The sequence below is a fragment of the Mesoplodon mirus genome, assembly GCF_964341445.2.
Source record: "Mesoplodon mirus genome assembly, chromosome: 16".
NCBI classification, from domain to species: Eukaryota; Metazoa; Chordata; class Mammalia; order Artiodactyla; family Ziphiidae; genus Mesoplodon; species Mesoplodon mirus.
Genome location: NC_138992.1, coordinates 18,820,249 through 18,964,427, shown reverse-complemented (window position 1 = coordinate 18,964,427; position 144,179 = coordinate 18,820,249). Strand labels below are relative to the sequence as shown.

The following is a 144,179-nucleotide window of genomic DNA, read 5'->3' as shown; positions in this document are numbered from 1 at the left end:
CATGCGCCACAACAAGAGAAGCCACCATGGTGAGAAGCCCACACACTGCAATGAAGAACAGTCCCCACTCACCACAACCAGAGAAAGCTCGCACACAGAACTGAAGACTCAAGGCAGCCAAAAAAAATTTTTTATTTTAATAAATAAATTTTTTAAAAAATTAAAAAGAAACACTGGTTATGAGGAGAAGACCTGGGGGAAACTTGGTTAAGCTCACCACCACCTCCCAAGCCCACTTGTGGGCAAACAATCTCCAGGTTTCATGCTGGAGTTTCCCTGTATTGGGAGAAGGTAAAGAGCTGATGTCCATCTGGAGAAGCCAAGGCCCTGGGGAAACTCCCTGAGAGTGCCATGCCAACCTCTGGAAAGAATGGAAACTGCTAGAAACAAAAGAATGAGTCAGAGGCCCATGAGTATAATGGAAGAACAATGAGATGAAATGCAGCAAAGGCAAGCTTTGGCTTGGGGTCAGGACAATTTCCAAGCAGTAAGAACAGTTAGGTGGCCAACTCATAGAGGAAGAAAATGAGATTTCCCCCAACACTTAGCTCATCAAACCCAACAGGACTAACTCGGGCTGCCTTGTCTACAGGGAACCATCTGTACTGACTCCGGAAGGGCAGGATGGCCAAGCAGGTCATTTTCAGCTCCTATTTCTGTTACTCTATGGAACAGGGGTGATTCAAACCGTATGTCTTTTAAACCGCTCTTCATTTTGGTGGTTTGGTTGTTTGGGTTCTTTTAAAGTACCACGTGACCAAGACCCTTGTGACAAAACAAAGCACTTTCACAAACAAAGTTTGTTTCAAACCTAACTCACTTATCTTCTCTTCCCTGTGCATGTAAAGTAATGTGCTTTCTTTTAGAACTCGTTCCAGGCTAAACTGGATTGATGTTGTGCTTTATGTAAACCGTGAGGCCAAAGAACAGAAGAATATGAAAGATCCCACACTGGCTAGGATCAAATTTCAGGGCAGCCTGGGGTTCTGAATCTGTCAGTGGTACCCAGGGACATGTGGTTAAAAAAAAAAAAAAAAAAAAAAAAAGCACGCTGGTTGTTGTTAACCTCAGAAAGACAGGGATGAGCCCTAAGCAGACAAATGTGCCTATCTTGTGGGCAGATGTTTTATGACTGTCTTGTTCTAACTCTAGTCAAAACAGTAAAAACAGCCTGGCCTTCAGAATCAGACAAAACTGGATTCTGACATCCTGGCACACAGAGAAAGAGACTTTGAAGGGTGACTTTATCTTCTCTGAGCCTCATCTGTAAAATGGACACAATAAAAACTACCACAGAATGGCTGAGAGAATAAAATGAGAAAATGTATGTGCCGTGGCTGGCATATAGCAGGTGCTCAATAAATTTTAACAAGTAATATGATGGAGGTTCTGTCTAAAACTCTCTTAAGACTATATGTTTTCTGAAATTGAGTTATTTGTAGTGAAGTGGATGGACCTAGAGTCTGTCATACAGAGTGAAGCAAGTCAGAAAGAGAAAAACAAATACTGTATGCTAACACATATATATGGAATTAAAAAAAAATTGGTGATGAAGAACCTAGGGGCAGGACAGGAATAAAGACACAGACCTACTAGAGAATGGACTTGAGGACACGGAGGGGGACGGGTAAGCTGGGACAAAGTGAGAAAGTAGCATGGACACATATACACTACCAAATGTAAAACCAATAGCTAGTGGGAAGCAGCCGCATAGCACAGGGAGATCAGCTCGGTGCTTTGTGACCACCTAGAGGGGTGGGATAGGGAGGGTGGGAGGGAGGGAGACTCAAGAGGGAAGAGATATGGGGATATATGTATATGTATAGCTGATTCACTTTGTTATAAAGAAGAAACTAACACACCATTGTAAAGCAATTATACTCCAATAAAGATGTTTAAAAAAAAGACTATATGTTTTCTCAATTTCTGGTGCATTAGTACTATAGTTTAGTTGAATATGAGGCCCAAGCCATTATTATAATTACATTCCTCTAATGAATGATTTCCTACCTCACCAAGAGATACCAGCTGCCTTCCTAGCTGGAAATTGTCTTACTCTTAGTCTGTTCAGGCTGCTGTAACAGAATAACACAGACTGGATGGTGTAATTAACAAACATTTATTTCTTACAGTTCTAGAGGCTAGAAAATCCAAGAGTGAGGTGCTGGCTAATTTGATTCTTGGTAAAAGCCCTTTTCCTGGTTTGCAGGTGGCCATCTTCTGGCTGTCTCCTTACATGGCAAAGAGAGAGCAAGGTCTCTCAAGTCTAGGGCACTAATCTCATTTGTGAGGGCTCCACCGTCATGATCTAATTAACTTCCAAGTTTCCCACCTCCACATACCATCACATTGGGGATGAGGGTTTCAACATGTGAATCTGGAAAGGGCGGTGAAGGGGGCACAAACATTCAGTCCATCGCAGAAGGGAATGTTGGTATTTTGCTAACAGTGCCCCAAATTCAGACTACAAGGAGAGCTCTGCTCTGTTAATTCTTGGTCCCTAGGGTGGTCTTTACTGCTCAGACTTCCTTTCTCAGTCCCTTCCTGAATCCTAAGGGATTAACCTCTGCCTTACTTTCCAGATGCTATGAGTTAACTTTCCCCTTTTATAGGTTTACGTAAACAAATATAACGCTCTCTAACATCTGCCATTTAAATAAGAGGAGATTTATTACTTACTTGTTGCAATGAGAATGTCATAAGAGTCAAGAAGAAATCTGTAACAGCTTGTGGTTGCCTTGCAGCTTGACCGGGTTTACCAAGCAACCTCTTTTCTTGCCATTGTTATGGTAGTCACAGGTCAGGCATAGAGCTTTGAGAAAGCATCTGAATGAATGAATTAGGGGACCGCTCTGATGGGAGAAGGTCTACGGCTCTAAAGTTTCTGACTGCAGGATCCAAAACATTTCTTTGTTCCTGCCAGTTTTTTAGCTGCTACAGAACTAGAAAGGGGACCTTTAAGATGGCCCTGGGCCACTTGCTCAGAGATCAGTCCAAGTCCATGAAACAGCTATTCTTCAATTTGCTGGTAATCACTTATAAATAAATTCAGCGTTTTGTTCATTTTTAGGCAGTGGGGGTATCTGAGATGTATCCCTGCCAATGCAAAATGCCCTAGTGTCATAGATACACATGGAAAACAGAGAGCAAAGAGTACAAGGAACAGAGTCAAGGCCAGTAGGTCCCTCTTGCTTATATTTCCTGGGCTATCGCAGAGTCATTTCCCTCACCGTACAGACCCAGGCTGCTTAGGGCAAAGAACAGGAAAGTTGTTTCATCCAAGGATGTCAGTAGTGGAGACGTGCTTGTTTTCCCCTATTTCCATCTACTTTGCACTGATTCGCCGTGAAGGTCAAGTGCCTGAACTCCTCAACTCCATTAGGTATCTGTGCTCCTAGGACTTATGAGTGTCCTGGGATATTCAGATACTAGTTAGAGTTTGGGATGCAAATGACAGAGACAGATTCTGCCTAATTGACACAGAAAAGGAATTGATTGCGCAGGTATTGGACACCTTACAGAAATGGCCAGAAGATGAGAGAACCAGGTATGGCAAGAACCAAGGGAAACGGCCTAGAGATAGTCTGCCTATATTGCCACTGTTCTATGTAGAATGTCCCTCAGCCACCAAATTCTTGCTATAGTGACACTGGACTCATGAATCTGCCACAGCCTGCAGGAAGAATTGTGAACTGACCATGTTACTTGCTTGCATAGTTTCCTCAGCATTCAAAGGTGGATGCTGGAGAATCTGATTGGCTACACATGGGTCACATAAAAATGTCCAGCAACTAGAGCAAAGCTAAGGAGAGAATAGCCCTCCCCTTTCAGTTCTGTGGGAGAATAACCTCCCACCTCTCTTAGGACTTTCCCCAAAATACAAAGGACATTTTAAGTTCTGGGGAGCCAAAATGACTAACATCCATCACAGTCCTCCACTCTGGCCAACATCTCCCTAGATCCTTTTTTGCTTCGTAACATTTTCAAAAGCATTGCTCCTGTCTAAACACAATGAAATGCTCCCCAGGACAACCAAACTCTCAGTCTTCTGATGGGCGCAAAACAGTGTCTCATCTGGTACTGCAGCGAGCCCCAGTTTCAGGATCTTGCTCCTTCTTGATATTCTTCCACTTTGACTAAACTAAAAGTCATTCCCCAATAATACATGATATGTATGTACATATAAAATGGGATAGAAAAAGCAGAAAGGAAGGAAAGTATACACACACACACACGGGCACACATATACCTATACACACACACCAAGGAACGAAATATGGGGTGAGGCTCTATTCCTCATTTTTGTAATTGAGGTGAGGCTATAGCTGATGTTTCAGATTGGGTTCTTTGGGAAAAAGACTCTGAGGTGGCATTTACACTTCAGGATATTTATTTAGGAGAGCCCTTGGGATCAACACCTCTGGAAAGGTGGGGAAGGAAGCAGCGTAGACAAAGGGCAGAGTTAAACTGCAATGCGGGCCATTTGGAAGACCATGGTTAAGCAATGAGTGGGTGAGTCATACATAATTAATCCATTTCAACCCTCATATCTCAAAAGTCTTTGGTTTCCGTCTCTACAATGAAATTGGCATCTTTTTCATGTAGGTCCAGATTTCAGTCAGCCAAGTGAAAAAACAATTAGAACCACTCCCAGATGTTCAAATGTGTACAATGTACAATGAATCCAAAATAACCTGAAAACAGACCAATATCAATAAATTGGGCCTGAAATAAAATTATCTTCCTCCATCCTTAATTCAACACCCTCAGAATCCATTCCTGAATGCATATCTCAGATTTTTGTTCACATAAATTAGTAAATTCTTGAAATATTTCTAGAGTATAAAATTTCTCTTCTCAGATTTAATTTTTTAAATGTCCCCAACACACATTTTCTAGGAGCAAACTTTTTTTTATGGACAGAGAGTCAGTGAGGTTGGTGGACAGAGGACAGCAGGAAAGTTGCCTTCCCCCTGCAAGAGTTAGGGAGTTGGTTACAAAGACTTCCAGCAATCTTGGAAAGGGGTGAGCTATTTCAGCTGACCATGGAGGCTCACTGCAGTTGCAAGTGTAGACATTAAATTCTCTCACATGGTCCCATTCTAATTTATGGGGTCTCACCCTATTTCATTGTCTTTTTTTTTTCAACATCTTTATTGGAGTATAATTGCTCTACAATGGTGTGTTAGCTTCTGCTGTATAAAAAAGTGAATCTGCCATACATATACACATATCCCCATAACCCCTCCCTCTTGTGTCTCCCTCCCACCCTCCCTATCCCACCCCTCTAGGTCGTCACAAAGCATAGAGTTGATCTCCCTGTGCTATGAGGCTGCTTCCCACTAGCCATCCATTTTACATGGGTAGTGTATATGTGTCAGTGCAACTCTCTCACTTGGTCCCAGCTTCCCCCTCTCCGCTCCACGTCCTCAAGTCCATTCTCTACATCTGTGTCTTTATTCCTGCCCTGCCACTAGATTCACCAGTACCATTTTTTAGATTCCATACATGTATGTTAGCATATGGTACTTGTTTTTCTCTTTCTGACTTACTTCACTCTGTATGACAGACTCTAGGTCCATCCACCTCATTACAAATAACTCAGTTTCGTTCCTTTTTATGGCTGAGTAATATTCAATCGTACATATGTGCCACATCTTCTGTATCCATTCATCTATTGATGGATATTTCGATTGCTTCCAAGTCCTGACTATTGTAAATAGTGCTGCAATGAACATTGTGGTACGTGACTCTTTTTGAATTATGGCTTTTTCAGGGTATCTTCATTGTAGTTTTGATTTGCATTTCTCTAATGATTAGTGATGCTGAGCATCCTTTCATTGTTTATTGGCAGTCTGTATATCTTCTTTGGAGAAATGTCTATGTAAGTCTTCTGCCCATTTTTGGATTGGGTTGTTTGTTTTTTTGATATTGAGCTGCATGGGCTGCTTCTATATTTTGGAGATTAATCGTTTATCAGTTGATTCATTTGCAAATATTTTCTCCCATTCTGAGAGTTGTCTTTTCATTTTGTTTATGGTTTCCTTTGCTGTGCAAAAGCTTTTAAGTTTCATTAGGTCCCATTTGTTTATATTTGTTTTTATTTCCCTTTCTCTAGGAGGTGGTTCAAAAAGGATCTTGCTGTGATTTATGTCATAGAGTGTGCTACCTATGTTCTCCTCTAAGAGTTTTATAGTGTCTGGCCTTACATTTAGGTCTTTAATCCATTTTGAGTTTAGTTCTGTGTATGGTGTTAGGAAGTGTTCTAATTTCATTCTTTTACATGTAGCTGTCCAGTTTTCCCAGCACCGCTTATTTCATTGTCTTAACTTTAGAAAAAGTCTAATAAAACTTTGAATTGAACTGATTTTGTAATATGGCAAAGCCCAGAACCAAACTATTTGTTTGGTTTTGAGCCATCTCTGTCCTAAGCCTCCAAGAGATAAGATATTCTTTTTCCATAGTCATAGAAAATACCTCTCTTTCAGGCTATTCCTTGAGCCAAGAATGTTGTAGGAATTTGAGTTGGTCAATCTCTTGAAAGCTATCTAGTGTCATTAGAAGTAGCTGCCCTGTGAAAAATAGTCTCCATTTGCCCACCCTGACCTACACTCCATTATTTTTTTCCTTGCTTTTTGCCCCAAAAGAGTGATCTCCATGTACTGCATCAACAAGGTGAAATTAACCTTCCAGCTTCAGGTTGAGTCCAGCCAATGGGATGTATGACGGGGAGAATCAGATTGAAAAAGATAAGGGGAGATTTATTTCCTGGTCCCCAGACTGCTAGGCAGTCTGCTGAGATATCTATGAGATAGCAGTGGCTGGATTCTTTTACCAAAGTCCATAGTTCCTGTCGGAAAGCCTCATCATACAGCTACGGCTGCAACTACAGCTGTCTCTAGGTTCTGCTAACTGCTCCTTCCCCTTGCTCTTTCAGGCATAGGGGGCAGTAAGGGATCTTGCAGTTCAAATCCCTAAGCTGCTTCACCATCTTTTGTTGATTTCCCTTAGCCCTGCTCACAGTATTGTAAATAAACCCTTTGTTAAACTTTCCTCAAATACCCCATTTGATTGTACCATCTCTTTCCTGCTGAGACCCCAAGTAATACACACCCCAATCAATAGCTCTCAGATCCTAGGAGTCTTTATTCCATTCTAGGACATTAAATGACTCAGTCCACCAAATCCTTGCCTTATATATGCATTTTATTCCAGACTGACAGGGATGATAGCTTCATTAGCAGACTCTCAACTATGTGCCATGAGCTTCGGGATTCTCAAGCCTGAAATTGAGCTGCACTTCCATTGCTTTTCATTCTAATGGATTCAAGTAGCCTCATATTTCTCACATTTTCCTGAGATACACCTGCATATACTACAGGTACCAGTATCTGCACTAGTCAAGTTCTTGTTTACAAATGACAGAATGTAACACTGAATAACTTAAGCAAAAACAGTGATTTCTTGGAAGAAAATTAGCAGCTCACAGAATTAACAGGAGAGCTGGAAAATGATGTTCCAGATGCAATAAAAGGAGATAAAATGTAATCAGAACACCACCACAGCTACCCCTGAAGTCAAAGCCATAGAATTCTCACTGCCATCCTTGATGACACCAAATCTACTGGACTTGAACCCCTCTGCCTTTGGCTACTCAACTCTACTGCAGCTGTTCCAATAACCTCTAACTTCATGGCAGTTCTTTCTTTAGTCCATTGGCTTCAACATTTTCACATCAGCCACAGACCAACCCTGAAATTAGTGTCAGCATGTAGTTCGGCCTTTTTATCCTTCTTGGACTCAGAGCTCTGCCACCTCATCTTTGTCTGTTTCTCCCCCTATTATACATCCTAATATAAGACATTTTTCTCCCTTCCTCTGAAAATAAACTGAAGTGTAGCTTGAGTAGAGATTCACAAGTCAGATGTTCATAAATTTATTATTCCTATATAATTTCTTAGACTTCTTTCTTAAATCCATTCAGTATTCAAATGTCAGGGCAAAGTCCTGTTTCCGTACAGAAGGCTTATCTAAATATTTGCATCACACAAGGCTTTCAACTTTTTCAGTAGTCTGGGACACTGTTATATCAAGTTGCCTTGATAGGAAAACTTGAATAAGTTCTTGGTTTTGCTATGTAAAATATGTTGAGGATATATCCTTTTGACTTCTTGGTTCCACAAAGAAATCATTCAAAATGCCTCTCTTAAATATGTAAAGGTAAGGCAAGAGTTAATTGGAATCATTTTGGGATATTTACTGAAACCCCCTCCTGAGACTCTTCGTTGTGGCAAAGACATTCCTGTGATTAGATGGCAATGTTTGCATAGAGGTTAAGGAACTTTTGGATACCTAGGTGGTAGAGGCTTCAACAACTTCCATTCTGATATTCAACATTAAACCCTCTCTGATAGATTGGGATGATGTCAACGTAAGTCCACCAAAGGCCTTCAAAAGGGGGCTCACAAAGTTGGAGCATAGACAGAATATCTAGGTTCAAGGCCAAGGTCTACTGTTTACAGGAAGAGAATGGATTCTAGGTGAGCTGGCCACTGATGTTGAAGTTCTTACTGATCCAACAGCCATTGTGAGCACTTTGAGAATAATACCTTTACATGAGAAGAAACCAAAAAGCTATAACAGTGGTAAGTTCTCTGGCAGCAGATAATAATGGGGAAATCAGATTACTGTCCCTTGAAGAATCACTGTGGCAGGTGCAGAAATCTGGACCAGCAGTGTCTTCTACCAAAGCAACTTCAGATGCAATTAATTTGAATATCAAAAAAGTTAAAGAAGGATCTTCCTTTGTACCACTAAGCTGGTGAGGCAGATCGTCATAGTTAAATGGAATTTCTACCCACAAAAGATTCCTGTTAGGGCTTCCCTGGTGGCGCAGTGGTTGAGAGTCCGCCTGCCGATGCAGGGGACATGGGTTTGTGCCCCAGCCCGGGATGATCCCACATGCCGTGGAGCGGCTGGGCCCGTGAGCCATGGCTGCTGAGCCTGCGCGTCCAGAGCCTGTGCTCCACAACGGGAGAGGCCACAACAGTGAGAGGCCCGCATACCAAAAAAAAAAAGAGCCCTGTTATAATCTCTCCCTATTCTTTGTAGAGCCTTCTTTGTATGTCTCAGGAGGAGGTAGCTGGTATATATATGATGATTTGGACTAGTGAATCAGTAAGATCACCATTGTGCTGACACAAAGATGCACCAAAGTCCAAGCCTTGAAGAGCAAAGCTATGGTCTTTAGTACCTTTTCTATCTTCATTATGCCTGCCTACCTAAACCTATGGTATGGACATTATCTGATGCAAAGACTGAATTATCACTCATTCATTGAGCGTATTTAAAAATCTTACCAAGTAAAACCACATTGTTAAGTATATGAAGCACTAGACTGGGAATGAGCTGACCAAGCTGATTCCCAGACCTCATAAACATTTAATTACAAATATGAACAAACAAGTTACTCTCTTTAAACCCAGTCCTCATCTGTAAAATCCATAAAACGGAAAAAAGTAAGACTGCTCTTGACTACAACCCAGAGTTAAAATGAAGATCCAATGAGATAAAGTATGTGACACTGCATTGCAAATTGGATTAAACAATGCCTAAATGTGAGAGATGACTTAATTCATCTTTCAGTTTTAACTGGTAAATTTGGAATTGGCAAGTCCTCTTCTGAAACAACATTTCTCAGAGGAGTTCAGGGCCTCTCCATCATCAACTCCCCAAGGCTTTTAAAGAGAGGCTGAATCTCCACTGCCACATTCAGAGTATGAAAAGCCCATTTAGCTGTCATCCTCTGCTCTTGGCAAACTCTCAGGGAATGCCAGCAAAACGTCTGAAATTGGAACGGCAACCCACCAAGTACATCCAAATCTTTCATCAAACTGGGCCTAGTTTAGAAGCAATATTATATTAACATTACCCCCACTGTGGATTATTTCTAATGAAACCAATCTGCCAAGGTGAAATGAGAGTATGTGTCACAGAGAAGCATAATTGGATTGACCTGAAAACTGGCTTGAAAAGTAAATATCCTTTCAATTAAAGATGAGCAAAGAGATTCCAGAAAATATCAAGATTTCTGACTCCTTTAAATCTGTGGCCTGTCCCTTACACCAAAATATAATCAAATCCTTTAAAGTTTCTGAAAGGAATTAGAATAGAAATTTGTAATTCTGTTTATTGAGTCAGATCCTCCTGATGGCTAAACTTTCTTAATTGTAGCTTAGCAAACTTCAAAGGCAGAATCAGCTCTTTCAAGCTGACATGGCACCATCCAGTATGCAGAAGGTACCAAAACAGTCTTTAAGTTCAACCTCTGCATGGTCATCACTTCCTTCTTCTCTTTCATTGCTTCATCATCATCTACCTCCCTTTGTAGCCATCTCCTGCTACACCTCAGAATTCGTGGTCGTTCTAATGGGCTCTAGGAATATAGAGATGGACACCATAATGGGCTCTAGGAATATAGAGATGAGTAAGACATGAGCCTTGACATTGAATACTCTGTTTTCACCCCAATCACTTTCTTAGTTCATTCTTTCACTCTCAGATCAAAGACCTCCTTTATGATGTTTACTTATTCATCCAGGAAGACTTAAAAATTCCTTCTTTATGATTTCACTGCTCTTTGAACATATGTCCATTCTAATTTATATGGTATCCTTTATAATTATTAATTTATATATTTCCTTGAAATCAACAATCAAGTCTTTTCATCTTTGCACCCCAATACCCCACATTGTATCTGGCACAAAATATGTGTGAAAATATTTATTGAATAAGTGATTCCCAATCCAATCATTCCCCAGACACCAAACACTTTCATTTCTACCCTCTTAGTGGTTCTTCTCTCCAAGTCCCTTTCCTTCACTACGTTTATTGCCCAACTTTGGCCGTTCATCACCTTTTACTATATCTGTTTCAAATAAGTTTTTCATATACTATTCTTACACATCTCAGATGCATTTTATGTTCCTACCAAAGTTATCTAAAGTCTGTGTCCTACCATCTTACTCCATTCATCAAATATTCTCTCCTGGGCTTCCCTGGTGGCGCAGTGGTTGAGAGTCCGCCTGCCGATGCAGGGGACACAGGTTCCTGCCCCGGCCTGGGAAGATCCCACATGCCGTGGAGCGGCTGGGCCCGTGAGCCATGGCCGCTGAGCCTGCGCATCCGGAGCCTGTGGTCTGCAATGGGAGAGGCCACAACAGTGAGAGGCCACAAAAACAACAACAACAACAACAACAAAAATTCTCTCCTAGATATACAGTAAAAATGTACTGTTCTAATTCTGCACTCTCCCACCAAGTTCCTTTTGCTCCTAAATAATTTATGTGCTTTTGATATCTCTGTGGCCTTGCTCATGTGTCCCTTAAGCTTAGAGGGACCTTCTACTCATGTCTTCCCATTGAAAATTTAACCTATCTTTAATGTTTTAGCTTAAAGATCACACACAAAAAATCACAAAATCACAGGCTAATAAGAATCTAGCCCTTCAAACCTACTAAAGTAACTTGCAACAATCACATCTAAAGGCAGAACTAAAAGAAAAACCTAAACTCCTAATTCCAGACCTCTTTCCACTGGCCCTGATGCCTCACCTGTAAACAGGATGCTCAGATCATGTATGGATCAATGTGGAACACTTCTGAGAGTTAAAGAAGGTACTAGTAATAATTGCACCATTCATAATTACACCTAGACAGAAAGTGTGAATGAGGACGTATGGTCAACCTGTGAAAATCGAATCCCCCTTAAACTATGGTCAAATTACATGGACCCTGTTCAACAAAGCGCTCAGCTAGATCTTTCTCCTAGTGACAGCTCATCAGATAATGAAGATGATTTGAGCCTTTAACAAGTGATTTTGCACTCTGGTTCCCTATTTTAAAACAATAGCAACAATAAACACACACACATGCAGTGTGACTTGTGTTCTTTCCTTAGTAATTGCACAGCTGTTCTCTACCAGGTATTTCTTGGATTCTAGAGTCAGACATACCTGAGAGAGCCACTCAACTCCATCCTTTATTGTGTAGGCCTCGTAATGAAGACAAAATGAAGACAATGGGGCCTTTCTATTGGGATTTTTGATTCATTCATTCAACAAATATTTGCTGAGTGCTTCCCAAGCATGAGATATTGTGCTGGATACTGGGGATACCGTGACCAGATCACTAATCTCCATTACAGTCTAGTCAGCTAGGAAGATATTAAGCCCAAATGAATATACTATCCCAAGCAAAGATGAGTGCTGTGATACTACACTACCACAAGAGAATCCGAACTACGTTGTGAAGTCATGAAATGCTTGAGGACATGATGTTTATCTTGATACCTTAAGAGTATGTGCAAGGTAACTAGGCAGAAGAAGAAAGGAAGTTTATTCCAGGAACAGGGAATAGCATGTGAAAAAGCCTTGTGTCCATGTGAAACCCGACCTAATCAAGAAACCCAAGAAGCGCCTGGGTGACAGGAGCAGGCACAGTGAGGGAGAAAATGGTGGCAGATGAGTTGGAGAGGGAAGCAGGGACCAGGACAAGAAATGACTCCATCGGCTGTGTTAAATAAGGGTCTCTGTTCCTTTTCAAAGAGCAATGGAGCGTTAAAATTTTTAAGTAGGTAGGTGATTGGTGGAAAAGATTGGTATCCACAATTAAATTTGCATTTGGAAAAGTCACTCTTATAGAATAAAGATTGGATTACAAAGAGGGCCAGAAAGCATGCAGGGAGAACAAACAGGAAGCTCTTACCTTGGTGAGAAGCAAGAGTGGTTTAGACCAGGATGAAGACAGACAAGGTGTGAGAAGAAAAAAAATAAAGAGTTGAAATGGACAGATTTAGTGATGGTAAAGCAAATTGAGGATAACGGCCCAAAATGACTGCTAAATTTCTGGCTGGATGGTGATGCCATTCACTGAAACAGAGAACACTAGAAAAAAAGTGGGTTTAGGGAAAGTTTATACATTATCTTGGGTATGAGGAGTCTGAGGTGGCCTTGCAACATGCAAGTGGTGATACTGAATAGAAATTTGGATATACAAGTGTGAGGCCCTCAGGGAAGATCTGGACTAGAGATTGAGTTTAAAGTCATCCTTGACTTGGTGGTAATGTCAGCCATTTACATCAATGGGATTCCTGAGATAAAATACAAAAAGGAAGAAAATAGAAGAGAAGGGGGTCTAACACCAAGCCTTGAGAAACGTTAATATTTAATGGCAGGTTAGGGGGAAATAACATTGCAAAGAGAAAGAAGACTTAGCCAAAGATGGAGGGAGCAATCCAAGCAGGTGTGGCATTTTGGAGTGATCATGAAGGAGGCAGGTATCAGTGGTATAAAATACTGCTGAGAGGTCAAGAACTAAAAGGTGGCCTTTAGATTAAGTGGCATGAAAGTCATGAGTGATCTTAGTGAGCGACTTTGGAGGAGTGGAAGGCAGAAGCCAGATGGGGGTGGAGAGGAAATGGAGGCCCCACGTGTAGACAGGTCTTCTGAGAATTGGCTCTGAAGATTGGAAAGGATTAGAAGACTGTTTGGAAGAAAAATAGTTAGAAGCAGCTATAAGAGGATACAGGTATAATGTAGGGGAATTTTTTTTCACAGACTGAAGAGAGTGAAGAGTGTTTAAATATTTATGGAAAGATCCAGTTGAGGGGAGTCATTGATAATGTAAGGTCCCTGTGACGACAGAAAAATGTAGAAACTAGAGCACAAGGAAGGAGAGGTTGATCTTAGGAGGAGAGACCTGACAGCCCCCCAATAATGTAACAGGAGGTAAAGATGGGTTTTGCTATAGGGACAGGTATACACTTGCTAGTCTGCATTTGAAGAACCTCTGGTCTGATGGCTTCAATTCCCTCAGCAAGAAAGAGGAGATGTCAGCTGCTCACAGCAAGGGGACATGAACCATGATCAGATGTCAGGTCAGAGTGACGGTTGTTACTGTGGAGGGTGGTGAGACAGCTGATGGGCCATATGAGTGTGATCATGGACTTATTGTGATACCATTGTGTCCTATTTTGTGGCTTTCTCCAGTATCACCACGCTATTCAGATAAAAATCTAGAAAAGCAGAAAATAAGGTTAGGGTTTTGCCATATTAATGTAAGAACGAGATAGGCGGACAAGCAAGTGGCAAGTAGAGACGAGCAGGTCTGAGGACTGACACCGAAGCTCTCTCTTTACAAGTAGGTGTTACAGGCTATGGAATGGCCCTTTCCCTGGCATCCCAGAGTTGCAACTGAGGCCAAAAGCTGAGGGCCGAGTTGCCACGTACAAGCCACATTCTAAAGGGAGCCTCCAACGCTGGCTGCCTACAATTAAATCCTGTGCCCACTCCCTTTCCCTTAGTTCTACCACCAGGATTTACTAAGATGTAGAACAGGCCTTCTGACCACAGAACTTCGCTCCAAAACCCCCATCACTACCATCAACTGTACACAAGCAACTACAAACACCTCATCATCATTTTTAAAAAGAAAAGAAAAAAAAAAAAAAGACTGAACAGGAGGGGTATAGGCTTTCTGGAGGATGCAGAAGTGGTCAGAAAGATATGGTCTTTGAATTTGTTATAAAGCAAAAAAATAAAAAAAATAAAAAAAAAGAAAGATATGGTCTTTGCTCAAGACCCTAAAGGAAAGGAAAAAGGGAAAGAGTCACTATGTGTTTCTTGTCCTGCGTGTTATCTCCGCCTTACACATCAGTTACTTTCACCTCACAGGTGACCTGTGACATGTAGTTACCATGAGTTCACATGGAGAACGTGTTGTCTAAGGAACTGTGGTTTTCGCCGAACAGCTCCGTCCATTGTTTTTTTTTCTATCTCTGTGCTGGCATCCTTCTCTCATGCTTCTCAATCAATAAGTGGGCTTTCTCACTTCCCAAACTCAACAAGTGGAGGAGAGATAAGGGCCTAGGGTGGAAAAGCCTGGCCACATTCTCTCTGACCGCTGCTTTTCTGCTACAGCTCACATTTGCCCAGACTAATCAGGCGACAGACACTCCTCCCACCTCACCCTTGCCAACGTCCTGGGACAGAAGGCAAGGCTTGTCTCCTCTCTGTCCTCAGGGAATCGAGCCTTCACTTCAAGGGCACAGCACCTTAGTCCTTGGAGACACAGAAAGTGTTACCATGGGAAGGCTCAGGCTAAATATTTTCTGACTGCAAGTGCGTCACCCAGCCCCTGAAATCTGGGAGACATGGCACCTCTCCCAGGCTCAGAAAAGAGCAAGGGATTCCTGCCAACGTTTCAGTCCCACTGGAGCAATGAGATCTTACCTTAGTGCAAATCCATTCCTGAGCTCCAAAGCAGTGACTTCCTCTCCCTTTTCCAAAACCAACACTTGACTGTTTGATGAGTCATTGGTTCCCTGACATTTGTAGAATACGCTTGAAATGCTCCCAGAGGGAGGAAAATTATACTGTAATCAAACCTCATGCTCTCTCTCCTTTGCCCTCTCCAGCCTCTACAAGTGAGGAACCCACAAGCTTAACAGTGGAGGCCTCTGGAATTATGTCCCTTTCTCATCTAATTCAGCAGAATGAGCTGGTTTGTGGGTTTTCAAAAAAGAAATAAACCAGGTCTCCCCAGCCTCACACAGGATCAGGACACTTGAATTTATCCTTGTAACTGAGAAAGCTCGGAAGGGATAAGACAGGAGCAGCTGTGAGGTGAATATTGGTTATGTATTTGTTCTTTGCAGCACTTAAGAGGTGCTGGTAGCCAGCTTAGAGTCTGTCAAAGACCAGCAGATATTAACAAGAAAGCCAGGCACTGGGAGGGAGCTAGTGAGGAGAGTGTGGGGATGAGGTGGGCAGATAGGTTTGTGACCAGGTGGGACATAAAGGAGATGAATTAATGGAGGTGCTTGTGTGGCAAAAAGAAGTTGAAGCAAGACCTTTGAAACAACGAGGCTGATGATGGGAGGGGTGGGAGGGGTATGTGTGGCTAAGATTGTTTTCTAGGTTGTGAATGGGTTCATAGCCCTTAATCTGCAGAAGGAAGAAATGACCAGCTCTTGTGCAAGTCAGCATTCTGTCAATTACGTGCCAAATTCAAGCCCAAACTAACTGAAGCACAAAAGACATTTGCTGGCCCATGTTACTGAAAAGCTTGGTTGAAGTGTCTACCTACATGCTTGGCTGAGGCAGGGGACCCAATCTGTCTCTCTTTACCTTGTTCTGAGTCCACTGTAATACCTTATAGCTGGAATAATCTTCCCTCCTGGAAGAAAGAAGAATATCATGGTCCAGCTTTACATCCTCCTGGGGTCCAGTCTAGTGGGAAGAAGCATCTCCTTTTGGGACATTCCAGCCAAAGTCCCACTGTATCTTGTTGGTCCTGATGAGGTCACATGCCATTCAGAGTCACTCACTACACCCAGGGAAAAGCAAGTCTATAATTGGTCAGATCTGAGTAACCCGCCTGTAAAACTGGGGTGGATCTATATCACTCAGATTGCATGAACTCAGAGAAGAGTAAAGAAAGGTGACTTTTTTTTTTTTTTGCTGAGCCGTGTGGCATGCGGGACCTTAGTTCCCCAACCAGGGATCAAACCATTGCCTCCTGCAGTGGAAGCTCAGAGTCTTAACCACTGGACCACCAAGGAAGTCCTGAAAGGTGATTTCTTAGAAGGAAATTGGAGTGCTGCTACCAAAAGAGGGGTGCAGTGAATCCCAGCAGCCAAACACGCTGCAAATGTCCTTCACAGTTGACTGAGACTTCGTGATAATCTCTATATTATGATGGCTTCAAAGAAGATCAACAAAACTAAATTAAGTCTGATTTATGTAACAGTGTGGATTTTTCTGCAATAAACATTGCTAACCTTCATGCCAGGTTTATCTGAATCATCTTATATTATTCTCACAATGATTCTATGAAGTCCGTGCTTTATTACCATATTTTACAGAGAGGAAAGTGAGACTCAGTGAAGTTATGTGACTTTTGCAAGGTGTCATTGCTAATCAGTGCGTGAGTCAATAGTCACAGCCAGGCAGACTTAAGCCAGAGAGGCTGCTTGAAAGTTTTAAAGTATCATAAAATCTGGCAGAGATTTTTCACTTTAGAGATGATTAAGAAAAAAAAAATCACTGATGGACAAACTGTCTTGCCCATAGTCAGCTAGGGAAGATGCTTATAAGAATTTATATAATTTTAAATCACATACAAGAGCTGTGGTGCCCAGCTCACTTCTAAGAAGGCCTTAAATTTATTTTCTTTTGAAGTTAAATGAAAGCAAAGTTAAATGATTGCAGAGGAAAATGTCACTGAGGTCTAGAATTCAGCCCATCTTGCTGGGTTATTCAAGTCTCTTCAAACAGCCAACCAGGGAAGGAGAAAGGCCAGAAGAGTAGAGATCAAGGGGAAGTGTGAAGAGAGACGGGTTTAGAAATGCCCAGCCATTGGCAATGGCCCTGGGCAGCATAAACCCAAAAGCCACTTACGTTAGTTTTGGTTAAGTAAGGTAATTTGATGTTCGTTCCCTCCCTACGAGAATCATTTAAAACTCCTTGTTCTTACATTCATCTAGTCCTCTGACATTATCAAGTTCTTGGTAGATGCTAGGAATACACCAGTGCATAACAGAGATTATGGGCCAAATATTTTATAACCCAGCCAGAGAGGAACCAGTGGCAATCAACTAGCTAAAGAATATAGAGATAAATGTTATCTCTTACTTGGTTAGACAGCAGTGGGAGTACAAAGATGGGAGTAAATCATCTTGACTTTGGAACAAACTCTTGGTGAAGGGCACAAGAAGAATTCTACATTTGAACTGAGTAGACAGACTTAGACATTAGGAGTGGAGTGAGAGGGAAAGTTGAGAAACTCAACATTACAAGACTCTAATCATTGTATTCATCCAGAGACCATCCAATGCACTCTCATTTTGCACGTGAGAAAATTGAGGAACACACTGAGCAAGGTTCCTCCAAAAATTATTGACAGTGTAAGACTAGAACCCTGATTTTCAAATTCATGATTTTACCTGGAGCTCGTCTTGCTGCTTTAGTCCAATACTACTCAATTAGTATGCTCTGAGTATCTACTGAGGTTCAAACATGGTGCTGAGACCTGACGGTGGAAGTGTCGACTTAGAAGCGATATCATATGATATTTGTCTTTCTCTGTCTGGCTTACTTCACTTTGTATGATAATCTCTAGGTCCATCCATGTTGCTGCAAATGGCATTATTTCATTCTTTTTTATGGCTGAGTAATATTCTATTGTATATATACCACACACAAAAAAATGAACTTATTTACAAAACAGAAATAGACCCACAGACATAGAAAACAAACTTATGGTTACCAAAGGGGAAGGTTCAGGGGGGAGGGATAAATTAGGAGGATGGGATTAAAATATACACACTATTATATATAAAATAGATAACCAACAAAGACCTACCATATAGCACAGGGAATTAAACTCACTATTTTGTAAGAACCTATAAGGGAAAAGAATGTGAAAAAGAATATATATATATATATATATATATATATATATATATATATATATGTATGTATGTATAACTGAATCACTGTGCTGTATACCTGAAACTAACAGGACATTGTAAACCAACTATACTTCAATTTTTTAAAAAAAGAACTTAAAAGTGTTGACTAAACCACAGTCTATGTTCCTGAGGAGCTTTAGAGTAGAGGCTACCCCAGAAAAAGATCAGTAAATATAGCTACCAGGGGGTGAAGAGACCCTGAGAAGGGAGTAGCAGCCAGCTACCTCTAGAGGAGGTGCTCCATTGAAAATTAGCCTGGGAAAGAAGAGACATAAGGATACTCAATGGAGAGATCAAAGACACACCTTCATCGCTGGAAATTCTGTTCTATGTCTTCTGTTTGCTCCTGCATCTCCATTCTCCACTATTCTTCCTATTTGGTTCAACAGGAGCTGTGGACTTATCAACAGGCTCCCTTATCCTCCAGTGTTCAGTAGGGTCTGACCAATGGGAGACACCAGCAGGAGAGATACAGACTCACTGCATTTATCTCTTGGGTCTCTCCCTTCCAGGCAATGGTTTGGCATGGCTGCATCCCTCTTCTGAAGGTCACAGCTACCACTCGAGGACCATCTCTACAACCACAGCTCTTTCTCCAGGTTCCAATAACCTCTTCTTTCCTTGGCTTGTCAGACCAAAAGGCAGTAATTCCCCTTTGCTACCACAAGAGAGCTTCACTACCTCTAGCTGATTTGCCTCAACGCTTGCAAACTGTGCCTTCATTTAACTCTCTTCCAACACCCGCTTTGAACGTGCCTTCTGTTTCCTACCAGACGAATAACAGAAACGAGTAATCCCCTCCTCCTCCCCAGGGAGAAATCTCAAAAGAAGACCTCAAGAAGACAAGAAGAGAAAGAAAAAAATGCAAACCTGGAGGTGACTTTCTTCAGTTAAACAAAATGCTGGCTTCCCATATAGAAGTCAGCAATGGTTTATTTTGACATGTGGAACCTAGTATGACAGCTCAGGTATCATAAAATAAAAACAGCCCTGAATCTTCCTCATACATTCTTGACTACAAAGATCTTACTGGTCACCCCAAGTAGAAATCCACCTTGGGTGAGACAGGAAGGAGTGTTACTGCCTTATCACTTATGGAAACCAAGACCTAAACTAAACTAACCCAAGTCCAGCTCAGCTTGTGGAAGGATGGGTTAGTTGGAACAGAAGCAAGGATTTTCCTGTCAACACATTCTCAAACATAGTTTTTAATAATATTTTAAAGGTAATGTATTATAACCAACAAGGATCTACTGTAGAGCACAGGGAACTGTACTCAATATCCTATGATAATCTATAAGGAAAAGATTCAGAAAAAGAATATATATATATATATATATATATATATATATATATATATATATATATGAATCACTTTGCTGTATACCTGAAATTAAAACAACATTGTAAACCAACTATACTTCAATAAAAAACTTAATAAATTAAGATAATGTATTGATGTAATTATTGGTAAAGACAACAGAAGAAGCAGTGTAAAAGCAAGACGTGGAGACATACAGAAAATGTAATGGAAGGGAGCATCTTTTTCATGAGAGATTTTACTTGATACCAAAGTATAGGCCACTGTCCCCCACCTGGCCACACTCCAGGCTCCGGTCCTCTGGAAGCTTTGCTTTTTGGTACTCTGGAGAAAATGCCATGAAGATTCCATCCACTTCCTGCTCCTCCAGACGCTGCAACTCTTTGGAGCTCTCCCCAAAGTCACTCTTGTTTGGCCTGTCTCAGGTCCAACACATGAACAAAAGGCACATCTTATATTAGGGAATCCCAAGTATTACCCACCCATGGAGCATCCCCATTCACGGGCCTATGACAGCTGCCTTTTCATTAGTATTATTGTTAATAAATATTGCTCAGGAACAAAATACTGTTGAATTCAGGAGGGTTCATTTTACCCTCAAATACTTGGACTTTTGTCACAATGAGTGTGGATGCCACGTACACGTGTTGTCAGAGACGAACTGACATTTTTATATTCAGATCCCGTAAAACTATTTACATCTCTCTGGATAAGACTTCTGACTTGTAAATGAAGAGAAAAGTATTCTTTCCCTAGATTTAGAGCAACAGAACTCCTTATTATGTCAGAAGATGTATGTGATGTGGATTTGTACAAGCCACAGAAAGCTGTTTACTGTGACCTTGACAGAACTGAGCTTATTTTGCACTTTTACTAAAAGTGTAAAAAAGAAAAGAGATCAGACTCCACCTCTGATCTCACGCCCCACTCCCAGTTTAAAATGCTTTCCCACCAGGAAAACAAATGTTTTCCTTCTGGTGTTAAATAAAGGATAGAACTCAAACCAGCCTTCCTTCAACAGTCCCCCACCCTCCCCCCCCCCCAAAAAATCCCAGGCTTCTATGAAACCGAGTGCTCAGCCAAATTCCTACTGAGAACTGACAGCTTAACTCTCTTACATCCAGTAGAGCTGGAGGAAAGGAGAAAGAGCCTTGGGTCACGATGGAGAACTCTGGATTAGACCCTGTAGAGCTGTGACTCGGGATCCCGGCTCTGCCACAGATGTACCATCTTCAGCAAGTTCCTTAACCTCTTTAAGCTTTAGCTTCCACATCTATAAAATGGGCCCACTAATACACTTAACTGATGGGCTTTTGGGTGACCGATTTGTCCCAGTGTGCCTGCAGCTGTTCCAAATGTTAGAGCTAAAAGTCCTGTGTCCCAGGAACACCATCATTCCCAGGACAGTAGATCATGTTATTTTTGTAAGGATTAAATACAATAACTCCTGTGAAGTGCTGCATGCAGTGTCTGAAACACGGTACGTTTTCAATATGTTAATATGATTAGTATAGATCCCCATTGTCACACCTCTGGGTTCTTCATTTTTTTTTCCCATGGAGATACTAAATATTCTTTGAACTAGGCATAATGCTAGGTGTTGCACATTCATTATGTGGATGAAGAATATCACCTGCCATATCAGTAGAAAAAGGATGTTGCAGCCATCAAGCCAGCAGTCGCTGTGGCAGCCCCCAACTGTGCACTGTGAGGAAATCTGGGATGAAAAAAACCAAAACAAAACAGGATACCAGTCTTAGACTTAGATAGTTAAGGTGCATATCAAAGGAATGATTTCCATGAGCCAGACTCTTGAATCTTCCCATACATAGAAAAGCACTAAATTCCTTAACTTGAGATGCCTGGTTTTCTTTAATGAACAGAGATCTGTGACGTTCCCACTACTTGGTTTTTGTTGCAAAATCTCCTCTATATCCTGGCTCCTCCTGCCTCTTCGGAGCAGTCCCCCAGAGGGATCTGAGAGGCTGGCCTCTTGTCTTCAGTCCTCAGAAAATCTGCCGAATAACACATAATTCTTAGCATTCAGGTTGTGCATTTTTTTTCAGTCCACAATTATCTCTAATTTTCTTAAATATCCAAAGAGGTACCTATGAGCATTCTTATTTTACACATGAGCTGGCCACAGGTGAGAAACATGACCAAGAACTAGTACATGACAGAGTCCATGCTTGAACCTACATCTGATTTCAAAGCCTCAGGGTTTTTCCTCATGTTGCAGATTCAAGCTGTTTATGTGAAAGGGCACAGCAGAGGGATGAGGGTCATTTGACCAGGTGGGCAACTGAGTTTTACCAAAGTGGAAGAACAGGACAAAAACTGTAGGTCTCTGGCTGGGGTGTTATCATAGCCCAGAGTGAATGCTATCAACACACAGAAGAAACACAGTTCTCATTTCAGGAGATGTGGGCCTCTGGATTACTATTTTATCTTCATCTCATCCTAGAGTTTTTCATCCACAATGACATTGTCTCAGAGGGTTGAAGAGAGAGGAAGCCCCATCAGTCACTCATCTATCGCTTAATGGTAATCAAATCTATATGAGGCACTAGGCAAATGTCTCTGAATGTAATGATGAACAAGACAAGATCCCCTACTTTTGAGGTAGAGGAGATAAATATATTAAAGTACAACACTGGTTGGAGTTACTACTGAAATGGCAAACAAAGCCCTAAGGGAGAAAGAGATAAAAGATTATTAAGATTTTTAAATCAGGTAAGGAAAATGACAATGCATTTTCTGTGACAAAGTAGATAATAGAAATGTAAAGTAATGTAAACATAGGGATATCGTGACCAGCTCATCATGGTTTGCCCAAGGCTTTCAGGTTTTAGCACTAAGTCTGTCAGTCCAAGGCATCTGGTAACCCAGATCACTAGCTCAGAGTCTGGCATATCGTAGGTGCTTAATAAATGCTAATTTCCACATCAAGGTAGAGTGATTCTTCCTTTCTGTTCTCACTGAATGTATGTTGCATTGTAACTATATTTTAACATATATATGATCCACTATACTGTAAGACTTTTAAAGTTAAAACTATTTCTCATGCATTTTTGTATAAAGAACACTGCCAAGGGTCTCAAATGTTCAGCTGGACATTAATCAGCACCTGAGCTTCCACTGAAAGGCAGGAAAAGAACCACCTGAAGGAATTAGAGGGAACAGAGTCCAGGGGGAATTAGAGGGAACAGGGATTGGAGTTTTGCCTGTTCCCAGGAACGAGAGTGCAAAATTTCATAGGACAGGGACACAATTTCCACTTTCATATTCCAGCCAAAACTGGACATCCCTGCCAGGAATGGGGACAAGAGGGATCAAGGACATGTGCTTCCTAGAAGTGCAGCCCAAACAGGAACCACTGCCACTCTTGGCTGAGCCTCTAGCAGTGCTCTGTTTATCCCAGCCTACAAACTCAAACAGCTAAATCTTGTTCCTCACCATCCCATACAATCCCTCTCCTCCTGGGAGAATTCCCGTTGCCTTTACCACTTCCCACCCACAGGGCAGCCCCGGCCTGACTCGGCAAAGAGATAGGGAGAGACAGCTGAAGTCAGAGGAACACAAACAGGAGGGGTCAAGACCTCATCCACAGCCACCCTCTCCCCAGCCACCGCAAGGAATAATGGGCACTGGAATCTGGGGCAAACCCGATTGACACCAAACACTGCTTTTGCTTAGATTTTTTTTTTAAGTCAACACTCCTAAAAACAATTCAGAATGTTCTTACCCTTGAGAAACTATGTGGCTGCTTTCCTGGTTTACTCTATTTACAATGAGCTCGTGTTAGAGAGTCACTTTCTGAATCCATCCACTAGAACAGGACCACCATGCTAGCAAGCAGTTGGCAACGTGCTCAATGAAAGCATGAATGGACCAAGGTCTCAATAAAAAATAAAAAAACAAAAAAACACCCCAACTTAAAATAGTCTTCCAGACCTCATTTTAATAGAGTTCCTGTCCATTCAGAGACTTTCACGAATAACCCCACAATTAATGACATGTGTTTATTGGCAAAACCACTCACTTGAAATATACAGTGGTCGGTATGGAGTTTATTTATGAGAAAGAAAGACTTGACCTAAGGATTAAAAATAGAGTAACGGTACTCAACTAAATTTGCAGCTGCTTTCCCCAAAAGCCTCAGGTATAACCTATTTTTAGAAGAGTTCAATCTGAGGTGATGTGCAAATCTAGCTAAGCAAGGAGTTTGCAAATATTTTTAAAAAGTAGAATTAACACTTCTCTCTTGTAAGGCTACTTTTGGGAGTGTTAGTGCAGAATTACTGCACCTAATAGGTGTACCCTCTCATATCAGATGTATTTTATGTGGAATTACATTTAGAGCATACTATGTAATTATTGCATATCCATGCCAATACACTGAAATCTTAAATTGAATGTTGTCATACCTTGGCTTGAGACTTCTCAATTATTTTCCTTTGCACTTAGAATAGAATCCTCAGCAGGGCCCATAAGAATCTGCTGACCTATTCCCAACCAACCCCACCTTTGTGTTTGGGCACACCTATTTTCTTTCAGACCCTCACGCATCCCAAGATTTTTCCCCACCCCTAGTCCTTGGCCCTGTTCTCCCTTCTCATCCTTGTTCTTGAGGCCATTTCTTCTCATCCCTCAAGCGTTGGCTGTAGTGTCATCGAAGGCTCTTCTCTTTCCACCCCCTTGTCCCTCAGCACCTGTTATTCTCTCACAGCACACATCACAACTAAACCTTGGGGTTTTTTAAGGGGTCTCGTTCTCCCACTAAAGTGCAAGTTCTGCGACAGCAGGAACCATGTTTCTCTTATTTAGTTTTAACCTCAACAGCAAGTATAGGTACTGCCATGCGGTAGATGGTCAATCAATCATTACTGAATATTAAATAAATGATGAGTGATATCCCAATTCATTTCTACCATACTTTTGTTAACAAGAGAGGTTTGTTTTGCCTGACTTGCAGCAGACCAAAACACTGAGACACTGAGTTTTGCAGCAGAGAGAGGATTTATTTGAAAGGCAGCCAAGTGAGGAGGCATCTCAGATCCGCCTCCCAGAAGGCAAGGAGCTCGGGGTATTTATGTGATTAAAAAATAAAGAAGCAGGGAGGTCTGAGTCTTGGGGAGCACAAGGGTTGTAGGGAAAGGTGACTGGAAAAAGGTGCAGTAGTCAATCGTCATTCTGTGCAGGGGTAACTAAGCCACAGGCCTCTGCACATTAAAAAATGGAGGCGCTTAGCACGATTTGAAGGTGGAGTTTTTGGCCCTGTGATGTCAGAAGGTCACCGAGAGTGGACACTCGCGCGTGCCTAGTTGGAGGGTTGGTGGTCCTATCCAGTCTTAACCAGCTCAGCTCAAACTAGACAAAGCTGACTCTAAGTTCCTGGAAAACAACTTGGGCAAGCATCTTATTGTTTAGGCTACATGCCACTTGGAGGACACGTAAGTATTTTTGATTCATGAAGGTAGGTGAAATGAATTTGACTAATGATTGCCCACGCTTTCACTTCCACACTACCTACCCCAAACTACAAACCCCAATTCAAGCCTTCTCCATTCCCAACTTCATGCTTCCCCTTTCCATAAAATCTTCCCTGGGCTCCTCACTTTTCAATATTTATAGACAAAGCATATGAAGTGCCAGAGACGTGCCTGGACTATAGCAGCTGCTGGATAAATACAGATGTCAACAGTATTACCATGTTCACTTCTTCTAGAGTATTCCCATATCTGTGTTTCCCAAACATCGGTTTTTCTCATACCACCTTCATGATTTTTCACATATCCCCACTACCATCTGTCTCACTTTTGTTATTATGTATTTTTTATTTAACACAATGTCTTCCCTCTTTTCTTTTTAATAAAATTATTTATTTATTTATTTTTGGCTGTGTTGGATCTTTGTTGCTGTGCATGGGCTTTTCTCTAGCTGCAGCAAGCAGGGGCTACTCTTCGTTGCCGTGCGCAGGCTTCTCATTGTGGTGGCTTCTCTTGTTGAGGAGCATGGACTCTAGGCACACGGGCTTCAGTAGTTGTGGCTCACGGGCTCAGTTGTGGCACGTGGGCTCAGTAGTTGTGGCACATGGGCTCAGTAGTTGTGGCACGCAGGCTCAGTAGTTGTGGCTCGCAGGCTCAGTAGTTGTGGCGCACAGGCTTAGTTGCTCCGCGGCATGTGGGATCTTCCTGGACCAGGGCTCCAACCCGTGTCCCCTTCATTGGCAGGCGGATTCTCAACCACTGTGCCACCAGGGATTTACTTTACTTTACTTTTACGCAGATTTACTTTTAAAGGTGAATTTATAGAAATTAAAAACCCATTTCACTGACCATAAAAGGTGGTTACTGTAAAAATTAACATGATGAAAAAAAAATGCTGCTTTTTTTTTTATGGGAGATTACTAACTGTTAGAGACATGGCAATACTAAGATGCACCTTTCTCCCTGACACATCAGAAGGACTGAAAATCTCTGAATGATTCCTCGCTTTGTGCTTCATTATTACTTAAAGCCACAACTGGGTCCATCAAAAATCACCCCACCTATCATTCAGACCCTTCTGTCATACTGCATGATTACTAACACTTTTCACTTGGCATTTATTATTCTCAACTTTGATTGGTTAATTACACATTTACGTCTATATTTCATCCCAGTGTCTTATTTCTCTTTATATCCTCCCTGGTTCTTACGTTGATACTTATACAGAATATAGCCTTAATATAGTCTCTGTTGAGTCTAATAAGAGCTTTGAAACAACTTGATCAAAAGAACCTGTTCCTCCAAACTTCAAAATATTTTTGAAATCGATAGGTGAGACAGGATATTCAGGAGTTCTTCTGGTTCCTCTTTTCCTCTGCCCTTCTGATTTCCCATAGATATGTACCTCATCTATCTCATCCAGGCCACCACAGTTGAATATTAAGGATGTCCCTTTTTCTATGTGAACTACATCCAACTAGGAAGAGGGCCCAATACAAGAAATGTATACATTTTATGCATGAAATATACCAGAAGCAAACACTCTAATTTATGTGAAGTAAAGACCAAATAAAACCAGAAGAAAACTGAATGTGTGATTTATTATATTTAAGATTGGTCTATAAGGCTTAAATATGTCTGTCATAATTAACAGTAAGTGAATGCAACTTTACAAAATCAGTATTTCAATACAGTACAGGACTAACTGTGGCAACTGTGCATTGAAAAATTGATATTTCCTCAATGCAAATATCAAATGTGCAGCACCATTTAGAAGCTTCCACTAAAAATGCAAGCTGCAGTAATTATTACAAGCTCTACTCAGAACACAAGACTACCTATATCAAGCGTTAGGGGAAAACAGTGGAGTCATTCAGGCGTAATATGTCAGATTTGGTACAGGATTAAAATACTAACATTTTTTTAATGTCCTGGTTTCAAATTAATAAATACAAAAATAATATAAAAATATACACCAGTTGATAAGACTGCACCGCAGAGGATCAGAAGGTTAAATCTCGCTCTCATATGTATGCAGGTATGTCTTTAGTGTCAGAATTTCTGAATAGCTGCGGCTGGTCTTGCGGAAGAAATCCAGACTAGTAAGATGTTCAATGTCCCGCACCCGAGCCGTGTGCATCTTTATAAGCTCTTCTACCCATTTCGACTCATCCTCTGAGCTCTGCAACAGAAAGGGAGTATAGAGTCAGAATTTTCCAAAGGAGTTTCTCTACACGGTCCATTTGCTCCAAGTCCACAAATGACCTCTACATACTCTTGCACCCAAAGCCAAGGCGTGTTATTCCTTCCTGGCCTCCCCGCCTCTCTCCCACAGTGCTGCTGGCAATGGGCCACAAATACTGGTCCTTGGCTGTGAACGTTTTCAACAGCAATTAGCTGTACCAAGTAAACCAGATGTGTGGTGCGAAACAGCTTTTGATGCAATATGTTCTCCTAACATAAATCAAAATCGGGAAAACCAAAGGCCCTGGAGAATTCAGTGATGCATTTCTTTCCCCTGCTGTCAAATTGCAAAGAGAAGTACAGAGCATGAGGAATTAGGAATGCTTCTCTGCCTCCCAAGGAAAGGAAAGAGCTTGTGCCCAATGCACAAAATGATGTGTGTGCATTTCTAGTCCTTCAGAAGAATGTGCTAGATCAACGACATCATCTATTAGATGGCAGTGAATTGATATTTGAATGAGTTCGACTCTAAGCAGCTCAGTTGATACACATGGCACTTTGGGGCCCAAGAGGCCTGAGTTGGAATTGCAACTCTTCCACTTCCTGGCTGTGAGACCTTGCTGAAGCTGCTTGACCTCTCTAGGCCTCAGTCTCTTCGTTGGTTCATAAGAATAATAATGCTTACTTCAGCTCCCTGGGAAGGAGGAAGGAGAGGAAGGAAGAAGGGGAAAAAAAAGAGTAAAGTAAGGAAACAACATCATGAGTTTTCCCAGGATGGGAAGGAAGGAAATCTCTTTCCGTCTTAACTAATTGCCAAAAATTGCCTCACTGGCACAAATTCGAGGTGAAAGACAGTTAAATGCCCCACACTAAACAATTTATTTCACATCTAAGTAGAAACAAAAAGGCAGTGCAGATAAAGCAGTCCTTTACATTTAAAAAATATCTTCTTTCACTTTTGAGGGAACTTGAAAGAAGGAACGAGATCTGAGAACCTTGAGAATATGGAGAAATGTCTACCTTCATCAGTAGACATGGGGCAGGAGGGTCCTTGCCAATAATTTTATTCCCAAATGCCCCCGGAATTGCAATGGCTTCCAAAAGTCTTTCTACAAGTCAAAGGGTAGCTGTGCGTCCCAGGGCTGAGAATGTTCAGGCATGCCCTCACCCAAGTCTTTGACTGCAAGTGGACTCAGTGAACTACCCACCAAAACCCAAGAACCTGCACTGGGTTTTCTCAGAAAGCTCCAACCCACACGGACCTGGACAGGGAGCTCCAGCAGCTTGTGCCAGTGCTAAATATGTACAGGAGGGTGTTGGTTCAAGAAACTGATGCCTGGCCATCCCAGGCAAAATGAAGAAACAGGAAGAAATTGCTTTGCAGGCTGGGGGAAATAAGGATTTTAACCCTCCACGCCCCACCCTCCTAACCCAAGCTAACCAAGATCTCTGCGAGTCATAGGAAAGAACAGGCCTAAATATAACTCTACCCACAACGGTACTGACCAATCCTCAGTGTGACCATATAATTAACGAAGTAGGAGGTCTCCAAATGGGTCGGGACCCCCTCAGAGTAAGCAGAGTAAGCATGAAGTGATATTTTCGGGAGAATTTTCATATGCAACTCATTTATTTGATTTTTCAATGGTCAGTAAGTCTAATGTTTCCTTTGTAAATGCAGTCATTTGAATGTGTGGAGAAGAAGTGAAAAGGTTTTTCCTAATTTAAATGATGGCTAGCTGGGATTCTACGAATTTGGGGGGAAAATCTGTCTTTTGTTATTTCTTTCCTTGGGAAGTGATTTGCCAATTTCATTTGAGAGGCATTCTCCTCTGGTTCTCACAGGCTAAAATCTGGCCTCCAATTAGTCAAAATACTGGGCTATGTTACACATGAAGAAAATGACTTCTGCCTCTTGCTAGCTAGCAATCCACAGAAGTATTTGCTGCAGGAGACTCTAGTACAAAATGCAAAACTAATAAAAGTCGAATAAAAGTTCATGTACACCAAGCGAGGAAAAGAAAAACTTTAAAAATAAATTTAAAAAATAAATAACTTTACACATTAATGCAAACGAAAGCACAGTCCAGGAACTTGCTTAGTGTTTTTCTTGCTATGGACATTTATCCTTCACCTGCCTTTTCTCCCTGACTTCCTCCCAAGTGAGTTTGTGAATTCAAGTCCCAGAAGTCTTAAGGTGGACTTTAAGGCAAGGACAGGTGTCTATGTAGGCAGGGGGTTCTTCAATAAGAGACATGCTGGCCTTGAACTCTATAAGAAATACCTCTAAGCTCTGTGCAGAGAGGAAGATGTATGAGGACATCAGTGGATTTCATTTGTCAGATGTAACAACGGGGCGAATAAAGAACTGCCTCTGAGCTGAGTTCAGAACAACCTTTTTCAAACTCCTGCATCACCAAATTCCCCTAATGACAGGGAAACATGAACATACATCCCCCAGGAATTGAGGTGTCTCTTAAATGGCCTACTTTAAGTCTGAAATGTCTTTGTAGTCTCTGCCTTATCTTAAACATGTATGGCATTTTGAATTTAACTCCATAAAATATGTGTTTACTTTTTTGCAAAAATTTTACCTCCCCACAACAAGATTTTAGTAAAACTGAAGTTCAAAAAAGTACGTCATGCTATCCAGAGACATTACATCCCTCTGGTACACCATTACCTAGTCTCGCGGGCTGCGAACAATCAACATTGAGAAAGTCAAGCCAATAAATTGAGGACAGCTCCTCTCTCACTTGAAGTTCCCTTACTTCTCCACCTCTCATCCAATTATTTCTAAGATCTTATTTATCCTTCCAGTACAGTATTGCTGCCTTCCACCTTCCTTTAGAAATTTCCAAGACCACATCCAGTTCAAATTCTGTTCCCTTAATCCTGGGAATCTTGCCAAAAACCTTTGAGGACCGTGCTTGGTCCCCTCCAATTCAAATTTATCTCCCCATAACACAGTCTACAATGTTGCTCTTATGCCTAAACATTTTCTGTGGTTATCTAATGTCTGTGCGATGAGAAAAAAAGTCTTAAGGCCCCAAGCTTCCACTATAGAAATCTGATAAATTTGAAAAAGGAGGGGCTTTTGGAATCAGAGGTCTTGAATCTAAAGTTCTACTTTTCTACTGACTAACCAGTAGCCATGTTACATACTTTTTCTTTATGAGCTACAGGTTTCTCAAGAATTAATAAAAGGGGAGGGGGAGGAGCTCATATATACCTGCCTAATAGGGTAGTGAGATGATTAGAAGTAATGAGTGAGAGGACCTGCACAGTACTTGGATAGTAACATGGACTCAATCAATGGTAACTACTACTACCATGGCCGCTATGACTACTACCGTGACTACTTTTATTTTAAATCTGATTCCATGCAAACTTTAAAACCTATCTCCCACTATGATCCTCATTTCCAATATTCTAGCCAACTTAATTAGCTTTTTCAGCCATATTTCAACTTTCAATTTTTTGTCTGCATCTGTTATTTTGTTTTGGATGGTCATAGCTTCAATCTTCACCTGTAATTGAAGCCATGGCCCCATTGCTGCCTTGTCCACGAAGCTGAAAATCTCTGTTGAAGCTATTCTTAAGGGTCTTTGCCTTTTAGTGAAGCAATTTCTGTGCTTGTTTCATTTACTTTCCCCCTTGAAGGCTGCCTGGAGTGTGACTATGTTAAACATGCCATCATTTTTCCCAGGGTACCTTACATAATTAAGGAATTTGAGTACTGCTTTTTGACTGAAAATCTTCCTCTGTAGATTTTATCTCCTGTTCTATTATATAAACAAAAGCATAGAGACTATTACTTCTAAAATCAACCTTGTAGCACAGGATTTCCATCACATTAAAGAAACCTGAAGTAATCACGTGATGTGTCCCTGAGTGCAGCATTAGTACAGAGCCAGGAGCACGGAGCACGGATCCTGTCTGCCTTCCTGAGGCTTTTTTGCCATGCCGTCCTCCTTTCACATTGGAATAACTGAATCAAGAGTCATCTGTGTTATTTAAGAATGGGGTGACCTGTTACATGTGCCCTCATAACTAGTAGCAAATGAAACTCTGATTTGTAAAGTATATATTCCTGTGTGTGTGTGTCTTTTTAAAAAAGTTTTTATTAATGAAATTTTCAAACATCCACAAAAGTAGAGGGAAAGATATAATGAGCTCCTGAGAACTCTTCCCTCATTTCAGTAATTACCAAAATTGTGTTACTTTTCACTTTTTACAAAATATCTATGTCTTTTGCAAAATGTAAAACATGTGGGCACTTCTATCATTTGCCAAAATCAAACACAGAAATAGAACAACATTAAATGCACACACATCCCACACACCCCTATGCTGAAAAATAAAAAGCCATTAGAGCACAAAGTTCCCAAGTGTTATGCAAAGTTTCCTTTGGGTCCTTTCTAAAGACCCAATTTGTATACCCATTTGTGTAGTGCAAATGTTTTATGATAAGTATGTCCTAGTTCAAGGGTGGGAATATAAATTAAGACACCAAGATGAAGTCTGTCAGCAAATCCTAAAGGACACTGTTCTTGAACTCACATTGCAGCTTTCATCATTGTCCGGTCTGTGAGGAAGGATGAATGAGGAGACGGAGAGGGGGCCGTCACACTTGTCGGCGGGCTGGGTGAAATCCAGGCAGCTGGTGATGATACTGTAGTAGTGAGTTGGAACAGGAATAGAACTGCCTTCCACATACCTGAAACAGGAAGGCAAAGTCAAACTATAGCCGAGGTAGTAGCTTTCTTTTTTAAATGGTGGCCAGTGAATATTGCCCAAGTCATTAAAATTAAATTTCACTCAATGGAGTCATTTTTCACTTACAAGTGTTAACCCACTTCTATATCTTTGAATATCATCTACTCAATGCCTGGAATCTCCTCTTTCTCTCAACCTGGTAGAGTGAAAAAGATACTCCAGCCAAAGAAAACAGCTTGAACCAATTCTCAGAGGTGGGACATAATGCATAGGTCAATGGAGTAGAAATGTAAGTCTGGAAGAGTCAATAAAAGTCAAAGTAAGGGGGGTTCTGAGTGCCAAAGTTGTAGAGTTTGGGCATTATTTTTCAGGCAGTAATGCTCCACTGAAGGTTTCTGTGCTAGGAAGTGCCATTATGAGATCCATGTTTCAGGAAAATAACTTTCATAGACTTGTATAAAATGGACCAGAGGCAGGAAACACAGGAGTTAGCAGAGTGATAGCCCTTCCAGCCACAGTGAGATCCTGAACTTGGTACAGTTGGTACAGAGAATTCATTTACTAAAGAAAATTCTAAGAACTGAGTGCTACTGATACGTTACAAAAGTATAAAAAAATATTTTGAGTAGAGCATAGTATAGAGATTCATAATTCCTTACCTGGTTTTCTATTATCTTAATTTTAATCATTTCAAAATATTGAAATTATGATTGAACTAACAATATAATTTGAGCTGAAAACTATGACAATAATCAGCAATAAAATAAATGTACAAGTAGGATAAAATTTCTCTTATGGATGACTGGAAAGGGGGTAGGATGACACCTATTTTATTAGTTATATATATGAAAAAAATTAGCATTTTATGTCTGTCTGTCAATCACAATGAAACCCTCTCATATTTTGTGTTGCTCTCTAATTGTTTCATGCATGTATAAAATTAAATGAAGAGGGCTTCTCTGGTGGTGCAGTGGTTAAGAATCTGCCTGCCAGTGCAGGGGACACGGGTTGGAGCCCTGGTCCGGGAAGATCCCACGTGCCACAGAGCAACTAAGCCCGTGTACCACAACTACTGAGCCTGCGCTCTAGAGCCCGCAAGCCACAACTACTGAGCCTGTGTGCCACAACTACTGAAGCCCGTGTGCCTAGAGCCCATGCTCTGCAACAAGAGAAGCCACCGCAATGAGAAGCCCTCATACCAAAACAAAGAGTAGCTCCTGCTTGCCACAATTAGAGAAAGCCTGCATGCAGCAATGAAGACCCAACGCAGCAAAAAAATAAATTTTTAAAAGAGTTCTTCAAATATTATGTATATTAGCTCCTTAAAAAAAACCTAAATGATGAGTTTGTTGTATTTATATCTTCTTACTTTCTCCACCAGACTGTAAGTTCCTTATGAACAGAGTATGCCTCATCCTTTTATATGCCTAATAGCACCACAGAGAGGGATAGAAATTAGTGTTGACCAAAGTTTATATGCAATTTCCTATTGAAATGTACTGACTCAGAAAACATAAGGAATTCTAAAAGTCCCCCCCCAAATAGTGAACACAAGTGAAAATTATCATCTTCCCACTAAAGAGTTGTTGAAGAATAAAGTTAAAAAAATTTCTAATCTTTTGATACATTTTCTTTCATGAAAATGAAAAGTGCATTTATTTACCACAAATCCTAATTCCTTTCCAACCACTAATGTCTCGTTTAATCACAGGTCCAAAAGAACTGAAGAAATCACAAGGAGATTCAAAGAGCAACAGGTTTAAGAGGTATCAGTTCTTCTCTAGTACGTGAATATTTGAAAAATATTCTTGAGTGAGATCTTGGAATTTAAAAGCACACGTTGCGTGGAAATGAAAAGCTTACTGTTTGATTTTGTCTTGTGTGTCATGTAAGCCATCGTAGTCATAGTCAAAAATTGGTCCACTTATCACATTAACTCCATTTCTTTCTGAAGCATATTTCTTCACCAGAACCCTTTGGAAATAATTCCAGACTCCTGTACAAAAACAAAATCAGTTCTCCGTGAACAAAACTCCTTGCTTTGGCCAAATTCTCTCTTGGATGCATTAAACAAGCCAAATGTCACAAGCCAAGAGACAGCAGATCTGTTGTGATTCTTAAGAGCAATCCATCCTAAAGCATTAGCTGTGTCATTTATGAGACGGCCAAGAGAAAGATATGGAGACAATGGTAGAGGAGTTTAATGTAGCCCAACCAGTCAGGGAAGGATTTGCAGGTGAAGTGGTTACTAGGCTGAGATCTGAAGGACAAGTGGGTGTTTCTGAGGCAAAGAGGTGGAGATAACATTCCAGGCAGAGAGAATAGTATGTGCAACAGGGGAAGTATGGTGTTTGTGGGAAATTGAAAAAAGGCTTTAATCTACTTTCTCTTCTTTCACGTGTCGTAGATGGGCTAATTCTCAAGTTTATGTCTCTAGCCCTAACCTTTCCAGGCAACTCCAGACATGTTATCCAACCAGCCACCTCATGGTGCATTTGAATACCTAATAATCATATCTAAGAAAAAATTATCCAAACAGAATTCTTGATTTTTCTTCCACTCCTGCTCCAACTCTTGGCTTCTCCATCATAGCCAGTGGCACTCACACTCATCCCGATGTTCAGGTCAAAATCTTAGGATTCAGCCCTGACTTCTCTCCTTACTTCATATGCATGTGAACAAGTCCTGTTAGTGCGACCTCCAAAATACATCCCAGTCTTCCAAATCTGACCACTCCTCACAATTTTCACTGCATCCACCCTGGTCTAAGTCACTATCCTCTTTGCAATGAACTACCACAAAGACTACTTGGCACCTTGGGAGAAACTCTTCCTTCCCTGTAGCCCATTCTCTTTGGAGTAGCCAGATGGATCCTTTTACACTATAAATCAGATTGTATCACATTTCCGCAACACCCATCTCTAACACTCCAGATGATTTCTCACTGTAATTAGAATAAAATCCCAACTTTCCACCATGGCCCTTGCCTCTCTCCATGACTTTTCTTCCTATTCCTTTCCCCCTCAGGTACATGCCTTTCTTCCTGTCCCCCTACTCACTAAACATGTTTCAGAGTAAGATTTTGCATATGCTTTTCCCTTCATCTGGAAAACACGTCCCCTGACTAGGCATGCCTAGTTTCTCCTCCGCTATTCATTTCTCACTTTCATGGTCATCCTCTAGAGAGGATTTCCTTGGCCTCGCTAGCTCCAATTTACGCGATAGTCAATCACAGGGGAAGGAGGGGGCAGAATGGAAAAGGGAAAAGGCAACAGAAGGGAATAACAGAAGAGGACAGGAAAGGCAAACCAAAGAAGTTGGCTCTAACATGTTAGATTTAACTTACCATGCTCTATTCTACATCGGGGTTTTGAGGTTCAGGCTGCTATCATTTCTTACCTCCCCTTATTAAAAAAGGCTTGGGCATTTTTCCCATAGTGCTTCAACTGCTGATCCTCTATTCTAAATGAGAAAGACAGAGCAGCCCACCAGAGCCGAAATACCATGGATGATTATTTGCAATAAAGAAAGGAGGACAGTGGGTAGAAGTTCAAATGTTAACTTAAGCATAAAAATTGGAGAGGCATAGAGGGAAAGAAATAACAATGAGAACAGTCAAAAGGCCAAACCCGCAGAAATGTGGCATGTGAAAAAAACCATTCCCCTAGTGAAGAAGAACAGCGGGCCCTCTGTGAAAGGCCTTTGGCCACACCAGCCTCAGGGTGGTACCGTGTGCTTCCTTTATTGCTGCTTGGTCAAAAAGGCATCAGTAAAGGATAAAGAAATCCAGGAAACCCTGATCTGTGGAAATTCAATGAAGCTGCATTCCATGTAATATTAGGACAAATGGATCTACGTGGGTCCGTGAAACATTTCTCAACTGGGGCTGAGAACAAACCAGGAAACCTCCTTTTAAAAGCATACTTTAATTTTTCACTCATATGCAAGAGATTCTACCTTTGAATAAGCCTTTATTTACTAACTTAGGACATCAAATAAACATTTTTTTTTTCTCTAAACCGTGTTGGCCATTTCACCAATGTCAAGTTGAGGAGGCCTGGCCTGTAGAGGACATTCCACCATCTCGTGTCCTATTTTGAGACTTTATCTCAGCCCTGAGAGTCATGTAACACAGCCCAATACTCCTTTAGAAAGTGGAGTTATGTAGAAGTGTTTCCTTTTCCTACCTTTCCTATAAGCATATATGTCTGCTCACTGTAAATAAACTAAAGGGAGGTCAAAGCTACTCTATAATGCTTTCTCTGTCTTTGAATACATGGATGGTTGGATGGATGGAGGGATGCATGGATGGGTGGAAGATGGATGGATGGGCAAATGAATGAATTCTTTGTTAGCAGAAATAGAAAATGGATTGTTTTTGTCATTGGACAATTAAGTTACAAATCCATATAAGCCATAGAAGTCATGCAATCAAATCTCATAATTTTATAAATGAGAGGTTAAATGGCATTTCTATGATCACACAGCCAGTGTTCACACTCCAGAGACCAGAACTCAGTTTTGGGGCTGGGGCTCACTGTGCCTATACCATTCATTTTATCACTATCATCCACAAATATTTATGTCATATACAAAGAAATTATGAGTGTAAAAAATTTGCACAGCCCTAAAACCAACTGAACTTAATTCTCTGATGATTCAGAAGACCCATTAAGCTCTTGCTGGGTTTCAGGGTCAATATTCAGAATACATCACCATACCCCTAAAGGAAGAAGGTGTTAGTGGCTTTTACTGTAACACTCCATAAATAAATACAGATGCTGTTAAATGTCAGGTAGCCTCCAAAATACAGAGAAGACTCTTTTAAACCACTGAGCGTTGAAATAGGGAGAACACTGGATTAGAAGGAAAGCACAAACTTGGTTAAGCTCAGCTTCTGCCATTCATGGGTCACTTCTTGTGACTTCAGTTTCTTAATTATAAACAAGGGATAAAAAAACCTGCCAAACTCCCTCACAGATTCATACTCTGGCTTAGCAGTAGAGAATTTACATTCAGGTTCTTCAAACATTATAAAGGCTAAACACATGAAAGGTATTGTTATTATTAAAATGAATAGAGAGGTAGGAAAGGTAAGTGGTAAATTTAGAAACATTTCTTTCCACAAATAATAGTCTACTAGGTAAATATTAGACTTACGTTTGAAAGCAGGATACATTGGAACCATATTGGTTACAAGGAATGCATCATATTTAGCTTCTGGCAAAGAGCTCAGATCTAAACATTGGGAAAACAAAGAGTGCCCATTACGTAATAAAATCGACATCAATAAAAAAAGGAATCTTCTAAAATGGTCCAAACCGCATGAAAAGCATGGATTTACTCTTTTATTCCTACTTATCCCATTCTTCATATACCATTTCCTACTTCCCTTCCCACTCAATCTCTTTTCTTCACTCAATAGTTTCTCCTTAAAAAAATTTTTGATTCTTTTTCTTCTTACTTAGTCTTGGGTCTACTAAGTATTTTATAAAAGAATTCCTTGATTTTACTGGCATAATTTGGACTTAAAAAAATGTCATCAAGGTAATGGGAGAGAATTAAAGGGCTTCATGTATTCTTAAGAGATCACCTCTATAGTATTATTTAAAAGATTTATGTCAATAATTCCCTATTTCACTTTCAGATGCTCATTTAGTGATGATGTCAGGTGACACACAGAATATTCCCTTGCATTTTAGAATTCCCCGGGAACAGGATTTGTGAAAGCTGGTCTCTTTTCTGGCTGCTTTTGGAAGGCTCCCAGAGAACTTCATCTCCTCAATCTCTTGAGCGCCCCTCTGGTTTTTAGGTTTTTTAGAAAACCTAAAAACCACTGAAATCCTAAATACCAAGTTGCACACGCCAGACTCCACAAAATAACATCCCTCTAGAATGGTCAGATCCTGCTATTCTGTAACTTACATGGAGGAAAGAGGAATCCATAGGACATCTGTTTATCATTTTTGTAGGCCAAGCAGCTCTGACTGAAACTCGGAGAAACACGGACATCAGGCCGGACGCAATTGGTCAGGTGTTCAGGGATGCCAGAGATCTCAGCCTGTATGGTAGTCACAGGTAGTCAGCAATGCCATGGCAGAGACAACACCAAACCAACAGTGAAATACTGAAGCCAGATTGTTTGGTTCCAAACAGCCAGAATCAAAGCCCCATTAGCTTTTACTATAGCTCATATTCTGATATTGACTCTTTTTTTCTTTTTTAAGGACCTCAGTTTTAAATGCACTAAGCTAGTAATTTTTTAACTCTTATGTTTTTAGTAGCAGGACTCTCTTATCAGTCTTAGGTAAAACAATAATACATAGGGCAGAAATCTCACTGTTGATATAATGAATGAGATTCCACAGAAGACAGCTTAAAAAATAATATTCTGAGAAATAATATAGACATATTTCCTATTTAAAAAAAAAGACTATGTATGTATTGTATGTGCCTGAGTACAAATTAATAAGAAGCTGTGTTTGGGGCAGTAGAAGTAGTTATTTGTATTCAGAGTTTAAAAACATACTCCAACTGCCAAATGAATTTTTCTAATTCCTGATATAAACTTTCCTACCTCACCTTTACCAAAACTGAAACCCAACATAAAACCTTCATTAAAAAAGAACAGGATGTTGATAGTGGGGATATACATGTGCGGAGCCGTGGGTATATGGGAAATTTCTGTCCCTTCCATTCAGTTTTGCTCTGAATCTAAAACTGCTCTAAAAAATAAAGTCTATTAAAATAAATGGCCAGATACTGGTGGCTTCTGTAACTAGTGGACCATGACAAGCAGAGTAAAAAAAACTAAAAGAATTAGTATGCTATGCTATTTCACCTATTACCATGAAGTTTTTAGAACACTGCAGAAAGTCTAATTCAAAATATTTTACAACAGATCCAATATAGGATTTCTTTCATTAGGAAAAATTAAAATCTTGTCTAAGACAATTCTGTTCAGCAAACAATCATTACATTAAGGCAAGGAGCATAATGACATGAAGAACATGAAACCCAGTTTTCTCAATGACCTGTTTGGAAACAGTGTACGATGTCCAGAGTGGCATTAGGAATATTTCACTATAACTGCTTTCAAAGTCAGTGTGATACAAGATATCATATCTAGTCCGATAAAGCACTGCAGGCCGTCCATAGAGGAGGTGTCTCTCTAGGAAAGAAAAAAAATAAACTGTCTTAAACACATATTAAACTGTACATCAAATGTTAAAGAAATATTGGAAGAGAGTCAAATTGTCCACAATTTGCTTGCTTACTTATTAATAATGTAGCTCCTTCTTCTTAATTTAATCAGGTTAGTTTTCCTAACACTTCTGTGGTTTATTTGATCACCTACGCGTGGGTCAAGGCTTACAGTTATCAAAACTGTAATGTAAATACCGTATTTATTTTACTGTTTTTTTTCAGTTATAAAGAATTTTCATCTGTATGGGAAAGACAATTATTTATTAAATTTTGAAATGATTCAGCTGAATGGGAAGTCAAGACAATTAGCTTTTTATAGAATTAATTCATTTGACCCTGGAAAGGCTCATCAAATTAACCAATGATTTAATTAAGAGGAAGGTACTCTTTGATCATTATTTGTAAACTGCAACTCAAATATGCATTATTTCAGCATAAAAAGTGAGTACTAATGAGCATTTAAAGTAAGTAGCTTTGTGACATGGAGGAATACTCTTTAGGTAAGAACTTAAAGGAACATGTATAGATAAAATAAGTGGCATTCAAGGGGGTCCTTTAAATACAAAAGGGAGGTCATCGGTTACCAAAGAATTCAGTTAAGACCCCAGAATGTAGATTCAGACCCCTAAGAGAAAGCTCTCCTCTTAGGAAAAAATAAAGGTTTGAAACTTTATTCTTCTAAGAAGAAGACACAGGAGATTAATGCGCAAACCTTCATTCTACGCCCACAATAAATGCCTCAAGCTTGATCTGCCCATTTTAGACAGGCTAAAGTCAGAACTGCCATAGATTCATAGAAATTGGGGTCCTGCAGACCAAAATATTTAGAGACTGAGGCTTTGGCAATTCACGATCCCCTAAGTGATAATCAAAAAAATTTTTTTACTATTATTTCTATTAGAAAAAAGTCAGTTCTGGCACTTATTAAATTATGTATACATGTTGCTTTAATTAAAGTATTACCATTCTACACAAGTAACAGAGAAAACCCTTTGTAGATTACTTTGCAAGACCCTCCCAAGTAGAACTGCTGATTTGAGGCAAAACAGCCCACACTGTTAACAGCACAAGCCTGTTCTGGGTAGTTGGGCTTTGTCAGCATTACAGTAAATGTAGAAGTCTTGGTAAAGCTGCCAAATTTGGGGACCCACCCCTAAGAATTAGAACATAATATGCTAATATCATATAAATGAAATATAATGAACAAATAAAAAGCCAGCAAATCATAACAGTAGTACTTGGGGGCAGTTTACCAGGTCAGACTTTCCTTCAAAACTCAAACCAAACCTTTTCTAGGTTCAAAATTTCCATTAACGTTTTCCTTGATTTCATTTTTGCTGCCTCTGAATTTCCTGGTTTCAGCTGGAAGCAGAAGTATCAAGATTCTTTGAGAAGCTATTCTCTTTTTATCATTCAAGTTTTAATGCTTACCCAACACATTCCTCCAAGCTCAAATGCAAACCTGGCATATTATCCAATCTATCCCATTAAGAGGAAAACAAAACAGCAGCCATATTCCTCTATGCAACACCCCTCTTTAGAGCAGCCATCAATCAACACTCTTAGACAATCTGTAGACTCCACCAACTCTGGTTCCTCCTTATTTCTCACCATTCCTCAACATAGCACTCCATTCCATGAAGGCTGATTGATTTGTAATACTGCTCATAATCACTGTCAACAACTCTATGCTATCATATATATGACTCCTTTTCTCTCTACTGGGAATAACTTCTCCACCAGTCCTGTCACATATCTCCCTCCAAATTTTTCATTATTGTGTTCCTCACTCATCAAACATATACTGAGTACCTTCTTTGTCTCAGGCCTTGGGCTATGGAATAGAGATACTTGGTAAAGACAATTAAGTTAGAGCTTTTACCCTCAAGAAGCTCAGAGTTCAATGGGAGAGACAAACATGGCATAAATAACTAAAATGCAATATGCTGCTCACTATTTCAGAGATATCTACATAGTGGAACAGGAAAACAGAGCATGATGCATGCCACAGATGGGGATGAGGTGGCATCAGTACAGACCTTACAGAACTTATGAAGCTAAGCCAGAGTGACCCCACATCCCATTTATGCCTGTTACCCTGGCATAATTGTCCTTCTCACCTTCAAAAGGGGATGACAAATAATATGGTCACATAGCTCAGCTCCCATGAAAGAGACATGGGGAGGAGAGGGAGAAAAGGACAAGAGGGGAAGAGACATCTTAAGAGTCACTTTCTCCTGAAAGATTTCTCCAGTTAAGCTTCTCCATCTCTACTCATGCTTCTGCTCTGCATGTAGAAACTCAATTTTCTTTTGAAATGTAGGTGTCATAGCTCCCAAGATATGCACAACTGCAGTTTTGGGCACACAGTTGGAGCCCAAATATATCATTATCTGACTAACTTTTTCTCAATTGTTAACTGAGCATGTATGACATGAAGAAAAGAAAATGTAGTGGCTTTGGCAGTCTCCTAATATCCAACCAAGTTCCCCAACTGACCCAAAGAATCTACTTGGGTCTTTCTGTTGCATAATAGTTTCATCTAAGAAAGAGGTGAAATCATCTTTGCAGTAAGAAACACTTTAAGGTCCAGAAACAAAATTTAGATTTCCCTTTTTCAGTTTATCAGGGTATCAAACAATCACAGGTTCTTGGTCACAGCCTGCTACTCCATATGACATCTTAGACAAGTCACCCATTGTATTTCTGTTTAGCAAAAAGTCCCTTGTTGAGCCACAAGAGTGTACTTGAAGCTCACTCTTTGGACACATAAGTGCTTCATCTAGAGACCAGCCACCCTGGAGATGAGCCTGTAAGCTTCTGCTTTTGAAATATGTTCCTCGTGATTTCTTGATACAGATCTAGTATAGCTTGTGTCTTCCCAGTCTGGGTTCCTACTCCGTGAAATTCCAGACAGAGCCTCCATTCCACACCCCAGTTCTCTGTTTACAATAGTGGCTGGCATTTTTGGTACATGCCATGGTTCTCCTCCAGATACCACGCTGGCAAAATACTGTGAGGCAAATCTTTTTAAGTGGTGTGGACTTCCCCAGCGCTCATTCTTTTTGTCTTCCAAAACTTGGTCATCGAGACTTGAGTGTGTGTTTCTTTTCCTTCTTCAGCTTCCTGATTCATATTCCCACAGATTAGCTGGCTGACTTGAGAGCCACATGAAAATCTCTCCTCTTTTTTGTTTTTGTTTTAAACATCTACTCCCACAATAATATGCTCTTACATTTTACCACAAAATCTCTACCCAAGGTCTTTCCTTTTCCTACATCCTTTCTCCTCCTTTGCCTTAGAAGTGTCTACTAGCATTTACTGCCATGTCAAACTCCTCTGGGATTAGATTTGATGCCTCTGGTAGGGTCCTGTTCTTTCTTACCTAAACCCTTAAAACACTACGCTGGGGCTTCCCTGGTGGCGCAGTGGTTGAGAGTCCGCCTGCCGATGCAGGGGACACGGGTTCATGCCCTGGTCCGGGAAGATCCCACATGCCGTGGAGTGGCTGGGCCCGTGAGCCATGGCCGCTGAGCCTGCGCGTCTGGAGCCTGTGCTCCGCAACGGGAGAGGCCACAACAGTGAGAGGCCCGTGTACCGCAAAAACAAACAAACAAACAAAACCACTGTGCTGTAATTCATCAACTGGCTAAATCTCACAATAAAATAATAACTTAATGAGGACACGGATTTTATCTATTTTGTTTACCATTGTATCTCTACCTCCAACAATGCCAAATATCTATGTGGATAAATAAATGATTGTTTTATTTTATTTTATTTTATTTTGTGGTACTCGGGCCTCTCACTGCTGTGGCCTCTCCCGTTGCGGAGCACAGGCTCCGGATGCGCAGGCTCAGCGGCCATGGCTCACGGGCCCAGCTGCTCCACGGCATGTGGGATCTTCCCGGGCCGGGGCATGAACCTGTGTCCCCTGCATCGGCAGGCAGACTCTCAACCACTGCGCCACCAGGGAAGCCCTGATTGTTTTATTTTTTAAAAAAATACTGTTCTTTACGACTTTCAAGAACTGGCTTTCTATGTATAACCTGCCTAATAGTCCCCCTCTAGCTATTCAGGACAGCTTTACAGTTAACAAGAATTACTAGTGTTTAAGTCATTTTTCTAAGCAAATTAATTTCTCATGGCGTGTGATAAGGAGCCAAACACATAGGTGTTAAAATGATGTTTAATTCCCTTTCTCACAAAGATGATAGTGAATGCCAACCTGACTAAGAAAATACAAAACATGGTTTAACAATGCTAGTAGAGAAAAGACTAAAGTGAAAATAAATAGTGCAATTATTCTTACAGTAAAATTATACTTGGCTCTAGTGCCAGGATTGCTTGCTGTGAGAAATTTAAATATTTCCATTTCATTCATTCATTTATCGATTGATTCATGGATTACGAAATGAAAATTCAATAAGTTTGCCAAAACATTACATACATGTGATCCAGAAAAGCAGCCATGCAATTAAGATCCGGAATTCACTACAAATGTAGAAATATTAAAGCTTTAGCAAGCAGTTTAGATCACAATTTTTGAAGCTCATATTTGTTCTTCCTCTTCATTTTAGTAAAGGACTTGATTCTGTAAGTTTAGTATTCATAATAAAATATAGCCTAAGATTAATTTAATATACCACTGTTTTGTTACCTCAAATTTACCCTGGGTTGTTTCACTGTTGGAATGCATAGCTTTTACATGTGTGTTTGGTACAGATGTATGAGTGGTTTTATGTCATATGACATTAAAACAGTTACATATGAATGTTACAAATGGAATGGGCAGGGCCTGTGGTTTATTCTGAAAAAAATCAGCTACCTGTAGGTGTATTTTTTAAAAAAAACTAGGCAGGAAAATAATACAACTTTACATTTGTATAGAACTTTAGGTCTACAAAATGGTTTAAAAGCCTCAATATATATTAGAGATAGCCAGAAAGGGGAAGTGGTTACCCTGAGCATAACACGTACAGCACCTTGAATTCACGAGGTTCTACTCCAGCAGAGCAGACGTTGACTATTTCCAGTGGGAGACTAGACTTATGACCCAGGACACACCATAAAGGCCTGAAAGAACTCAGACCAAGAAAATGTCACTTTGCAGCTGAAGAAATGACTGAGACAAGACCCTTAAGGAGACAGACACCAAGAGACAGAGAGAGAGAGAAAGAGACAGGAGAGAGAACACCGAGGCTTACACATATCCTAGAATCTAAATGAGCAAATGCTTTGCACATAATAAGACAATGATATATAATTATTTGAATTTCATGTAATAGTTTTAAAGTCTATCTTGTATCACTCCAGTTATTGGCAATTGCAAGTAGCCATTATTATGCATACATACAAAACAATGCTGTATAAACTTAAACAACCTTACCAAAAGTCTATTGAATACTAAACTGTTAATTATAATAAAAATAAATAAAGTCTCTCATTAGAGACTATCCCATTAGGCCATGAGCAGACCAAGAAGGTGTGCTACCATGATCCTCCCCTAACATTTTATGTCACCATTGTGAAGTCACATGCTGGAAACTATTGGTGACACACCTGACAGAACTAGATGTCTCAGAGAAATCAGCTCCCAGCCCAGGGTAGGCACTCAACAAAAACACATGAGGGTCCATTTCCATGAAAGTATATAAACTTTAAGCCTCAGTGACATAAAATCATCTAGAGATAAGACACATATTCACCTCTGAGCAGAGCAATGGTGCGGTGAGGTCAATAACTATGGCTCTTTCCAGCCCTGAGAGTCAGTGATTCACCTAGAAGATGCCTCTTATTTTCATGCTCAGAAGTTTGAGGCCACTGTTTATGCTGACTTGTGGGACTGGTTTTGTCCTATGAGCACACTGCCACGAAAAAACTAAATGAAAGATTTTTTTCCCAGATGGAAATGTTTTAGGACCATGAATAGTCAGAGATTGAATCAGCAAAAACATTAGAGTCCATTCAAAGTTATCATAATTAACTATTTCATTAGTGACTTTTAGAAGAGAAACATCTCAGTAATATTTCTCTGCCTTGGTGAGTGAATATTTGAAAAACTCAAATCATGAGACTCCATACTCCATGATCCTGGCAGCACTGTAATTTTTCCAATTCTAATGACACCGCAGTCCACTAGAGGTCTGATGTCAAACATTTCAGATCAATTCTAGATTTGTGAAGCATTTGTGTACCTTCCATCAACTAAGTCTTATCTCAAAAGCCGTGTTCTTCCAATTACATGCCAAAGAGTCTGTGTGTTCTATCATCAAAGAGAGAAGCGGGACGGTGGTGATGCAGAAAGAGAAGAAAAAAAGTGAAAATCTTTACGAAGAGGGGAAATAATTCAAGTAAATAAAATATTCTGCTGGTTTCCTCAACCTTTACTTAATCAGATTGGAAATGGCACGTATGATAAATAGAACCATATGTAAGCTAATAACTCAAGTAATGCTCTCAAGAGAATTTGACTACGTGCATCTTTACTGCATGACTTGGGCTGCTGTGCTTGATTTCTGTCTTCTTTTTAATACACTTTCGGTCATTCCCTTGCTGTTACAAGATGCTATCCCATCTGCTGTAGTAACCTGTGTAGGAGCCTTTCCGTCTTCTTCTAATCTCTTCTAATTTTCCTGGGATTTCAAATCCAGAAGGAAGAGCTTATGTGGTAGATTGCATTATTGTTCCTAATTATTTATGCTCTTTTGTAAGGGATTATATACTTCTGCCCATTGCCAAGTGACTTGTAGGACAGTGTCCTTGTGGAAAGAATATACTTCCCTACTCCACTGGTTTCATGTGCCCTACTTTCACCAATGAACTGGCAATGGAAGTGACAGATGCCTCATCAAGGCAGAAGTGTTGAGACCCATTGCCTGGTTCTGCCATTCCTCTTTTCCCTCTACCACGAGAAGGGCATGTCCCAGCTAGGGGCTGCTCCTTCAGCCTAGATTCCAGAATAAAATGTACACATGGGGCAGAGCCACACTTGGCCTATAGTCAGCATCCTGAAATATGAACAAGAAATGCACAGCCCACTGAGATTCTCTTTTTTCATCACAAGCTTGCAAAAGTTGACTAATACAGGAGGGTTATTATTGTACGTAAACTAAGAGGAGAATGAGTTAGGGCTCAAGATAATTCTTCTTTGAAGAGAGATTTCTGATTTGGTTCCTTCTGTGCATCCCTTCCCATAACATATACACTGACTCTGCAGGTCGGTAAGCTTCAGTAGAGGTACCAGCTGTTACCATTTATAACTGTGACTTCCATTCCCTTCATTGAAGTCCCCATCAGCACCTTAACTTATGACCCATCAGATGCACAATGGTATATTTAATCCCTCTGCTTTTCAGAGGGCTTAAAAGCTATTGAGGAAAAAGAAAGGTAATGGAACTTTTCTGACTTATTACACAGCTGGCATCCTGTGTACATAGAATAAACTAATACCTTTTGCCAGATGGTATAAAAATCACTTTGCAATCCAAATTCGAATTTTTAAAAATATTGTGCTTACACTATGAAGTAAATAAGAAGTCTCTCCAATTTTTGGAAGCTAGAAAACAAAACTTATCTGGTTGTTTTTTCCATCAACTCCTTACCTTCTGTAGACCCTTTTATATGAAGGCGTTTGTTGAGTTCATCCAATTTGTTCTGCATGTGTGAAAACCAAAAAAAAAAAAAAAAAGAAAGAAAAGAAAAGAGACGAGAAAGCAAATCAGAAATGTTTTTTCTTTCCAGCACCCTTCTCTCTATTTAGTACCCAGCTAAATTCAAAACAGGATCCTAAACTTCATCAATACCATGAACTCTGCAGAGTATTTACTACTTTATCTCAAAATGAAATTTTAGGCTCCATGTCCTAGAGATCTATGGTCACGAATATGTTATTTAATTTCTCCATGAATTTGTTTCCTTTCCTTAAAAGTGTGGATAATCATGGTACCAACCTCTCATGTCGACAACGATGATTAGGGCGCATATATGTAAATTAATTCGAATATTGCCTCAATATTTCAGATTAATCTCTAGGTACACTAAAGTGATTCCCAAACCAAGTTATGAAATTGCTTTTTCTAAAGCTGAAACATAATGACTCAGCAGTTCTGAAAAACCACGGCTCAGCAACTCCATCTCCCACTATATATTCTAGAGATACTCTAGCATACGTGTACAAAAAGACATTTGCAGTAATGTCTACTGCAGCATTGTTTGGAAGAACTAACAATTGGAAATTATCAAATGTTCTCAAATAGGAAAATGAATAGAATTGTGATGGTGTAATTATATAATTAAATATTAATTATTAGCAGTAAAAACGAATGAGCTAAAACTTCACATATTAATATGCATAAATCTCAAAAATACAAGGATGAACAAATAAATGCAGGATACATATAGTATAACAGCATTTACATAAAAATATAAAATATCCAAAGCTATCCCATAGGTTATTTTAGGGAACTATGTACTAAAAATTAGTTAATACATTATTTAAGAGATACGTATGTATGGAGTGAAAGTATAGAGGCCTACATGGCAATTATATACACTATATTCAGGATATTAGTTACCTTTGGGGTAGAAAGGAAGTGGGATTGGGGTGTGGGATGTCACATGGAGCTTCCATTCAATCTGTAATGTTTTCTTTCTCACAATGTGTGTATTGAAGTATTCATTTTATTAATCTCTATACCTTTTCAGTGTGTCTATATATTTTTTTTAAGAAGTCTTTTGGAGAAAGCCACTGACAAAATAAAGATGATCTAGAATCCCTCTAAAACGGTTTAAGATAAAATAACCAAAATATTTCTTGCTTCCCAGAAGAAAGGTAATTCAGAAAACAAGATACAGCTAATAGACGTCTCTAAAAATATAACTAGAATTCACTTCAAAGGCCACTTCCTGTTGACTTTGGCAACTCAACTCCTCCAGCTGAGGTCTTAGAATTACCTACTTTTTATATTAATTAGCCCTGTTAGTTCTTATCAGGAGCTAAAGTAGGAAGGATTAATAAAGGGAAGGAGGTAGGGAAGAAGGGCAAACTTCCTCCCGTGGTGGGCCTCCCACACTGTGGCTCCTAGGCCCCTAGGAACCCTAGAAGGTAGCAAATGGTAGGGGAGGGGGATAGACCAGTGGGAAAATTATTTTCCATTTTTCTGAGGTCTGATAGAAAGATCACACATTTGCCTGTAATAAAACCACACATGCAAAAATAGAATTGCTTTGCTTTGTGTTGGAACCCTCTCAACCACTAACCAGTGTTAGTGGTAACACTGATTGTAGCTTGCTGTCAGAAGCACTGATGGGCAACTCTACAAGTCTTGGATCAATATAAAATTCAATAAGCAAATCATTACTGAACATGTGTCGTTTGCTTTTCTCAATAACTGTCCAAACACGAGGTGCTGGGTAGTCCCTATCTGCACCCCCAACACCCACCCTGCCACACCCTTCCTTACCCTGTTCTGTGCCCTGGGAGACTGATCTCTAGGGACTCACCAAAGAGCAAGCTTGCCCTCCAGCCAATGAGAGGTACCAGCAGGGGATGGGGAGGGGTGGGTTTACTCCCCCAGCTTCCCCTCTACCAGGTTGCAGTGCGTTAGCTGCACCCATCTACCAAATTCCATCGTTTCTTCCTATATAGCTCTTTCTCCATGTGCCAGTAACTCCTCCTCCCTCCCTTTATTGTTGAGGCCTAGGATTGGTACCCTATTAGCCCCAGGGTACTTCAGCATCCCTCACTGATTTCTCTCTACCCTGCCAGCCTTTGAAATAGTCTTCTCATTAAATGTGATTGAAACAATCTCTTTAAAACTTCTTTAAAAAGTTCTTCTGCATGGGCCATCTGTTTCTTATTGGGACCATGACTGATAGACATGCGATCCAGGTTGAAAAAAAAAAAGAAAAAAGAACATGTTGGTTGGGAATTGTGATTCCACAGAATAGCATTATGAATTTTACTTTTGGTTCTTCATTTTCTATCCCTGGGCTGTCCAATATGGTCGCCATGAGCCACATATGGCTCTTTACATTTAAAGTCACTAAACGAAATTAAAAACTTAGTTCCAAGTGTTCAAAAGCTACATCTGATCAGTGACTACCATTCTGGACAGTACAGATATACCATCATCACAGAAAGTTCTATTGGACAGCACTGCTCTACACCCAATAGGCTCCTCCATGATAAACATTAAAAATTATTTCTACCTTTGGCTCTACCTTATCATCACAGGTACAGCCCAGGTCAAAATCAGACTGAAGGTACATAATCCCTGGGTAGTTGGGTCTGGTAACTTCCTCTGGCATGGTGGGTCTGAAAGTGTTAGTACGCAGGAGATGGTTCAAACTTCCATGAGTCCCATTATTAGGAGCTGGTTTCAATCCCAGGAGATCTGATGAGAAGAAAGAAAAGATCCAGGTACTTTGTAAATATTTTTGATGAGGTATAGGGAGAGTCAAAACCATTCACCTTCCAAGGGCCTGAAAACTTGGAACACAAATTAGAATCGAATAAAACCAAATTTAGACTGTAGGCTTGCTTCTTACCTCCTAAATCATTCTTGCCCGATCATGTCTTGGCAACAATGTTCTGAATTAGTATGTTCATTGCTTGATTATAAAGAGAGACATTTCCAGAAAGACAGAGTGAAGAAATAGCGCCTTACTTAGCTACTGCCTATGTCTGTGATAGTTACAACCCAAGGACCATCGGCGTCAGTATCATTGCCTTTCTGATTCTCTAAAAGTCTAAGGAGACTTTTTATTCCAAATTTTGAAGCGGGACTTATAATCAATAAATAACCTCTAGTCTGCCCTCTCATGCACTCCACAGAAGCACGGGGACAAGAGGAGGTTTTGGTCTTGTGCCCTAAAGTGCCGCTGTGAAATGAACAGGCTGATTTCACAGCAAGTGAAATGGTTGCCAAGCGAGCATACAGTGACTTGCCTAAGCTGAGAGGTGGGGCAGGGGAGAGCCAGCAGCCAAGATGGGAAAAGAACCCAGGAGACCCGACTTTCAGACTCCCCCTCTAACCACCAGACTGGCACTCCCTTACTAAATAGGAAAAGTTGTCCTCATTCAGCAACTAGAAACTCAAGGAAGAAAAATAATTAGGCGTACATAAATAGCTGGCCAGGATACAAGCTGGCGAAATTTTAACTGGGCTGCAATGGGAGAGATGGAGGTGGGAGAAAGCTCTGTGCCGAACTCTTGCTTTACCCAGCCTCTGACCATTGGTGTCAAACTGTAATGCTATGTTAGATCAGCCAGAGACTGCCAACAGCAACACTATGAAAACTCCCCGTTAGTCAACTGTTGAAGGAAGACAAAGAAGCCTTAGAAGGGGATGATATTCTGTCTCTTGAACCAATGGGCAAATTACAACATTTTTTGTGTGTGAAAAGATGAGGTGATCCCAGAAAACAGACACCTCATTTCTTTCTCTGACATTGAAAGAAGTTCATACGTTAACTCAAGATTGTTTTCTTGGTTTTGATGAAATAAGTGACTTACCACACATAACATTGTAAAGTTCAATGTTTTCAAATGGAGGCACTTTAGTCTTGTACTTAAATGTTGGGCCATAACCTACGAAAACAGTCTTCCAAAAGAAAAGAAAACAAACAAAACAATTAGGCATTGCTAATATCTAGTAGCAACCCTTCCTCGATTTATAAATGCTTTGCAAGCTTCACTCACACCACCATTCCCACCCCTTCTTGGAGTCACTAAAACACACCTCAAGTCACAGTTCTAGGAGCATACCTGCATGCTGCTGACCTTGTTATCAAATCCATGGTCTCCCTGGAAAAAACATTTTCCCGATGGTTTCTTATAAACATCCAAAGGTTTCCTAGAGTGAAACATTGTACAATCAGTTAGGATTTCTCATGAAATCATTCTGATTAAAAAAAAAACCAAAAGACAAAAACCAGTGCACAAAAAATATCTCTAAGGAGTGGATCTTACAAGTATATTCTTCTCATTGTAATTGCATCATTCCTGTGGTGACGAAAACATGATGCTGTTCTTTTGCCCCAAGTGCTTTTGCTTTGACAATCAGCCCAGGACAAATTGGGACCTGAAGTCCTAGTCCCCTCCTCATACCTAGTGCTTGAACTGAGCAAAGCCCTGGTCACAGGTACAGACACACCTTGTAGATACTGCACGTTCGATTCCAGACCACCACAATAAAGAGAACATCGCAGTAAACTGAGTCACATGAAGTTTTTGGTTTCCCAGTGCATAGAAAAGGTATAGTTATACTATACTATATTAAGTACACAATAGCATTATGTCTAAAACAACAACACACATACCTTAATTTAAAAATAGTGCTGTCGGAAAAATGTCACCTATAGACTCTCGATGCAGGGTTGCCACAAAACTTCAACTGTCTGCCTATGTGCTTCACTAGCTCCAGGACTGTAAGACTCTCCACTCTGGGGCCGTGTTTGTCTGGTTCATTTCTACATACCCATCACTATGTTCCATGCTAAGCACACAGTTGGCACTTTAAAAATATGTGATTTTAATCAATGAATGGAGAACTGTATTCTATAAAAATGTTTGCATACAAATTTACCTGTCAACAAATTTACCTAGTAATACCACTAGAGAACATAACTGAGTCATAAGCTTAACATATGTAATAGTGGCATAGCTAACAAGAGTCAAGCCTCACCTAGACAGTACCTCTATTTAGAAATAGACAATGGAAACCTTGCTCTCTAGACATCAAAAACATCTGAGCTTCCTTGTTGGGACAGGAAGATGCCTTTTGCTTTAGAGTCATGCAGCACTTTTCCAAAACACTTTCATGTTTATTAAGACAAATATTTCCTAAGTACCTATAGGTACATTGTACTGAAGTAAAGTGCTTGGGGGAAAACAAAGAAATTAAACTTTGGGGTCTTTGCTCTTAGAAAAAGTACTTTCATCTTGGGATAAGATATGGGCATATAATAACTCAACAGTGCAAGACATAAGTTGAAAAGGTTTACTGCTAATTAAAATGCCTGGCTTTGGTCTACACTAATTTGCTCAACCATCTTCATCTTTTACTTAACTCCTACTCAACTCCCAAGTTTTCTTCATTGAAACCTACAAACGGTACAAATTTGCTCATTCTTCCAAGCCATCCCATACTCAGACATACTCAGCCAATCCATTTTGGTCACATTTTTGTAACTTTTCCTTGAAGACTCCCCATGTCTGTTCTAAATGATCTCAATAATTTCTAGTTTACATACATATCTCTTCACAATCCTACATATTTAACTCTATGTACCCCCTGACAATTACGGTAGGATATTTGTGTATTTGTCACATGTGTTTCTCTAGATGTTCCATACTGATGCAAGCTCTTAGAGGACACACATTTTCTTGTTATCTTCTCTCCCTTGTAAATTCATTCAGGTACCAAGCCAGAGTACATCTACTAGTTGTTCAATTATTACTAAGTTAATTAAGACTGAGTCTCAGCACTTTTTTTAAGGAGAAAGTCAGAGTAAGAGTGAGTGGGGGACTTCCCTGGTGGCACAGTGGTTAAGAATCCGCCTGCCAGTTCAGGGGACACGGGTTCGATCCCTGGTCCGGGAAGATCCCACATGCCGTGGAGCAACTAAGCCCGTACGCCACAACTACTGAGCCTGCGCTCTAGAGCCCGTGAGCCACAACTACTGGAGACCACATGCCCTAGAGCCCGCGCCACAAATACTGAACCCGTGTGCTGCAACTACTGAAGACCCCGCCTAGAGCCCTGCTCCGCAACAAGAGAAGCCACCACAATGAGAAGCCGTGCACCGCAACAAAGAGTAGCCCCTGCTTGCCTCAACTAGGGAAATCCCATGCGCAGCAACGAAGACCCAACGCAGCCAAAAAAATAAATAAATAAAAGAGTGAGTAGGAAAGGGCTGCCCCCAGGTCTGTGTGAAAGTGATTAAGCTTTGGATGATTAACTCTTTGGAACTGGTTAGAGCTTCCAGACACATCCTACATCAGATTCAAGAGCAAAGAATAGTCTCTTCCATATTGGAGAGTCTTTTGTAGTTCAAAACAAGGCAAACATCTGAAATATTTAAGGCAATGTAAAACACGCCTACAGTAACAGAGGTTTTAAGATTAACAACATTTTCTGAACTCTTCTATAAATGTCGCTACAAGCTAAGTTTCGTCAACGGAGGCCAAACCTGTCCAGTGTGGTAAGGCAATGTCCCAGGCATATGTTTGACTTACTCAAGTAATAAGAATAGAATGTAAATTTGAAAAACAAAACAGAGAGACAAACACACAAAGATGCACTGAGAGGCTACAAACAGCCACCAAGATGCTGAGACCAGGAACACAGAGATGTATTGTCTCAGGGCTAATTGTTTATCCAGCACACAAACTCTTTGCAAACGATGAGATTTCCAACTGAAATTTCTTTTTATAATGGCTAAGGACCTTAAAGGACTCCAGCTTCCAAAGGGGTGGTTATGAAGATGAGAATCAGGGACAGCCTATCCCTAAGTTACCTTGCGACGTGCCATCTTCGGTCCACCAATAAATGGATGTCCTCAATTCTTCTGTTGTTGGCATAGTGCAAACGTTTGGGAAGGTGCTGTTTCATGTAAGGCTTAAAGTGCTGATCTGGTTTTTTACACTGAAATAGAAATAGATATTGAACTTTAGATGGACTGTCTTCTAGAAAAGTCCAAGACATTCTCTCTAGAAAGAGGAAGGAGGTTTTAAGTCAAACGAAAGGCTAATTACTGCATAAATGGCATTTGTTACCCCTATCAAATGATAAAAGCTGAAAACAAATACATTCAAAGGGGATTAGATAATGTTGAAGAAGACATAGAAGGTTATCAGAGGGGAGTTAGAAATTTTTAAGATAGGATGGCAGGGCAGTGAGGAAAATGTTCCTCTCAGCCTACAGGGAAGTTGAATACAGGAGATGAGTGTGTGGAAGCTACTCCAAGGGCAGAGGCCTGGTGACATGCATTACTTACCGTGAGATTAGCAATAATGACTTTAGGGTCATCTGTTCAAAGAGAGAAGGAGAAAGATTTCAAAAGAGTTGACAGTAATCACTGAGAGAAATCATTTTTGCAGCGAGAAACTCAATTCTTTTTTTTTTCTCCTAGAAGACCTATCACTTCAGATTTTCTGTAAAATATATGTAAAACTGTGTGTGGGTATTTAAAATTTCAGTAAGTGAAATGTATCTAAATGAGAGGAACAATTCCTATGGTAAATGTCCCTGCTAGGTCCAAGTCAACCTTTCCGGAAGGGAATTCCTCCTTCCAGAACACCGGGGTATTGCTGGGTAAATTGCTTTTTTAAAATTCTCCCAAATGGTCCCTCTGGAACCTGGATTGAGTTTATTTGAAGTTTAACATCAGGAACTAAACTGGGCAATTGGGGCTTTTAATGTAACTTCCTATGTATCTGCAGATCTTTCAAACAAGCGATCATCCACTTTTAAGATGAATCTTCTAATCCATTATTTTTTCTAAAGGGAAGTTTTTTCCTCAGTAATATCACAGGTCTAATTACATAGGTGGCTGCCCCTTTCCAGTTGCAGACACACACATGTATGCACCTCCTTTATTTTCACTACCAGCAAACAAAGGATATTTAGTCAATACCCTGAACTAGCTAAAAGCAAAACTATGTAAATGATGGCTGTGTATAAACTGTGGACAGGATTATATTATCTGAAGGTCCCCTTTTATGGGGGGGGGTGGAGAAAGAAGAGATTGTAGGTTGGTTGGATTTTGTTTTGTTTTCCAAAAATTTGCTTCAGCATGTCATTATAGAATCAGCAGAAAAGGAAAGCAGCGTTCAGAAGAGATACTGACAGTCATGAGGCAACCATCCCTGGAATATAAACATCAGTAGAGCAGGTCATGTCTCTGTCATTTCCTGCTGCATCCCCAGGGCCTGGTAAGCACTCAATAAACATTTGTTAATAAATATAAATAAATATTTGTTCATGTTTGTTGCACATGCATGAATAAGCTTGCCTTGCAGCATAAATATACACTCTTCAAAGACAACGTTCAGAATCTTAGTTCTAAAGCTAGGAAATTCGAAGATTAATAAATGTGGATTCCCTTCTCCTTAAACTGGGGGTAAAATTTAGATGCATCTTTCAATGACAAGAAAATAAGTAATAATGGTAGCAATAATAATTAACCGAAATTGTGTCCATACCATGTTCTGTCTCTGTAAGGGCTTTACAGGCACTGTCTCTCTGGTCATTCACAGCTACTCTGCTGGAATGTAGGTGCGATCAGAATCCTCACTAAGCCAACTGGCATTTAGAAGGTGGAGGCGGGGGACGAGGGGAACGTGCACACTGGGACCCTGCTGGCAATCTGACTGAGCAAGCCATGCTTTGAACCTCTACATTCAGTGACCTCATCAACCACAGTCCTCAAAGGGACCAAAGAGAATGAGTTCATGTTCTTCGATAATGAAGAAAAATAAATAGCACAGGGCAGTCTTGTGCTCAGATAAATCCCAGAGAACTTCTAGGAAATAACAAATGCCTGAGTCCATGTGTGGGACACCAATCCTTCAATTCTGAAATGCTCAGCCCTCTCATACTAACAGCTCCCAGAAAGCAGGGGAGGTCCCCAGGACAGGGTAGTGGTTAAGAGTCAGTTAAGCATCTGGGTTTACATCCCCGCTCTGCCGCTCACTGACTGTCGTCCTCTTAGCCAGTTACTTCACCTCTCTCTGAGCCTTGATTGCCACTGTTTATAAGAGGAGATGATAATACCTAGCACACAGGCCATTGGAAAGATTCAATACATGTGTATACATCTGGCTGAAAGAGTGATGTGATGAAAACATCATCATCATAACTACCATTTATATAGCTTTGACTATGTGCTAAACGCTAATCTAAGTGATATGTAGAGAATCTCTCATTTAATCTTCCCCCAAATCCTTATGTTACAGATGAGAAGACTAAGGCACAGAGTGTTTAAGTAGCTTGCCTTAAGTAGCTTAAGGTCACAGAGTGAAGCAGCTGGCAAAGATTTGAACCCACACATCCTGCCACCATTGTTTTTGCTCTTAGACACCTCGCTCTCCCATCTCTCATAAAATGTATGAATGTGTTTTTTTAAATACAAGACATTTAATTATTGGTAGTTATCATTTCATTAGCCTTAGGAAAGTTTTCCTTCCACCCCTAAAACAACCTCCCCATTACTTTTACTGATGTTTTGAAATACCTTTCAAAATAGACAAAAACTTTCTTGCATAAGCCCTAGAATGCAAATACTAAATCAAGAGGTACCATAGGGACTCTGCAGGCCACTCTGGCGAGGCCCTGCCTAGCTCAAGTGAACAGAGAAGACAGGACACGGAGGATAGAAAAGGCATGGAAAAGAGAAGGCAGAGACACCAACGTTTTGTTTATTTCACAGCGTTGCCTGGAGCTGACCTTGGAAGAGTTCCCATTTCTGTTGACTCAGTAACATCGTTTGGGAAAAACTTAATTTTCCAAAGCTTTACGCTTGGTGCCAATGGTTTCTTATTCTCAAGGCTAAAAATACTAAAGGATTTTTTTCTTCCCCAAAATGCAGCATGCCTCCAATAAAACTATACACTTCTCCAAAGCTAGGTGGTTGGGCAGCATGTAAAACATCTTAGCCCATAAATCAAAGTTCTCGTCAGTGGCATATCATAATCCAAATGTATAAAACAGAAGTGCTAAGATTATTACTGTTTATTTTATTTCTAATCTGTCAAAACAGCTGCCACTTTCCAAGGGCTTAATAGTTTCTCCTTCTGGGTTCTGTCAATCACTTCTCTAAAGGTGAAGAGTTCCCTTCAACCAGGCTCCTAGGAAGGTTGAGGGTCCGAGGGCACTTTTGCCAACCCTGTCATGGACTCCCTCACTTGAGCTAAAGAGTAAACCTGAACCTCTTGGAAAATTTGTCTCTTGTAAGCAGAAGTTTATGGTTATACACATGCCTCAAATTAAGTGTATTTTCCACATGATAAAAACAAGAGCAAATATTTACATAATGCTACCAGGGGCCAGGAACTATTCTAAATGAGATACATAGATTCATTTTCACAACAACCCTATGAGCTAGTTATTTATCATCCTTTTTTTCAGATGAAAAAACCTGAGGTTTAGAGTTTCAATGACTCATTCAAGTTCACTCAGCTAAGCAGCAAAGCTAGGATTTCCACCCAAATAGTCTAGCTTCAGAGAATAAGCCCTTTCTCACTCCGCTAAATTACCCTTCTAACAATTTAGTATTTTAAGAGTCAACTTACATTTAGCATTATTGCTAAATTTGGGTCGAATTCTTCCTAGAGTTCCTGGCACTAAAGTAATGTCATCCACATTAGTTAGGTAATTGCTCAAGAATTCGGTTCTGTCACATGTGACATCTTCCATTCCTATGGGGAGGGAAAAGAAAGTATTTTCAGGCAACTGTAAAATTAAAATCTCCACACAGACACTAAAGGTAACATTCAGGCCTCTCCTTAATTCGTTTTTCACAACTTAACATGAGGATCCTTCTCTTTTGAGGTTTCTTAACTTGACTTTGAATTTTTGAATGCTTCATTATATACTCTTTTCATCAGACATTGCTTTAGTCATATCATCTTGCAGCACTAGAAGGCTGAAAATGCATCATCTCAATTATATTTTAAGTCATTCAGCAAGACCAACAAGATAAAGGAAGTAACCATGATCTTTTAAAAAAAAATCTATTTACACTGTCATTATGAAAAAGATCTATTCTTAAAAAAAAAAACAACCCAGATTGCTTTAAACTCTTCCCAGCTAGGGGTGGTGTAAATAGCTATGTCTCTTTTACAGAATGTCATTTTCCAACTCTCTAATGTATCTCGCGACTTGAGTACATAATCACCAGTCCTCACTCTGCCTTCACTGGTGGCCTTGGATGTTACTGACAAAACAATACTGGCAACAAGAGAGAGAAAGAAAAATGTCAGCCCCAGTGACCACCCAAACTGAAAAACAAAATAACGCTGAAAACAAGCTGTAAACAGTATAATCAGTTAAAACTGAAAGCTAGCAACTAGAATATAAAAAGGGTCTTGATAGGGAATTTTTTCACCAACAAATATTGCCCCCTCCCACCCATGATTTGTTTCCTGCCTCCCATCAAGGAGAATTTCTTGATCAATATTAAAAAAATAAATAAAAACAAACTCAAATCTTAGAATCACAAGTTATGGAGGCTGGAAGAGAACTTTATTGTCATTTCAGAATTTATGAGATGAGATGAAGCTATAAAGGTTTAATATATTGCTTTGTACAATCCAGTATCCAAATATTTTTTAAGTGGGGAAATTTAAATGATTCTGTAAAGGATTCCCTAAGGTTTTGGAATAAAGAAATATAACTCAGAGTGGCCCAGATATGGTGAAATTCAAATTATCACCTTCTGGGATCCCAGATCCAGACCCCTCTTTTTTAAATATAAATTGGAAGGAAGAGAGAGAAAAACATATCCCAACATAGCACAAGGGTTATAGATCTTGCCTTTTAACACTTAAAATCTCAGGAGGAAAAACTGAAACAATAAACAGCTATTATGTTCAAGTACAATGTGAATCCAGGAAGGGGAAGTCTCTAAATACATGTTAATGGGAGACTAGAAGGACCTTCCATTTGCTGCCTTCCTAGGTCACTTAAGCCACCCCAGTGGTGAACCATCTCTCTTGCTTTCAAAGTTCTCTCAAGCATCATCACCCTTCACCCTCCAGACTAACTCTGTGTTGGTGGTGTTAGTGTTCTCATTCTACAGACAAGGAGGCTGAGACTTGGAGAGGCTTTTAAGTGGCACAGTGCAATTTGAACTCCATTGCAACTCATTCTTACTCCAAAGCCCAGGCCCTGGAACACTAGACAATACTACCTTTTAAGAAAGAGATGCTGTGCCATCTATTAATCTCAGAAGCCTGCACACTGGCAAGACCAGATTGTAATCTAGCCAAGACTTTTACAATGCTCCAGCATGTGATTCATTGGAGCCCATCTACTTCTTAGACATATGGCTCCACCATGTAAGCAAATGTTCTTGACACCTCTGGACAACTTAAATCAAATCAGCTGTGCCACAGGCTCCAGATTCTCTGTCCTATCTGCAGCTCTCCACCAAGTCAAACTCATGGAACATGATTTTGCAGATGGTTACATTTAGTCCCTGCAAAAGAGCATATTAGTTCTAGGGGATTTTTTTGTTTTTTGTTTTAATTTCTCATAGATCTTCTAGAAAATTCTATAAAGAAAACTTCAGGCCCAGAGCAGAGTTTTGATTAAGGAGAGTTATCTGCCCTTCTTAACAGAACTACCAAGTCAACTAATTTTCTTCTTCCAAACACTCTCCTAGAAGGGAGCAGCCCCATATTCCAGAGTCATGATTTCAATTTGCTAGTTCTGGAATGCAGAAGGCACTCTCAGCCTGCACACCTGTGAAATAAGAATGCTCTCTGATGCACCCTCCCATCCCAGCTCTATAAACATATATGTTTGTGATGCTCTTGATCCATAAATTTTTCTACTTTATACAGTGATTTAGAAAACAGCTTCCTAAACTGCTTCTTCCTCTCTTTAACAGTCTTCTCTATTGAAACAGGGTCCTCTAATTTGGGTCTTGAATTCGCTCAATGAATGCATAGAAATCACTTTTCTCATATGCCACTTCTTTGACAAGAAGCCTATGTCTCCACCTCTTTTTAATCATATTTAGATTTATTTTTTAGCCACATGAACTCTGTGGGCTCCTTTTGGGGATGTGGCTAGGAGGGCTATGTCACATTCACAGAGGAAGCTCTTAATATCACAAGGGAATTGTCTGCAATCTTTTTTTTTTTTTTTTGTCATGCTGCACAGCGTGAGGGATATTAGTTTCCCCGCCAGGGATCGAGCCCAGGCCCCAGCAGTGAAAGCGCCAAATCCTAACCACTGGACCGCCAGGGAATTCCCTGCAACTTTTTAATATGGGACAGATTTTTGTAGGAAGGCTTTTCCTGGGAAGAATAGGAAGATACAGGAATTCCCTGGTTTTGATCAAAATGTATGCAGGGTCATCTCAGGTCGTCTCATAATTTTGAGTCGTGGCTCGATTTCTTTCCCCATCCTGAAGAAAGGGGGAAGGAGGAAGAAGAATACAACCTGGGATTCTGAGAGTAAGGATTTCCCCAGCACATAAGAAACGTTATCTATCTGGATAATGAAACAAAGCTTTACCATGGTCTCCAACAAAGATGACATTTACACAGCGATGCAGCTTTAGTTGTTTCAGTCCATCCATTAATTGCCCCACTGTTTTGTCAATATCCCTCAGAGGGTTTGTCATCTGGAAAAAGTAGCAAATTAGTCCCTGAAGGTTTTTTTTTTTCCTTTCAGTATCTCATAGATCTTCTACCCCTAGAATATTCTGGAAAGAAAACTTCAGGCCCAGAGGCAGAGCTTTGTCTAGGGAGACTTTACTGCCTTTCTAAATGGAAACATGGTCTAAGCATTTTTATTTATATTCTTTTAGGAATGTAAAACCTCTCCTCATTCAATCCCTTTCAAGATTCTTTGATATAAAAATAGAAAAATTAAGGGCACTTCTTTTTTTAGAGATAAAATGGCCTTTCTAAAATGTAACAATGTTCTTTAAGTCCAAGAATTTTGAGAGTGAGTCAGATGGACAGTTTAAGCCTCTTGTTCCCTACGTGAAATCACCTAGGCTTTGAACCATGGCAAGAAGATGGAGGCTAAGTGAATCAAAAGCAGTTCTAAGGTTAAATGGTAACCTTCCACTGGATGCCAAATTAGAGCATCATTAATACAAAGAGATCCATCTAGTGTTCCAAAAAACTTAGCTGTCAATTTCTGACAACAGATTCGTAATAGAAGGACTACTTCTAAGAAGCAAGCTACTACTTCTCAATTTAGTCCCTTTCAAGCTGATCTTGAGTAAAATAAAAATCTACAAGAGTTCAAACTTAAACAGAAGTGAATCATTGAGCTTGTTCTAGAAGGTTTCTTATTTAGCCTAATGAAAAATGAAAACTCAGTTCTCTGAAGAACATTTCCAAAGCATAAGAATCATAATCCATCTCTCATGTTTTTGTTTCAAATGGAAGTTTCCGATAGCAGGAATGCCACCACCTACTAGAGACTTCCCTCTCCCTCTCATCTCTGTGCAATGGAAAGATTTTCAAGAAACATCCCATCAGACAAACACTTGACAGAACTTTAGCTGAATTTGACAGCTTAGCTACAATCACACATATCCACTCAAAATGACAGAGATAAGAACGGAAGGGATCGGTATATCTTTTTTTCCTCAGACACATAATCTTATCTTCCATTAGCATCTTCTCAGATGACTCTTGACCTTTCCTTATATCATGTCATCAGTAAAATCAGATGTAAATTTGTTTTTCTTCATGACAGGAGTCAGTATTTCAAATTCTGTCCCAAGGAGTAAGTCACAAGTGAAAGTTTCATAATGATGTGTGCAGCATAATCTGAAGAGACTAACAGAGGGTAGACTTAGAGCTATCTGCTTCTGAGTAAACTGTGCTCTCCTCTAAGACCTTCACCTAGACAAAGAAATACCAAGTTCACAACCTATGTCAACCCTTGGCAACAAACTCATTTTCTTTAGTCAGAAAGATGACTCAGGTTAAAATCCAGAACGTATTTCTTACTGATTAGTTCAAACAATCATAAATAAGATAGGGCCTCAGAGGTCTCCGGAGGTTTCAAGAAAAGTAACAACCTATAGGCTAATCTGAATGTAGTGAAAAGAGTACACATTGCTCATATCTCTATAAGAAAACACACCCAACTCTATCTACCCATTGTGTTCCCTCTCCTTCCGTCTCAGCTCTTCCCTTGCCTATCATCTAAGACCTCTTCTGAACTTGCAAGGTACAGACCACTGATCTAGTCCAATATACTGTTGAGTTCTAATCTATCCGGTCTGTCAGGAGTTCCCCAACTACCTTGCTGGGTTGTTCTCAAGAACCAAGGCTACAAGAAACTGTGACAAACTCTGTGAAAAAGTGCAAGCAAAACCAATAGCTTTCTTAACACTCATTCAAGCCTAAATATTCATACTAGTTTGGGGCAACTAACTTTAAAGAAAGTAGAAGGCGTTTTTTGTTTTTTGTTTTTTTCTGGCTGAAAGATCAAGAAGTCTTCACATCAGTGTTAACCTCTGAAGGAGCAGATTCTTCTGGATTCAAAGCCAAGGATGACACACCAGACTTTTTCTGAAACATATTCAGCTGATTTTCAAACCAAGGCACTGAAGGAAACCTTCAACTCAGACCTGCCCACCACAAAGCTTTGGAACAACAGATAAACTTACTTTGTCCTGACGAGTTTCCGCAGCATAATGATCCATCCTATGTAATTTTCTTCTTCTTTTCTTTGGAGGAGTAACTGGTCTTTCCTGTCTCCTCTTAGGGGTAACCTTCCTCTTAGGTCTCTTAGCCGGAGTAAAAGGTGAACCATAACTACTCTCCTGTACTGGCGGATAGAGATGTCTGGACTCAGAAGTCGTTTGTCCCTCTGGGTCAGATCATAAAGCTCACACTTTGCCATCTGGGGTCAGCAGAGTCTTAGTTAAAAAAACTGACTCCTTAAGTGAGAAAACATTGGTATGAGGGATGATTCAGGGAACTCTACAGAGAGAAGCCTCCTAGCTTGATCTTGATGCTGCTGTTACAGCTTCTTCACTGAGAACAAGAATATGATTTAAGAGAATCTGGTCATGTGGGTCTCTTTTGGCTGAGGGGCCTACTGTGGATAGACCTGAAGGTGACACAGAATTCTGCATTCCATAACTCCTGCATTACGGAGAGACTGGTCCTTGGCTACGAAAAGCTCTCCATTTATAAAGTACTAGCTGAAAACTTAATAGAATACTAGTCACTTGGTCGTTTCAAGATGCAAAAGGATTCATGGAGGTGGTTCCAATTCAGATTCTAACAGGTATCTGTTCAGACCACCAACTATATCCAAGCAACTGTCACCTTCTTTGGAAAGGATCAGGAAAAAACTTTTAAACCAAGGGTGGAATGAAACATAAATATGAAACAGTCCTCCTTGGTCATGAATGTACTTCCACAAATCAGCAGAGAGAACTTCCCACTGATAATTTAGGTTTCTGGTAGAGAAGAACTCTGAGCTAAGAGGTAACCATAAATAGAACTGTCTTTTTAAAAATCCTCTTGTGAAATTAGGTAAAATGTAAAAAGTCATCGAGACCTTTTCATCTTGGTATACAAATATATATCAAGAAAGATTCTACTTATACTCTTTCTGTTAGACATTTCCCTTTTAGTGGTGGTTGGGGGGTAGTGGCTGTACTATGCATGTGTTCTGAAAATCTAGCGAGCAGTAAAGGCTGACACGTAAACTGTAGGTAAGGAAGGTAACCTTTTGGGACTTCCAAATGCTGGAGAAAAACAGGCCCCTGATTTGCTGATGGTGCAAAGGTGAATTAAAGCAGCAAGCCCTGCTGTCTACCTAGCTGATTTCTTTCGGTGGGATGGTTCCGAGACTCATTCAAATGCAAGAAGGAACGATGTTAGTGTATCCAAAAAGGAGGCCATCTGCCATGCGATTTCACTGTTTCCAGAGCAAGCCACTGCAAAGGCATCGCCACAGCTGTCTCATCCTCTCTCTCCAGCAGAGCGATGGAAAAACACAGCCCCACGGACTCTGGTTTGGTTTGTTTTTTTTTTAATGCCTCTAGTTTTAGCCAATTCCCCATGAGGTGAGAAGCAAAAGGAAAAAGAGGGTTTACCATTTCATGGTCACCAAATTCATCAGCTAGCGCTCAAGTCTGCCCATCAGACACTCGGCCATTTGCAAGAGACCTCAACATTCCAAAGGCTCCAAAGGTAGCCCTTCTGGTTGCAGCAGGTTAGAGGGGCAGCAGGAGCAACAGGATTTTAGTCAAAATGAGTTTTCATCCAGGGATTATATTGCATGGATTTCCTTCTTCGAATGTTAGAGGTTGACAATAGCTAAGTTTTCACTGACCAGCCATACTTTAGTCTGACTTTAGAAGATTTAGCCTGAGGTTATTAAAAGGATGGGAAGGAGAGGGGTAAATTTCCCTGCTTTTCAGGATACTTTGCCATCTGAAGGTAGTAACTAGCCAGCCAAAGCTCTGCCCCTAGGCCTGAAGAGCAGCCGAACGAAGAGTCACAGGGAAAGCATAGAAGCTCAAAGAGAAAAAGGTTGCGCCAGTAACCAAAAGCAAGCATATTTTCTGAACATTCACCATTACACTGTGAAACCAGCAGCAATACGCCATTTCTTGAAGCTATTAGCCCAATGTTTGCGAATCGTCCTGAAAAAAGTATACTCAGGTATTAAGCGAATAAAGCACAAACTTCAAGTGTGTTGGAGCACACAACATTTTGCCAGATTGAATCATTTCGATTAAATTGCAAATGCAAGGTGTAAAAGATAACGTTACTGATTTTAAAGATAATATTTTAGCTACATGCACAATAAGTGTAGATGAGGGATATATAGGTAGATAAACCAATTCGTCTACCACAGAAAAGAGGTTCTGCTGGCTTTGGTTTCATGTTTTAAACTGTTTTGTTTTTCTTTCAGTAAAAAATAAGATTCCTAGAACCAAATGAGAAATCGTTGAAATCTGAAAACATCCCTTGCTTTTTTGGGAGAAAGTGACCAAGTTCTCAGGTTATCATAACTGAAGATACATCATAAGTGTTTTACCCCGTAGATATATGAGAATATCCCCGTTATAAGAAGCATTAGCACTAAAAAGAACATAGCGTGAATACTTCCAACTCTTAATTCAAAAATACTCAGGAAAAAATGTTTGTATATTTATGAGAATCCTGAACATAGAACCATCATTACAGCAAATTAAAGTGTCCTATGTTATACTTCATTTATCACTGCTCAGGACTTAAAAAAAAACTTTTAGTTTATTTCTCAATCAAAAACACACTTTCAAGTAAGTAATTATAACTGAACTACACATATTAGAAATCCAGAGATGTTAATGAATAAAGAACATTCATTGCTAAGCCATATAACTTTTAAGGAAATGAAAATTATAAGAATTATACCTCCTCTGTGTAGTAAAAAGCCAACTTTTGACATAAAGAAAACGTTCTGTGTGGTTTGAACATAGTTATTAATGGACCACTTTGCTTATCTCCTGGACTAAAGGAGAGTTAAATTATTTCCTAGTCTGGGAGTCAGAAGTTCTGTCTCCAAGTTCACTTACCAGCTGAGCAACTGGAGTAGCTCCTAACTTCTTAAAGTACCAGCCTCTGGCTTTTAAAAGAACGGCTATACCAAGCACTGTTTGTCTATGCCACAGGGTCTTTTAGGGGATACTATTATCCAAGCAAAACTGAACCTTTAAATAGGGTGCTTGGAACTGCTTAGGGTTTGGGTTGTTTTTTTTAACATCTTAATAAAATGAGATTCCTATTGTTCACTTTAGATTAATCTCAAAGAAAATCATCCTAAAGATAAAACAGCCATGCTTGCTCTGGCAAGAATAAGATTTGTGTTTCATGTATGCAGATGTTTATCTCATTTTATCATTTGTGTTTCATAATCATGCACCAGTGGTTAAACATCAAAGGAGTAGGAAAAAGAGCATCAGACTTATATGACTTCAATGATTTAAGGCAAACTCGGAATGGGTTCACACAGCCTCTAGTTTCCAGTGCTTAAGGAAATCACCGCTGAATTGATGTTAAAGCATTCAGAAGTATTTATGGCTCCTTAGTATTTACTGTCTTTGTTTAAACATGCTGCATTTTATTTTTTATTTTTTTATTTATTTATTTTTTTTTGCGGTACACGGGCCTCTCACTGTTGTGGCCTCTCCCGTTGCGGAGCACAGGCTCCGGACGCGCAGGCTCAGCAGCCATGGCTCACGGGCCCAGCTGCTCCGCGGCATGTGCGATCTTCCCGGACCGGGGCACGAACCCATGTCTCCTGAATCGGCAGGCGGACTTTCAACCACTGCGCCACCAGGGAAGCCCTAAACATGCTGCAGTTTGATCAGAAATACTTAAACCAAGACACACTTATCTGTATTTCCTTAGTCATCCTTACGCTGAACATAACAAACTTAATTATAGCCAACAGTGTTGCCATCGGCTATCAGAGAATAAGAGGTAGTTCCCATCATCAAAGAGTTTATGAAACAATTTCTCATCCAAAATCAAGTTTTATTATATTGATGTAGACCTCACCACTCTAGTAAGAAAGAGAGGTGGAAAACATTTCAAAGATTAAAAGATTTAGATTTGCAAATCCCAGCATATTTTTAAATGATCTGTGCTGAAGCACTGGGGAAATTTCCATCTCTCGATAAAAGAGGAACATAATAAAATATTTCCATCCCTTTCCCACCTCCTGAACTTGAAGTTATACTGGATGCTACCTTATAGACAGATTGTCTTCTACTAAGATCCTCGAGTGATACAAGGGTGTCACGCTACTCTGCTAAACAGATTCATTCAACAGTGTATTTCTCCCAATTAAGAATTTGTTTCACTTCAGGGGGTGATGGATATGTTCATACTCTTGATCATGGTGATGGTCTCACAGGTATATACCTATGTCAAGATTTATCAAATAAAAAATGTCCAATGCTATCAAATTTTCCAGGTTGCTTGTACCTGCTAAGGTTAGTGAGCTGACCTACCCTCTCTGAACAGCATAACCATTTTAAGGGAGCTGAAATTCAGTTGCAATGCTTTATATTGCAGGTTTCATCTCCAGATTCTTTTCTGCTCCTATCCCAGTGATGGCAAATGCCAACCATTCCCGATGCTTCATCTTTTGACTGATGCCTGCAGGGCTGGAATACATCCCTTCCTATGAACACCAAGTTTAGGATATGTTTGAATAGCAAATCAATCTGAAATGAAGTTTCTGTAAGAAAACCAGGTACATTTAAGATTCTTTTAAGTTTTTACTCTTGTAGTTCTTTGACTCTGTATCCACTTTGCACATACAAACACCCTAAGAGACTTTGTACAAATCCTGAAATAAGGTCAGTAGATTAGGTGGCCCAGGGACACAGGTTCTCCTCAGGCAGAAGATAAGCTACTAACCTCAGGGCCAAAAGGGCCATATTTGTGTCCAGAGAAATCAGGTTGTTCGGAATAGAAGGCATAGACTGAAGGCCTACGGGAAAATTGGAAGGTTCAGAATCTCCCCCAAACCACACATGACAAAGAATATCAAATATCCCTACACATTACCGAAAAATCCTCTCAAATCAAGTTAATTAATCACCCAACCACTGTTAGTCTTAGCATGAAAAAAGTCTCTTTCTTGCTTTTTTTCTATAAGATAAAAAACACCCACCACCCCCTACACCGTCCCCGCTGGGGTAACTGTCTGGTTACTACCTTCAGGAATAAAAAGTCATGAGGAAAATCTGAACGCAGACTCTGGTCTTGGATCCCCAAGATAATAGAGCCCAGTGATAATTCACAGGGGCCATGCAATCTGCAGCCTGAAAGAACAACTCCATTCAAGTGAAAAGTCAGTCTTCTGGACTGGGAGCTTGGGATTAGCAGATGCAAACTATTATATATTGAATGGATAAACAATAAGGTCCTACTGTATAGAACAGGGAACTATATTCCACATCCTGTGATATACCATAATGGAAAAGAATATGAAAAAGAATGTATATATATGCATAACTGAATCACTTTGCTGTACAGTAGAAACTAACACAACATTGTAAATCAACTGTACTTCAATATAATAAAATCTTTTTTAAAAGGCAGTCTTCATGCTTCCCCAATCGTTGGGATGCTGCTGGTTTATTTATCAAAGCTGGGAACACCCTCGAGCTCCGCTGCGGTGACCAGGATTGATAGCTGGAGTAATTCATGTAATTAAATGGTCCTCAATAACTACGTCCATTGTAACCTAAGTCCTTCTTAGGGAAGCCACGTTTAAGGCTCAGAAAACTCATCACAAAACTTGTAATAATACCAAACAATGGCTGTACTTCTATTGCATAGTCCATCTGGTTATTCACCCAATTCCAACCTAAAATGGAAAAGTACTAAAGAAAGAAGAGGGAGAGCCAGGTGGGATGGGGGGAAGCAAATACCTTTCGTTGTCTGGCAGGGTGAGCCACTGCAGGATGGTTAATATCCTCCGCTCATGAGGGATCATCCTGTAGGGTAGCAACCGGCAAAGCGTGAGGTTAGGCTGCATGTCTACCATCTCCAGCCTGATGAGCTCTTACTCCTGCACCCAGGCCAAGGGCTCTCTATTTACCACCATCTGTTTTCACTTTGTCATAGTAAAAGATCCCCTTTCCAATTAATGTTTAAATGTCCATTTCTATTTGCAACATGTCATGCTGCTCAGCCTCTGCTACAGAAGACAACACTGGAAACTCTGATTTGCAGTGAAATGAAGAATCTGCCATGCTTATCAGAGGCTCAGCTACAGGCAGAAAGGACCCCAGACTCAGAAGCATTGCTATTTAGTGGGTAAAGCCATTAGTTGTAGCCACCAAGGGGCCAGGACTTATATCCCCAATCTACCTCTTGCTGGTGTGACCTCTCTTGACCTCTATGCCTCTTGACCTCTCTCAGCTTCAGTTTGCTCATCAGTAAAATAAAGATGATAGCAAAGCACACTGAACAGCTTGCTTGTAAGGAGGAAATGAGCCAAGAAAGGCAAAAGGCATGTACAGTGCCCAGCACATAGTGAGCACTAAAAATAATCCCTGTTTTCATTAATGATCATGATTATTTATCATTCAATCTCTAAAGAGCTATATGACTCAAGAAACATTATTTAATCTGAAACTTTAAGTTCCTCGTGTATAAAATCAGCATTTAGGAAAGGTATTCTTGAAATTCTCTTCTAGCTCTATAAAAATCTATCAAGAATAGGCACATATAATTATGAGACTGACAAAAAGGGTATAATCTTCATCCACAATGACTTTTGTGTTTAAGTCTCATTCCTCTGTTGAAATATAATTACCCTCAATCTGGCACTCATTTCAAGAGCTCTCGGCTAACATGATAGCATTGTATCATGGGCTTGAGTTACATTAAGATGCTCACAAGCTGAGTGATGTCTTTATTTGTGGGGAAATTTGCTTATTTTTTCCTAACAAGGAACACAACATACTTTTCTGCTTCCCCATCCAAGACCAGGCATTAGAGCATGTTTATGATGAATTTAAACTGAAGCCTAAGTTTAATTGTAGATAGTAAAAATTACTGTGGCCAAGAGTGAACCCTAATATAAACTATAAAAATTACTGTGGCCAAGAGTGAACCCTAATATAAACTATGGTCTCTGGGTGATAATGATGTGTCAATGGAGGGTCATCATTTGTAACAAAGGTACCACTCTGGTGGCGATGTTGATACTGGGAGAGGCTGTGTGTGTTTGGGGGCAGGAGGTAGATGGGAACTCTCTGTACCCACTGCTCAGTTTTGCTGTGAACCTAAAACTGCTCTAAAAATAAACTATTAAAAATTTATTGTGGGATGTTGAGTGAGCCATTTCAGCTTTTGCTTTTGGTAGACATGAGCATGAGAGAGGTAGGAGGAAAGACAAACCTTCAGAGCCATGGTAGATGGCTAGAGTTGGCAGGGACTCTAATCAAGCAGCCTCCCCCTATTTCCAATAGGTAGGGGATTTGTCATTCTTCTCTCTGGCCCCTTCTCTGTCTAGAACTATCCTACCAGCCCCAAAAAAGTCATGTTTACCATAAAACAAGTTCTCATTTAAACAAATTCCAATGCTATTGAATAAATGCGATCCTGTTTATTATAACCTATAATTGAATTTGAAGTAGGCATAACAAAGCCAGGTTAATCGCTGAAGGTATTTAATTCTTCAGCCTTAGAAATCCCCTGTATCTGAACAAAATAATTACATACTTTGAATTCTTTCCTAACTTAAAAAAAGGTGAATGTTGTAGCCTTTTCATTTTACCTTGCTTCACTACCTACCTACAAGCTGCTTTATTTTATGTAATTGGTGTTAAGTCACAAAAATGGATTCTGATGGACTCACTTGATGCTAGTGGAAAAATACAAATTAATAGAATTTGTTTCAAGCTCAAAATGATCACGCTTTAATGCCTTCTTTGGATGGGGTACTTGACAAGTAGGGAGCAGGGAAAAAAAGCATCAGCTCTGAGGCCAGAATGCCTGGGTTTGTGTTGGATGAGACTTTGACAAGTGACTTAACCTTTTAGTGCCTCTATAAAATGAGGAGAATAATAGTCCCTATCTTATAAGGTTGTTGTATGGATTAAAAGAGATAATACTTAGAATAGTGCCTGGCACATGGAAAAATGTTAGCTTTATGGGAGTTCCCTGGTGGCCTAATGGTTAGGATTCTGGACTTTCACTGCTGTGGCCAGGGTTCAATCCCTAGTAAGGGAACTGAGATTCCGCAAGCCACGTGGCATCCCCACCCCCCAAAAAAGTTAGCTTTTATCATTACGTACTGGATTCACAGGCCCACAGATATAGTACACTCATTCACGAAATATTTGTTAAAAGCGTATTACGTTCAAGGCATTTCTGTGAATACAAAAAAAGATACAAGATACTCCTACCAAAAAAAAAAAAAAGCTATTACGAGGAAGTCACCATTCTCTGCTTGGAACGAGAAGCATGTGATTGCCATTTTCTGGGCAGGGGCTGAATACGTGTGTGTGGTAAGAGCATGAGTACTTTGGAGGTCTGAGTATCCACTGTAACTGTGGCCTTGGGTACATTTTACCTCTCTAAGCCTTGGCATTCTGATCTCAAACATGAGGAGTCAGACACAGTGGTCTCTAAGTTTCCTAGTCGTTTTACATTATCTTTATGAAATAACCTCAGAGACCAAAAAAGACATGGCCCTTAGCCATTAATGTTTAAAATTTGAAGCAGACACGGCACAAACAGATCTGACAAAGGAAGAGTGTATTCCAAACAGAAAGGGAAATGGGATTCATGCTGTTGCTTTTACCATCACTGATTGACATAGAATTTCTCATGACACCAAGTACATTAGACATGTTTAGAAAAAGAAAAGGAAGTAGGAAAGATGGAAAATAAACTAGATGAGTTTCAATAAACCAGCTGAGTGATTTAGTGCTAAAGGGGAACAAATTACCTTAGGTCATATATAGCCATTGTCTGGTCATTGTTGAAAGAGGTAATGTGAATAAGAAAACAGATACCATTTATTGGCTGTTCTCTATGTACTAAGTACACTACTAAGCACTTTAAATAAGTTAACTCATTCTATTTTCACGATGCCTTATGATGAAGACACTATCATTCCTATTTGAAGATGAGGACATTGATTTATCGAGAGATTAAGTCACCTGTTAGGTTAAGTCACTCTATTATGTGACAGAGCTGGGATTGGAATCAATCTAGACGCCCATACATAAAGGGAATTACTGCCTTTGAACATGAATTGACAAAGAAGAATGTAATGGAGACTCAGCTGAGGATGATTTTGAAATGAAATGCTATCCTTTGAAAAGCTAGACTAATTCTAGGTTGCAATATGGAACCAGGTTAAAAAGATGACCTTTAAAGTCTAAGTCTATGGTTGAATCTGGTTTTAAATTTTAAAATTTTCAGAATCTATGACGTGTAGATTTCCTTGACATATATTCCATTAAATACCTGGAAGTATGACAAGTTTTTTTCAGTTCTAAAGAGATTTTTGAAAAAGAAAGAAAGAAAATGAATCCAAGTCACTTCCAGGATATAGAGATAAAAGAAGAATAGTCTGAGAAGCAAAGCAAACTACAGACATCTTTGGAGCAAAAAAGCTACCTTCTTATAAGGTTTGAAATGGGTGGAAAAAATTGCCATTCAAAACCGGAACACTAAGCCTTTTCAATGAAGCTCTGCAGCAGTTTCGGGGGGTAAGGGTGGGGACTAAGTATTAATTATGCTGTTGGCACCTCTCCATTCTGCCAGCCAAATATGTTGTGGAGCAGAAGAAATCCCTTCTATACGTATCAATGACAATCAAAGGTTAAAAAATGTAATGCATAAGATTAAATTGGTAAATCTACATGTCATTTCTAACATATACTTATTTCTCAACAGAGAAAATCTCTTTTTAAAAAGTGGGGAGACTTTTAAGGGACACTCTGTGTTAGCTTCAAATCACCAAACCCAATTTCAATTTAGCCCTTCACATCTGAAAAAGCTACCTTTATTCCTGAATTTGGAGAATATAGATGGTACCATTCTGTACTAATCTGAACCTGTGATTGCTCTCAGCACACTACTATTACAGAATAGTCAGATTTTTGTTACGGCATAAGAGGCAAATATGGAAACAGCTTTAGGTGGTTAAAAAAAAAAAAAGATGGTAAGAACATCTCAGTGGGAACAAAATCCCCATGAAAGTTGAAACAGATTCCTTTTCTTACTAAGGAGCCTCAAAAATAATCAACATGTTGACACTTTTATTAGGTAAGTTGCATCTTATGAACATTAACTACTAATCCCCCCATCACGTCTGCGGGGAAGAGAAGTAGTTCCTTTTTTCTTATTAGGGAAATCCTGGAGCTCAGTGGGAAAATGGGGTGGAAACAGAGACTTCCTCTTGTCTCCTGTCTGGAGTTTCCAGTCTCTAGACCACTACATCAGCTGTCTGAGACCCTATTTGATTTTTAAAGTTGTGAACCAAAATAAATATAGAATGTTGTAATATATTTATAGAAAATGATCATTTAAATCACAGCAATAAATAGCCTGAGAAATATATATTCCCTAGGTGCCAAGTTACCAAAAACCTATAAACAGGGACAGAAAATTCTAAAGGGTGACGAGATGTAGGAGAGAAAATCTTCCTTACATTCTATTAAGAAAAGATGGGGGAAAAGAGAGAGAGAAGAGGAAAAGAGAATAGAGATGGAAAAAGACAGAGAGGATCTCTTAAAAAAAAAAGGAGGGTTATTTTGAATCAGAAAATATTCATATGTTGGAGTATGTTAACATTTAACTGAAGTGAAATCAAATTGAATGAATGTTTCTTAAATGGAATCATAATTGTAATTTTACATTGACAAAATAGAGGTAACTTACACAGACCAGAAGAATGTCCCAGCTTTCACCCCTTGCTTGGTGGCTGTAATCCATAGCTAATGAGGAAAATATAAGAGGCTTAGAACATATTCTGGGTTTGGGTCAAAGAAGAAAAAGGTTTTAAAATATATTAGCTCAGATATGTTATACTTTACCATGCCCCACCATAAATTTCCCAATATTTGCAACCTTTTTTTTTTTTCACATCTGGAAGTCAGAATTATTCTTTCCATAAATGTTATTCAATACATTCTCTGCAAAAGCTTTCAAGCTCTGTTATGATTATAGTGGCTTTTTTTAAAAAAACTTTTATTTCATCTCAAGAGTCTCTTCTGTACCTGTCTTTTCTGATCATTGTTTTGAACATTTCACTTACATGGCAGAATTCTGCTCATCAAAGGACCCTGAGTGACCATATGTTTCCTTGACTGTTGAAAGCCTACAGAGGAAAACCCCAATTTGGCACACAGATGCCAGGATCTGGGAACCCAGCTTTGTCTTGTTTTGTTTTAAATGAGGTGAATGAAATGGGGAAAAGGAGTTAGTTTTTATTCTGGTTTTCCCCTTGTACCTTTTACTTAGCCTTTTAGTAAGTGGAATTTTAGGAGTAAATTCCTGGGATAAGTTAGGTGAACCAAGCATGTCATTAAGGCTTTTAAAATATTCTTTCCAGGGACTTCCCCGGTGGTCCAGTGGTTAAGGCTCTGCGTTTCCACTGCAAGGGGCATGGGTTCGATCCCTGGTTGGGGAACTAAGATCTCCCATGCCCCGTGGAATGGCCAATATATGTATATTATTTCCAGTTCATGCTGTTGGGAGGTAGAAAATACGGCAGTTAAGAACCTGAGCCCAGCGACCAGCTAGCTGCATTTTAAGCCTTGCCTCTGTCACTTACCAGCCATGTGATCCTTCAGCTAGTTATTTAAGGTCTCTACATTCCTTTAAAATATAGATAATATTACCTAGCACATAGGATTATTCTGAGCTTTAATGAGGTAATACATGTAAAGTCCTTAAAAACAGTGTTTTAGCATTTGGTAAACACTAGATCAATTTTCATCTTAATTATTTCATCTTAATTATTATGCATTAATGGAAATCCAGTTATTTTCAGGACACTAAAAACAACTTAGAATGGCCAGTGTCCCATTGAATAGAAGTCTGTGAGAAGAAACCCCTTAGCTTTAGGAGGCAAACAGGAAAAAGAAGTGTAGCTTGGTTTTTTTATAAGACCAAAACAAAAATGGTCTATGAGTTGCAACCAACCTGCTTTGTGGTTTCTTTGTCTCCAGAATTTGATAGTGTTTTACTTACTCCAGTTAAAAATCTTTGTTTTTTGAGGAAAGGGGCAATTTGGAGGTGTGGGGCATTCAGGAGCTTGGCCATGGCCTCAGAAAGGTCTGGAACGCCTGGCCGCGGAGGATTCTGCAAGGATTTCCAGGCCCCTGGGGAGGACTGGAAACCGCCAGCTCCAAAATCACAATTGCTGCAGCTGGCAAGTGAGGGATGGGGCAGGAGAGCATACAGCACCCGCCCAGATTCCAGGAGGTCTGAGCTGCCAGCGGATGTCATTAGCATGGGAAAGGTGGAGTCCTTGCCCCATTGGGATGGACCAGAGAGATCAGAACCTCAGATTGCTCTGAGCATCCTATCGGGGTTTGGTCCAAAATATCCTTCCGCTTTACAGATAAACTCTGGCATTTCTGGGTATCCTCACGCCAGGGAGGACTCAAATGGGTCCTGGAGTTTCATACATTCTTGTGTCAGCACCTCCTCTAGCAAGAAGGTGAACTCAAACTGAGTCCTGGACAACCTGCACGTGCCTCAAAGCCACCTCAGATCCCAGAGAGATCAGTTTCTTATATTAAGTGATCTATTTGTATACTTATTTTAGTTTCAGAGACACAACTTTGGTGCACGCATAGCCAAACAACTTCCTAGAAAATGTGGTGCCTTGACATTTCCAAGGAAGCTGTATTAGGCAATATTTGGCAGATATGAAATGTAAAATCAATCTGGGGTTTTCTAATGGAATTTTTTTTTTATACAATTTCGTCAAATGATGACCCTACATTTTCAAAAGTTATATTGCGGAATACATGCTGATGTTGGCATTATCAGAGCAACAGGAAGCCCTATAAGTAACTTTTAGCTTACTAACCCTCAGGGGGAAAGATCACCAAAGGAGTCTTTGCAATCGTATATGGAAAGAGCACTAGGGGAGACAACAGATGTGAGGGTGCTAAAATTATCCCAGTGGCAAAATCAGAATCATTGGTTCTTTGTACTTGTCTGTACTTCCCCAAAATTTTGTAGTGACAATTAACATCTTGGTAATCAGAAAAAAAAATAATAACCAGTTGTAAAAAGCAATGTGAACTATGAAGACAAACTAAAGGTAAAAATTTTTTATTTCTTTCTTTATTTCTTCCAAAAAAGAAGCAAAATATTTCTCCCTGCTTCTTGGTACAAGTCCTGTTGGCCGCATTTTCTAAAAGAAAATTGGGAGCATGGTCAGAAAAGTGCAAAGAATGAACAAATAAGAGAGAATACTTGGAATTTTAAAAACATTTTAAAATCTCAAAGGAAAGGACCCTAGCAGTAATGAAGCTGGTCGGTCAAAGGTTTGGCAAATGGTATGAGACTGAAGCATGAAGAAACTTTCTTAAGTTAAATCAGATCATGAGCAGCTACAAAAGTTCTTTTGCAAGTTATACATATATATTATATTTCAGAACTCTAAAGTTAAATCTAGTAATTACAGAGAAAAAAATGCAGTAAAATGTTGGTCCAAAGGAAGATAAATGAAAAGGAGCCTCTTGGTCTATAAAGTGGAGGAGGGGCAGGGGAGGGAGAATCGTAAAACAGAAATCATAAAACTAGTTTCTTGTTAATTCAGAGAAATAGGAATTATAATTTCCCATTTCCCATTCTGAATTTTAATGTAATCTATATTTCCTCAGAGATGGGCCAAACAACACAGCTAAAAAAAAATTAGCTAAGAAGACACTGAGTCTGGCCTTCCCACCTTTAATCCCAGTATTTCTTCCATTGCTTTCCTTTATCTAAAGGCAGAGTTTTCAACATTTGTGTCCTAGATGCTACATTTTGAAAAGGGGATAAATGAAAATAATATTGTACCCTCTTGATATGTTATCAGGAATAAAAAAAAGAAAAGAAAACTCCCCCTGGGACCAGGAGCATTTAAATGTGAAATCCAACACTTTCTCAAATTCAGGAGAATATGCAGCTGTGGGAGAAGGGGAGATGTTTTAGAAAGGAAAACAAGCAAAAAAACATTTTTGAAAACCATGAACTACTATGTAGTCTTCCTAGCAGTTCTTTGCAGGGAAATTATTCCTTTGCATTCTAAAGCACAGAGGTAGAAGAAATAGAATTCTGGGAGACTAGAGGAATGGGCGGGGCCCTAGTATCAGCAGGAGTAAACCAATCACTGATATTCAAGAGTAGGAACAAACTAAAGATGTGAGGGTTTGGGGATGCAGCAGAATAGATTGTGAACTAGTGTGGCTCTTTCCAGGTGATTAGGGCCAGAAGAAGATGAGTGATGAAATATAGGAAGAAGTAAAGGCAAACACACCTCAGATGGGGCTGTAGAACAGCTCAATCCAAAACATAATAAATGGACACCTAAATGTGTTTGGCTGTGGGTTAGGTCCTGAGAATAAAGAGATAAATAAATCAAGTCTCTACCCTCATGGGGCCCATAGACTAAAGCAGATTATGTAAATAATTTCAAACGATATGGTCACCATTATGATAGAAATAACAAGAAAACCCAACAGTGGGTCCCTGAGCTTAGCGAGGACTGAAGGAGCTTAGTGAAATCTACTTAGAAAAGGATGCTTAAAGTGAAATTTGAAAGCGAAATGAGCCTGGCAGCAAAGGGACCAGGAGAGTAGAGTCTATCCTAAGTACAATAGGATACAGTAAAATGAGAAAGAAATATAGATTTATCGCAGTATATGGAAAAGAAACACAATAAAGAAAAGGTAAAATTTTCCTGGGGAAAAAAAAAAAAAAGGAAGTCACCTGTTAGACAAAGTGGTAAGCGAAGACTAATATTTTCCATCAAGCCAATCCCTTTGGCCTGGAAGTTCACTCCTACTCTAATGTCATTCTTCTTCTCTTTGCTGTCTCTTTCTTGAACCTGCCATCTTTCTTGTGTTCTTACACTACAGTAATTCACAAGGATGGTCTCAGGACCCACTCATTGCATCACCAATACTGGCCGAAAACCACCATAGGCCCAGCAACTTGAGAAGTAATAGAAATGCAACAAACTAGTAAATAAAACAAAAAAGCAGCAGACTCACAGATATAAAGAACAAACTAGTGGTTACCAGTGCAGAGAGGGAAGGGGGAGGGGGCGATATAAAGGCAGGGGAAAAAAGCAGGGGTTATTATGGGATTATCTGATATCACGTGTGTGAAACTTTTGAAAATTGTAAAGCACTACAGAGTTTAAAGAATCTTTCATTCAATTAAAAAATTTTTTTTAATTTTTAAAAAGAATCCTCCTTCCTCCAGAAACTATGGCTCCAGAGGACTTGCACCATGGTAGGGTGCTGGACTCAGCTCTCAAATCGCCACACGTAGTGGGCCCTGTGGAGTCTCATTCACTCTCCACCTCTCTGAGACCAGCTTTGAACAGAACAGGCGGTTTCCCCACTGAGTTATCTTAGTATTAGAAATTGCAGGATTAGAATGGAGAGATTTTTCAAAGAAACAAACACACTTATGGCACTCTGTTAAGAGTATGGAACATACTTTTGTAATGAGAAAAAAGTAAATAGTTTCAAAACAACAACATAAAAAGGAATCCCATTATAATATGTAGGAGAAATGTAGGGTCGTACAGTGAATGACAACTTTTAATAGTGCATTCTGAAGATTAACAAATTAAAAGCAGACTCAACTTTGCTAAAGTGGCTATATCAGGGTTTTAAAAATAAAATTAAATTATAGAAATTATTTTTGGAAGTTGAATGGTGCAATTCAAATTGAATGGACACTACAAATGCCTCATGTCATATATAAGATTTCAAACTGGAATAAGAATGGTTCTTATTCACCATTTAATCTGATTCATGTATTATTTAGCCAAATGTCTTTCATGGTTTAATCACTCAGTAAAAAATAAGTTGAGTTTGACTTAATTACCTGTTTAAGATTTTTATAAATATTTTCTCTACTCCAGTTATTTTTTCACTGTGAAATATACAAGCCTCTGAGAGGATGGTATAAATGCTTAAGGAGTAGTTATTAAGGCTCGTCTTTTCTTATAGCACTTATAATTTCTTATACTTATACTGTAGTTTCTTATGGTGCCTGTCCATGTATTATTCCTTTTTGCCAAGTTTCTATAAAACATGTTTTTAAATGATATCTACTGTGCTCCTTGGATTTCTTATGGTGGCATCTTGTTCAAGAAGATAGACAGAAACACAAATCAGCTTCACTGCAAATCTCCAGTCAGCTCTAGGGAATTACTAAACTTAGTGAAATGTATCGACTTAGAGAGTTAGTGAGGAAACAGGCAAACAGAGTTAAAACAGACTTCACTTCATTGAGCAGGTTCACAGCTTTCCGTCTTCTCTGTTTCTGCAGAAGTTAATGAATATGTGGACTCATCTTCTGAGTCAGGCCAACCCAGAGGAAGCCTAATATCCACACTCAGTGGAAGTTGATCCAATTTGATAAAATTACTATTTATATCCTTTGTGGTTCTTCAAGCAAGTTTGCTTCATGACAAAATTAATATAAAACACCAACTAGCAACAGCTTTTGACAGAACTCAAATTTCAATTATTTTATTTACACCTAAAATGTTCCTCTATCATAAACTTTGTTTGGGAAATCCACACTGTAAACAAATTTCACTTTGCTTACAACGTAAGACATCATAGACTTCTGGGAGTCTAGCCTGAATAAAGACAGCAGAATCAGAACCTCTGATAGAAAGAAACACTTCTACAGATATACAAGTCTTCCAACTTTTTTAAAAATGAAAAACCCATATTTAACCATGCATACTGATTATGCAATATGAATATTTTTGTCATAGATGACCTTTTCTCAAAGAGCAATACCATTTTTTTCATACTTTATATTCTCTAATTTAGCCCATAGACTGAAGCAAACATTTCCAGGTAGGAGATTGTTTGGGGATGGTAGGTACATGGATATGTGCAGACTGCCCACTCTTCATGCCATGGCAGGTTGCACAAAAGCCTCCCAGCCCCCCTTCCCACCAGTGTTCCAGGGAGCCGTGGCCCCCAGTCAGAGTAGACATGAGATGGAACCATTTGCCATCCTTCTTCTACGTGTTTCTGATTGACTGTGTGTACTGGGATGTGTTCCTATGGGGAGTCGGATGTTTCTACCCAGGGTCGCATGCACTTAGTTCAATTCTGCACATTAAACAGCTGTGGATTTATGTTGCTGCTTTGCTCACCTCTGACCAAAGCAAGCTGCCTGACCGTACACATACACACAGTCACAGGAAAAATATTGTGCAGAAAGCCACCTATATCCCTTTTTACTTTCTGCCCAGCCATTTGATCTGAAGTAAATAGGATGATTTCTTTCAAAGTATCAACTTGCTGGTCCAGAACCAAGGTAGATTCCACTTATATGTAACTTCCAAGATTTTTTTTTTTAAAAAAAGGATTAAACAGAAGAATTCATAAATTTACTGTGGGTTTCATCGAGATTTTTTTTCCCAGCAAGTTTCCCTGTTCCTGATCATATGGCGCTTGAGCTAAAATTTTGTGGCAGTCATGACATTCACTTCTTTTTCATTGTGTCCACAAATCTAGTAAATCAATAAGATCTGAGTATTCCTTCTTCAAAATATTTCTGAAAGTTACCCCTATGTCACCATTTCTACCACTGTCACCCTAGTGAAGATCCTTCTCATTGCACGCTTTTATAATCATAACCTCACATACACATACACACATGTATAAACATAGACACATAAACATATGTATATGCAGTATATATACATTGTATACACACATATGTATACACAATACATACATATATAAATATATATACATAATACACATGCACATACATATTATATGCACATATATATATGCATATATTATGTACACACATACACACACATATATATACAATATCAAAAGACAGAAACATTGCCAAGTATGAGGAAATTAAATGCATCTTTTCAACAGGTAACAAATTTGGGGGTGGGTGAAATGTTTCAAGGCACAGACACACAAAAAAATGCAAAACTCACCGGTTGACCTCCCCACCACCTATGATTAAATTTCTCTCGCCCTCGAAGATGGAAAGTGGCATCAAATACAGGATCATACATTGAATTGCCAACAATTCCATGTGATTCTGGATATAGCCCCTTTGTGGAAAAGCAAATTTATTGTCAAAATAATCCACACATAATAGTTCTATCATAAATTCTCTTATCATAGAAGGTTTTATAACAATATTTAATCTCCAATTTTATATAAGATATATATAACCTCCATACGTGTCTGTCTTAGCAAACAGGAATATTATCTATGGACTAACTATAAGCCATCTGTGAAACTTGACATGATTATAAGAAATTTAATATTGGGATTTTTTTTAACTGCTGCATTTAATAAGATGACAATAGTTTTTATTACAATAAATTATCATTTAGAATGAAATTTACTTATGTGCCTCCAAAGTTTCTAAATACACTATTCCTTTTTCCTAGGTTCTATTTCTACTCCAAACCAAAAATAAAGAAATAAATTATATTTTTTAAAGAAGAAAGCAAGGTAGAATTGAGAGTATCTGAAAATTTAAACGTAGCAGCTCTGAAGTCAACATTTTTTATTTGAAAATTCAGAAATAAAGAAGAGCTCCTGCGGTATTTGAGAGGTTGAATGTATGTATGCAGACACAACTGCAGCTGAAAAAAAAAGGTCTTAAAATTGCAATGAAGTTCAGTCATCCACAAAGTTGTCAAAGGCATTTACCATGAACAACTGATACAGGTAAGCTGAAAAGTAGAAAGATTTTCTTTGAACACTAAGGAACATGTTTTTTAAATCTAAGTCATTTCAGGATGAAATCAGCGCTTTGAATCTACACCACTTGAAAAAATACTTACCGTGGCCAAAGTGTATAAGTTAGGGAAAGTTTTTGTCGGGTACACGGGCCTCATGTAGGGAGAGTGAGTGCCACAAGACCCTAGAAACAGAATTCAGGTATTAGAGCAAGAGAACAACCAGGAATCACCTCATGTACGCAAATCCATTCTATAAATGATCAAAGACATGTGCTACCTTCACTTTTGAATTTCAAATGGTAAAGTCATGTGTCCATACATCTCAAAACCCACAGCTAAGTGGTTACTGGGCAGATCATGGGTTACAGATAAGAACACAGTATGAAAATGACTTACTTAGTTTTTCAATGTTAGGCATGACCTTGCTGCCTTTCTTCATGTACGATGCACGGAAACCATCCACAGAGAAGATGATTAATGGAGGGCGAACAAACCTTAAACAGGAACACATTAAGCTTTAGAAAAATTATTGTCACACGTTTGCTTTATGCCTAGTCATTCTCAATAACTGGAACCGAGGGTTTCCAAGATGAAACTTCAAGTGAGGATATCTGTACAAGCCTGGGCTTCTAGCCACATAACATTTGTGGCAACTTAAGTGCACAGTTAAATGACCAGGGAAGGGACTGACTCCAGATTTCCTCTAATGTACTTTCTCCACTGCTGCCTCTTGCACTGCAAACAAGGTTTTTCACAATGTAAAAAGCTGCTATATTTGCCTGGAATATTGACTCTCCCATTTGCTACCTGAAAAACTCCTATTCATTCTTTAAAATTCAGCTCAAGATTTCCTCTTTCATAGTATTAGGTGTCTTGCTTCTGAATCCCTTTAAGATATTAATTAATACCTAGTTTATCATTCACATATACATTATACTATATTATATTGCTATATTAACATGTTTACCTTCTTCACTCGTTTCAAAGCACAGTTTGTGTCTTATTCATCTTTTTATTTTGTGGACCCATAGTAGGGCTTCAACAAATATTTATCAAATACAAGAAAAAAGGAAGGAAGGAAGGAAGGAAGAAAGGAAGGGAGATGAAATTAATAGCAGTAGTACTCCTGTCACTAGAACTAAATACTCATACAAAAATTATTTTAGGTTTAATTACAAAATAATTTCAAAAATAACTAAAATTGTTGAAGATCTAAAAATCAATCAATAAAGAACTAGACTATCCACCTAACTAGGGCAGGACCGATGAAATAGGCCTTTTGTTATATACTAAAGATACAGTTGTTCGATCAGACTTGAGAACGCTAAACTATGTACAAAACTGCTTCTAATAGTTTGACGATAATTCAGCAAGCACGGGCTTGAATTTATTTGAAGCTACATTTATTATGAGGCATTTTAAAAAATATTTATTTATTTATTTGGATGCGCTGGGTCTTAGTTGCGGCACATGGGATCTTCATTACGGCATGCGGGATCTTTTTAGTTGCGGCATGCAGAATTTTTAGTTGCAGCATGTGGGATCTAGTTCCCTGACCAGGGATCGAACCCGGGCCCCCTGCATTGGGAGCATAGAATCTTAACCACTGGACCACGAGGGAAGTCCCAAATGAGGCATATTTTAAATGACTCATTTAAAATAGAGTCACATATAAAGAACTTAGAACAATACTATATGAGTTCATTAGTATCATAACTATTATAATTTAACGCTTCTACCACATAGACTGCTTTCACCTCCAAAATAACTGAACACATTTTAAACATTCAGAAACTATTGCCATCCCATTCTAAAAGTCCAAAGAAATTCAAGTAGCTCATGAAAGTTAAAAAGGAGACAAAAATAAAAATATTTAAATTCTTGGATTTTGTGTCCCAGGCTGTGCTGCCTAAAACAAAAAGACACTCCATCAAATACATTCATGAAAACACATTTGTAGAACATTATATTTTCTGCCAGGCATTTTAAGGGTCCATGAATTTGCAACAGTTTCCTGGAAGGCGTAATAAGTGCCTTATGCGGTCCCACTTGAGCTGTGGGGTGTCACTCAAGTTTGGCTGTATCCCAGCAAAGCAGGGCTGTAGTGGTTTGTCAAGTTTCTGTAGCATCTGGTAGGAGTTACCATCTTGGATAATATTTTCGAGACGTTCTGTAGTCCTCCCTTCAGCCACCCCACCACCACTACCGTCACACACACACAAAAAAACAAAGCAAAAGCAGCACTTCAGGAAAAAACACAGGAAAAAAAACCAAATCACTGCCAGAAATGTTTCTTTTCTTCTTCAGTATTATTTATATATACTTTGTAAAATCTTCAGCTAAGGTGAGATATAGAGGATATTCAGTCTCTGATATGTGCAGGTGATAGGGGAAAAATTTTTTTTCTAATTCCCTACTTCAAGATGTACATTCCAGCATTCGACTGGTAAATTACTCAGAAGTACTCATAAGTTTGCCTATACAAGAGGATTTGAGTTTTACATTGTTTTTAACCATTTACCCATCCATAGCCTGTGATATTTTATCAATAAATATATAAAACTATATAATATTCATAAAATGCACTCACCCTGCAGGACATTCTGGGGCCTTTATTTCCTCACAGTCATCATCCACCCAATGTGACTCTCCTGTAAGGAAAAATGGGTAGACTTTTTTGTGAATCTAATGATAAATATCATCCAGAGCCTTGAAGTGTATAATTGCAGGACCTGCGTCCTGTTTGATACTCATTGCTTATGGGACGCCATCTAAAAAGAACTTCTGAAATAAAGCCTAGTGTCTGTTTTGGCTTATTAAACTACACCCATACATGATGGGAAAGTCTAGATTTAATAACCCCAAGTGGTGTTTATTTGAGCCTTCCGAGTCTAAATGGTTTGTAGATAAAAACACCAGTGGGGTCAGTGAACAAAATTCCATGTTTGTTTCCCTCCAGAAATAAACTGTTTGGTCATTAGACAGAACATTTTTTCCTAGGCCACCAAACATTTCATAGTCATAGAAAACATGGCACAACTTCCCTTTAGTCGGGGAAAAAGATTTAGACTACTCAGGGATGATAGATGGAATATTGCAATAGAGACGTTATTTGCCAATGGATCTGTGTACAGCCCTTGCACTTAGGAATAAAAACCAATGCTATCTTTCACTTTTATCTTCCACTAAGATCTGAAAGCATAAACTTATGTCTTTCTTGAGTTACTTCCATCAAGAATAGAGAACAGAAAAGAGCTTGGATACAAAATGAAGCTTACTTTGGAGAAAATGAAAATTATCAAAAAGCAATTTGCTTTAAGTTCTCCTAAAACAAACAAAAGCATACGTCTTGAACATAAGTAACATTTGTGACCAAGACTTTGGAGAAATTGCTCCCATGTAAAGAACACTGGAAATCTCCCTGGTCAATAAGAATCTAACTACTGACAATTGTGTAAGTACCATGCTCCTTAAAATAAGGAAGTTTTACCACACGTGTAATAACCCAGGCGTACATATGGGCCCTACAAAAGTACTGTAACTAGAACTTTAAACCAGCAAAAGCCAGCATTTCATGATTCAATGACCAGTGATACTTAGGACTTTATTTTCTCTTCTAATAGCCTTTGTGGCTTATTGGTACATTTACTAGGGAAATAAAAGGGAAAAGGAAATAAATTCTCAACGAGTTTTATGCTTTATCAACAGTTCCAATAATCATCTGGGTAGGAAAAATTTTCAAACTCAGCATTCAAGCAGTATGTCTTGCCATAAATAAACACTATGCATATTTCAGAACTGATTTGCTTTTCCCCCAAAATATTTTAACAGAAACTCTATTTAAATGTTCCATGTCACAGCTAGGAAGAGGACTTAATTTAGACACTAAAAAATGACTTGCAAACTTTACACAAAGATCCTTGGATCCTTCCATTAACTTTAGAAGTGGGTGCCATGGTGACTGAAAAATCCTTAAAGACAGAAACTGCATATTTTTATGTTTGGCAGTCCATTGAGTAGTATTTATTATTGGAATAAAACCATCATATTTGACATTCAGCCACACAAAGTCAGCACACATGCATGTATGGCTTTGGGGTATAGCAGGAGCTATTGGTGTCCCATCCCCTTTAGCAGCTAGTACCCCCATCCCCATGCTACTGCTGGTGCCTCGCCTTACAGCTTACAGCCAGTGAGTACAAAAGCCATGCCCCTTGCCTCAAAGGTAAGAACCCTGGGATTTACTTTCCAGAGCCCGCAGTAGAGCAGACCAAGGTGAGACTTCCCCTGAGGCCACATCCTTGCTTGCTTTCCCCTCTCCCACAGCCCCTGCTCCCTTACATGGTTTTCTTGCGGAGCACTCTTCCAATAAATTCCATACACAGAATTCCTGTCTCAGGCTTTGCTTCTAGGAAACCTGACCTAGGACCAAGACAGGAACTCTTTTAGAAATCTCCTCATTATTCTGGCTGTATCTAATTATGGAACGTGGGGTTATTTCCTTGTTATTTCAGATCAGTGAAATGCAGAGAAGCAAAACTAAGAAAGAAGCATGAGCAATTAGGAAGGACAACTCATTCCTGCCTCCCAAGCCCATATCCAAGGTGATATATCCACAATATCCAAGGTCTCTTCAAACATCTCCAGTTTTTATTCTTTTAAAGATCAAGCCAACCCAAGGAAACATGTACCTTTGCAAACCACTTGGTAATTAGTACAGCAGTCTCCCCTGGCCAAGCAGTCCTCTGAGCAGTGACAAGCATTGTCTTCATTTCTTACTTCTCCGCATCTGTCCTTAGTACACTCCCAGCCGCCAGCTGAAATCGGCACAACAGAACACTCACTGCTTCACACAAACCAAATAAAAGAGGCCACAATTGCTTACAACGTTTGCCAAGAAAAAGAGCTAAAATCCCACATCATTTAATCTGCTTGTGAAATTAGAGTTGGCCTGAGGCCTAGATGATATTTGGAGGATTTACAAATAGGATGGATTTTTAATTTTTCAAATCAAAGTACAAAGCCAAATGCCACTGGGTTCCTTTGGAAAAATGAAACCCTTAACCATTTGCCAACTGTCCAAAAAGACCCAATACAATGTACAGTGTGTAAGGTTTGTGATAGAGATACCTACCATTGTAGGCATAGTTGCTATAGCTGGACTCTTTTATTTTCCCAAGTAGCTTTATTTAAACTTTAATCAGCTTGATTTAAATACAAATGATAGTGCAACAAGGACCTACTGTACAGCACAGGGAACTCTGCTCAAATTATGTGACAACCTAAATGGGAAAAGAATTTGAAAAAGAATAGATACATGCATATGTATAGTTGAATCACTTTGCTGTACACCTGAAACAAACACAATATTGTAAATCAACTATACTCTAATATAAAATAAAAAGTTTAAAAAAAACTAATAGTGCAACTAAATGGCCTCTACCTGCTATAAGATGCACTTGGGGGTTAAAGTCCTAAACAGATATGAAGAGTATAAAGGTATACTAAAAACGTTCACCGTCCTAAGCATTGACCAAACTGTGGCCCTAACCACAATCAGAGGTCAGAGTCCCTATGTTCAAGGAGGTCAATCGCTAGGTTACAGATTTCTATCTGAGCATACTTGATTGGGAGCTCACACTCAACTCTACCAAGAAACTATCTTCAGAAAAGTAATATTTTTATTTTAAAGAGTGTGCTGTACTTTTTGTGTGACTTTTCATCTGCTAGACTGTAAGCTCCATGGAAGGAAAAATCACATCTCTCCTTTCACTGCTATATCTCCAGTACCTGAGTCTATCTGCCTGGCACATGCCAGGTAGTCCATGAACACTTATTAAATCTAACTGAGAATTACCATGAAAATAAAATATGACTCTTTAAATTTGGGGTTGCTGTATTGAGAAACTTCATAGTTAATTCATTTATTCAATAAATACATCTACTATATTTTCCATGTTCTAGGTGCTGGGGAGGTAGTGAAGAACAAGGAAGACAAAGTCCTGTCTTCATGGAGCTTACATTCCAATTGGGAAAGACAGATCATAAGCAAGTAAACTAGTCAATGAGATCATTTCAGCTTGTGCTAAGTGCTGTGAAGGAAATAACAGGACGGCATGGATAGCGAGTGACAAGGGTGGGCCTGGTCTACTTGACATAGAATGGTCAAGAAACGCTTCTCTGAGCAAGAGGAGACTTCAGGTCTTCACCTCTTAAAACATGTCATAAGTGGAAAGCAATGATTTTAGAAAGCAGTGCTAACGGACATCTATACGCTAATATGTATAAAATAGATAACTAATAAGAACCTTCTGTATAAAAAATAAATAAAATTAAATTTAAAAAAAAGAAAAGAAAGCAGTGCTGCTCCTTAACAATATTCTACCTAGAGATACTACTGCTACGTGAATAAATGGATAAGGAGATAATAGCTTCCATACTAGAAAACAACACAACTACTGTCTAATTTCCATTCTTTTAGAATTACCTTTGCATCCTGATTCCACTCCCTGATTTTTTTTAATATCTCCTATTTCCACTGCCTTCTCTTCCCAAGCAGAATAAATGCTTGGAATTCTCTTGCCCAGGGTATGCTATTCCCAATGGTTAGCAATTTTCCAAGGTTACTTTGACTGATAGAGGTCATGCGAGTCTTTTTCCTCAATTCAGAGATAACTCTATCAACCAGTATTCCTCTCCTAGTTTATTCGTCCCCTAGTTCAATAAGAAAATCCCTTTGCTTACAAAACAGCATCCCTATTAACAAGCTAGGTTTATTGAGAAATTACTAACTTTGTATAAGAATGAAATTTTTAAAAATTCAGTGAACTACAAGTAAGGTATGATTCAGTCAGCTGTATAATTTTCAAAGCAAATATGGGAATAAACACAAAAAACATTGAACTTTATTGGATAACAAGAAAGTTACCTATCAGAAAAATATTTTGAAAAATGAGAACATGCTGAAAAGGGAGTTCTGAAAAGCTCTTGTGCCCTTTGAGAGAAATATCAACTTTGAGAAGTGTAATTCTGTAATATATATTTAAATTTCAAAAATTCATATACGCTTTGATCCCCAAATCCCATTCCTCAGAATTTATCTCAAGGAAAATAGGCAAAAATATGAATATGTATGAAAAATATTCATTGATACATTGTTCATAATAGCAAAAATTACCGAAACATAAATGCTGATCAGTTATTCAATGAAGTAGGCTGCATCTGTTCAATAGAATACAATGTAGGCATTCAAAAGGGGGATGTGTATAAACGTACATAAATACAGATACGCCTCACACAGGCATAAATATACACATGTATAAATGTGTACACACATTCTAAACACACACCCAGTCTCAGAGTGGGTTTCATCAATGTTTCATCAACTGTAACATTGATTGTGCTTATCTCTAGAGAGTGCTGAGTCAGCATAGTAGAATCTCAGAGATTTCTGTTTGTTCCTTCAACCTTTTGTTATTATTTTATATTTTATTCTTCCACATTTGGCCTTGTTAATTTCCACAGGGAAACGAACTACTTTAAAGTGTTATTATAACCCATATTTATTAAACTTGGGAAGAAAAGCATGAGCTACATTCAGAGAGAGCTAAGCTAAAGTCAGGAGATCCATTAAACTTTGCAAGGAGCTCTAAGATCAGGAATCCGGAGGGCTGAGATGACGTGTCAGAGACAAGATACTCAAGGTAGAGAGGAAACATACAACATTAGTTAGTTCCTCAGTGCCAAGCAAATACAGACCACTGGTTTGAAATAACACTTTAGAGCCCACTTTAGAGCCCTGGAACATCTATTCCATCCATATATTCAGGTTACAAGGTTCTCAGCATTTAAGTTTACAAACCCACAACTAAGGAAGCTGGGAGAAGTTCCAAAGGAAAGTAACCAAAAAAATGGCCAAATATTTGGAAAATGTATTATGCAAAAAAACAGCCTAATAAAATTCTTCTTATCTGGGGTGGAAAACAGACAAATCAGAACTAGTAAGGGGGTTGACATAGGTTTTCATAAAAATCAGTGGCTATTTCTTTAGTAAAGGAGAGTAATGTCTCTGTTTCTAATGATGTCATTAGAAAAATCAGACTAATGTTAATGATAATATGTCAGATTTTTGAAAGAAACATCTAACCATAAATGTCTGAAAACAGGTAATAATTTATCAAGAGAGCTGTAGAATCTTTGCATCTAATGGTGTTAAGAGCAGGGTTGCTCATCACCTTTCCCAGAAAGTTTGAACATGATGTTGCCCAGAGGCATGATGGATAGCCTACAAGGTATCTCAAAAGTCCCATCAAAAGTGTTAGGCTTGGGAAACAGAGCAGGTAGAATGGCAGGAGTCTCCAAAGTGCTTCTTCTCAACTCATGTACATTCACTCAGAGGCCTGTATTCTACCGACTCTTCCAATAGGGAAGAAATGTAAAGAAAGGTCAGGAACCTGTAGAGGAAGATCTGAGAGCTGCCTTGAGCATGCGACCCCAAATAGAATTCCATAACAATTTTCTACTTGCACTGAGAACAGGGAATGACATCAAAGTAGTATAGTAGTAGACTATAAGATGAAATAAAACAAACATTAGAAACTGGGCAGGCAAACAAAAAAATTAAAGTTGAAACAACAACAACAACAAAAACCCAACACTTTAAGAATGTGCACAATTTCAGCCCAGGTATCCTAGCAGTGAATGAGGGAAATTGACAGCAAGAGACAGAAATGATAAAGATAAAAAAAAAAAAAGGCTGGCCACAAATACTTCCAAAACTAGCAAATAATGACTGCAGCTGCAAAGAACCACCTTTGGGTGGGCGTTATGTGGAGACAACAGTCACATAGGGTGTGCTCATAATAAAACTGATAATCATTCAAGAAACAAAACTAAAACTCACGGTTTGGTTTGGCCAAAGCAGAATGGCAATGGCAGGGTGTACAACAGCAGGGGGTCTTAAGCCATCTAATCAAGGCTAGAGAAGACTCAAAAGTTACACACCTGTCTTCAAACAAAGCTCATCAAAGTCATGGCAGCAACTGCTGTAGCTCTTACACAGGTTGTCACACCGACAATCAGGGGGTCCGACCTCTTGAAGTTCAAAGCATCTGCCCTTGCAAGATCCAGAGGTGTTGGTCCAGGGGGAGTCTGATAACACTACAAGATACAAGAGACAAAGGCAGTGGGATTAGGGAATGGGTTGTGTTGCTATGGAGGGGTGACCCTGTGTAGCAATACAATGTGGTGATGCAGTCAGACTCTGGCTGAGCAGCCAGATCCATCACCTGCCAGCTATGTACCTTCAGCAGGTTCATTGTTCCAGTTTCTTCATCTGTAGAGTGGAGGATTAATAGAAGCAACTCAAGGTTACAGTGAGAATTAAATGAAACAAACCATGCAAAACATTGAGCAGCGTGTCAGCCACGTAGAAAGTAACAAATGTTGGCTATTGGTTTTACTACTGTTTACAATGATTATTATACAAATGTGAGGGTTAGTTTCTCTGTGGATGCTGTGATGCCAACAGAGAACAGAACTTTGAAGTATATACTTAGAAAGAAGAGTTCATTCCCCTATTCAAATATCCATAGATTTTCTAAGGAAAATTGAGCCTAAATGTTCTGAGAACAGTCTGAACAGATGGGATTGGAATAGAAGGCTCTTAAGATCTCTTCCAGCCATAAAATCTACACCTATAACTAGGGTTACACAAACACAAACTCTACAATCTCGGCTTTTCAAACATAAATCCTCCTACATTATCTTCATATGATATGATTGTATATCTAGAAATCGTTAAGAACCAACTAAAAATTTCAGGAAAAAATAATTCAATGAGATAAAAATTCCACAAATTTGTAAAATACAGGCAATGTAAGTTCAAAAATTAAATGGAAGTTGCATTCATCATAGTACCTAAAAGGTAAACTATCTAGGTATAAAGTTAATAGGATGTTTAGAACCTACGTGAAGAACACAGTAAAACTCTACAAAAAAAGATATTTTAAAAGATTTAATTAAGTGGTAAAACATACCATCTTGGAGGTAAAAATATCAGTATTACAAAAATGTCGGGAACTCCCTGGTGTTCCAGTGGTTAGTACTCTGTGCTTTCACTGCTGAGGACCCAGGTTCAATTCCTGGTCAGGGAACTAAGATCCCAGAAGCCACGGCACAGCCGAAAAAAACAAAAAGAAAAAAACAAAACGACAACAACAACAAAATGTCAGTTCTTCCTAAATAAACTTAAAGATTCAATGCAACCACAATAAAAATACAAAAAGGAATTCTTGAAACTTGAGAGGATATTAAATGCTTATCAAAAATAAATATATGAAAACAAAAACCACTGAAAAGAAAGTGAAACATATTCTGAAGTTAAATAATTAAAACAGATTGGTTATAGAAAATAAGTAGATCAGTGCTGAGCATGAGGATGAGAAATAGGACCAAATATAAGAGAAATGATTTTATAATGAAAATAACATTTTAAATCAGAGAAAGAAAGAAGGATTAATCAAGAAGTGAGAAAAAGATGTATCAGTAAGTAGTGCTGGGCTGACTGGAAAAATTAATCTGGATCCTCATCCTAGCTTATAAAATAATTAATTTCTGATGAATGGAAAGTATAAGCAGCATCATAACTGTTGCTAGGAATGAAAATTTTTATAAAAAATTTTTATACAATTTGGAAGTATCTATCAACATTATTAAATGCATATGAATCTTTCACCCAGAAATTCCACTACTCGAATTTATCTCTCACATATATTTGCAAAAGTTTGCCAAGATACACATACAAGAAAGAATCACTACCTCCATAAATGGAATATTGCCCAGCCCTTAAGAAGAACGAGTCAGATCTGCATAGGCTAATATGGAAAGATCTACAAAATTGATAAACACATTTGTTTAACCAGCAAAGTACAGAAAACTGTTATAGTAGTAAATAGTACATATAATTGATATATTTTGTGTTAAAAATAGAGCCAAAGCAATAAGGATAAAGATAAATATAAAATAAAAACAGGCCAGAGCTAGAGATGAGACAGAGGGTGAGAACAGAGGCATTGAGACACGGTGCCAGTATGAATAACCATTTTTTTTTAACTGTAAGAAACTCCTTACAGGAATTACATTTGGGGAAAATGAGAAAGAGAGAAGCAAGGAGACTTCTTACTTTTCTGCAGTTTGAAACGTCTAACATTTTACAAATGTCCTTTTGGGTTTTTGCTTGCTTGCTTCTCTCTCTCATGTATATATGTATACATGCATGTGAACATATGTGTATAAAGTATATGTTATATAATATTGATATATAAATATCCTAACAAATGTTCTTTAAAACATGCTATTTGTAATTTTATTTCCTTATTTACATTTACAAATTTTTCATTTTTTTATGATTAGTATTCATTACTTATAAAATCAAAACACCAGAGGCAGGGAGAGAACAGATGTTAAATGACACTTCTAGGTTCACCGAAGCCATTTATCTGAACATCCTGTTCATCCCTTAGTTCTCTGTCCTCTTTAAAGTCAGAGTCACCCAATCCTCACGCACATGGCATTAGACCAGTTCAACTAAAGCAAACAGATTCACTAGACCATGAGATGTGAAACGCTTTTGCATGGTTCATTCTGGGATCTTGAAATACATACAAAGCACACCAGTTCAGTTTAAGAAATAATGTCAGGTTTCCAATGCAATGCCTTACCTCTGGTTCAAAAACCACATTTTTCTATTGACTTTGGCCAACCAATCAACAGTGCATGCTGGACCCTAAGAAACTATGAGGGGAGGAGGGTTGAGAAGTAGGAAAAGGAAAAATAGAGAAATCCTATAGTAGAGATAAGAAAAAAGATAAAGATAAGAAAAATGCTTATAATGGAATTATTCCTTTTTTAAGGGTACTGCTTAGACAGAATCATTCCAACAGCCATCTAATCAATTCTGAGTAGTATTCATGCCTATGAGCTGCATACATAAATATGCTTGGCTTCACTTATAACTGAGATAATCAGAAGAGATCCAAAGGCACATTGTTTGTAGTTGTTTACTTGTCCTGGCTCCTCTTCTTCATAGAGTCCCAGCCTGCATGTGAAATTTTCCTCCATTCATGCCCTTTGCTTTCCCCTCATCATAATCTCTTTCTTCTTTCTTTCTTTCCTTTCAAAATATCTGTACAAAATTTTAGCCATTTTAAACCTTTCTTCATCCATTCTATCAACGTGATTTTTACTCTTTTCTTACAAAGTTGGTTATTCTCTAAGTTTATCCCTTACTTTGCCTTTGAAAATAACTGAATCTCCCTCAATAGCTTGCCCCTATCAATTATAATCTTCCTTGCCAACCCTTAAAGTGAAGACAGCTTTGTTAAGAAAGATTTGCCCTTACACTCATAATGCAAAGATATATCTCATAAAAAGTACTCAAGGTTGGGTTACCAACAGCTTTCAAATGAGAGTGAATTCCTGGACCTATGTGGATTAGGGATACATATGACAAAATTCATTCTTGGCTGACTTGGATTCAGCTGACAATGGCAGGAAGAGAAATAGGAAGATAAACAATTGAGCCGTATACTTCTTCAAGTCCGATGAGCCCAAGAACTGAACTGCTGCACCTTTTTTAAGAAAATAAAGTGATACTGTAGAACAAAGTTCACTCTGCCTTTCCAGGGCCTATTCCATCCCTGCCATCTTCTTTCATAACAAGTTCTAGCCCTGCTTCTTTCTGTAGTTCTGTAATTCTTCCCCATGTGCTGGCTTTTTCATTTCATGCCCAGGTCCCATGTCCTTCTCCCCACACCAGGCTAAGCACAGATTTTAGGACTTCTCTTTTTATTATACCTGATTGAATGATCAAATATGGAAAGATTCTCTGACTTACTTTGCTTGAATTCTAAAATCTGTAAAGTCTTCCTTTTCCAGACCTAATAAGCTCAGAACTAACAAGAAAGACGAAGACAAAATGAAACAAACAAACAAACAAAAAACTTCAAAAGGATCAAGTCAGAAATCTGTGCTAGGTGCAATGGGGCTTTGAAATGTTGTATGAGACATTTGCCAATTTAATAACATACTTAAATGGTGTTATTTTACTTCAAAGAAACTAGTCTGTTCCAGAATCTTAAAAAATAAATGTTACAGATCTACACAGATGGAAGTTTTTTAAAAATAGGGACTTTAAATTTTAAAATATGTGTGTATATACATGTATGATATGCATAAAACAAAGTTATACATTTCTTTTTTTTCACAGAAGCATAATTTGATGATTTAGAAAAAAAACACCAATGTAAAACCTGATTTATTTCATTCAAATTCATAATTCTGATAGAAACAAGTGAAATTATTTTTATTTCTTTAAGTAAAACCTTATTTCTAAAACATTCCATCTTACCGTATCGGCACAGAGGTAGCATTGTGGAATTCTGGTGTCATTTATATACGGAAGAAATACTATTGATAATTTAATTAGACTATTGGAAAGAACCTAATTCATGACAAGAGTTGTGACCTAAACATTACTTCATCCTGGTGTCCCAATCATATTTCCCTCCAACTCTCTCTGCAAATGGAAATTTTCAGATTTGGATGATGGCCAGTGAAGAAGGCTATATTTAAGTTTGAAAACATTTAGCTCGGCATAAAGCTGGATGATTCTTCTAAGTTTTGTCTGGTCCTGCATTCAGAGTTTGTGATCTGACACCCTCTCTGTTCCTCCCATTCTCCATGGTTCCCAGTCCTAGTATTTCCTGACAGTGAGAGTAAAGGTTTAAAATGAAACAGACTGTGGTTATGTCGCCTCCTTTTCAAGAGCATTGAAACAGATCTGGTTCTCCTGTGTCTTCCTACCCTGTCTGAAGTATAAAATGCAAGGAAAGGAGGCAGATAACGTGAATGACAGTCAAGATACCACCCAACTCGAGGATTTAATACTGTCTGATGCCTCTTCTGGAGTATATGATTTGCTCTTTCTGGTCATACCTTCTTGTACTGAAGTCATTTTTTCTTTCTGTTGTTTGATTTTCTTTTCTTTTTTAAAATTTTTATTGGAGTATAGTTGCTTTACAATGTTGTGCTAGTTTCTGCCATACAGCAAAGTGAACCGGCTATATTATACATATATCCCCTCCTTTTTGTATTTCCTTCCCATTTAAGTCACCACAGAGCAGTGAGTAGAGTTCCCTGTGCCATACAGTAGGTTCTCATTAGTTATCTATTTTATATGTAGTAGTGTATATAGGTCAATCCCAATCTCCCAGTTCATCCCACCACCCCCCCCTTGCCCTCCTTGGTGTCCATACATTTTGACCTCATCCCTTAGAAAGTAGCACTTACATATAGGCCTGCATGTCTGTATCTCTGCTTCCTAAATACATCATGTTCTATAAATACCTATTACTTAGGCATCACTATTCTCTCCTCTTCACAGCTTCCGAACCAGATTTCATAGACAATTTTTTTAATAAATAGGTCCACCTGGGAAGTTTTCAAACACCTGTACTTTCAATGTGTTTTTAAATACAACGTCCTCATGTAGAAAGACCTCATAAACTACAAGAAAACACATTTCTAGATGATCTGAATGAAATTTAAGACTTTAATTTCACTTATAAACCACTCAAATAGCATTTATGAGAGCAGTCAGTAGTGTAAGCCTGAACGACTTACAAATCTGCTACCAAACAATGAAACATCATTTTATATAGCAGGTATTGTCAACTTGATAGGGTAAAAATTTAGACACTGACCTTCAAACAAAATTGGAGGTAAATTAAGTGTATCATCATATACTTAACACTTTATATTCTCATCAGTCTTAGCATGGCATTTTGTTTTAAAAAATCTTTTTGGATAAAGAGGCAACATTACCCCCATTTTCCTGGTTGGAAGAGCAGAGCTCTAGGCCTAACTTGAGTTAGCAAAGGCCTAGCTGCAATTTCAGATCATCTGACATTTGCATTAACAAAGGATTTTTCAAATTATGTACATAAGCTCTGAATTTTAGATGTTCTTTTTAAGACATAATCTTGGAAGATATATTCTATTTGAACTCTATTGAAGGTGGAGATTTCTGGTTAATGCAACAAGATAGAAGATTCTGTATCGTTTTTAAGATAAATGAAAAACCACTGCACCAAAGCACCAATTAATTAACAATGAACTGAAAAATCCATGCCCTTCTTAAATTCTAATTCAAATTATTTCATTCCATTGACTTAAACTCACTCTGATTTCTACACTAGATTTAACATAAAATCCCATGACGTGATAGTCCCCTTAATTTTCCTTGCAGAGTAATGACTGATATATCTGTCAGCTTTGCAGTTCCTACATGCTGCCACCCTATCATTTAAGTGACTTTTCATTGTAAAATGAGGACTGAGCTTTCCAGTCTGTATTAGCCAGTTATTCACAAGCTTATAAATTTCCCTTTGTCTTTCAAGTATTAACTTGCTTCTCTCAGAGGATATCCCATTTCCACCTGGAGACTGGAAGAGTACGTATCACCAACTTCAGTGAAATAGACTCCACCATCACACCACAAACATACACATATGCACATTACATGAGTGCACACACACTTGTATACACATAAATTCGCTTGCAATTTTAAAGGTAAATCAAGCTGGCTACATCAGATGTATGGGACAAGGATGTCAAACTGAATTGCACATATTCTTTACATTCTCTTTGAAAAGTTACTCCAGCCATCTCATTTACCTGATGGCCCATTACATTTACCCAACAGAATTAAAATTAGCTCTGCTCATTTCATATCTTCTAATAAATCTATAGATCTTCTATGATCTTGTAGAGGAAATCCTATTCTACCATGATTTCCAATAGATCACAATATCCTAACAAAAAATCCAGCTAACAAGTGTGCTAGTTAATTAATTATAACAGTTTGCACTGCCACAGCCTTGAAACTTAACACCTCAGTCTGTAGTACAGCAGCAAGGGTGTGCATGAATATAGAACATTCTCAGCTACAGTTGAGGACTCTGAGGACCTACATTTGCTAAACAAGAAACTGAATGCTTGTGAATGAGAGGTCTTGCTCCCGTCAGTCTGAAGCTGGCCGTATGTCAATACCCTTTATGTTCCTTCTATTTGGTGGAAAGATCTCGAAGCATCTAGCTTCCCAGGATTTCTCTGGAATGTGAAAGCGTTGTTGAAAATAAACGTAGCAGCCTTTCCTCCTAGTACCTTGTTCTAATGCATAAGTAATCGTTCACCCAGTGTTTTCTGATGTGTAGGCTTTGCTGACAGAATAACCAACTACATGTGTCATTTCAGGCACATATAACATTTAAAAAGATGAAAATGCTTAAATTCTCTGCACCATGCTCTCACCCAGTTTCCAAAGTACATCTTGGTCTTTATTCAGGAGGAATCATCCACAGTGTCTAGACAGCCAGTAAGCTATATCAACAGACAATTTAAAATAAAAAGTGTCAGGTATACCAAAATCCCAAAACTCAGACTTAAATGGCGTTGTGTCCCAAGACTAATACTTCTTAGCCATAGAATTTTCACTAATAAATTATTTTAGAAGATACCATAAAGGCTGAAAATAATCAATGATTTAATTAAATAATTCAAGAAGCGAATATTTTGTAGTATGTTTAAGATCACTTAGATTTATAGATGATAATTTAGATTATATTACTTTTCCAGAAGTAGCACTGATTCATTAGTTCTTATAGTTGTTCTTAATAATGTATGGAAATAATTTATTATACACAAAATATACTCAAGGATTAGTAAATCTGGTCTATATTTTTCAAGTTCTCCTGAAGAGAGCACACACATTCAAAAGGCAATGAAACAGAGTAGACAGAATCATGGGCTTTTTGTTTTCAAATCCAGAATGAAAATTAAAAATCATCTAGGCCTGTTCCTTGTCATACAACTAAGGAAGCAGAATTCATAAGTGACTTCCCCAAGGTGGCCCAGCAAGTGATACAGATCCAGGGTGCCAGTCCAGGACTTTCATGACCATTTTCCAAAGAAGTCAACTTTGAAAATAATGGGTGACTTGATTTTACAACGTTCATCAGGGAAATCGCTTTTAATATCAATTTTAGCCAAAGTAATATATTAATACAAAACAGGAAAAAAGTTCCTTTAGGGTCCATTGGAAAGAACCAGCAGTGGGCTCTCAGGATGTTAGCTTGCCCACGTGACCAAACTAAGGATCCAATTCCCCCCTTCCAGTCTGAACAGTTACAGTCAGTGTGAATGGGAGTTATACTTGTCTGGAAGAAGAAAAAGAAGTCTTTGAAGAGAGCATTTGCTACCAATAAAAACAGGATTCTCCAGCCTAGTGATCTACTTTCCTCCCCTTCCCCAACAGAAGACAATTCATTCTGTTCATTTGGCTCCCTGGGGGTGCAATTTTTGTGATCTATTTTCTCACTTTTCACCCCAAGCACACCCCACTTGGACTCACTAAACTATTTCTAATATAATTTTTTCACCCTTACTCAAAAGTTACTTGCTTGATGTAAGGAAGACTCAGTATTCCATCAATGTGTGGATCGTAACTTGGCTAATACGTGCTCATGCTGGCTAAACAGAGACAGGTGAGAGTCTCTTATGAGTCAGGTCAAGAAATACAGCGCAGAGAAATACAAAATGCACAGGAAGGCAGACAAACCTGCTGAGATGTCAGGAAAAGTCAAGAAAAGATTGCCCCATAGAGTACCCATTACTTAATATGTAATTTTTATTTATAAAACCATCAGCAGCTCCAATTTCCAGGAAATTAACCAACTCATTACTTAAGACCTGGTCAGTTAAGCCCCTCCATCTGCACAAGGAGCTCCTTCATAAGAATTCCCACACTGCTTATGGCACAGTGTATTGTAAAAGGAAACTCTTTCACTTCAGTTCTATTAGTTAAGTCAAGGCACACTATTAAAACTGACCCCTCCTCAGTCCAAAAGAAAAATCAATGAGTGCAACTCAATCTTGTAAGCTCTTCTAAGCACCTCCTCTCTTTTATATTTTTCCTGTTCTAGGTAAATCTTAATCTCAGAGCCCTGAAGTTTCACAAAGAGAGTTCCCTGCCTTTTTTACTTCCATTCCTATTTTTCTCTAGGTCAGAACTTTCTGGAAGCAAATACTACATCTCATACCACGTGACAATAAATCAAATTCATGTATCTTTAATATCAAGCCAGCACCTGTTCTCACCACTTCTGTTTCAGCCTTGTCAATTCACAAGAGCTTTAATATTATCTTAACATTTAGAAATTTCAGAGGACAGAGATTTAAATAGCCAGTTATCTAGCATGAAGAGATCATAAATGTTCTCTCATTAAACCACATTATCCTATCTGAATTATACACAGAGCTGCTTTTATTCCAGAGACATCTAGGACTAAAGTAGTTACACTGCAAGATTAGTTTAGAGATGAATTTCTTAATGAGCTGACATTGATTACCCAATGTATAAAATTTTGAAAAGATTGAAAATGGGAATAGTTGCTACACTTACCTGTAGGAGGGCCTTCATCCCATCCTTCTGCCCTCTTAATTCGATTTGCTGTGAATCCTAAGCAGATATTGACCCCAACAGCAAAAGTGAACAGGGATATTACCTAAGGGAATAAAGAGCTCAAATTGTCAATGCAGCCAGACAAGTCTAAATCAAATTCCAGGAAGGCAATGCAAATGACTTCAACATCACCACCCAATCTTACAACTTCCCAAAGGCACCATACAGTGCTGTCTTCATTTTAGAAACAAAAAGAAAATTCAAAATCAGGAAGCAGCTCTGAAAACCAAGGCTTTCCCCTGGCATTCTGTCATTCTCCTACCTGATACAGCTGGCAGGAGTTTCTCCTGGCCATGGCAGAGGGTTCTTGGAAAGCCTTTTGCAGTGTGTTCTGTTTGCCTACACTGAATGCACTGCTTTTTGGGGCTCTGAGTCCAGTCTATTAACTACAAGTAATCCCACCTGGGAGGTTGACAGGCTCCTCTGATTTGTCCACAGCTTGATTTCATCACAGTTTGTTCACAAATCGCAGCTCTGAGCATAAGAAGCTTGAAATATCCCTCTCCTTCTCTCCACCCCCTATCTGTCCCTCCCCTGACACACAGATACTTTCATGTGGTTTCCTCTGGTAACATAAGGGTTTCTTATGTCGCTGTAGCCAATAACACTGCATGTTCATTTTTCTTTCCTCCTAAAAACATGGTTTTAAAAAAAGAAACCAAATGCATTTTATCCGATAAAAATGAAACAGAGCCATAAAAGGGTTTCTACCCACTCTAAGCTTTTAAGGTTTACAATGTAGTTATTCAATGCAGTCAACCTCACGACTTCATTTTTTTTAAAGGAAAGTTTTATAATTTATAAACCTAATAACTTTCTCTGTCTTGCCTATTTATTTATTTTTCTGGCAGTTTAAAGGACCCTGTCCCTTTTGCCACATTCTCAGCTACTCCCGACTCCTCAAATATTTCTCACGATGAAATCTCCCACGATTGTAACTAAACACAAGAGATAGCATTATGTTTCCCCATGTTGTTGTTAGAGTTTAGAGAAGTAACTTTTATCAAAATACTGGGAATGCCAACTAAGCAACACAGAGTTCTGCCCGGTGAGGAGGGACAATATAACTTCACATCTCTCTGCCTCTTCCTCCCGAAAAAACTGTCAGCTTGGGTTTTGGGTTTTTGGGGGTTTTTGCTTTTGTTTTTGTGTTTTTGGAGGGGTGTGGGAGCAGCAGGGGTGGGATGGGAAAGCTTTATTAATGATTGAATTGAGGAAGGAAATCTCAATGGCAGCAAGAATTTGGCTGTAAAGAATTGCTTCCCTAGGTTTCTCCCTGATAAATTATCATCTAGCCACCAAACACTGTGCCCTTTGATGCTATCGTGAGCATTAAAGTCTCTTTACTAACCTAGTTGGCAATCAGGAGACTTCTAAAAGAAATCAAGGCCTCAAAAGCTGAGAGGTCTTTAAATACTGTACACTTTTAGGATTCAAATGAGGGAGGAAAGCTTATCTTTGGATTTTCTCTGGCCGGACCCGGTGACCATGGTTCTTACACACAGCATATGTGTGTATGTAAACAAATACGGCGCTTACCATGCAACAAATTACTGAGGAAGCAGTGGCTCAGCTCAAATAAAACCTGATAGCACAAAAGCCAGAACTTGTTTATGGTGGATTGCACATTAGTCCTGGGTTTCATTAGATATTCTAGAATTTAGTAACAGCTAATTGAGCAAAAGAAAAAAACACAGTGCCAAACTTTTAGCTGCCTTTCTAACGTCCTTTTCATTTCACAGTCTTGCAGAGATGGCAGGCTTATGAATTTTTCTATAGACGTCTCTTGCTTTAGTCTGTGTGCCATACTGAAATGATTTGGGATCCTGCATTTAGCAAGGCTTATGAAAGACGTTAACCCCGCGTAAGATTTTTTTTACTCTTTATGTTCAATTCCAAGATGCAGGCTTGCTTTTACAGAGGACAACTCTAAAGCTAAAAGGAAAATATCAAGGCAATCCTGTGACTGCACTGTATGCCACAGTGTTCCAAAGGTGCTCCCCTGCCCTTGCCAACTTCCCCAGCCCTCACCGGAGTCCAGCAGATTTAGAATCTGTCTGACATTTGACGGTAGGAATCCAGCATGAGGACAGTGAAGGCTCCCCTTGAAAAAAAATGAGACTCAGAAGCCAAACATTATCCATTAATTTTTTTTGACATGCAGAGTAGCTGTGCAGGGGGGAAAAGTCTGAAGTGTAATAGCCAGGTTGATCCAGAATTGGCTTCTGTACAGCACTTGTTACCAATTATCTAAGAGGATTGAACTCAGCCATTATTTCTGTTAACCATCTGCCAAAGAACTTTGTCTTCTACCAGGTCATTGTGTGCATGGAATACATTCACACACTCACACACACACACACACACACACACACACATGCACACACACACCACACCTAACACAGTTACACAGGATTTTACTAAAAGACATCATTATAAATTAACTGTCAGTAGGATGACCAAAGTCCCTATCTTGGGCATCAAATCAAACACAAAATAACATTACCCCTCATTATCTAAAATTGAGAAAACGAAAAAGCCTGATAACGCATACCGCACGTCCAGAAACTCAACTAAAATGACTGAAATATGTCTAAAACCTTCTATAACAAAACCGAATCAAGAAAGTTCACCTGCTCTGGTATTTAAGATTTTGGGTATAAGGTCAACCATGGTTGGGGTCAGTAAACAAGAAAGTGTATGAGAAAGACTAAAATTAACTTTCAGCTTGGTTTATTAATCCAGCCATATTTCAGAGAACACTGCCCCCTGGCAGAAGAGAACCCAAACAAATCTGACAAGTCTCAGGCCCTAAAAATCATTCTGTGGTTCTCAAGTTTTATTGGGCATAAGAATGACCCTGGGAACTTGTTTAAAATGCTGATGCTTATGGTCTAAACCCCAAGATTCTGATTCATTAGCTCCAGGAGGTGGGGAGAAGAAAGGGGGTTTAGGAGCCAGGCAAGAACTGACACAATAGGCTATTCTGATGAAAGCAATGTAAGGACCACATTCTGATACAAATAACGTAAGAACAGCAGAGCATTAGAATAAATTACTCTGAATCAATTAATTTCTGCCCTGAATGTTGACTTGCTTGATCTAATTCATAATGTAATTTTAATATACCGTTAATAGCAGTCACTACTAATTGGACATTAAAGTTTCAATCTCAATGACGAACCGTGGCTATTCCTCCATGGGGATCATCTCCAAACTGTAAGCAGCAGAATAGTATTTTATTTACTTTGCTGGTGGTACGAAGCAGCAGTGTGTGTATTGCTTAATTGCAATACAGTAGTTGCATTTATACAAATGCACAGTCCATCTTTTCATGAAATACTTCTGTGAATCCTTGTTCCCAAGCCCTGATTAAGGTAAGAGGGCTTGAGGTTAACAGTGAGATTTGAAAGATCTGTAATTGAGGGTTGTTCTTGCCTCCTGCAGTAATTATGAAGCATTCATGAACGGATTCAAACTTTATCAATGTCCAGCTTCTCATTGTGCAAAATTAACTGCAATCATGGTGGCTTGACTTGACTTAATTCTAGTCCCAGGATACTTCTAAGACTATGGTGTTAGACAGTCACTGACCACTTGATTTTCAGGGGTACCACTTAGCAGCCACTACAGCACATACACCAGGAAAGTAAGAAAACTGCACCCATGTGTATTCTTCCTATCCTATTTTAAAACTCTTTAAGTCTTGTTTTTCAATTCTGCTGTAGTTGAGGACTATTAGAAAATTCAGAATAAAAACCGGACAACAGTCTCTGCAAAGGGGATTTGCCAATCTAAATGGAGCAAAAAATCATGACAGCTAATAGAAAAACAAGCAGGCTCAATCACTCCCACAACCCAGGACTGCCTGTATGTATAAAGTAGACACCACTTAAGAGTTTAAACCACAGAGGCAAAGTTTTACTGGTAATCTATGGTCCCGGGGGGTTTCTCCAGTGGAGAAATAGCATACGCCTATTCAAATGAAAACAGTACTTGTGTTATTACTTATTACACAATTGAAAGCTGAAATCAACACTGTCACCTCTTTCAATGACATCAACTTATATCATAAACTTCTATGCATTACATTTACTCCCAGTGGAATCTGAGCATGAGCCCCTGCACTGGAACACTCTCTGAGAATATGCATTCATTGCACAAATGTTCATTAGCTCCTACTGTGTACCAAGCACTCTTCTGGGCACTAGTTCTATACGAGGAGCCAAACCAAACATAGTCCCCTGGCTGCATATCAATCAAATAGACACAGAAATAAATGTAAAATTGCAGCTGCGGCAAGCATAGACGTAAAGAAGTCAATTATGTTATGAGAATGTGTAATTCAGGTTTGATGTGGTCAAGAAGGTCACGGAAGACTCTGAAAAGTGTCAGATGAATCGTGATTTGAGGGATAGAGGGGGGTAACTAGATAAGAGAGGAGAAAAGGATTCTAGGAGGAGCGAACAGGATCCGCAAAGGTTGTAGGCTGGAGACACCAGGCATCCACCAGAAGAAAAGACAGCCCGTTTGACTAGTTCAGGGAGATAAAAGGGAGCCTGGAGTGAAATAAGACTGGAGAGGTTAGTAGAGGTCAGTCCATGTGGGGCCTCATCAGTCTTGTAGGGTGGTATAGTCTTTATCCTAAAAGCTTTGGAAAGCCTTTAAAGGGTTTAAGTCGGTGGAAGCTTAATTAGATATGAGGCATTAATCTCTGTACAGTGTGGTTATGAATTGGAGGAAGTCAAATGGATACAGTAGATTAGTTTGGAAATGACAGCAGTAATCCAGACAAAAGACACTGAGTGATATTTTGCACCAAGAAAATTATGGTGTTGGTGGAGAGGCAGAAAACTGGGAGAGTTATAGGAAAAGGACTTGTTAATGCATTGGGTATGGAGGTTGAGGGACAGGCAGGCGTTAAATGTGATGACTCCTGAGTTAATGAATATGCAATGATCTTGATGACCAGTAAAGTCACTTCTTAAATTTTAATGGGATTATAAGAAAGACTTAGAGACATGTATCCATTTGCTAACACTCTAGAATTAAATAGTTAACATAAGGAATCTCGTTAATAGCTTTAAAACGTGTCAGTAGTCTTAAAAATCTTCTAAGGCAGTGGATTTAAAGTAAAGTTATAGTAGACTTGAAAACTTGAAAATACATTTATTCATAATTAAGGTTAAGAAGAATTACCCCCCAGGAAATAACTCAGCTTTGTTCCTAACCATAGCTTATAATAAAACATTTTCAAACTCAAACTCAATTTAAGTTTTTTTTTTTTTTTTTTTTTTTTTTGGCTACCCTGAAACGTGCATGTAAAAGTCCAGGTGAATGAAAGACGTTTGAGTCTACTTTGCCATGTGGACTGTGTAACATCTGAGCACAAATCGGTGGGTATGTGACTAGAGAAAATTGCTTTACTAAAAGTATCAATACAAGGTTGAAAACGCTCAGCCTTTACCCTCCAGTCTCACATAAGCAGGCTGAGAACCTGTTGCCAACTCCACTTGTAGATAAAGAGATGGAGGTAGGTGACATCTCAAAATGGTAGAATGAGTGACTGAGTTTCTAGAAACCATGCCTCCTAAGCCAGTTTGGTCCTCTTCCCACTATAGCGTGATGTCTCTCTATGAGGCCACACAAGGGCCTCAACTCGACATGTTCAAAACACAGCTACCTCAACAGCCACCCTGCTCTCCAACTTCTTTTCATGGAAACCTTAAAACCACTTTTTGTTCTACAATCCTTTCATCTCTTGTTTCTAATGAGAAACCATGTCTGCAGACTCTCATTATTAATTACAATTATTACTATCCTTTATCAGAGCCTGCTGAATGCCATTAATACCGAAATTATCTTTCTGTGTGATTACTTTTAGAGTTATCTCTTCATCTTCATTCTTCTGGACACACATTAGAAGTTCATCTCACAACTATTCTTCCTGTGTGCATTCTCTTCCCCCTCCAAACACCATTTCACTGAGGTCTCTCTTATCCAACTTGTAATTCATTTCCATTCCTTACCCAGAGAGCCCTGCATAAAATACAGGCAAATCTGATGATTTTCCCCCCCAAACTGAAAACCTTCCAGTAGCTTCCTATCACAGCAGTTCTCAAAGTGTGATCCCTAGGAGGGTCAGAATCACCTGGAAACTTGTTAGAAATGCAAATCCTTGGGTCTTACCTAAGAAACTCAGGGGTAGAGCCCAGAATCTATGTTTTAACAAGCCCATCTGGTGATTCTGCTGCAAATTTGAGAACCACTGACCTAGAGGATCAAATCCAAACTGCTTAGCAAGGTGCACAGGACTCTAAATCCAAAATTAAACTCACCAGATTCGAATCCCAGCTCTAGCACTGTTTAACTGTGAGACCTTACATGACCCTTAGGTGAATTACTTCTCCACCTTAAGACTCAGTTTTCTCATCTGTATCCAGCTCATAGGATTCTTAAGAACACTACATGAAATAATCCATGTAAATTGCCTAGCACAATGCCTGACACAGGAGAATGCTAAATAAAGGGTAAGTTTTCTTAATTTGAGAACTATTTGCTATTCCCTGATTAAGCTGTGCTTTCCTACATCTTCGTTCTTTAATATACTTTGTTGTTTTAGCCTAGAATGCTCTTCTCCACCTACTCCCCCTGGCAAACTCCAACATATTCGTGAAGATTCCGGTCAGGTGTTACTCCTCTGTGAAGCACCCCCTGATTTTGCCCTTCCCGTGCAGAGCAATGGGCCTCCCATACTGTCTATAATCTCTTTTTAGGCATCTCTATCCCTTGTGGTCCTTCAAATGCAGGGACCAGTCATCCTTGCACTCCACAGAGCTTTGAATATTTCCTGGGATATAACAAACAGACAATAAATGTTTGTCTAATGAAGCACTTGGCATCAAGAAGTTTAAATTGGAACTTGAATTGAACTTGAATACTTGCTCTCTTACTAACTAGCTGTGTCCCTTTAAGCCCATATTTATTCATCTGTAAAGCAGGATTATTGGGCTAACTCAGTGGTTTGAAACACTTTTTTAAGCATTAAAACCTTATTTTCAAATAAAATCTCAAAATGAATACCAACATCTAAATTTGGAGCTGCTCTAGTGGGAGTGGGAAGCCAGGATCCCATCTAAGCAGCCACCTCCCTTCTCTCTCTGGCACTTTCTCAGAAATGTGGAAATTCAAGCAGTACAATTTGTAAAAACAAACAAAAACAATCAATAAGTAAGTTAATTCCACTACTTAAATACTTTTCTAAACCCTACCCTTTGTTGTAGTATTCATATACCTACACACACACCAAAATATGACCCAAATTACCCCCAAACCAGATCTTTCATTGATAAATGACAGAAACTCTCACTCTAGTCAGACTCTTCCCCCCAGAAGTCCAAGCTAATTTCCACACTTCTCCTTATGCTGCTTCTCAGCCCTGCTCCTCTTTCCACTGGGCTCATACAAATCTTAGTCAATCCATTCCTTTCCCCAAGGCTCAGCATCTTAACAAGAACCCTCCTCACAACTGCAATACCCACCGTGTTATCCTCAAGAACCTATAGATTCTACCCAAAACATTTATCTCTTGTTCTTTAGTGTTGCCTGTTTTATTTAGGTATTTTCTCTCTCAGCAATAAGCATATAAATCCCCAGAGAGCAGGGGAAAGAAACAACATGGTATAGAGGCTCAGAGTCTGGATTCTGGAGTCCAACCAACCTAGGTCTACCACTTTTAAGCATGAGACCTTGCTTAACTTCTCTAAAACTCAGATTTCTTTTAATAAAAATAATAATAGTTCTCATCACACAGGGTTGATATGAAGACCAAATGATATAATACATGTTAAGCAGGTAGGTCAGTACTTGAACATAGGAAACATACAAATATTAGCCATTATTAAATACAGGAGGATAAAGACTGCATCATCTACTATCATGTTCATGTAACCAAAAGTGGGGTCCGGCTGCTCTCTGCTCAAAAGCCAATAAAGAGGCAAGGCTGGTGGAAAGGAAAGTTTGCTTTATTTTGGATGCCAGCACACGGGGGGTGGGGGGAGGTCAGATGCCGGTTCAAAGGCTGACTCCTCCCCACTCCCCGACAATCATGGGCAAGAGATTTTATAGACAGAGGGAAGGGGCTACATGCAGAAACAGCACAGTCAGCTCTGACAGTCATCTTGAAATTGGTCACTGGTGGTCTGACCAGCCTCGTCTTGATGGTTTTAGGTATAGTTAATCTTCAGTTCCAGGGTCAGTTTGTCTCCATTTCTTTGAGGCAAATCCTCAGAATTGTGGCAGCTCATGTCATTGCTATAGTCATGTCATAATGGTCATCCTGTAGTTAACTTCTTTCACCTGGTGGGGGTTTCAGTATCTATAAGACAGCTCACAGGATATGGCTCAGAATATTTTCTATAGCCCTTGAGAAGGAACTAAAGGTCCTTGACTATGCTTAATGACTAAACTATTATTATTTGGTCTCCTTTGACTGTTTTCCTTTGTTTCTGCATTTTCTCACCTCTCTGATTAAACTTATTCTTTGGCTAAAATCTTTCCACAGACAAAAGGCAGGCTGAGGATATGGGGGGAACGGACCATAGTGCCCTGCTCCATTTCATTCTCAGTAGGTAGCAAAAGGCTGGGCACATAATAGGTGCTTAGTAGTGACAAAGGTTCTAGGAGAATTCCCTTTACTTATGGAGAGATTACATGTAGGTTTAAGTTAGACATGTTATGAACAACTTTTTTTTTCACATTCTCTCTAACCATAAGAGAAAATGGGCAGCACTTATTTGGAAAAGGGTGCAGTGACTCTGGAGACAGCGTTGAAGGCACAGGTTTTAACTACAATAATAAAGACCTTCTATTTGAATTGGAAAGTCCCGAGAATTTGAGCTTCAACTCAAGAAAGTTGTTGAACTCAAACCTAAAAGGAAGTTTATACTTGCTAATGGAATGGCATCATCACATGCTTAGAGTACAATGGTACCCTCTCAGGGAGGAAGCAAAACTGCCATTTCTGTGATTCCCCTTGAAATCAAACAACAATTAGTGACATTCAGCAAAGTAGGAATAGAAAGAAACTTCTTCTGCCTAATAAAAGATTTCTTCGAAAAACTCACAGCTAACATCATACTTAACAGTGAAAGACTGAATTCTTTCCCCCTAAGATCAGGAGTAAGACAAGGATGTCTTCTCTCACTAGTTCTATTCAACACTGCACTTCTAGCCAAAGCAATTAGGCAAGAAAAACAAACAAAAGGCATTTAACTTGGAAAGGAACAAAGAAAACTATCTCTAGTCACAAATGACATAAACTTGTACATAGAAAATCCTAATGAATCTGTTTAAAAAATATTAGAACTAATAAATGAATTCAGGAAGATGGCATGATACAAGCTAAATATTAAAAATCAGTTGTATTTTTGTACACTAGCAATGGGCAATCTAAAATGAAATTGAGAAAGCAGCTGCATTTACAATAGTATCAAGAAGTCTAAAATACTTAGTAATCAATTTAACAAAGGAAGTGTGAGACTTGTATTCTGAAAACCAGACAGCATAATTGAAATATATTATAGAAGACCTAAATAAATGGGAAGACAATCATGTTCATGGATTGAAAAACATTATTGTCAAGATGGCAAGAAAGTGAAAAGATGGTCCACAGAACGGGGGAAAATTTGCAAATTATATATCCGACAAGGGTCTAGTATCCAGAATATGTAAATAATTCTTACAACTCAGCAATAAAAAGACACATAGCCCAATTTTTTAAATGTTCAGAGGATTAGAATAGACATTTCTAGAAAGAAGATATATAAATGGACAATAAGGACATGAAAAGATGCTCAATATCATTAGTCATTTGGGAAATGCAAATCAAAACTACAATGAAATATATACTACTTCACACCCACCAGGATGGCTGAAATTAAAAAGACAGAAAATAATAAGTATTAGGAAGGATGTGGAAAAATTGGAACCCTCACATATTATTGATAGGATTATAAAGTGGTGCAGCAGCTTTGGAAAACAATTTGGCAGGTCCTCAAAGTGTTAAACACTATGTTAAACATAGTGTTACCATATGACCCAGTAATTCCACTCCTAGGTATATACCCAGGAGAATTGAAAACATAGTCCACACATAACCTTGTACACAAATGTTCATAGCAGAATTCTCAACTGATGAGTGGACAAACAAAATTTGGTATATCTATACAATTAAATGTTATTCAGCTATGAGAAAGAATGAAGCCCTGATACATGCTAAAACATGGATGAACCTTGGAAACATCATGCTAAGTGAAAAAAGCCAGACAGTTATATGAACTACCTAGAATAGGCAAATCCATAGAGAAAGCAAGTAGATTAGTGGTTGTCAGGTGATGTGGAAGTGACTGCTTTTGGATATGAAGTTTTGTTTTGGAGTGTTGAAAATGTTCTAAAATTACATTATGGTGGTGTTTGCACATCTCTGTGAGTGTATTAAAAACCACCAAAATGTTCAGTTTAAAAGGATGGATTTTATGGTTTATAAATTGTATCTCAAAAAATGCTGCTAAAATAAAAGAGAGCTAGTGAGATTATTCTCACAGTGAAGCAAATTCCAAAGCATCTGGACCCACAGAAAAGGAATATTAATCCTGATCTGCTGCTTGGGTCAGTGCCTTCAAAGCTGTCTCCAGAGTCACCTCAGTTACCCTCCAAACCTGATAATTAACAGGAAAACTGAAGCGTTTTGAGTTGTGGTGTGGACCTATTTTAACTAGCCCCGATGTGTGATGAAACCTTCTACTTCCCTAAAAATAGGAGGATTTCCTGGGACTCCTTTAGAGCACTTCAGGGTCTCTGCCATTCTGCTTCATCAGTTTCCTGCTTCATTTTACTTTCAAATAAAGTAGCCTAAGAAGAAAACCTAGGGCATTGGGCTTGAATTTAATGGCAACAAACTGTAACCAGAGTCTGTGGAACAGTTGTGGGGATATAAGAACAATGCCTTGGAGCAACATGGATGGTCCTTGAGGGCATTATGCTAAGTGAAATAAAGTCGGACAGAGAAAGACATATACTGTATGTTCTCACTTATAGGAAGAACCTAAAAAAAAAAAAAGACCTCAAAGATACAGAGAACAGACTGATGGTTTCCAGAGGCAGGGGGTTGGGGAGGGCAAAATGGGTGAAGGGGGGTTCAAAGGTACAAGCTTCCTGTTATAAAATAAATAAGTCGTGGGGATGTAATGTATAGCATGGTGACTGTAGTTAATAATACTGCATTGCAGATTTGAAAGTTGCTAAGAGAGTAGATCTTAAAAGTTTTCATTGTGAAAAAAAATTTTTTGTGACTGTGTATGGTGATGGATCTTAACTAGAGTTACTATGGTGATTAGTTCTCAATATATACAAATATCAAATCATTGTTATACACCTGAAATGACTATACTATGATACGTTGATTATACCTCATTTTAAAAAAATGTCTTAACATTTAAAGAACATTTCTTTAATAAAAAAAAAAAGAAGTGGGTTATGAGTTAGAATAATTAAGGCTTGCTCAGCCTTCCCACTTTGCAGTCAATAAAACTGAAATGCTGCTCCTAGGCAAGGTCACAGAGCTAAAGTAGCTCTGGTTGGGATATCAGGACAGCTCAGGACTGGGTGAAGGAAAAGGGAAAAGCAAGTATGCATGAGTGGTACCATACCTGGCATGGATCAGACCCCCCCTAAGTGCTAGTATTTAGTAAGTGCCTGCCTTTTGCCCAGCAACATAACTAGAGATTTTTTTTTCTTTTTTTTTTTTTTGCAGTATGCGGGCCTCTCACTGTTGTGGCCTCCCCGGTTGCAGAGCACAGGCTCCAGAGGCACAGGCTCAGAGGCCATGGCTCACAGGCCCAGCCACTCCGCGGCATGTGGGATCTTCCCGGACCGGGGCACAAGCCCGCGTCCCCTGCATCGGCAGGCAGACTCTCAACCACTGCGCCACCAGGGAAGCCCCTAGAGATATTTTTATACATTGCCTTATTTAGCCTCATAAAGCCCTTCAGAGTATTAACACTGTCAACAAGCTCAAATTGGGCAACTTGCCCAAGTTCAAGTACATATTAAGTGGGGGAGTCCCCTTTTCTCCACGATTTCCCAATGAAAATTACAAAACTAGCAAGCTCTAAAAGGAATGGGAATTTCAACTATTTTCTAGAAGAAACATGATTCTATTAAAAGCAGAGAATCTGATAAATGTCTGATAAGTCTTGATACTTGATTATGTTTCCTATTTCAGAACATATCAGAAGCCACAGATTAACTTCTATTCTAGACTGACCCCCAAAAAAGGATCAGTTGGTAATGAGGAAGTGATCAGAGCCATGGGCATCATAACCGTGTCATTTCAAAGTTCCTAAGGGATCAGAGAGAATGCAGGTCATTGTCACACAATGGCTCTAAATTTTGGAGTGTGAGAGTTTTACAAATTCATATAGTGTTGATTCAACACAGATTTAGTAAGCATGCCCTATAATATAAACTAATGCTTAGTGAAAGCTTACTCTGTGCCAAGTACCACGTAGTATCAGGGATATTGAGGTAAAAAGCATGTTTTAATCGGAAGAAATGGAAGTCAACTCTTTGTTAAACATACTCTGGTGAGTTCCATCGTAGAGGTATCCAAGGGTTATGTGTGGAAGAGACTGAGAACTGGCTCCTTCAGTCTCTACTCCACCCCACTTCCAGGGAGCCCTCCTGTCTTGCAGGCTTTTTGTAGGATGAGTTATAGATACAGTTTATAGACTCAGCATAACTCTCAGTTATGCTGCTGAGATTGTCTTTATGTACATGAGATTTGGACAGCAGAATTAAGACAGGATCTCTCTTCCAGCCCCTTTCAGCTGTTGCTCTGTGCAAATAAGATTGTGGAAGTGGAATGTTTTCTGAAACATTATTTCAGTGTCCATTCTCCAGCTTCCTATGCCCTAGGAGACATCTGCGGGGGTGACAGAGATGGTAGCTTCTTGATTCCTGAATCATGGATACAGGGTATGTTCTTGAACACAATATTCCAGCAACAGCTAGCTGCCATGTACTACGTACCATGGACTGAATCGAAATTCAAAAATATCTTGACAGGTTGAAGTCAAAAGATTATAGAAAAAATAGAGAGAGAGCCAGATCAAACTGTCTGGGGTAAGATTCTTGAAATAGAATACAAAATTCAGTTATAAAACTTCACACTAGGAGAGACTAGAACTGAAAACAATCCTTGTAAAAGAAAGCTGGGAATTTTTGTCACCTGCAAGTTCTATAGGAGCCTATGCTTGACCACAACTCTAAATGACCTCATTTTACCTTAGGCTCCTCTAACAGACAATTACCGCTCAGATCCAGGAGAGAAAAGTTCAGCTGAGCCTGGCACTGCATGGACTCCGTCTGGACTGTTTTCACTTCTGGGTGTCTCATTTAAGTGACCACGTGTTTTAGGTCACTACAGAACCAGACAGCACTGAGAGAGGCATGACCAAGATGATGAGCAGTCCCTATTACCCAATCCATTTATTAATTCATTCATCTATTTGTTTATTTATTCAACAAACTTTTTTTTTTTTTTTTTTTTTTTTGCAGTACGTGGGCCTCTCACTGTTGTGGCCTCCCCCGCTGCGGAGCACAGGCTCCGGACGCACAGGCTCAGCGTCCATGGCTCACGAGCCCAGCCACTCCACGGCACGTGGGATCCTCCCGGACTGGGGCACGAACCTGTGTCCCCTGCATCAGCAGGCGGGCTCTTAACCACTGTGCCACCAGGGAAGCCCTATTCAACAGACTTTTATTGAGCACTTTGTATGTATCTAGCACTGGAAATGCAAAGTGAACAAAACGAAACTTCTGTCTCATGGATCTCACATTCTAGTGGGCGAGAAATATAATAATGTCAGGTAATTAATAAATGATAAGGAAAACAAAGCAGAGCGGAGAACAGAGAGTAATGGGAGGAGTTATTTTCAACTGGGTGGTAACAAAGGTCTCTCTGGAGAGATGGCCTCTGAACAAAAATCTGGATGGAGTGAGGGAAGAACCAGGTGTCTCTTGGGAGAAATAGCATGTGGGAAGGCTCTGAGGTAGGGAGAGCTCAGTGTGCTCAGGAAGGCCCGTGTGGCTGGAGTGGAGTGAAAGATGGGGGAGCAATTTCAGAGGACATCAAAGACTGGATCAGGTGCTGGTTTATGTAGGACCACCCAGTTCACAGTGAGCCTCTATGTTTCATTTTGGGTGTGCTGAGAAGCTACTGAAGAGATCTGAGTCAGGCAGTGACACGATCCGATTTCTGTTTTGAAAGGCTCACTCTGACTAATATTTAGAGAATGGATATCTAATGGGCTCCCCTCATGGTCCATGGCTGAGGAACCTGTGACCATGCCTCCTGGGTGCCTTGCATGGATGATGGGAGAAGGTGGGTGTGGTTGTCTTTCTCGGATATTTGAAGGGCATTGCACTTCCTTGAGCAAAACTAGAAGGTACAGAGAAGCATGTTTCATCTCATAATAAAATGAACTTTCTAGCCAGCCATGCTGCCAGAGTTCTCTTATAAAAAATGAACTCATGGTTACTATTCAAGAAAAGGTTGGTCTTATAAAGTAACTAAATTCAAAGGAAGATTGGCTATACATTTATGGTCCTTTCCAACTCTAGGCATCTATTATTTTTCTCTCTTCTTACAACTCTCTTAGGGAGCTGAGTTCTCTCTATATATATAATGACTAGCAAAGAGCTACTCAATTAAATTAAATAACCAGAACTTGGTTTTATTTTTCCTGAATAAATCCAAAGGAAAGGTAAGGATCCTATACACACCTTGTTCTTACTATTTCATTTCCTGAAGGAAATATACATATAGATATAGATAGGTATAGATAGATATATAATATCTATGGCATGCGCAATGTAATTTATGCTAATTAAAGGGAACATTGTCAGGAGTGGGCTAAGAAAAGGAGGAACACCTTTCACAAAATCATTTGATGGACTTAAGAGATGAAGCAATCTACTTCTGGATGGATCTAGAAGACAGGCATAAGACAAGCTGACCTTATATCTCCTCTAGCAGCCTTATAGGTAGGTCTCTTACAATCCTTTGTAAACAGAGAGCCACTGAAAAGTTGAAATCCGATAACCCCAGCTTGCCACTAGAGTATTATGCAAGAGAATGCAGAAGTCCTGGACCTTCCGTTGTCCTGCTAAGCTTCTGTTGCTCTTATGAGAGATATTATACAACTTGCTAATTATGAAAATCCTGGGCTCTCAGGCTTGGTTAGAGTCATGCCTCAGATGCTCACTAGCTGTGTGGCTTTGACTAAGTTAGAAAACCTCCTTAGACCTCCATCTCCTTATATGTAAAATGGGAAGAATCCCCTTACCTTCTCATAGGGTTACTGCAGAATTAAGCAAAATAATCCACGTAGCATTCATTGTTAATAATATCAGCTACCATCTATTGAGCCCCTAGAATTGCCAGACATTGTATAGGAATGAACTCACTGAATTCTCTTAGTGTTGCAAAGTACATATTGGTTTCTCTTTTTGACAGGGGCTCACAGAAGTTTGAGTAATTTGCCCAAGTTCACACAAGTTCATTCAAACTCGGGTCTGCCTAACCAGAATCCAGCTTCTAAGTATTTCTTGCTATAGTCCACTATGTTATACTTTGTTTTATTATTTTAGAAAGAAATTTCTCTAATCTCACACTTGAAGGCAGTTGAGAGTTTCTTTTCCTAGTGCCTTTAACAGTTCAGAAACAGAACAGAATTTGTCAAGGACAGTTTCTCACTTTGGCACCAACTACAGGTTGGGGCCATTTACCAGTGTACTACTTTTGTGTCATCGGACCAAAGCAGCTGCTTTTGCATGCCTTCTAGGTTTGGAGCTGGGTAAGTCTCAGTCAGAGACTTATAGCCTATGGTCCCATGTGACAAAACATTTTGCTAAAGATGCTATTTTCTCCTTTTCCCAGACTTTCCTCCCTTTCTTCAGCTGTTTCCCCTTCTTCTTGAGAACTGATAAAAATTCTGAAACTCTTATTTTTACAATTAATCTCATGTGACCTTACTATTGACAATGACCTGGTTGTTTCTCCCAGCGACAACACAGTTGATAAGATGCCAGTGCTAAGAACAAAGATCACCACCTGACAGAGCTGGGAGCAATCTTTCTGTATTGGGTCCTGGCCTGGCACACACCATATTCTACCCCTAGTAATGGCACTAAGCACAAGGACAGGTCCTGTGTGCTGGGAGCCTACAACTTGCTAAATATTTAACCTAGGAGTTAGCATTCATTCACTTGCTCATCCATTTACACAGTAAATATTTTATTGAGAGCATATTATGTTCCAGGCTTTGTATTTAGGCACAAACAACACCAGCAATTAACAGAAGAACCCAGATTCTTGCTGGAGCTTACATTTTTTTGAATGGAAAAAGACATAAAATATACAAATATGTCAATGAGTGATAAGGGCTATGAATAAAGAATAAAAAAGGATGGTAAGAGTGATGAGAGAAGGAAGTTAGCTCTTGACCTACACACATAAGGCCATTAGAATTATCCTATTTTACAGTCGAAGATTTGAACAGTTTGCCCAAAGTCACTCAGTGTTAGAACAGAGTTTGCCATATTCTGATACTAACAGTACTAAATACAGCAACAGTGATTAATAGTCACCATCTATTAAGGTAATTATACAATGGCATGAAGTAGTTATAAAATCCCATTTTATGAGTGAAGAAACCAAGACTCAGAAAGATTAAATAATTTCCTCAAGACTACATGGTAATGGTGGAGAAAACCCAGACTGAATGATTCAAGTTCCTGATTTTTTCACCACACCTTGCCTCCTGGGTTGAGTTTGTTTTGTCAGAAATTCGTCCTACTAAACTGAAAGATCCTTGAGGACAGGGATTGCCTCTCCATCATCTCCTGAAAGTTCCACAACGTCTGGCATAGAAAGTGTTGAACTTTCTCCATCTGGACCAGCCGCATTCTCCAAACAGACAGAACTCTAAATACCCAAGAAATATGGCTGCCAATTCTAACATTCAGACCTCCTCAACCTCCCTTGGCAGTGAGTTGCAGTGTGTAATTATCACTGCAGGCAATATTACCCTTGAACACCAGAGTGCCAACTGCATTCAGAGTTCACAATGCAATGGCAACCTGCTAGCATTAGCCTAAGCTCCCCAAAATACCCATCTTCCCAAGTGGACTTATGACCTGGACACACTTGTTTGCCTCTTTATTAGACTTGGGTTTGTCTAGGAATGAAAGGAATAAACAAGTGGGATGCACATGCCTTGCATTTTAATGAGGGCCAGGATCCTTTGGAGCAAAGAGGGCATTGTGATGCATTTGAAGAGCATGCGGACTCTGGCCGCATCACCCCAAGTCCGGGCTAACAATGCTTTCCTCAACATTCCTTGGCGTTGGTCACAGCTGTGCTTTGCACTTGCATACACATTGTGGCTAACCCATGGTAAATGATCAGATTGGGTGAAGGATGAATGATTTCTCTCCTTACTGTTGTTCAAGTTGCTTCATGGGAGGACAACACAGCTAAATGTAAACATTTTGGGAGCAAGTATAATTCCTTCTGGGTTAAGATTTAGTGAAGTGTGGAGAATTCTCAAAGTCAGGCAAACCTAGGTTCAAACTTCAGGGCTACTGCTCACTAGCTGGTTGCGTCTGGAAACAACTCATCAGACTTTTCTGCTCTCACTGAGCCTTCAGTTCTCAGCTCAGAGAGAGGCCTTCCTGACCCCATCCACACCCCTCACACACACACACACACACACACACACACACACACGTCATTATTCTCTTTCTCCCCAATCTTTACACCTTGCAATACTTACTCTAACTGTAATAGGGAAGAACCTTCGTATTCTATTACAAGTTAATCACTAAAGGGATGTTGCCTATAAGCTTAAATTATACATAAAGGCCCATCTCTGGGAACCCTGCTTCCCAGGTAATAAGCATTAAGCTAAAATACCTTTTTTTAGCTCACAGGAAACATCCTGACCAGGCCCACCTGTGAAGGACTGCAGGGAGGAAGAAATGAACACATCCCCTCCGGAGGCTGATGGGAACCAGGAAGTGTTTGACTTTACTCCCTCCCCTTTTAGTATAAAAGGAACCTGAATTCTAACTCAGGCAAGATGGTTCTTTGGGGCACGAGCTCACCATCTTCTTAGTTTGCTGGCTTTCTGAATAAAGTCATTCTCCCTTGCCCCAGCCACTCGTCTCTCAATTATCGGCCTGTCGTGTGGTGAGCAGTATGAGCTTAGACTCGGTAACAACTTCTGGCATGTGTGCCTCTGCCACTAGACTGTAAACTCCACGAGATTAGAAACCAAGTCTATGCCTCTTCTCATTTATCCCCAGAGTCTGGCACAGTGCCTGGCACACAGAGACATTCAACTAATGTTGGTTCAATGAATTAACAAAGGAAGAAGATTGTGAAGAGAGAGGAAGGGAAACGTAACCAGAGTGTGGAGGATTGAGACAGAGGAGAAAAGGGATGAGGCAACTGTCCTGCAGCTTTATTCTCTGTAAAATGGCAGCAGGGTTGTGGAGGCTTCTCCCTCCACCTCCAAGGCTAGAGTTCTCAAGAATTTTCTAGATCCTAGAGGATGGCTAAGCCAACCCTAGAAAAATAATGCTACTTTCTTTGCTCCTGTTTCCATGCATCCCAGGCACGCTAGGAAATTGCAAAACCCTGCTGATAATGGCCATACATGCTCATGCCACTTCACTTTTGCAAAGCAAAATCTCCAGGAGTCTTGGCCATGTTTTTAATTACTACATATTGACTTAGCCCTTGAATGGTTTATACACAATATCGCAAAATTTTCCAGTCTTTTCAAGTCTTCCAATTCCATCACTCTAAGGGAACAACCTTTATCTCCTAATCTCCTCAAAAGATCAAGGCTATTCTAATATATTTAACAGGGTCAACATACAGATTTTATTCATAGTGACTCCATACAAAAAATATGCTTTGGAGGGTGAGGAATACTGGTAAAAACTGATTTTTTTTCTAGTTTTTGCCTAAGGATTAAATTATAGATTGAGGTGTTTCTGAGGACAATTGCCTGTCTTGTGCTATTTAAGAAGGTTATTCTCCAGCAGCCTGGCTATATTTTTAGTCAATTTGGAGCCACTGGGGGTGGATATTAGGGCTATAAATATCAGAGGTAATAGTAATAAGGGGTTTAAGGTCCAGTGAGCACTGGATGAACATCCTGTAACATCTCACAGCACGGCTTCCCAAGGCAAACACGGCCAACCAAAGACTAAAAGACACTCTCAGAACAAAGACATCTCTTACAAGCTCACCTCAGAGATATTACGGGTTTGGTTCCAGACCACTGCAATAAATCAAATACCACAATAAAGCAAGTCACGCAAATGTTTTAGTTTCCCAGTGCATATAAAAATGATGTTTACACTATCCTGTAGTCTGTTAAGTGTGCAATAGCATTGTGTCTAAAAATCAGTGTACATAACTTAATTTAAAAATACATTATTGCTAAAAAATGCTAACTGTTGTCTGAGCCATCAGCAAGTCTCAATCTTTTTGCAATAGTCACATCAAAGATCACTGATCAGGGCTTCCCTGGTGGCACAGTGGTTGAGAGTCCGCCTGCCGATGCAGGGGACATGGGTTCGTGCCCCAGTCCGGGAAGATCCCACATGCCGCACAGCGGCTGGGCCTGTGAGCCATGGCCGCTGAGCCTGCGTGTCCGGAGCCTGTGCTCCGCAACGGGAGAGGACACAGCAGTGAGAGGCCCGCGTACCGCAAAAAAAAAAAAAAAAAAAAAAAAAGATCTGATCACAGATCACATAACAAATATAATAATAATGAAAAAGTCTGAACTATTGCAAGAATCACCAAAATGTGAAGAGACACAAGTGAGCCATTGCTGCTGGAGAAGTGGTGCCCATTGACTTGTTCCATGCAGGGTTCCTACAAACATTTAGTCTGTAAAGAAAAATGGAAGACAGTATCTGCGAAGCACAGTGAAGCAAATAAAATGAGATATGCCTGTATAAAGAAGCCAGACAAGCATCTTTCCTTGCTGTGATCTGACAAGTAGGGGCCACTGTGCTCTCGAGCTTCCTGCCTGAACTGTTCTGTCAGTCAACCATGGCAGATGTTCCCAACTTTCCCAAACTCTTTATTTTACCCTTGCTTTGAAATAGTCATTTGAAATAAAAATAATAAATGCCTAGTGGGCCACTAGGCAAATGATCTTCCCATTTTTTTGTTTGTTATTTTGCTCTTCCCGTTTTTTTAGACATTGTCTCACTTAACCCCAGTAACAATCACACATATAGGAATTATCATCATCTGTAATTCACAAGGGTGGAAACTGAGATACAGAGAAATTAAGCAGTAGAGCTGGGGCTTAAGCATTGTGGCTACAGAGCCTGGTTGCCTAACAACAACCCCATTCCTTCTGCCTCATCTTTGGGATGGACAGTATTTAATCAGAAATCAGTTTCTCCATTATTAAACCCATTTAGGATAAATGTAATTGACCATCAGCCTTAGGGTCAGCTGTAGTCAGAAGTGTTGGAATTCAACAGACCTTAGTTTGAACTCTAAGAGCTGTGAGAACTTACCCAGTTTTTTAAACTCTGTGGGCCTTCATGTTTTCATTCTAAAAATGGGAATATAGGTAACTCCTTCAAAGGGTGGTTTTGAGCAAGTGTAGGCAAACTTTGCTTGCAAGGGGCCAAATAATAAGTATTTTAGGTCTTGTGAGCCATACAACAATCTCCTATCACAACTACACACTTGCTGTTGGAGCATGACAGCAGCCACAAACTACACAGAAACAAACGAGGTGGCTGTGTTTCAACAAAATTTTTATTTACAAGATAGGCAGTGACCAGATCTGGCCTGCAGGCTATAGTCCTCCGACCTCTGATTTTGAGGATTACATGAGATAATGCATGCGCTTTGCATGATCCCTGAAACACAAGTCATCAAAAATGGTAATAAAATTATGGTTTCAGCATGAGATGACAGTGCTTTCTAGTTGGGTCAAAAAAATCCCAACCAAAATCAAGGAAATTTAACATTTTCAGGAACCTCTGAAGTCTTACTTGTGTAAATGTATAATTTTCATAACTTTTGAAATATTGACAAATTAACAACACTCTACCCCCAATATAACCTTATAGGTAGGGTTGCCAGAGACAATACTTTTTTAGTATTTTCAATATCGGGGACATAATTATACTAAAAAAGTATTTCTTGTTTATTTGCAATTGAAATTAAACTGGGGCATCCTGGAGGTTTTACTGTTGTTGTCTATTTTGGTTCCCTTGCCTGTTTTTTCCTAAATCTGACGACCCTACCTACAGACCTCTGTGATTCCACAATTTGGGAACCACTGGTTTTATCACATAACAAGAATGGCCCAACACAAGCAACATTTTGTTCTTTCAGGGAGGGAAAGAATTACATTCTTATGGAATTATCCCTAAGGTTCAAAACTAATAAGTCCCCTGGGTAGAAGCCACTGAAACACTATGAGACAACCAGTGCTCTGTGTTCACGGGTGCCAAGAACAAGCTTAGGTCACCCAAGGAAAAAGTGCAATAATCTTGCATTTGTTCCTGCTGATTAAAGTCAAGCAGCTTCCTGGAAATTGCTTGGCGCCCCTCATGTCACTATGTTGAATTAATATCTGAGCAGAATTAATGATGGAAAAACTCAATTATATCCAACACATCCAAAGTTTTGCAGTTGGATTTGTCAGTAATCAAACTGTGTCCTGAGAAAGCCCATTTTGTCAGTAAACAAAGCTTCTGTGTGGAGAAGAAATATTCTGTGCACATAAACACGGGTGCCTAAATTCCTGATAAATATTTGATAATGAGGACGTGGATGGAGTAGGTGCCTTCAGCCATCAGAGATCTTCCAACAAGTAGGATTATAAAATCATTCTCAGGGGATTTAGGAGAAAAGAAAAAACACGAAAAATCTGGCTCAGCATGCCACAAACGTGTCTTTCAAATTTTAAAGAAGGAAGATGATATTTGACATGTCCATGAAGGTGAAAAACATTGTGTTTTCATTAAAATAGTGTGTTATTTAGTATCCAAAAGCCAATATCTGAGTTTCAGGTCTACCTCTTGCAAGCTTTGCAACTTTGAATAATTCACTTAGTCTCTCTGAGCCTCTGTTTCCTATCTCTAGTGGGCATTCGTACAGAGATGTAAGAATGCCCATCTCTTAGGCTTTGGCCAGGGTCAAAGGAGATCATGGTAATGAAAATATTTGCTAACTGAAACAGCAATATATCGTCAGCTGTCATTCCTAGGGACAATACCATAATCTCTGGTGACGAAAGAGCAAAATAATGTTGTATTGTTACCAGTTGAAGCCACGCTAAGGGAATTATGCTCTCATGAAATCTGTATTAATTCAAATCTGTATTAAGCCATAAGAAAGTATCACAAACTGGATGGCTTAAATAACAGAAATGTACTGTCTCTCAGTGCTGGAGGCTTAGATGTCCAAAATCAAGGGGTCAGAAGGGTTGGTTCCTTCTGAGGGCTGTGAGGGAGGGATCTGTTCCAGGCCCCTTTTCTTTGGCTTCGTAGATGGCTGTCTTCTCTCTGTGTCTCTTCCCATCATCTTCCTCCATGTTTCTGTGTTGAATTTCCCCTTTTTATAAGGACACCAGTCATATTGGATTAGGGTCCACCCTGATGACCTCACTCTACTTTGATTACCTCTGTAAAGACCCTATGATGGTTAATTGTTATGTGTCAATGTGTTTGGGCTAAGGGATGCCCCTATAGCTGCCAAAACATTTCTGGGGGTGTCTGCGGGGTGTTTCTAGAAGCGACTAGCATTTGAATTGATTGAGTAAAGAAGATCACCCTCGGGACTTCCCTGGTGATCAAGTGGTAAACAATCTGCCTTCCAATGCAGAGGATATGTGTTCCATCCCTGGTCGGGGAACTGAGATTCCACATGCCGCGGGGCAACTAAGCCTGCCCGCCACAACTATTGAGCTCACACACCTCAATGAGACAGCCCATGTGCCGCAAACTACAAGCCGGGGCGCTCTGGCGCCCTCGCGCCACAACTAGAGAGAGAAAACCTGCACGCCACTAGAGAGAAGCCTGTGCACTGCAACAAAGAGACTGTGCCCCATAACGAAAGATCCCATATACCTCAACAAAGATCCCATGTGCTGCAACTAAGTCCCGATGCACCCAAAAAAATAAGGAAAGTAAATAAAATAAATAATTTTTTTTAAAAAAATCACCCTCAACAAGGCTGGTGAGCACCATCCAATCCACTGAGGGCTTGAATCGAACAAAAAGATGGAGGAAGAGTGAATTTTCTCTTTTTGCTTGAGTTGGGACATCCATCTCTTTTCTGCCCTCAATATCAGTGCTCCTGATTCTCAAACCTTTGGACTCAGACTGGGACTTACACCACTAACCCTGCAATTCTTTGGACTCAAAGTGAATTACATCACCAGTTTTCCTGGTTCTCCAGTTTGCAGAAAACACATCAATGGTCTTCTCAGCCTCCATACTCGTGTGAGCCAATTCCTATTATAAATCTCTCTCTATCTCTCTCTCTATATATATATATACATATATCTATATATAGATATATGTATATAGTTGACCCTTGAACAGCTCAAGGTTGGGTGCTGACCCTCAGAGCAGTCGAAAACCTGTGTATAACTTTATAGTCGGCCTTCCGTACCCACAGTTCCACACCTATGGATTCAACCAGCCTCAGACTGAGTAGAAAGGTAGTACATATTTATTGAAAAAAATCCACATATAAGTGGACCCATACAGTTCAAACCTGTGCTGTTCAAGGGTCAAGTGTATATCCTATTGATCCTGTTTCTCTGGAGAACCCTGACTAATATGGAACTTATCTCCAACTAAGATCGCATTTAAAGGTATTGGGGGTTAGGACTTCAAGGAGTGGAGGATAGATACAAATCAACCCATGACAAGATCTTTCATTTATTTTGTTAAAAATCACCAAACTGATTCACAGTGTTTCCCAACCAAGGCCTGCTTCTCAGATGAAACATTTCACTCTACAATGGAGACCTACCTGCTCCTTGAGTGTCTAAGAAGATGAATTATTCACTTTAGAATAAAGATCTCAGGCCATGGCCACATATCTCCTCCAGACACCAGAACATTAGGCAGTGTCTCTCTTTTCAGAGAATTCTCTTTATGCTGCAACATACATGTCATCACTTTTCCTTATATTTAGCTTGGAAACAAAAATTTGTCACCCTGATACAGTCACTGAAGTTTTTAGATTTCAAACCCAATTCATTGTTCAAGAAATGTATTCACTTGTTATCTCTCACTTCTGCATCAAGCCCACAGATTGTTGATACATTTTCAAATCAGATACCTTCATGAAATTAGAGAATTAATAAGTGGAGACACACACACACGCATGCACATAATATCTCATATATAATAGATTTATATAACATAGAATAATAGTGAAGTTTTTAAAGTAAACTTAGACCTTTTTTAAACTCATGCTTTCTTAGCAACTCAATATCAGTTTTTGGTCAACTATCTTGCAATTTTAGAAAATGTAAATGTCCCATACAGATGGATATATGGGTACATGGATGTATGTCTCAGAGGGTAATCAAAGCATTATTTGCAACATCAAAAGATAGAAACAACCTGATGTCCACCAGAAGTTATTTAAACAAAGCATGAGACAGCTACAGAATGGAACACAATTCACCACCCCCCAAAGACCACGGTTTTGAAAAATATATAATGACATGGGGTAACCACTTGGTATGTTTTAGTGAAAAGCAGGTTACAGAAGGATATGCATGATTCCAATTTTAAGACTACATGTGCATAAAAGAATATAGAAGGGATAATCACTGAAATGTTCACATGCTTATCTATAGGTGCTACGATTGTAGACAATTCTTTGTTTCTTCCTGGTACTTTCCTTAATTTAAATTTTTTCTACAAAATGCATGAATCACTTTAAAAATGAAAATATGACTTTTTCTAATAAATGGGAATTTCCTTCTGAAATGTTATTGCCTTACACATTGTACCATTGTACATTGTACATTGTACTATTCATACCTTTGGGTGACTATTTTTCACTGGACTTCTAGGGGATAATAGAGGGAGATCAAATATTTATAAAAATCATTATGTACTTAGCACTTTAATGCAACCTATGATGTTATAAAAAGGCCTTGATGAAAAAGTATATTCTCAATGAAGTATACAGAATGCACAGAGGAGGAGTATACCTGACATAGGAAATGGCATAAGTAAACAAACATGTAGCAAAATGCCAGGTTTCCTCTGGGAGTAACAAAAACTTCAGTATGAGTTGTTTGTAAGGTTTCTAACAGAATGCCAGGGGATGAGGCAGGAACATTAAGTCAAGGGATGGATGATCATAAAATTTATTGTTCAAACTAGGACCTTTTGAGAGTGAACGTTGAGTGCTCATAATAGCTACTAGGAGACACCAGGCATGCACTAGGAATATACAGGGAAACCAGGACATAAGACTTCTCTACAAAGGGCTGGGTCACAGTGGTCCTTAAATGCCAGCCTAAGTAAGATATTTGAACTTCATACACACAGTCTTGGAATCCTGGGGTTGAAAGGAAATGTCAATGCCCTCCAGCTTGGCCACCCCATCCCTGCCTCTCCAAATTTTCAAGCCTTTGTTTAAATATCTCTGTGACAAAGAATGCATTGCCTTGGAACAGCTCTGTTAGAAAATTCTTCATTGTATTGAGCTGAAATTTATCTCCCTGTATCTCCCACCCATTTGGTCCAGCACTGCCATCTCAGAGAGAAAAACACAATACTAATCTCTTCCTATGGAGAGTGAAAGATGTAAAGACAGATAATATGGCTCTCTAGACTTTCTCTTTTGCAGCTTAAATGTCCTACAGACATCCTTCCTACAGCATCCCTGAAGTTTGTCACTATTTGCTTTGTATCTCCTAATTAGCTTTTAAAATGTTCCTCTCTTGTCATCTCCCTTCTACCATCTTCGTTGGAGCCACCATCCTTCTTGCTTATACTATAATAACTCCTCCTATGTCGTTTCTCTCCATCTCTCTCCCTCTCTCTCTTTCTCTCTATCATTGACCATCCCTCCAACCCATTGTCCATATTGACCTTTCCAAAACACAAAACTGATTGTGACACTGTTTTGCTTACAACCTTCAATGGCTCCCTGTTCTCCTCAGGATCAATTCCAGCTTCAGAGCATGAAGTTCTATCCCCGACCACCACTCTCATCTCATCTCCCTCATCCCCTCTCCTCTGTGTGTGTATCCCTTCTCTCAGTTCCTTGCACAGGACTTTTGCCCTATGGTAGTTACTGTCACCTGCACTTGGAACCCTCTTCCTTATACCACCTGCACCTTGATAACCCCTACTTGGCTTTTGGGTTTCAATTTAAACATCACTGCCTCCAGAAAGTCTACCCCAATTCCATTAAGTCTGGATTAAAAATCCCTTCTTAAATGGTTCCTCAGGGACCTAAGCTTCCCCTATTATACAAGTAAAACATTTAATTAAAATCACCTGCTTTTTCATCTAACACCTTTGCTATATTGTGAACTCTGTGAGAGCAGGTCTGCTCTTTTCAGCACTGTTGTCATAAGTATCTAGCACAGTGATTGGCAAATAGTATGCATGTGTGTGTGTGTGTGTGTGTATAAGATATATGTATGTGCTCAAAAAATGTGTTAATGTGTAGCACCCAGAACCAGATACAATTGTTCTAAATGTGGTCTGCATAATACAGATTAGAAGGTCTATTGCCTTCCATGTGCTATACTCCATACCTCTATTAATAAAACCTAACATTATTTTAGAAGAAACATCTCATGGTTGATTTTCTTGTCAGTTTAGATCCCTAAACCTTAACTATATGAAGCCACCACTTCTGTCTTTAACTTTCCCTCTCTGTCTTTCCGCTTTCTCTCTCTCTCTCTCTCTCTGTCACACACACACAATAATTTGCAATTGATTTTTGGCAGCCATACATGATATATTTTATATCTATTTTTGCACACTGCTTCTAAAAATAAAAAGTCAAAGTATGCTGCAACTAATTGATAACTTCTGGACTCCTAACCCTTATGCCTTTTCTCTGAGCAAATGTGATCAGTGTGCTATGCCTTCATGGATGTTAAGAATATTGAATAAAACAGGAGTGAAGGGCTTCCCTGGTGGCGCAGTGGTTGAGAGTCTGCCTGCCGATGCAGGGGACACGGGTTCGTGTCTCGGTCCGGGAGGATCCCACATGCCGCAGAGTGGCTGGGCCAGTGAGCCATGGCCGCTGAGCCTGAGAGTCCGGAGCCTGTGCTCCGCAATGGGAGAGGCCACAGCAGTGAGAGGCCCGCGTAATGCGGAAAAAAAAAAAAAAAAACAGGAATGAAGATGGACCCCAGTAGCATACCATCCTAAAGACGTCCATCTGTCAATCAGCTATTCTTTAGTAAATGCACTCAGTCATTAATCCGGCCCACGTGCATGCTTCTAATCCAGAAGAATATCACAGGATCTGGGCCCTTCCTAAAACCAAGGTTTTTGAATTGATTAATGTTAAGTGAGTATAACCATGTTCCAGGTATTTTCACAAACTTTATTTTAGTCACCATTTCCAACACCTGTTATCCTTTTTAATAGATGATAAAACTATCACTCAGAGAGAAAGTCACACAACTAGCAAGTGCCAAAGCAGGGACATGAGCCCAAGTCCTGTGACTCCAAACTCAATACCACACATTACACTGAGAGAGCCTCTAAAAGAGAAAATATTCATTATTGGACTTACGTGGGTTCCTATTAATCACCACCTACTCTCCCAAATATCTGTTGAATGAATGAATTCTTTCTTTTTTTTAAGATGTTGGGGGTAGGAGTTTATTAATTAATTTATTTATTTTTGCTGTGTTGGGTCTTCATTTCTGTGCGAGGGCTTTCTCTAGTTGTGGCAAGCGGGGGCCACTCTTCATCGCGGTGCACGGGCCTCTCACTATCGCGGCCTCTCTTGTTGGGAGCACAGGCTCCAGACGCGCAGGCTCAATAGTTGTGGCGCACGGGCCTAGTTGCTCTGCGGCATGTGGGATCCTCCCAGACCAGGGCTCGAACCCGTGTCCCCTGCATTAGCAGGCAGATTCTCAACTACTGCGCCACCAGGGAAGCCCTGAATGAATTCTTTGATTCAAGATTCTTAACCCGAGGTTCATGACAATGCAAGGGGGTCCAAGAGTAGGTTTGTATGAACCTCCTGAAAGTTTATGAAAAGTGCCATGTTTGTATATTGTGCATTTTTTCTGAGAAGAGTAATGTACATTTGAGTCTCAAAAGGACTGTGGCTCCAAACAAGAATAACCTGCAGTTTAAAAAACCTTCTTCATCATCATTCACCTCTGTCTAGAGTTTCGAATGCACAAATTTCTTTAGAAAATCAAACTGAATTTTTTCATCTGTAGTCTCCAAAGCCTCCGTCCCTCTCTAGCAGCTCTTAGAGATCTCACCTGTTGGTCCCTTCTGAGCCTTCCTTCTGGTATCAAAAGGTGCCAGCTTGTATCTTTGATATCAGCTTATCAGAAGGCTGTCTTAAAAGTCCACCTAGCTTCATCTTCAACCTCTTCCTGGGCCAGGTACTATCCTGAAAACAGTTCCTTCGTTTTCACAAAGCCAAAGCAAAATTGCAAACAGCTTTTCATGCAGCTTTTCCCAGCCTTGGGCAAGGTTGGGATAGATGCGGACAGCAGTAGGAGAAACCCACTGAGATGTGGATGGGAGAGGGAGCTGGTAGATCTGGAGACTTGGGGGATTATCTTAAGTACCCAGAATGTCTACACCCTTCTTCTGTTAAATAATTGGAAGACTACACCTTTTCCTGATAATCAGGGTTGACTTTCATTCTTCATTCTTTACCATATTGTATTATACATTGTATCTCTCTCATCTTATTCAATGCCTGGAGATCATAGTCATTGACAAGAATTGTACAAGAATTCACACAAATTTACTGAGCATCCTCATTGGGTCCAGGCTATAGGCTTGAAGTATGCTCAGAAAAATAGAGCTGATGCCAGCCCTCGAGGAGTCTACAGACCAGTGGAGGACAGACAAGTAAATAGGTACTTGCAATAAAGAATGGTAAATGCCCTGATAGAAGGAACAGAGGAAGCTCTGGGGGAAAAGGGGAGAGCCACCCACCCATTCTGGAGGATAAGGAGCAGTCTCCAAGAGAAAGTGGCTCTCAGCTGAGTCCTTAGGGAAAAATAGAAGTTAGACCTAAGAGAAGGACAAAGAGGAAAGTCATATTTAGTAAATAGTTTAATATGCCTAAATTTGCATACAACATGCATAAAGTGTGTATTAAAATGTGCATAATATGTGGAGAGGGAGTGACTGATGAGAGATAAAATGGAAGAGAAAGGCAAGTCCCACATCAACATTATTCTCAAAAGGAAAAAAAATAGGAATCCACTGTAGGCTTTTCAAAAAAGATCTGCGTGATCATATTGCATTTTAGAAAGACCATTTGATACAGTATGGTGACAAGACAGGGGGCATGGGGATGGGTAGTAGTGGCCTCAAATGAGACTAACAGAAGGTTGTGACCAGAATCAAATTTGGGGTGGTACTGATTTACACTAAAACAGTGGAAGCTGAGCTGGAGACACAGGTATGTGTATGAAATGCATTAAGCAGGGAGAGCAGATAGGACTAGGTGTCATGAATGAAAGAGAGGAATGATGATTCTGTCTAGGATGATTCTGTCATGTGTGGCTTGGACAACTAGGGATGCCATTTGAACACTGGAGAATAAAAAAGGAGGAGCAGGCCTGGGAGAGAATGGGAGAAGACAAATTCACTTTGAACATGTTGATTTTACGGTGCTCCATAGAGATGCACCTTAAAGTGGAGATGCTCTATAGAAAAGGTTGGTATTTAGGAGAAAGATCTGGATAGGCTATAGATTTGTACGTAGTGGGTGAACCCATGGGGGTGGGAGAGGTTTCCTAGGGAGACTACTGGATGGAAAGGGAAGAGAGTCAAGGAACACAGGAACACACCAATGCTGATGAAGGGAAGAACTTTAGAGGCATTAAATGAAACTCAAAAGGTCAGAGGGAAACCAGGGAAGCGTGGTATCAAATAATCCAGGACAGAGTTTAAAAAAAAAAAAAAAAGAAAGAAAGAAAGAGAGGGATCGGGGGAGGGGGATGACCAACAGCTCAAAATGACACAGAGAAGACTTGGGGAAGGTTGAACACAACACACTCTCTGGTTTAGCTCCCAAGAGGTCTCTGGTGGCTCTGGCCAAGGTTTGTCTTCAGAAGAGAGGGCAGAAGCCATTGACTGTGGACGAGCAAGTTACTGGGTAGTGAGGGCATTGAGATGGTGAATGTCACCCACTCGTTCAAGAAATTTGGTGGGGCAGACTTCCCTGGTGGCTCAGTGGTTAGGAATCCGCCTGCCAATGCAGGGCACACCGGTTCAAGCCCTGGTCTGGGAAGATCCCACATGCCGCAGAGCAACTATTGAGCCTGTGGTCTAGAGCCTGCGAACCACAACTACTGAAGCCCGCATCGCGGGCACCACAACGAAGAGTAGTCCCGGCTCTCTGCAACTAGAGAAAACCCGAGTGCAGCAACCAAGACCCAACGCAGCGAAAAATTAAATAAATTTATCTATTTAAATAAAAAACGTTTGGTGGGACGGTAAAGGAGAAAAATTTTTTTCAGTTAGAGAGGAAGTGCAGAAACTCAACAAACATCGATTGACTGAAGTGAGGAAAACGTCCTATTCCCGGCAGACCTGGCTGGGTGAAAAATTCATAAACAAATGCCAGAACCGGCTTCCCTCTCTGCATCCTGCTGAGCGCTAGAAAGGCTTTTGTTTTCATTGTCTTTATCAGTGAGAAACGGCTCGGTTCGGGCTGAACCTGTTAAAATGAAACCAGAGTGTGTAGCAGGACAGCCATCGAAAGCCTTGGACCCACCGCTCGCACCTGAACGCCGGCTGTGCCCGCTGCCCCCTCCGACCCTCCCCACCTGCCGTATTTGCCCTGCGAGATTTCCAAGTCCGGATCAGAAGCACCCCTGCTCAGCTGAGACTCCGGGCTCCCTCAACTCTTCTCCAAAAACGAGCCAGATTCATTTGAAAGTCAGCTTGTTCAAATAGCGAAGTACAAAGGGCCGAGGGGCTGGCTGTGCCGCCGCCGGCTGTGTGCACGCCGGGCAACACCTTCCCTTTGTGGAGCCCCCGGGGGGACCCGGCCATGTGGAACGGGCTCCCTCCATCTGCGAGATGTCTGTTGCCTTTGGAGTCAAGTGTAGGATCCCACAGCCCATTACTGAAGCAGATGGCTTTAAAAATCCCTATCGTCCCCGCAAAGCCCTGGTCCAACAGGTAATCCACCAAACGCCGAGCCCTCTCGCGGCCCCGGAGGACCGAGCTCCCCGAACCCCGCGACCCGCTGCTCCCAGGGGAGCTCCCACTTGGCACAGGTTCCAGCCGCGGTGACCGGAGACTCGTCCACGGCCCCTCTCTGCAGGGACTACCGGCTGGGTTTCCAGAAACGAGATACATATTTACAAACCCAAACATTCCCTGGCAACCAGAGCTCGAAATGAGTTCCGCTCTGCATCTCGCGCGCCTGGAAATCGCTGCAGCTGAGTGCACGGGAACGCAGCCCAACGGGGACCGCTTTCCGGCACATCCGGAGGCCCTTTGCAAGGTTTCTCGGCTGACAGAACAGCAGCTGGGACCCGGGAGCCCAAGCAATGGAGGACGGGGAGAGGGAGGCGCCTACCGTACCCGCTCGGCGCGGCGGCTCATTGCTGCGACCGTCTGGGCGCTTGCTCCGGCCCGGGCGCTGCGGACGCGGCCTCTGCTGTGAGCTCTGCCCCGGGACGGCTGCCTCGGGCTGCTCTTGTTTGCACTGGGCCGTTTGCTTTTGGGATTTCTCCAATGCAGATGTAGTCAGGGGGCCGCTGTCCCGGGGGACAATGATTCCATTGGAAGCTGGCCTTTGACAAGACTCACACATGACCTTTGACTAAAATGGCTTTGGGGAAGGAAAGTGACCGGAGGCTGAAGACCGGGCATCCAGGGCAGCCGTCCGCATTCCCACCCCCAACAGTGCCAAGTTAATTTTTCATCCCGTAATCTTTCAAGGAGAGTCTCTGTGAGGTCTGATTTGCCATTTCTCCCTCATTCTGCCGGATTCTTTATCCGGGGTTTCCGAAAGGATTTTGCTGCCGAAGTTTCCTGCCGTGTTGTTGATGAGTTCCCTGAATTAGCATTCCCAGGTTAAACGCGAGTGGTATATTGTATAAATTCCTCTAACACTCTGGAAAATAATACCCCCATTTTTCCCCCTAAAGCATGCTACAATTGACAAAGGGCTTGTGACAATCATGCTGTCACTTGGCCTCCCAAACAATGCCAGGAAGACTCTTCTATTACTGCCATTTTACACGTAAAGAAAATAAGCTCCAGAAAAATAAGATATTTGCCCAGTCACCCAACCAGAAAGTGAAATCTGAGTCTTCTCAATCACATCCTGTCCGCAGCCACAAACCACCCACCTCCCTGCTGGGTGACCCACCCCAGTAACTTTAATTATAACACGTAAGCACATGTTATAATGCATAAAATACAGCAAGAGTAACTATAGAACATTTTAATGTTTGAATTATAAAAGCGTTAGAAAGTGTTTTAAAATAATAGCTGTTTTGGTTAAGGATGTCCACAGATATCTTGAGTTCATTGACTATGTTTCTTTATGGTCTAATATTTTCTCTTTACCAGCTGCTAAAAGAATGCTATAGGAACCAGACTGGCAACTCTGAGGTGCTGGTACAAGCCTAGGGATTCCTGAGGCTGCTACGAGAGTCTGTCACTAGTCATGATCGGAGCCTTTTTCCCTCCTTTTTCTGGGTCCTTCCAGATGGCAAAATGCTAAATAGAAGGGAAAGAGACTGTGGGATTGTAAAGAATGCCTCCGTGAACAAGGAGTCAGCATCCCAGAATTTTAGTGTGATGAGGAGAGCTGTGATGGGGGTCTGCAGAGATGCTCTAGAGATTCCTGGTCTGGCAAATGACATCATTCTCATTTTTTCGCTTAGAGAAGGGGAAAGGGGGTGATACTCACACTCAGCCTGGCAGGACTGGAAGGAGTCGGCCAGGAGGAGAAGAGGAAGAAGCACATCACTGACTCATACAACATCACGTCCAAACGCTGTCCTGATGCCTTTGGCAAACTGAAAATAGTTCCTGCAGACAAGAGCAGAGGGTGTGGGAGGCTGTGTCTAGAGAGGAGGGTGTGGGTTTGGACTCTGACCAGCCTCCTGTGTCACCTGAGGGAATTTGGACTTCATCCTGCGGAGCCCAATGGGTTAATATAACTGGCTCCAGGTTACCAGCTCATAAGAAAAGGATGCAGGAGTCCTATGCTGTTCTACAACAAGAAAAATATATCTATCAACCTGGCTTGGTGGTTATGGGCATTGGCTTCATCAGACAGATGCAGTTTCTTCTTCTTCCTAGCTACAAAAATGCAACCGGGCTTCCCTGGTGGTGCAGTGGTTGAGAGTCTGCCTGCCGATGCAGGGGACGCGGGTTCGTGCCCCGGTCCGGGAGGATCCCACATGCCGCGGAGCGGCTGGGCCCGTGAGCCATGGCCGCTGAGCCTGAGCGTCCGGAGCCTGTGCTCCGCAACGGGAAAGGCCACAACGGTGAGAGGCCCGCGTACCGCAAAAAAAAAAAAAAAAAAAAAAAAAATGCGAGCAATATATTTAACCTCACTAAGCCTCAGTTTTCTCATCAGTAAAATGGGGATTATGGTACATACTATGAGAATTAAATGAAATTATGTAGGTAAAACCCTTTGCCTTTCTTCTGACATACAGTCGTGCTCAGCAACAGGTAGCTACTATTGTCTTTTAAAGTATTGATGCTTTAATGTGTGCAGCGGCTACCATGGAATAGGAACTCCCTTCCTTCCAGCTCATTCCCTTCTCCCCATTATACATTTTTGGCTTTTGACTCATTAGAGTTTGTCCTTTGTTCTTTCCACTTTGTTCCTCCTTCTCGACATTACTTCCTTCCTTTATGTCCCGGTCTAGACTTTAATGTTGGTTTCGATCTTACTCTCTTTCCACCTCAGTTTGTTCATTTCCTGGTTCAACCACCGCCACATACCATCTGCAAAACCCTCAGCCACGATGTAACGGTCTGCTAGAGCTACACAGCATCACACACTGTGTCCACTGGCACCACCACCTATGTGTGCTCTGCAGCCTAGGTGCCGTGTCCAGCACCACTGTATTCCTTATGAGTGTCCCTGGTCAGCCCACCTCTTCACTTCCACAAAGTCACTCTTCCCACCCCTGGAGAACCCGGACCCCACTCCCAGCTGACTTTCAGCAAACAACCTCCTCTCCCCCAGCAAAGGGCACAAGAGCTATCAGGAGGGAGCTCTGCTTCCTCTGGTCCTTGCACCAGAAAACTTATTTCCAGTCTCCACACCTTGCCTCCCACTTTCGAAGTGGTCCTCCTTCTGTGTGCTATGAAATCCCTCTCTTCCCATGTCTTCTGGATCATTCTTTCATCAGCCGTCCCTCTATCTTTCAGTTTCTTCTTTACTGATTTCACTAGTTCATTTATTCATCAGACATTTATACATTACATGTACAAATTACACGACAATCAGCATCTTTGATTCTGGGAATACAAGAATAAATAAAATATCACAGGGGCTTCCCTGGTGGCGCAGTGGTTGAGAGTCCGCCTGCCAATGCAGGGGACACGGGTTCGTGCCCCGGTCCGGGAGGATCCCACGTGCCGTGGAGCAGCTGGGCCCGTGAGCCACAGCCGCTGAGCTTGCGCGTCCGGAGCCTGTGCTCCGCAACGGGAGAGGCCACAACAGTGAGAGGCCCGCGTACCGCAAAAAAATAAAAAATAAAAATAAAATCACAGTCGCTAAACATATTCAACTGTCTCTCATACAATGTACTCCGTTTTTCCTAATATGGTCTGAATACATGCCTGTTCATTTTAACAACAATAACAACAACATCCCTCCCCCACACGTATCCACTGTCTAGAACATACTTCCTGTGGATCTTCCAAGGTCAGTTCCTTCCTTTAGAATCAGGCTTAAAGTCACCTCCTCAAAGAGACCTTCCCTGACAGCCAATCTAGGGAACCATCCTCTCCCTCATCGTCAGCTATCTGTTAGCCTTCTTTATTTCCATCACATCCTTTATCCCATGTTGTAATGAGAGATTCCCTTGTTCCCTTACTTGCCTATTTCCTGCTGCTTCCACTAGTCTGAACCTTCATGAGGGCTTGGACCCATCTTTTAGTCACTGCTGTATCCCCAGTGCCCAGGGTGTACTTAATAGGCTCTCAGAAAACATTTGTTGATAGTTAAACCCCCAAGTGCCACAACCATCTTTGCCTTAATCTTTTTTAAATTTTTTATCTCCATCAGACATCCTACTGGTTTTCAACATTGACTACAATTAGAATTCCCTGAGGAATTTTGAAAAATCCTGATGCCCAGAGCACCCTCTGGGGTGAGACCTTGGTACCAGTTTTTGTAAGCTTTCCAGGCAATTGTAAAAGCCAAGCTTGAGACCACTGACCTAACCTCTGCCTGACACGTGGGTGATGCTTGAGAAGGAAATGAATGGATGAATGAATGAATGATTCAAGGGATGGGGTCATTTCGCTCCAGCTTATCCTTCAATCCTCTTCCCCTGAGTCCTCCCACTCATCATGTTATCCAGGCATGCAAACCGCAAAACAAGCCCTGCACTGTCCTTGCTCCAAGCTTTCACGTAATATCAGCTCTACCAAGAGCACCCATAGAGCATCTCAGCTGTCTAAGGAGCTTCCTTGCCTCTGGACTTGCCGGTAAAATCTGGATTTGGGCTCCATACCATCTCCTCTGCCAGATCTTTCCCAGTGTCCCCAAAGGGCTCACCTTTCTCTTTGCACATGTCCCCGTTAGAGCCGTTGTGCTGCCGCCAGCAGCTGTGTCATGATTGGTTTTGACCCGGTGATCCTTTCTCCTTGTACCCCCATGTCTTGCAGACCGCCCAACCAGAGATAAATTAATGGATTATCACATTAAACAAATTTTTAAAGAGATGCTCTGGGCTTCCCTGGTGGCGCAGTGGTTAAGAGTCCACCTGCTAATGCAGGGGACACAGGTTCGTGCCCCCATCTGGGAAGATCCCACATGCCGCGGAGCGGCTGGGCCCATGAGCCATGGCAGCTGGGCCTGCATGTCTGGAACCTGTGCTCCGCAGCGGGAGAGGCCACAGCAGTGAGAGGCCCGCGTACCGAAAAAAAAAAAAAAAAAAAAAGAGATGCTCTATGTTTATTTTTTGTTTGGGGATTTTTAAGAGCCTAATCGAGCTGTAAATCACATAACATAAAATTCCTCAATTTAAATGGTACAAGTCATGGTTTTTAGGATATTCACAGAGTTAACTATCACCACAATCAATTCTAGAACATTTTCATCACCCCAGGAAGAAACATTGTACCCCTTAATTATCACTCCCCATGACTCCTCAGCCCCCCAGCCCTAGATAACCACTAATCTACTTTCTGTCTCTATAGATTTGCCTCTTCTGGACATTTCATATAAATGGAATCATACAATACTTATTTCTTGTGTGTGTGTGATAGGCATTTACTTCCACATTTGAAGACCTATTTGGCCGCAGGATCCCTCTCACACTGAGTTGATGTGGCAGATTATGGACTCTGTAGAGAGATCTTGGAGGACAAACCAAAGCAGTATTTCTTAGACCACATTACACAGCAACCTGGTGAATTACCAAATTCCTGAGCTGGGGGAAGGAGGATACAGGGATTAGCTACACCTGCTACCGCGGAGGAAAGAGAGAGGGGATGGATTCCCGGATAGCTCAGTTCTGCCTCACCAGTCCCGTCACAGCCAGGCCACTGGGACAGGACCTCCTGCACCAAAAGGACCCACACTGAGGACAAACTGCCTGGATCAGACTCGAGCTTTGCCACAGGTTAGCTGTTACTCTTCATTCCCAGCTACCTCATTTCTAAAAAGAGGATAAAAACAACCCTACCTTATAAGCACCACATCATAGGATCGAGATAAAGATTAAATGAGGGGATGCATAGCAAGTGCACAGCACAGCACTTGGGCCATTATAAGTGCCTGATCAATATTTATGGTGGTGTACTTGTCGATGTTTGACCACAGCTGTTTTCATAGTGTTCTTCTAAGTAAAATTTAATATGGAAAGAGGGTTCTGCTGCTTTACAAAATAATTCAAACTGTTATTCTAGGAAAACTTCACACACCATGCAGATACCCGCTGCCAGATGGTCATCTGTGTTTTGCTTGATGACAGTAGGGACAGTGGCAAGATTTAGCTGAAGCCAAAGAGTACTTGTTAATGGAAAGTTGGAGGCAGGAGATGGATTAGGTCCATTCCTGGCATAAAAAGCGGATGGAGAGAACCTACTTCTTCCCACTAAATGCTCGTCAGCGCCATTAGCAGGCAGAGGATGTAGGCTAAATGGACCCTGTGTCTTGTCTTGTTTATCTGCACTCCTCTCCAGCAATCTCTTTACTTTCCTTTTACTATTCTTATGTGTCAGCCTGCCTCTGGCATCCTCTTCTGAGCCCTCCTACGGTGTCTCTTAGGTACATCTGAATTCAACATGTAGGTAGCTACAAACAACAAATGCTGGAGAGGGTGTGGAGAAAAGGGAGCCCTCTTGCACTTTTGGTGGGAAAGTAAATTGATACAGCCACTATGGAGAACAGTATGGAGGTTCCTTAAAAAACTAAAAATGGAACTACCACATGACCCAGCAATCCCACTACTGGGCATATATTCTGAGAAAACCATAATTCAAAAAGACACATGCACCCCAATGTTCCTTGCAGCTCTATTTACAATAGCCAGGTCATGGAAGCAACCTAAATGCCCATCGACAGACGAATAGATAAAGATGTGGTACATATATACAGTGGAATATTACTCAGCCATAAAAAGGAACGAAATGGGGTCATTTGTAGTGAGGTGGATGAACCTAGAGACTGTCATACAGAGTAAAGTCAGAAAAACAAATATCGTATATTAACGCATATATGCGGAATCTAGAAAAATGGTACAGATGAACTGGTTTGCAAGGCAGAAACAGAGACAAAGATGTAGAGGACAAATGTATGGACACCAAGGCGGGAAGCGGGGTGGGGGGGTGGTGATGGTGGGATGAACTGGGAGATTGGGATTGACATATATACACTAATATGTATAAAATAGATAACTAATCAGAACCTGCTGTATAAAAAAAAATTAAATTTAATTAAAAAAAAAACACGTAGGTGGCTGACCCTTGGTAGGCAATCCAATGGTCAGACACAGCCATCTGTAGCAAGTGGGCACAGGATCTACCCATTTTGCTATCAAGTGGTCAATTATCCTGCCAGCTCCAGGGATGCTGTTCTTGCATGTAAGCATCCAGTGTCTATTTCGAGTTACAGAGGGTAATTTGTGGACCTTCATCTGACTTCTGCTGCTCTGAATGGCCTTTCCTGCACATCTGGCAAACCTCTGTACAGATCCAGCTCAACTGTCTCTCTTTCTTGACTTCCTCCCCTCTGTGATCTCACAGCCCCTGTACATGCCTGTGGGGCAGAGCCTAGACAGTGTCCAGTCATCACCTGTGCATATGACTATGAACAACTAAAACACAAGGACGTTTTTCATTTATTTCTGTGTCTCCTATTAATAGCCCTGGGCCTAGCACATGAGGCTCGTTCCTCCAATTTTACAGATATATATTGAGAGCCTACTATGTGCTGACACTTCAAAATGCAAATATTTCATAGAAGCACGGGAGTTTCACTTTGAAAGGAGTTTTGAGACAAGCAAATGAAGCCCAGAAAAGGTTGTGTCTTAACAAGTTTCTCCAATGCCTGAGAAAGGAAAATATTGGGGATAGAATTCAACTCTCCTGACACCTTGTTCTTTTAAGGCAGGGATTTTTTTTTTCCTTTGGTTAAAATAACAGATATTTGGGGACTTCCCTGGTGACCCAGTGGTTATGATTCTGTGTTTCCACTGCAGGGGTCACAGGTCGATTCCTGGTCAGGGAACTAAGATCCCACACGCCGCATGGTGAGGCCAAAAACTAAATAAATAAAATAAAAATAACAGATTTTTGAACATGGTTAGAAAACTAGAGAAAATATGAATGATTATTTTGTTCATTAATGGTTTTTCCAGATCAAACACTAGCGCTCAAAGCACCCCTGAGTTGGTGAGGGAGGATATTAACACAGACCAGTGCAAATCTGCAGTGTGGCTAATTCCTTTACCGTCTGACTCCCTGTCCTTCTCACACCCACCCCTGCTGGCTCACATCTCACCCACCCCAGGCCAACCAAGGGCCTGTAAAAATTTAACTTGGTGCGATTGCACAACCATGAAAGCTCAAATTGCTTTTCGGGGTAATGAATGAGATTCTTCAATTGCCTCGTGAAAATGTTTCCAATGGGAGGAAAAACAGAACAAGTTATCACAAACATCAATGTGCCCGTCAGGCTCAGGTGAGGTGATTATACAACAAAAGGTCATAGGCAACACTCATTTGGGCCAGCTTGGAGGACAAACAGAATCTTGTGCTGTTTCCCTACCTGCTTCTTTGTTGAATGTCTATTGTTAAGAGCCATTTTGGAGGTTATGGTTATTTGTTATTTGTTAACTTTGATTTGGTGTATGCATATGGCCAAACTCATCAAATTATATCCATTAGATATGTTTTTTATATCAATTACACCTCAGTAAATGTGTTTTAAAAAAAAGAAAAAGAAACTATTTCCTCACTGAGTGAAAATCATGGTGCAGCAAATCCACTATTCAGTGTCTCTCACTAAGGTGGGCTTTTTGTAAGAAAGAGCAAGACTATAATTCCTGCCTGGCTCCTTGAAGGCTGCTGCTGAGTTTCTCTTAACTACTCATGTTGGCACTAACTCCAGTGAATGCCACTCCTTAAGGCCATAACCTCTCATCTGGACCACTGAGAAAGTCACCTAACCATTCTCCTTGAGTCCAATTTGAAGTCTTTTAACCTACCCTCCATTCTGCAGCCGGACAGATTGTCCTAAAATTCCAACCTGACCTAATTCCTCTGCTTAATACACTGCAGGGTTTCCCATTGTCCCATGGATAAAGTGTTAATTCCATAATCTAGTTTAGCGATAATCTGGTCAAGGTTGCTGCCTATAGACAAAAGTTTCTAGCTAAGGAATCAAGTGAGCTAGAACCTGGTCCGTGTTCCACATGCCAAGCCATGAGCCCTAGCACTGGCCCATTCTGCCTAAGACACAGGAAGGGCTGGAGATCCCCCCTGGATGACCTATTACTTCCTGCTGTAGGTGCATATCTAATAGCCCCTATACCTGCTTCCATCCTAACCTCAGCATTATAACCCCGCAATATTAGCATCTCAAAATTCCCCTCTGTCTTGCTTCTGACTCTTTGCCCATGTTCTCCGCTTGAACTTCTCTTCATTCTTCTCTTCACCTGGGTAAGTCACATTCTTCTTTCTTCTCTCCACTTAAATATCTTCTTCCCTGACCCTTTTGGATTAGATTAGGAGCCCCCAATATGTGTTCTCAAAACACGATGTGTTTTTCATAACAGTGTGCTCATTCTATGGTTTTATAATTGCCTATTTATCTCTTTACTTGAGAGCAGGGACTGTACCATGGTTCTTTGTAACTTTCTTGTCTAGGTATTTAATGGATATCTGTTGATTAAAGAAATGAATGAATAAATGGATGGATGCATAAACATATTTTTAAAGAACCTTGAACTCATGTTTCCAATGAACATCACATTTTGACTAAAAGTGCTCCAAAATCTTATTACCTACTGTCCTGTAATGGTCTTAAATGTATTTTTTTCTGCCTTCACAGAATGCATTTGAAAGGGTGGAACTCTAGGAATTGGGAACTCATCTTAGCTCATCCAAAATCACAGCTTTCCCATCTTACGGACTAAAAATGCCAGACTTCTTTCTTTGTAGCCTTGATGGATGTTTCCAAATGAAAAGATGCTGGTCTTTCCAAGGTGTCTTCAACTCATGGGCCTGTCCACCTTCCCCCAACATGGCACCCAAGGCAACACAGTGGAAGGCCTTGAATATTTTTGTGAGGAGTTTTGCATTCATCCTGTGGGTAATAGGGAGTTCATGAAGAGTTTTAAACGAGGGAGTGTCATATACATTTTTGTGTCTTGAGCAATTGCTCTATAAGGGGTAAGGAAGATGAGAGCCTGTGGGCAGGGAAGTGAGAAAGAAAGCCACTGGAATATCCAGGCAAGAGGTGATGAAGGCCTGGAACTTGATCATGGTAATGGAGATAAGGATGCAAATTTTTTTAGAAATTGAGGAGGAAAAAGTCTCTTGGACTTGATTAAATATGGTAATAAGAGAGGGAGAAGAATCAGAAAAGATCCTAGGATTTCTAGCTTCAGCAGCTGGGTCACTGGTGGTACCGTCATCTGAGCTCAGGACTATGAAGATAGAGAGTTCACTAAGATGTATTCAGTTTAAGTTATGGACTTTCCTAAGAAGTAAAGGTAGAAATTATCTCTGTACACACAGTTTCAGACATGCCTCATACATAATAGGTGCTCAAAATGCTTCTTAAATTGAATTGAAGGTGGAGTACATCCTACATATAGAATTTTCAATAACTAATTTCAACTGCGTCTTTTGTCAAATTCCATGCAGAGACTCATCCAACCACACTGCTCTCATATTAACATAAATATAAGATTTATCCATATGACAAGCTAAGAAATTTCAACCCCCTGGAAAGTATGACTAAGAAATTTTACTGCAATAATAATTTTCACTAAGTGGTGGAAGGAGTCAGGAAAAGGGATAGTTATTATAGCAACCACAAATTGGTCCAAGGGCTACACTTGGCTTTCAATTTCACTACAAATTTCAGAGAAGCCATAAAAGATTCTAGTGAAATCTGGTTGGTTTATTAGAAACATGCGAAGGAACCCCAAACAGGCACGTGTTTCACATTTCCTACTCCGAAGTTTGCCAAGTATTAATCATCATCCTCTCTGTGTTATTCCAGAAAACATAATCACTCCAGCTGGTCTTTTGGAAGGACAGGACTGGGGTCAGGAGAGCATCCACAAATCCAGAACTTCCACAGAGAATTAGAGAGTAAATGCCATGCAGAGGGAAAGCTGCCACACATAACTTTCCCAGACCCTGCTTCCCCAACATGGCCCTCCATATCCCTGCCCTCAGCCCGGCCCTTGCTCACCTCCACAGCAGAAGACAAAAGAGAGTTTGGAGATGTAGTCTTTCAAGTGAGAATACTGTTCCTTCAGCTGAACATCTCCCTCCCCAGAACACAGATTCCAGAATTGAACAGGGACAGGCTTTGGGGCCAGAAAGTCCCAAATTTGAAACCAGACTCCACCATCTACTCTGGGTAATTCACTTAACCTCTTTGAGCCTCAGATTTCTTCATTTCCAAACGAGGATAATAAGACCTACTTTGAAAGGTGAAGAATGAATGAGGTAATTTATGTAAAACACATACGTGTGTGATATTAGCAAACCTGTCTGGACCCTTCCTGTCCCCTTCCTTCCGTATGGTGACCTGCCCAAGCAAGCATGAGCCCAAACTGTCATTCAACACAATCTCCGCTCACGGAAGTCCCACGGGAATGAGTCAATTTTCCCAGCAACTGGAGCCCTGATCTGGTGCTCCGAAGGGGGCTCAGATTCACCTGTTCCTCCTGGGACTCACAGAGCAGCTGAGAAGACAACAAATCTAGCCTCTCTCAGATTAAGCAAGGATGATGAAAAAGCTAGTTTTGCCTGGAACAGTAGGGTCAGAGCTCATAAATGAGGCATCATTTGAACTGGGCCTTAATGGATGACTAACAATTTTCTGGGAAGGAATCAGAGACATTCATGCAAAAGGGGGAAATAAATAAAGACAATGAGGTCATGACGTGCTCAAGAAACTATAACAAGATAGGTATGGCTAGAGGAGAGGCAATGTCAGGGGAGGGTGGGCAGACCCATGAGTGAAGACATCTTAGAAAAACCAGCACCTTTTCATTTGGAAACATCCATCAATACTACAAGGAAAGAAGTCTGACACTATTAGTCTGTAAAATGGGAAAGATGTGGTTTTGGATGAGCTGAGTTCCCAGCTCCTAGAGCTTCACCCTTTCAAATGCATTCTGTGAAGGCAGAAAAAAAATATATTTAAGACAAATACAGGACAGTACACAGTACGATTTCAGAGCTCTTTTAGTCCAAATGTGATGTTCATTGGAAACATGAGTGCAAGATTTTTTTAAAAAAATGTTTATGCATCCATCCATTTATTCATTCATTTCTTTGATCAAGAGAAATGCTGGGGAGAACAGTATGGAGGTTCCTTAAAAAACTAAAAATAGAACTACTATACGACCCAGCAACCCCACTACTGGGCATATACCCTGAGAAAACCATAATTCAAAAAGAGTCATGTACTACAATGTTCACTGCATCTCTATTTACAATAGCCAGGACATGGAAGCAACCTAAGTGTCCATTGACAGATGAATGGATAAAGAAGATGTGGCACATATATACAATGGAATATTACTCAACCACAAAAAGAAATGAAACTGAGTTATTTGTAGTGAGGTGGATGGACCTAGAGTCTGGCATACAGAGTGAAGTCAGTCAGAAAGAGAAAAACAAATACCGTATGCTAACACATATACATGGAATCTAAAAAAACAGTACAGATGAAC

At 40.0% G+C, this 144,179-nt stretch overlaps 1 protein-coding gene across 1 annotated transcript; it reads right to left on the bottom strand.

Moving 5' to 3' along the window:
* Positions 1 to 26,976: 26,976 nt before the first annotated feature.
* ENPP2 (ectonucleotide pyrophosphatase/phosphodiesterase 2) lies at positions 26,977 to 132,364 on the bottom strand (the record flags this gene model as incomplete). The annotated part of the gene is given in 27 exon segments (XM_082601212.1): positions 26,977 to 27,523; positions 32,089 to 32,245; positions 34,108 to 34,240; positions 37,405 to 37,482; positions 38,170 to 38,305; positions 39,279 to 39,415; positions 40,738 to 40,812; positions 47,055 to 47,106; positions 49,663 to 49,847; positions 50,969 to 51,056; positions 51,221 to 51,308; positions 53,974 to 54,101; positions 54,454 to 54,485; positions 57,749 to 57,874; positions 60,702 to 60,810; positions 67,589 to 67,661; positions 68,608 to 68,673; positions 73,583 to 73,638; positions 80,871 to 80,990; positions 81,735 to 81,814; positions 82,029 to 82,126; positions 84,223 to 84,283; positions 86,324 to 86,449; positions 90,636 to 90,791; positions 100,153 to 100,255; positions 132,133 to 132,153; positions 132,155 to 132,364. Coding segments are annotated over 27 exon segments (2,865 nt in total). The 3' UTR covers positions 26,977 to 27,352.
* Positions 132,365 to 144,179: the final 11,815 nt, after the last annotated feature.